At 60.2% G+C, this 139,106-nt stretch overlaps 1 protein-coding gene across 2 annotated transcripts; it reads left to right on the forward strand.

The window, feature by feature from the left end:
- Nucleotides 1-9,786: 9,786 nt before the first annotated feature.
- Nucleotides 9,787-102,941, forward strand: SMOC2 (SPARC related modular calcium binding 2). Of its 2 annotated transcripts, none has more exons than XM_090280095.1 (13): nt 9,787-10,035; nt 37,539-37,710; nt 46,820-46,926; nt 47,892-47,991; nt 59,790-59,837; nt 62,720-62,803; nt 63,932-64,006; nt 80,846-81,032; nt 84,890-84,972; nt 94,178-94,277; nt 95,856-96,130; nt 100,536-100,573; nt 102,845-102,941. In XM_090280095.1, exons 1-13 carry the CDS (start codon nt 9,952-9,954, stop codon nt 102,860-102,862), a joined length of 1,371 nt encoding a protein of 456 aa, XP_090136221.1. In that variant the 5' UTR covers nt 9,787-9,951; the 3' UTR covers nt 102,863-102,941. The 2 variants fall into 2 exon arrangements, with proteins under 2 accessions (XP_090136221.1, XP_090136222.1); XM_090280096.1 differs by having other exon boundaries at nt 62,753-62,803.
- Nucleotides 102,942-139,106: the final 36,165 nt, after the last annotated feature.

Genomic DNA, 139,106 nt, shown 5'->3' on the forward strand with positions numbered 1-139,106 from the left:
TGCTCATGACTTTTGCCCATGTTCTCACTGGATTTTTTTAACTGTTGAGCTTTGAGTTCTCTGCCTATGCTGGTTATGAGTCCTTTCCTTGGTCAGAGGTGTCACTGGCAAGTGTTTGGGGAGCTCTGGTGAACGTCATTATGCTCTGTGAGGGATTACCACCAGCACACACCCTCGTCACTACTCACTTAACACAAATGCTCCCACTGAATAAACTTCCGGTTCACACGTGGGAGTAGAGGAGCATCTCCTACGTCCGACACGTGGCCCTGTGAGACTCGCAGTCTGGGGCGGTGAGTGGCTCCTCCGGAGGCTGGTGGGCTCTCTGAAAGTCATACCCCGGGAGGCACACAGGCGGCTCTCTGGCCTCGCTCAGGCATCGCACGGGGGCCGGAAACCCAAAGCTTGTGGGGACCTTTGAATGAGGATAAAGCATTAGTAAGTTATGAGTGTGTAAGTACGGTTACGAGGGCAGTAAAATGAACCAAGATCCGGATGAGGAGACCCAGCCTCCTGCCCCAAGGGCCCGCCTGCCCTGCTCTGCCACTGCCACCGTGTGAAGACACGGTTCCGTCATGCCCGGGTGGCACTCCTTGTCGTCCTCGCGTCCTGAGACAATGCAGCCTGGTCTCACCGCCTTCGTTCTCACACACAGAAAGTGACGTGCTCACACTTGGATCCACAGCCCGGCCCGCCGTGTTGCCGCGGGCGGTGTGGGGAGCAGGTGCTGTCGTTAGCCGTGAGCTCGTGACCACGGGAGCTCGGCTTCTCAGCCCACAGCGATGCCGCACAGATGAAAGCCTGCAGTCCCTGTCCTCCCCCATCCCCCACTGCCCTCCCCCGTTCTCCCCCGTCCCCCCATCCCCTCCATCCTCCCCGTCCTCCCCTGTCCCCCACTGTCCTCCCTTCCTTGAAGCCATCAAGAAGAGGAAGCATCAGAAGGAGGGAAACACCCAGGACGCAGAAAATGCACGACATGAGCTGTCCGTCTGGACTCGCACTGACCCTACTTTCCTGGTCGCACGGCCCTTCCTCGGAAGGCAGGTCTCCCTGGCCCCAGGGACGCGCGCGGGTGCCCAGACCGCCGTGGTTGCTTCCTGGCGCGTGTCCGCGGTGCCGCTGACGAAGCTCTGTGCTGCCAGAGGGGCTCCTGAGGACCCGCGGCCACTCGGCGCCCCGCGTACGTGGCTGCTGCTCTCGTCATTCCTGCCTCCGGCGCCCACAGGGGCTGGGGTGGTTCACGCCACCGGCCAACTCAACCAGGCCACAGCGGTCGGGTTTCCAGTCAAACACCAGCCCTGGGTGTGGCCATGACGCTGTTTCGAGCAGAGATGAACGTTTAAGTCTGTTGACTTTTGAGTCAAGCCGGCTGCCCTCTGTCACGCGGGTGGGCCGCACCCCATCAGTGGAAGGTGCGGAGAGAAGACCGCCCGAGGTTCCCTGGAGGAGAGATTCCCCAGGGGCGTCTGGGCTCCGGCAGAAGCACCTGCTCCTGCAGGGTCTCCAGCGGGCGGCCTGCACTGCAGTTTGGATGCACTGACTCCCACAGTCCTGGGAGCCGCGTCCTTACCTGCCCCCCTGTCCCCTGTTCGTTCTTGCGCTCTCTCAAGAACCCCGATGACACCCAGACCCTCGGTGAGGAGCCATAAAACACAGGACTTTTTTCTGAAGTACCCACAGCGCAGTTGGGCCTGACCTTACATACAGAGCCATGGTGACCACGGCCCTTGCCTAGGACGTCCGTTCTGGCCGGATGCGGCTTCTCCTGGGACCCCTTCCGTTCACACGGCAGGAGTGGCTTCCTGCTGATAGGAAGCCTCTGCTCTCCCTCCTTGCCCAAACCCGGCTCGTCCTTCAGGGGTCCTTCAGGCTCCACGTCCTCTGGGGTCACCTCAAACTTAACCCACGGTGGTGTCTACCTCCCAGCCCACTATTTGTAACCCAGTCACCACCCCCACGGGGACTCGCATGGGCCAGGGCACGTGCCAGGCCGGGGTCGCCGAGACGCGGTGCGTGTCATGGGGTCTCCCGGCCAGGACGCAGGCCCGCAGCAGGCCACAGTGCCATGCGACAGCGCAGCCGCGGCTGAGGGAGCAGGGTGCGTGGAAGGCGGGCGCTTGGTCCACGCGCGAGAAGCGCGGCCTTGGCTCAAGGAGCCGGAATAGCAGACGCGTGAGTCAGAGGCTTCAGAGCCGGATTCCGGGGAAGCGCAGCCAGGTCCCGAGGTTGGTGAGCACCTAGACAACCCCAAAACAAACAGAGAGCTCGGGCTCCCACCTGCTCAGGAAAGACGTCCCCAGGGACGTGGACGCGGAGGACGCGGGGCAGACCAGCCGCGGAGGCAGGGCGGGCCCACAGAGGGGCCGTCCTCAGTCCGGATGCGGACGGGACACCGAGCCCTGGAGGGAACTTTAAATTCCACACAAGCGCCAACTGCCAAGGAGACGTTATTCGTGGTTTATCTCAGCAGGAAATCATTTGCGCCTGCGGGTCTCTTCCGCTGAACCTCGATGCGCCTCCAGCCCCTGGCCCCTGGCCAGTGTGCAGGGCCAGGTGGCACCTGGGTGCGCGGTCCCTCCCTGGCGGCAGGACCCACAGAGTACCGACTGGTCGCGTCACAGGATGAGACTTCTTGGGGTGCACACTGCTCCTGGTTCTCCTCCCTGGCCCTCAGGGGCTGAGCGTGGGCTTAGCTAGGAGGTGGGAGCCGATCTGCCCACAGAGCACGCCGTCCTTTGAGGACGTGACGAGGAACACTAGCGGTCCTACAGAGGGACCGATCAGCTCTGGGGACAAGGGGCTGCCCTTCCTGCGAGGGAGCGTTTTCAGGCTGGGAGCCACGGGGGTGGGGACAGGGAAAGTGCGAGATCTCGGGGGACGCCCTGGCCCCTCTGATTCCCCAAAGACATGCCCGACGCTGGGTGAAGGCTGACCCCCTGGGGTGCGAGTGTTGGTCACTCAGTGAGCCCAGCGTGGGGCCCATGGGTCCTGGAGTCCTGAGGGCGCCTGCCTGTCCTCTCCCCGCAAAGGGCCACCTACCTGGCACCTTTATTCCCCACTGTCCCCGTCACGCTCTTTTTAACCAGGTGGTTTTTGTTGTGCCTCTGATTCTGCGGAGTCATTTAAATTTCCTTTCGTCCTGAAACTGGTGCCCAGCGATAGCGATGCCTCTTATTCCTGTTTCCCAGGCCGCTGACATCTCTGACGGGAGCCCTTGGTCAGGACAGAGGGACAGAGGGATGGAGGGACAGCCCCTGTGGTCTGGCCCCGCACGCCGACCGCACCGTGGCCTTGGGCGATTTAGCTGAAAGCAGTTTGGAGTGTGCATGTAGACATTCACATGTCTGTGTGCACGCCTGTGCACATGTGTGAGCACCTCCGTGTTCCCTTTCTGTGGCACCGGGAGGACGCTGAGGCTGCCTGACGCGCTGGGAGTGCACACGGCCTCCTCCGTGAGGCCCTGCAGGGCGTCTTTGCTCTCCCCTCCGAGGCTGCACCTGCTGTCAGGCTGCCTTCCCTTCCTGAGCACGTGGAGGTTTCTGCCTCAGGGAATGTTCTGGAATTGCCTCTCTGAGGTTCTCCCCGGCGGTCCATCCAAGGTGCCCTCGACATTCCTGTTCCAGCAGTCGCCCTCAGACTCAGCCCCTGCTGTGGGCAGGCCTTCGTGCCCATCCTGACAGCGGGCTCCGTGGGAGTGACGGGTGCCGTGTGGACACTCTGCCCCCGCGAGTGAGCTGGCCTGCTCACTTGCCTCTCCCCTCCGGGGCCCGGCCGCTCTCCCGAGCCACCCCCGGACGTCAGAGCCGGGCAGGGTCGGGGCCGCGGCCACAGAGTGCCGCAGACACCCCCGTCCCGGGAGCCTGGCCCCCGAGGAGGCTGCAGGGGAGCTGTGGGGGTCAGGGCAACGCTGGGGAGGGGGGCCCGGTGACCTGTGGGGGACGTTCAGTGGCATCATTGCCGCCGTCCCATGGAAACAGAAAATCAATGCCCAGGGGGGTGCCCCACGGGGAGACTCACAGCCACGCTGAACGCTCCTGTCGTGGTCATGGCGGGAAGCGGGCTGTGGTGTTCATGGCGTGGAGTGGGTTGTGTGTTCAGGGTGTGGAGCGGGTTGCGTGTTCACGGCGTGGAGTGGGTTGTGTGTTCAGGGCGTGGAGTGGGTTGTATGTTCAAGGCGTGGAGCGAGTTGTATGTTCAAGGCATGGAGTGGGTTGCGTGTTCTCAGTGTGGAGTGGGCTGTGTGTTCATGGCGTGGAGCAGGTTGCGTGTTCACGGCGTGGAGCGGGTTGCGTGTTCACGGCGTGGAGCGGGTTGCATGTTCTCGGTGTGGATCGGGTGGTTGTATCTGCTCTGACTCTCCTGGCGGGTGCCCGGTACGCAGGCTCAGGAGTGGGCGAGGGGCCACACTGCTGGGCCGTCTGACACTGTGTCCGTACCTTTAAGAGCCTGTGACAGGTTCCCTGTGCCCCTGAGCAGCCCCAGCCCGGGACCCTGGTTCTCGAGGATGCCAGGGCCCCAGCCGTCCCCTCCTGTCCCCACCCTCACCAGTGCTCGTCCGTCTGCGTCACAGTGTCGGCCTGGGGTCCCCTGTCACCCAGGCCTCCTGAGTGGTCTGGAGAGCGCGCAGCTGGAGGGACAGTGGGAAGGGGGTGCCTCTGTTCCTTTAACGGACGTGCGCTCGACGGTGACCCTCTTCTGGTCCGTGCTGGCGCCTGCGATTGTACCGAGTCGGCCTTGGGTGCCCTGAGCGCGGCCGTGGGGCCTGAGCCGATGGCCACACGGGACTGTGCGGGGCGGGCCCAGGGCTGGGAACTCGGCCTCTCCTGCTCGGCTCCCCGAAAGGCTGCCCTCGGGAAGGACTTCTGGCCTCTGAGGATCTTCTCCCAGGAAGGCCCAGGCACCAGGGACAGTGTGGGGATCCCGGCCGGCGTGGGTGGGGCTCGCTCGGGGAAAGGGGTGCTGGCCCTCTGCAGACAGAGCCGCAGACCCCTCCCCCATCTCATGCCCAGTGCGGGCACCTGCCCTCAGCGGCCTGGTCCGAAAGCCCCTCAGGGCCAGTGCCTGCCCACCTTTGTGCTCATGCACTGACCGTGAGGACCCCCCTCTGCAGCCTGGGGGGACGATCGGAGTGCACCGCATTCATGGTTGCTACTGGCAACACCTGTGTGTCCCTGTCCCTGTCAGCTCCTCCACGGGCACCAAAGGACAAGCGTCCCGAACCATGAAACCGGGAACCGGAAGCTCCAGGCCACGGGAGCAGACCCCCACCGTGTGGGGCCGTGACCCCGGGACAGAGGGCGAGCACGAAGCAGCCCCACGCAGACTGGCTCCCTGGCTGTTGCAGAGGCGCCTGGTTATGGAGGTGGAGCACAGCCAGGTGCGCGCAGTGGCCAAGATGCCGCTGCCACGGTGCGCTGGTCCCCAAAGATGGGCAGCGGTCGGTGGGGTCAGGTCGGGGCAGAGAGCGTTTATGTCAGCGCATCGCCACGGAGCCCGTCACCCCGGATGCATCTCCATGCAGCCCGGAACTCGAAGTGGGGGGGCACCTGGCACAAGTGTTGGGCTGCAGGGCTGGGGGCTGAGGAGCCAAAAGGCTTCCTTACGGGGTCTCTCCTCACACTGCCTTCTGCTGGCAGGACTCGTAACTCTGTGGCTTCCCGGAAAGCGGTGTTTCTGTTCCCATTTTAAGTCTCTCCTCCCCCTGAAGGCAGGTCTCCAGCAAGGAAGAGGAAGGGACCCTAGGCGGTGGCGCTGAGGTCGTCTGAGTTCAGCAGAGTTTGGCGGCTGCAGCCTCTGGGTCTCCCCGCGCACACCCCTGCCTTCGTGAGTCCTGGGTGTGATGTGCTCGCAGCAGGACTGTGCTGAGCCCTGTAGCTGATGTGCTTCGTACGAGTCACGTACCAGCGGAGGCAGCTTCACGAAGGGAAGGCCTGTCATGCAGGAGCTGCTCGGACAGAGGGGACCTCAGTCACCCCGTGCCGTCCCGACCGCGGCACGCTGCCCTGAGCGCGCTGCCTGGGCCGATGGAGCGTCGCTGGCACCGGGATCCACCCTTTGGAGTGGCCGGGCGTCCCCTGTCAACTCGAGAGGCAATGTTCTCGCTGTGAAAGTAGCAATTTTGTATTTGGCTTTGGAAACAGAACTCTCTTTGGAAACATTAAACCTTAACTTGGAAAACACGTTGGTGGGAACGAAGCCTCACCAGAGTCAAAAACAAGTGCTCTTTTTACTTGTTTGGAGCTCAAACAAGATGCAAAGCTGAGTCAGAGCTGGTGTCTGCTCGAGCCCTGACAGCTGTGGGTGTGGGGGGGAAGGGCCCGCGCCCCGGGGTGACACCGGGTCAGAACTCGCCCCCAGTCACCGGCGTGGGGACCCCGCAGGCCCTGGAATGTCTCGGCCTCACCGTCTCATCTTGAGAGAAGCGCTCCGTGTGGTTACTGCCAGACTTAATCAGATAATGTGTACAAAACACCCAGCGCACCCCGCTGTATTAAAAAGTTCCAAAAGGGGCTGAAAAGTGTTGTCAGGAAACTTGTACGGGCATCTTGAGCAGGAAGAAGATACTTATCTACAAAGACATTCACTAGTTCAAATGATTTGTTGCTTAAATGTATGAAAATAGAAAAGAGACTGTCTGGATTAGGCTGGGGGCCAAACGCACACGCCCACCCCCTCCACTCTGGAGCACTGCCCTCCGGGGAAGGCCAGCCCCCGGGGCAGCGCTGTCCGCCTGCCAACCCCTGGCTGCGTGCAGGTTTCTGGAGTTGGGGGTTCGGCTGAAAGCCCAGAGCTGGTGATGGTCATGCCTCCTTCACCCATGGACCGAAGGGAATGGATGAAAGGACAGAGGGCAGAGGTCCCAGGATCTGGCCATTCTTTCGTCCAGAAGTGAAGACTGGAGTGATTCCATGAGGGGAGGCGTATGTGACCTTCAGACAAGAGGACAATTGCCCGGGCTTGACCTAAGGGACATGAGAGTCTCCTGGCCAAGGCGAAGCAGCAGCCAGGGGCCAGTGGCTGTAGAGGAAGCGGCTGGCGGAGAGGCGAGAGCTGTCCAGGATCCACGGAGAGGTCAGCATCTCTCCGCTGTCCCGCAGGCGACGCTCAGCGTGGTGACTCTGACCTCGCATCCCAGACACTGAGTCACCCGGACATCGGTCAAGGTCTTAGACTTTGCAAACCAAGGCGGGTAAGGGAGCTGACGGGAAGTTTTCTGTCCAAACACGAATTAGCCAGAAATAATAATTAAATCATACCACGTTCACCTGGAGAAAAAGCGTTCTGCAGTGTTAGCATTCTAGAACAAACAGAGAAGTCAGGCAGCGCACCTGATGGGGCAGATTGCTCATGGCCTGAGGGAGAGTCATTAGAAAAGTGAGACTAAGGGTAATGGCTTCAGCTGGGCCACACTCCTCCTCCTCCTCCTCTTTACTGTGCCACACAGACAAACTCTGGGTTCACAGTCATTTTTTAGGACAGGCCCTTATTGCTGATTCATTTAAAATGCACCCCGCATTTGCAGGGAACTTCTTCTATGGCACTGTCTGTCCTGGAGGAGCTGGCTGGAAAATATGAACCCGTTATTTTCCGCCTGAATTTTGAACTAAGCGAACCTGCTTGCATATCCCCTCTGATGCGGCTCTTCCCCGCGTTCACGCCAGCGACGCCTTTCCTGAGCGGGGGGGGGGTAAGGGTGTCAGACAGACGTACCGATCGCCTATTTAATAAATGCATTGATTTTCTTCCTGAAAAGGGCAATCGACCATGTCTCTCCGCCTACGTCTAGCGTCTGTGGGAAACTAAGACTTGGCATTCCGGACCCTGAGGGTCTTTGGAGGGTCCCCCCGCCCTCCTGGGTCTGCGTCCGGGACAAATGCGCTTCATCTGTCTCCCTGGAGTCCGCCGTGGGTGCTGCGGCTGACCCGTGAACGACGGGCTGAGATTCTGGGCCCCCAGGGCCTCCGAGGCGGCTCACGGGCTGCGCCTTCTCTCCGCTTCTGAGGAAGTGGCCCTGAGCGAGCGGTTGGGGTTCCGCACGGGGGCATCTGGGCCCGATCTCGCCGCTCCTGAGAACCAGCCGAGACACCTGCCTCTCGAGCTGCTCTGCGTCCCCTGTGAAATGGGAATGCTGGACTCTGTGCCTCCCGGCCCTCCCCGAAGCTGATACGGGCGAACGGAGCAACCTGTGTTCAATTCTCCGAGCTCCAGAGAACAGTGCACAGCATGGAAGACAGATCCCAGCGGGCGGAGCGAGTCCGCTCACGGAGGTGACGGCAGAAACAAGATGCTTTTAAAAAAGTATAGTTCCGCTCCGAATGTGAATGCTCTTCTCCAGACGATCTCGGAATTTGCGCTCTGCAGGCCTGACTTTTTATTTTTTACCTTCGTTTTTATTAACGTTTCCTGACAGCATTCCTTAGTTCCCTAATCCTTCGCAGCTGCTTTGCTCACCTGTTTCTCGGGACCCTCGAGCAGTCCCCAGAGTTTTATTATAATTTCCTCCTGAGCCCTCAAGCCAGGAGGAATGTGTCTGAAGCACTTAATAGATTCCCTGGGCCCGGGAATTTGAGGAAAATCCCTGAGCAGCCCCTTTCAGGAACGCGCATTCCTTCCCCGTGGTCCCGGGTCCATCGCTCTCCCGATGGGAACGGGGAGCCTGTCCCTCTGCAGCAGGGGACCCCCAACCTCAGAACAGCACGGCCTTTGTCTGTCCGCAGCGGGCCCCCAGTGTGCTTATGCAGCCCCCTGCCCCCACCCCAGAGCTGAAGCTTTGGATTAAACATCAGATTAAAGATCAGATTTGGATTTTCTATGTTTTGTCCTTTTTCTTCCCCGTACCCCTGACCAGTCAATTGGTGCATTGTTCTTGCAAATCTTCCCTCTTGGTTTTCTGTGGGAGCCAGAATGAGGGCTTTTCCCTGTGAAGTTGTAAGCCAAGGCTAAACTATTTCAGCAATGTTGTCTGCAATGGATACTCTCCAGAGTTTGGGTGTGCGGAATTCTCCTGGTTTCCAAGCAGTCCCCACCCAGGAGTCTGCAGCCTCTGCAGCCTCGTCCTTGCTGCAAGAACACGCCGCCAGCTCTGGCAGAGGCTGCGAAGCAGGCACAGCCCGGCCACACTTGCCAGGCAGGGCTCCACCACGGCCCTTCAGGCCTGGGGCTGCGGGCCAGCCATGCGCCCGCGTGGGTTAACCTGCGCAGAGACGCCAGAGGAGTGCCGTCCTCCTGGGATTTCTGGATGATGTACTGTGGGTAGTTGTCCCTGCTGGAGAGCCAGCCAGTTTGAGAGGTGATATTCTGGGCTGGACGAGGGGGCACTGGAGTCCGGAGGTTGAGGAGAACCCCCGGGCAGCTGGGGACTGACCTAGGTTCCTGCGGACGCCGGTGGGTGCACCAGGCTGGCAGGGTTGGTGGTGCACAGACCAGGTTGGGGCTCTGGGACAGGAGGGGGTGCAGCGCTTCTTGTGGTTGGGCCAGGGAGCTTTCCCAGGGCGCACGTGTGCGTTGTGTGCACGCATTGTGTGCGCGCGCATCCGTCTGTGTGTGCGTGTGTGCCTGCGCAGGAAGGAGGCACGCGCACACAGCACCACCCTGGTGGCCCCCTCTGGGGCTCTTGTTCAGCAGACCCGAGCCAGGGGGGCCCCTGGGCCAGAGCCGGTATCTGAGCAAAGCGGCTCGATGGCTAGCGGGGAGGTGGCTAGCAGGGAGGTGGGGCTCAGGGAGCGGAGGGGAGGGGAAGGGGGAGGGAGGGAGGAGGCTCCGGGACGCTCTGGAGTTATTTGACAGGAGCCAGGGGAGCCGCACAGGACGCGGAGGAGCGCTCGGTGCCGGGAGGGTAGCTGGTCGAGTCCGGGCTGCCTGGAGCGCTGGGTAGAGGACCCTGAGCAGCCCCTCCGCCCGCGCCGGCCGCTCTGCGTGTCGCTGCGCTCCAGCCGCGCGCCCCGCCTCGCCATGCTGCTGCCCCGGCTTTGCTGGCTGCCGCTGCTCGTGGGGCTGCTCCCGCCCGCGCCCGCGCAGAAGTTCTCGGCGCTCACGGTGAGTTCCCGGCCCTGTCCCCGCGTCCCCTCGGCCCATGCGCCTGGGCGCAGAGAGCAGGTGACCCTGGGGGAGGTGGCGCCTCCTTCTGCTGATAGGGATGGGGCAGGTGGGACTCAGGCGGGTCCGTGGTGTGCGCTCCCTGGCCGGCCGGCTGCCTGCGGCGGGTGGCGTGTGGGGGTGCTAGAGCTGCGGGCGGTGGGAGCTGGGGTGCGCTCACCCACTTGCGCACGCACATCGCCCGGCGGACTGTTGAAGGCAGACCCACCAGAGACTCGGCGCCCACGCGCCCCTCCCCCACCGGCCGGAGCACGTCGGTGCGCGGGGTCTCCGCGGGGGTGCTTGCTGGGCGAAGGGGCTGCCCGCAGTGGGCCCTCCTTGGGGCCCGCAAGTTCCGCCGGGCTCTCCTGGAGACCTAAGGGAGGCGAGGAGAAGCAGATGGCATAGTCCCGTAAGCAGGCAGAGCCGGGGAGGAGGCACCTCCGGGCCGCCGCCGCCAGTCCTCTGCCCGGGCGGACGGGGCTGTGCGCACGCGAGCGCGCGCCCGAGGGCCTGGGTCACCGCGGTTGACCGCCGTGTGTTTTTCTTTCTTCACTGCAACGTCGAGGGGCCGGCCTTGGCGGGCAGGGCGCTGGGTCCTGAGCGCCGAGCTGCGTGCAGGGGCCGCGCCAAGCCGCGGCTGCTGCCCCCAGCTCCCGCAGGCCTCGTGGGCTCGCAGGGTTCGCAAGCCCATAATTAATGCAATCTGCAGAAACGAAAACATTCCACTTAAATATGTTTTTGAACAAGTGCTTGAGAAAACAGGGAGGTAGCGAGAACACCTCTGGTGGAGAGACACTTTTAAGTGGCCGGGGACTTCTCCTGAAGGCGTTTATTGTATCCAAAATAGAGGCTGTGGTCGATTCTGCTTTTCAGCAAATTCGAAGCCCTCCTGTGAGCCTTTTTTCCCCTTTAAAGCTGTACGAGGGGGAAGGAGTTAGCGAGTTCATGGTTCATACCTAAAATTCTTCCGGAGCGGCCGTGGGTCCCTGCCTCACATCTCAGGACGGCTGGCAGATTAGAGCTTGCTAGCTGGAGGCTTGCAGGAGGCTTTCCCAGGCTGGCTTTCCCCACAGTCTCTTCCCTCCCCAGGGGGCCATCCGAGGCTTACCGCCATGCTCATGTGTGCACATGTCGGTACATACGTGTATGCAGAGATGCACACACACACACGCAGAGCATTCAAGGGTCACGGAGACGGGGACCCACTCTCAGAACGCGACCCCAGGTTCGCTCCAGAGCCGTAGCAGCAGGTGACCCACGGTTGCCTCGGATTCTCTGGAAGTGCCAGAAGCGGCCTGTCCTCTGCCTGCCGTGCTGGGGGCGTTCCGGCCGGGCGGGCCCCCTGGGAGCAGCAGAATCCGTGCAGTTAGTTACTGGAATGATTTACATCTCTGCAGAGTTTCTCCTCTGCTCTCCCTGCCTTCTTTGCATTTAACCATTTAGGCGGGGCCTCTGGTCCTTCGCCTCTGAAAGCGGGTGCCCAGGGAGTCCGGCGAGGCTGGCCACACAGGGGCTCCTGGGGTGCGCGACGGGCCCTGGGGGGTCGTGGTGCCTCTAATGGCACAGCCCAGAAAGCTTTGGGCTTTAAAACCGCATTTGCAGATCAACTGCTGGGCTGCTTTTGCCTCCAGGAGAGGAGCTTAAAGCCCTAAAATGCTCTGGTGGACGGCTTCCCACCGCACCCCCAGCCTGGGGCACCCGGGAGCCGGCCGATGGCCTTGTGGAAGTGTTAAAAGGGCTGGGTCTCCCCACCGTGCGAGGTCTCTTCAGATCCCTCCTCGTCTGGGGGGGTCTCTATTGTTCGCCGAGGAATGGCTGTCTCTGCACGGTTCCCAGCTGGCCTTCCCTGAGTCAGAGAGGCCGCCTGCGCTGTGGAGGCGGGGTGCAGCCGCGAGGTGGCTTCCGGAGGCACAGTCATAACGGGTCTCGTCTCCACGTCCCCCCTCCGTAAAGTGGGATAAAGAAATAATACCTGTGTAGCGTGCGTGGAGGCGAAAGCTGGGGCTCCTATGAGGCCCGCACACTTAGTTCTCCACTTAACTGTGTACCTGAGGGCACACGCGCCCCGGTCCCTAACGAGACAGCTTGAAACACCGCAAGGACCGGCTTGCAGGGGCCGGGGCATCAGCGGTGCCTGGATCCTGGCCTTGCCCCTTCACCCGTCACGGCTGCCGAGAGCACACCCCAGGCTCCCGGCGTGTGCGTGAGCATGGCCAGGTGCGTGCTCTGCACGCTGGATGGGCCATTGATACGAACGCGGCCCTCCGCCTCCTGCTCTGTCCGCTGCTCCTCACCTGGGAGTGCCAAGCCTGCGCCTCCTGGGCTTGCCACAGGGGCCACCTGGCCTCTCAGACCTGCCCGTCTCCCGCTCCGGGGGCAGAACGCCGCCAGAGTGGCCCCTGGACTCCGTGTTCAGGACGGAGAGGAGCTGCTCGGCCCGATCATGATCTTTTAAATGTTTGCCGGTGTGTTTTCTTATGGCTCTGCAATGGCCGTGCGTCCTCTGTGGTCCTCGACCAGGCCTCAGCGTGTTCCGCACCAGCAGGGAGGGTGTTCTCTGGGTTCAGTCCACCCTCACCTGGACCCACGGCCTTTCCTCCTTGGAGACGTGCGTACGGCAAGGCCAGGTCGTCTGCATTTTCCATGTTTCATGTGAGTGGTTGGTCCTTTTTCTTTTTAATTTCTGTGCCTGGCTGAGCCTGGGAGTGACTTCCAGCATAGCCCGCGGGTGCGCAGGCAGGCTCACGCACTCTGCGTGGTCCAAGGTGGAGGCATGTGGATTTTGACGGGCAGCCAATGAGCCCGCCCCTGAGTGTGTGGCGTGGGGACAGTGAGGAGCTGCAGTGCCCGGGCCCCATCCCAGCAGCGTGCACTGGGGAGCCCTGGCCTCCTTCTAGAGCTGCCCCCATGGGCCTGGGTGCCCCCACTTACAAGGCAGAGTTAAGGGCCCCCTCTGTGCCTGTCCCTGCTGCTACGGGAAGGTGAGCACCCCCAGTGTCTCTGTGACGTCCACACTCTGTTGGGGGTTCTTGGTGCTGCTTCCTCATTTCACCCTCACAACAAGCCAACCAGGAGCACCCTCCTGTAGCCACGTCCCAGAGCAGAGGGAAGGGAACTCCTGGAGACTCTGTAAGAACTCCTGGACATGAGACTGATGCAGACGCTTCAAATTCAACCCCAAATTCTTCTCCTTCCTTCGGGGTGGGCGTGGGCATCTGGTAAGGGCTTTGCGTCACCTTCAGGGACTTTATAATTGGGCACCAACTGTTCCCTTTGGGACCGGCTGGTCGTTGTCACCTTCCCACGAGGGTCTGGTGCTGGGGAGGTCTCCAGACTTGCCGGGCTGGGCACGCATGCAAGCCCGGAGTTGAAGTGGCGGTCTTCCGCCCTGGGCGTGCTGATTTGCTTGGAAAGAGGGAAGGCAGCAGGAACCAGAGTTTTCTCACATATGGGTTTTAAATAGGTCCTTCTCGGCGTGTCCAGGAGAAGATCTGGGGTTGGCGTCGCAGAGACACCGGTGTAAACACGCTCCCCCATTCCTGGGCCTCTGTGGCGTGGGGCCCGAGCCCTCCTGCTCCGACAGGCTCTCGCTCCACGGCGGGTTTTAGGAGCGGTTCTGCTTCCCCCAATCCGTGTACCTGCCGGGGCCCCTGGGTGCTCTCGGGAGGCTACGGGTCATCTCTGAGCGCCAGGTAGTCATGGAGGTGGCTGAGGTTAAGGGGACCAAACACCATCAGGTTTCCCAACCCCGAAGCCCATTTCCATGGTGACTAGACACCCAGACGTCTGGAGGAGTCACTTTAATTTTGAGCTGGTCAAAGCCATAAACAAAATTTGAAGCCATTCCCGACCTAACAAGACCACAGTGAGCACGTGGAGTGACGGAGGTCGCGGCGCTGAGAGGACAGCGGGTCTCTGAGGGATTCCACGTCCCAGCGAGTCCCCGCAGCGGCCAGGGTTTTAGGAGGGGCCGTCAGGAAGAGGGGCAGCGAGCCCCGGGCCAAGGGTAGCATTTCTGTGTTTCTGAAGGAAAAGCTGCCCTAGTCCCCACGCACAGGACAGGCTAGAGCGACGGGTTCCCCGCAGAACCTTGGAATTAAGAGAACGTGGAGGCCTTTTGTGAGCTTGTTTGTAGGAAACTAGAGCCGCTGCCCGGGCTCCTCCCCAGGCGCAGGTGTGGTGGCCGGACGACATTTCCCGCCTCCTCTCTGTGTGTCTCTCGAGGTTGAGGGACCATCTAGTGAAACTTTAACGGAAGCACCCAGAGGCAAGGTTTCAGAAAGTAAATTGTTAATTTACACGGACTGAGAAGAAATTGTCATAAACGTGAACTAGCAGATGCGCTTCTGTGGTTTCGCTATCCCAGGTCAGAGGTCAGAGAGCAAAGGTTTGTAGTGAACACATGTGATGAAAACCGAGTAAAATGCCGTGTGCCGTCCGTGTTGTTAGCATTAAAAAAGAAACGAGGAAGGAACACTTGGCCACTCCGCGCTCTGGCCAAATAAATCAGGACTTTCCACACGGAGGCCCTGTCAGGACGGCCACCAAGGCCACAATTACACCCTGATCTGCATCACGTGTGACAGTGTGTGTGGCCCGTGCCCCGGTCAACGGGCGCCAGGAGAGGGCGCGCGGCACCTGCCTCCTCTCACTTTGCTCTTTTCCCCGGCCCGCCTCTCCCTTCCTCCTCCACGACGCTGCCCCCAAATCCCATCCATTACCTTTGCATCTCTTACCCCCATCCCGACCCCTGATGCCGTCATGTCTGCATTAGGCCCGGCTGACACCCCAGCCGAGGCTCCTTAGCTTCTGTCCCTCACGTCCTTTCCTCTAAGAGGGATCGTTGGCCCCTCTGCCGGGTGCCGTCCCGGTGGCCGCCGACTGCGGTGGGCGGGCCACTGCGGCCCCCGGTCCCCGGCATCATGTCACCGAGCCCGCCCGTGCACAAGCCCAGGCCTATGGCAGAGTATTTCGGGGGGTAAACCAACTCTTGACATTTGAGGTTGCTGGCAAGGAGCCTCCCCATAGTAATGACGTCTCAGCAGATGAGAAGGGCTTTAGGTGGACAGTGAGCTGCGGGCGCTGGGCCGCGGTGCGTCTGCTGGGCCCGCTCTGCCCGGGCAGCTCAGGTCTGTTGGCTTTCGTCACTTCTCAAAGAACAAGTTCATCTGTCTCGTGGCAAAAATGCTGCAGCATACAGGCTGCCACTGCCCACGTGGGTGTTTTGTGTATGTGTCTTCTCTTCTGCCCAGTGATCGCAGCGCTAGGAACAGACAAATGCCCTGCTCCGTCAGAGGCCCCGGGCTTGCTTCCCGGGATTTGGAAAATCTGTCTGACCCCCGTGGCTTCGACTGCCCGGCAGGCCTGTCCCGCAGCAGCCCACGGGGACGTGTCCCCAGGCCAGGGCCCCACGTCCCCACGCTGTGAATAAGGCTTCATGCTTGTGGATGGCATTGAGGTTGACACTGAAGGTTGAAATGCCTCGTGGGGACAACTCTGGCGGAGTCTCTCCTGGGAAGGCCACATGGAGCTGAACAGGGAACCCCTCACGGTGGGGACACTGGAGGGGTCTCCTCCCTCCTGCTTCCGCAGTCACGGAAGAGGAGGCACCTGCCGCCGTGGAGCCCGGAGATGGCCGGCCTGCCTCCTGGGGTCTGGCCGAGAGGGGCTGTGAGAGCCGTCTGCTAAGCAGCGGCCCCTGTGGCCCGACGAGTGAGCCACACGTTCATGCTGACCAAGAACGGGGCTGAAGCGCGGTCCTGAGCACGCGGGCCGCTGATCGGAACTTCCGCGGCTGCCCGTCCGTGTCAGGACGGCGGGGCACGTGGTTTTCCCAGCGGGGCTTCTGTGCCCCACAGACACGTCCCACCAGGTCTCTCCCGCTTGCGTCAGGCCTCTGATGACATCAGGTGTCGCTGCTCCAACATTCGTCGAGCATCTGACCCCGGGCTCTGGTCTTTCTGCACGTGGTGGCCTCCGTCCCCCATAACCACGTCTCAGCCCCCTTTCTTCACCGCCCCGTTCCCGTTTCCTGATCCCTGACGTTCCCTGCTGCCAGGTTAGGCTCTCTTCACGGGAACCTCGCCCACTTGCCTGTACTTTTCTTACATGAGCCTGAATTTTTTATCACATCGAGATACATGAATAAAAAGAAATGCCACAGAAGCCCTCGGCGTCGCTTTTCTCAGAGGCCACGCGTGCCCTTCCTGACGCCTGAAGCCAAGTTGAAATGGAAGGGTGTCCTGCGGGACAGCCCCCCCCCCCATTGGTAAGACCGTAGCAGTGAGACAGGAAACAGGAGTCCCTGTGTGAGAAATAGGGTCCATGTGTGGTTGCGATTTTATGAACGACTCACGGGACCTGGAAGGAGGTCTTCGAGCAGAACCCAGTGCCTTGCTGGTCTCTGTTGTTTATTAATTCCTAGGACTTGGGTCTGTGTCATGAAGAAATTAAAATAAAACAGTGCATTTAAGGTTAATTTTAGAAGAATGCTCTTGGAAGAAAAGAAGCCCTTTCTGGCCACACTGGGGCGGCTCGCGAGGGCGGGACTGTCACCAGATGATGGGCGTTTGCAGGGTGGCAGCCGATGGGGGGGCTCGGGTCGCAGACCCCTGCTGCCCCCGCGGTGTTGCGTTCCCCCGTGCCCTCTCTAGGACGGGCCGCTCACTTGGGCCGGAGCGCGGCTGAGTCCAGCGCGGCGTCACCCTGCACCTCCCAGCGCAGTTGTGTGAAACGTCCGTCGCTGTGCCTGTGAGGCACCGTCCCCTTCCTCACGTGACAGGGCCCAGTCCAGCCCCGCGGGTCAGTGTGCCTGTCTGGTCCCGCCGCCTCCTGGTCTGGACCCGGCGCTCCTGTCCGCTCGCTGCCCGGCTTCTTCCCTGGGGGCCCCTTTGCAAGACTGGAGGCTGATGGGGCCGCACCGGGCCCAAGCGCCCTGCGCAGGGAGCCACGTGTCGTGAGGAGACCCTCCCAGAGGCCGTCGGTGAGGACTCTGTGGGGGCCGGTTTCACGCCAGCCAAGGCTCACGTCACCTTGTCCATGAGTAAGGATGGGTCACATGGCGTGTTTCCGCCGGGCTGTTTGCCTACGGTGTCTCAGGCAGGGCCGGCTCCCTGGCCCCCCACCCCGCACCCCCAGGCCGGGTGCTCTCTTCGGCTTCCTGGAGGGGCCATCGCTGCCCCATGCTGCCCCGCCCTCTCTGAACCATCCCCCAGCCGAGTGCTGCGTGGCCACTGTGGCCCTCGGTCCCGGGGCAGCCCCCCTGGGTGGGTCACCACAGGGAACAGCCCCTCCTCTGAGGTCTGCTGAGCTGGTCTCTGCTGGGGACGCGGTTTCAGTTTTGAGCCCGGGGGTCCTTGGTGCGCCATTGCTGATCCTGTCGCCCCAGGCTGGCGTGTCCCGCTGCCGGACGCGGATTTGCGAGGGTCCTCTGTCTTCCTGTGCGTGGGTGGCCGCCACACACCTGCGGGACAGGCGGGCCTCTGCAGGTGAATTTCCTCTGCAGGGTTCATCGTCCCCAGGAGATTTGGCTGCAGCCACGCCCCCTGCTGAGCCCCCGCCCCCCCCCCCCAGAATCAACAACTTAACACCGTCAATAAAACGCTACATTAGACTTCCAAGTACACATTACTGGAAATCACACTCTAAAAACTTGACGCTAATCCAGTGATTGGCACTGGGTGAGTACGGTGTCCACGCACCCTTGGGTGCAGGCTGCCTGCCGCCTGGGAGCACGCGCTATCTCCTGGGGAGGGGGATGATGGGGGGCGGGGGAGGGTCACTGTGGCCGGTACCGGATCCAGACTCCGCCGTGGAGCAGCCGGGCCAGCGCTGAGTGCTCCTGCGATACCATCTCATCCGCCCCCACCCCCCGCCGCCGCCGGATGGCTCTCGTGGGTGCACGGCGCTGGGGTTTTGGAACCCCTCGGGGTAAGGAAGGTGAGTAACAGCTCCAGCCTGAGCGTACATGTCTGATCCGTGCCGGCGGCTCCGGGCCCAGGGGCGGCTGTGCTCATGCAGGGCAGGCCTCTTCCTAGGAGATTCATCATGTGCCGGTGGCTGCCAAAGACAGCTTCCTTCTCATTCAGAGCCGTAATCCGGGCGGGGCCGTGGGTCGCTCTTCTGCGCTCCTGGCCTCTGTCCTGCCTTGGACACGCCCCTGAGCCCAGGTTCGGCCTCCGGTCCATTGATCATTGATTGCTGCCCAGGGGAGCCACCTCCCGGCTGGGACCCGGGGTCCGAACTGTCCATGTTCCACATCGACCACCAGAGGGCGCCTAAGAGCAGGTTGGCCCCGCCGGCCCCAGGGGAACGGGGGTGGGGGGGGGGGGCTGCAGGGGTGCGGTTTGGGGTGCAGGTGGCCAGCAAAGCGTTCGCTGCCTTGGTGACAAAGCACGCCACAACGCTGTCACTTAGTATGAGTTCAGGCACCACACCGAACTTTCCAGTTTGAGATTTGACTCATGGTGCAGAGATGGTGAATGGGGAGCGGAGCCAGGGATGTTTTGGATGTGCCCGCAGCTTCATTTGGAGCCCCGGGACGTGCGTGTGCAGTCGGTGCTGTGGTCCCTCAGCTCTCAGAGGCGAGCGCCGCTGTTCTGGCTGAGAGGTGAAGCCAGGGGGTCTTCCTGGAGGCGGTGGCTTCCTTGTGGTCTGCTGCCAGCGTTCTCCTGGAGGGATGTGAGCAGACATGTCGACCTCATGACAGGGTCGCCCTGGAGGGCTGAGACAGCAGCGTGTCCCAGTGCGCCAAGGCCTCGGACTCCTTTCTGACCCCGCGTCTTCTCACGACGTTGTCACACACCTGCCAGGGGACAGGAGCTCTGCGGGGGGTGACGGGCCAGCTCCCGGGGACGGGGGTGAATAAACCAGCATCCAGCATTCATGGGTGTCTGTACTGAAGGAGCGAGGGGACGTCATGAGAGGGGCATGAGGTGTCCCTGGGTTTGGGGGGATGCTGGGAAGCCTCCTGAGGGGGCTGGCAGGTGTGGGAGTGTGAAGGGCTGTGGGGGAGGCCGGTTGTCAGCAGAGGGGAGCTTCCCAGGGTGTCAGATGGGGACAGGCAGACCCTTGGGGGAGATGTGATGTTGGGGGTGCAGACAGGCTCCTGGTACAGACTGATGTGGGGGTGCACACAGGCTCCTGGTACAGACTGAAGTGGGGGTGTACACAGGCTTCTGGTGCAGCTGTGACGTCAGAGTGCAGACAGGCTCCTGGTGTGGCTGTGATATGGGGGTGCAGACAGGCTGCGATGTTGGGGTGCACACAGGCTCCTGGTGCGGCCACGGTGCTGAGCACAGGCCCCCCCGCGCCCTGGCTTTGTGGCCGTGCTGCCGGTACGAGGAGGGCATGGTGCTGCTTTCTCCGAAGCCCAGGCGACGCCCGGTGGGCAGCAGACACTGGGTCTGGTCTCTGGAGTGTCTGAAATGTGAAGCATTAAATGCGACACCTGTGACAGACTCCCAGTCCCACGCGCCACCGTTGCTCCCAGTGGTTCCTCTGAGCAGGGTCAGGAGTGGCGGGAACAAGGGTGGCGGGAAGGCTGCCGGGCGCGGGCCCCACGCCGGTGGCTTTAACGGCGTGAGAGGCTGGCCTCCCCTCGTCGCCTCTCCCAGAAGTGTGGGTGTCATGCTCCCAACATTCACTTCCTGGGGTTGATCTGATACTCAGGCCCCTTGAGGAGGCCCCAAGACAGAATCAGGTAAACAAACTGCGGAGGAGCGGACAGATTTCACTGCCGTTCCCGGGGCGGCGCCCAGATGGGCTGGTGTCCGGCCAGGCTATAGGGTGGTGGCCGAGCTGTGGGGTCATCGACAGCCTGCAGGAGGGAGCCCCTTCGGAAACCAGAGCCCCCTGAACGTGGCGCAGCGGCCGCTCAGGGTGACGTTTCCGCGCTGCTGAGCGGTGGGAAGCAAGGGGGCCCCTCCGTGAGCCGCCTCCCCAGCTGGAAGTGAGCCGTGCGGATGCCTCTGCTGGGGACCCAGGTACAGAGGGAAGGGCATTACTGTGGCTGCATGGGCCACGTGGAGGGGCGTCAGGATGTGGGGGCTGATTCCTGAGCCCCACGTCACAGGGACCAGTGGAGAGCTGGTCCCACACACCTCACTCCTAGATGAGGCCTGGATGCTGGCCCGGCTTGTCACCGGCAGGAGGCTGGCTTGTGCTCTGGGCTAGTCCTGAGAGGCACTATGGGTGGCATGGAGAGGGGACCTGCGGGCAGCTCTGGCCTCTCACGGGCGGCCAGGCGACGGACGTGTTTCATGAAATGCCGAGTAAAGATGCAGCGCAACCCCAGGCAAGTGTGATCGCACCGCCCACCCTGCACATGTCAGAACGACCTCAGTGCCCACTGCGCCTCTGGGTGTCGGTCCTCGCGGCCTGGGCTGGAGCTGGGTCAGCAGTGACAGATGGCGCTCACGTGGCCTCACTCAACTGGAATCACTTAATCCCCATGTTTTGCCTCTGGGCCGCCTTGTAATTACCAAGCGCCGGGAGCATCCCTCATAAACACGCACAGTGCCAGGCCCCGGCCGCACCCACGTGGCTGCAGGGATCCTCCAGCCCAGCTGAGGGGCAGTGACACATTTCCACGCCACCCGCGAGTGCCGGGCTGGGGGAGCCTCTGGCCCCGCCCCCGGCCCCGGCCGCCCTGTGGCCCCAAGGCCCCACCTCTCTCTGCACCGAGGTCCTGCTGGAAGTCAGAGCGCCCTGTGGGCAGGACAGCCGGCCCAGCACCGGGGACGCGCTGGCTTTTCCGGAAGCTGTCCCTCACTCTGCTCTGTCAGCTCGAATAGGCGCACCCGTCGGTGTTTCTTCCGTATCCGTCACTGTTTCGTGGCTCCGTGGCTGCCCCGCCTCGTGCTTCCTGCCTTTCTCTGGTGAGGTTCGCGGCCGGCCCCCTGAGGGGCTCCGCCATGGAATACCGCCCCCCCCGGGCCCCTCAGACCTGTTCTGAAGGATTGCATGGCCCAGCTGCTGACGGCCCCGGCCTGTGTGGCCCACAGATGGGGCGTCGAGGGCTCCCGTACGGGGCGACCCCTCCCTGGGGTTGGCTTGTGGAAGATGAGCGGGTGGGCGAGCAGGAGGGCTCCGCCAGCCTCCCCTGGGGAGATGGGCCCGCCTGCCTGCCTGGGACTGGGTGCTGATGCCAGCTCTTCCCGCAGTCTCCTCTGCTGCAACGTGGGAGAAGGCCCGTGGCCTCTGCCTGTCCCTGTCCCCCCCCCTACCCCCCCCCCCCCCCGCCCCGGCTCTGGAATCAGTGTGGCTCCTGGGTGGGGGCAGGGAATGAAGGCTCCAGGCTGGACCAGCCGCTCCTACACCCACCCTCTGCTCCTTTTCAGTCTGGGGACTCCAAGTGCCTGCTCAGGGGCACCCCCACCCCCCGCAAAACAAACACACAAACAAACACAAAACGCCGGCCAGGCGCCCCTGCTCCCTCTTTCCCTCACTCTCTCCAGACGCCGGCTCTTCCTCCAGGAAGACCTCCTGCCTCCTGCCAACTCCGCGTGAAGCTGGGGCGTTCAGCCTGGCACGCTGTCATTATTTTTCTCACTCCATAATAATCACATGCTGACTCGTGAAGTGTGTTTTGGAAACGAGCGTGGTGTCACAGTTTCACTTTACGGCGCGTGCCGATAATCAATAGTGTGGAGGAGGCGCGGCCGTGCCGCGGCACTCAGTGGCGGGGGGGCCTTTCCCCGCCGCTGCCTCTGCTCCTCACAGCCCCCCCGCACGGGGGCTCAGGTTGTTCCGCACGGCAGGTGGGGACGTCGGGTCACAGAGGGACCCGAGGAGAGCGCTGCAGGGCTGGGCCCGGGAGTTCCCGGCGGGATGCCCCAGATGTAGGCTCTCGGGGACAGGAGGCCGCTCTGGATCTGTGCGAAGGTCACTGCTGTTTCCGCGCCCAGGGTGCGAGGCTGCTCCTCTGGGCCAGCAGCTCTGGCTCCATTTTAAAGTTAACGCGGGTTTGCAAACGAGGAACTCAGCCCGCCTCCCGCCTCAGGGGCCCTGGCGAGTTTCACAGGCTTGTTCCGGTCGGGGTCCCCTGGGTGCCTGGACAAGGATCCGGGTCAGACAGGAAGGGCAGCCCAGGACAACCTGGGCCGGAAGCCCGGCAGCCTCGGGAGAGCATGTTCTCCAAGCAGATGCTCAGAAGCTGCGCCTTCCGATGAGTCACGCCTGGGACGCTGGACCGTGGGTGACATGGCGCCGGCGCTCCCCGTGGAGGAAGGATGTGCCGCAGGCTGTGGCGGGTGCCTGGGCGGAGGCGCTGCCCGTTGTCGGGGCCGGGGCCGGGCGGGCGTGTGGCCCAATTTCTCCTCGTCTCTGCGTCCCACGGGCCCCCAGGTCGTGGGTGTTTGGCTTCCCCATCTTGACTGATCCATGTTCCTCTCGCTGAAACTCTGAACCGTTTAGAAACCCTTGGACTATCCCTTTTGATTGATAATGAATGAGGTGCCCTCCTCTCAGACTGACTGGTGCTCCAGAAGTGTCCCAGACCCCACGCCACACTTGGTGACAGTTAGCCTGTGTGAGGTGCTGCGCCTGCAGGGCCACCGGCCTCCTCAGGTGGCCAGAGCCCCTCGACCCCAGCCCCGCAGCGGCACCGAGGAAGAGCAGGAGGGCTGTCCTGCTTGGGTGTTAAATAAATTCTAGGGGCCATGTGGCCACCCATCAGACGTTTGGAAGAGTAACCGTGGGCTCTGCCATGGGGTGTCCCAGGCAAGACTATCATGTGCTGCTTAAGAACATTGTTAGGCTGAGAATTTTGTATCTTTTTCACTTGGCGCTGTGGGGGGGTGGGAGGGGACACCGGGGTGTCAGAGGGGACGGGGCCTGAGCCCACTGGGGGTGGGGAGGCCCCGCCAGCCACATCCCAGGGCCGGCTCCACGTTCACAGGGACGTTTCATGCCAGATGTCAGCGGTGTGACTTGCGCATCCAGACCTCGGTGGGGTCTCATTCTTTTTATTATCTTGGTGGAAGGGTGTTACCAGACAATAGCACCCCTTGTTAAGGCTAAAGAGGCGAAGTCCTGTGTCACTGTGGGGGCCGCTTGCCTCACACGCTGGCTGAGTGACGACGGTGCCCACCGCTGCCCGGGGTGGTCGCGTGGGAAGCAGAATGAAGGCTGCCCACGTTTGGAAGCCCACGCTGAGCAACACCGGGTGTCCTGGGTGGAGTCGCAATGGGGCGGTGTCAGAGCAGATCCCAGCGGCCTGTCCCTGCCGACCGTGGCCGCCTCTGCCCTGTGTCTCTCCCAGGCAGCCTCTGCTGGGAGGGCTCGGGGCCCCCGGAGCTTCCTGTGGCTGCAGGTGGTCACTGTCCCCCCATCCCGGGCGTTGGGCCTTTAGAGTCTGATGGCAGATGTGGAGCCACGTGACTCAAAGATTCAGCCAGCTCTGCGCAGGTCCCGGGGCAGCGGTGGGTGTTGGAGCCCGAGGACGCAGAGGCCGGAGGGCTGCGTGGGCGCAGGACATGGCCTGTCCGCTGCTAGTGACACTGCCTGACGTGTGAGACCCCGAGCAGATGCCCTGAGAGGGGGTAGCAGGCCGTCAGAGGGGCTGATGCTCTTAGTTCCTGAGGTTCCGACGACCTCCACGCGTGTGGAAAGTCACTGGTAACACACTAACAGGTCAGTGACTGTGAGGCCCCCACTTCCATCTGAGGGTGCTCTGGGTTAAAGAGCCCAACTCCCGCAGGGAAGCAGGCGTGGGCGCCCAGGGACAGCTTGCTGTGGTCCTCGTGGCTGCGGGGAGCCCCCCCTGCCCCCCTGGGCCCCAGGTTCTCTGTCCCTAACACACGCTGCTGACCCCGACCTGAAGAACCAGAGTTAGTACAGGGTGAGGATCGCCTGCACGCTAAGTCACACACCCCCGAAGGCTGACCCCGTATCAGGAAACACAGACGTGAGTCCCGGGGGTCAGAGCTGGAGGGTGTCTGTGGTTCTCGCAGGTTAGCTGACCGAGACCTCTGCCCCGACAGCCCGAGGACGGTTCCCTGCGACAGAAAGGGACGGGGGCTGCCTGTGGTGTCAGCGCCCTGAGCCTGGTGGCTTCGACGTTCCTACCCATGTCCGTGGGCAGCGGAGGGGGTTTCACAGGATATTGGGGGAGGGGCGGGAGGGCCCAGGGCCGGGCAGGGTGTCTGCGGCGCTGACGTGGGTTTGTGGGGAGGGGCGTGCCGGTGGGAGCCCCCGGAGTGGGCCTGGGGTCGGGCCCGGGCTTTGTCGCGGTCTGTCCCTGGATCTGCAGTCTCGTCCTGTTGATAACCGCCCTGGGGTGGGCCCTGTGACGGTCCCTTCCATGGTGATTAACTGTCACACCATCACGCGCCACGAGTGCCCTGGAGGCAGCTGGTCCTTCGCATGGCCGGCTGCGATTTCCGTTGGGGAGGACGGGGCGTGGCCTCCAAAAGCAACGCAGCCCTTTGGGACTGTCAGCGAGTGGCTGGCTCAGGCAGTCTCTTCCGGGAGGAGTCAGTTCTTCCCCTGGATTTTCACGCGCAGGCCACGTCTGAGGGCCAGAAGCCACGTGCCCGCTGCGGCTGTTACAGTGTCCCCACAAGCCACATGCAGGCAGCACGTGCCTTGGACTTGGACAGTTTTTATCACTGAATTTGTGAGCAGTAGTGTTTTGAGGGTGTCACTAAACTCGAGCACTTCAGAGTTTCACGTGGGTTCAGGCCGGAACTGGAAGCCAAGTCACGGCCCCTGTGGAGAAGCTGGCGACATTCTCTGGGGCACAGCGCGCGCTCCCCGTGGTGACGCGGCCGTCTCGTTGGAAATGCTGGCTCCTCTCTTCGGGAAAATGGGGCGGAAATTTCCCGCTTGCTTGGTAGGACGGTGGGGCGTTTCCTTCCTTGTCTTGGGGCTGAGCGATGAGACTCGAACAATTTTCTCTGAGCTCGATCTGCTCACAGAAAACACACACACATTTTAAAAACAGTCGTTTTCTCCAAGTTGGCCTGGGTTCCCGCAGAGGCACGTTCCTCGTCGAACGGCGTTTGGACTTGAGCCTCGGGTCACCTTCCTCGGTCGTGTCCTCCGTCGGTGGGCGGGACCCCTGCCGTGTGCCGTGCCCGGTGCCAGCGAGCTCGGGGAGGGGGAGAGCCGCGTTCAGACGAGGCCCTGACGCCGTTCCCCGCGCTGCTCACAGGGAGCAGCCAGATGAGGGGGGGCCTGGGTGTTTTCAGGTGGGGGGGCGCCCTGCGCCGTCTCGCCGTCTCTCTTCCAAACCTCTGGGACTCACCCCCGCCGGGGACAGTGCTCGGGGGGCCGGCGGCGCGAGCCTCTCTGGCTTGTTGCGCCGTCCGATCCCGCTGTGGTGGCTCTGCGCCGTCTGGGCGGTCTTTGCCGTCCACACCCACACTGAGCAACGGTCGTTCCTGAGTCACAGCCCCGCGGAGACCGCCGCCCACACCGCGGCGCCTTCCTGGAAGGGACCGGCCACCGCCACGTGAGTTCCAGCGCGCTGTCACGGCAGGGCTCCCCACGCGCGAGGGGTCCGGCAATGTCTGGGCCTGGCGTGCACGTGAGGCGAGACTGGGCTTTTGCCCTTCTGCTTTATAATGAATGAACGCGTCGGTTCACTTTTAGTTAACCCTTCGCGTCTCACGCGTGAGCAGATGGAAGGCGGCGGCTGGGCTGGAGGCCGAGGGAGCCAGAGTCCTGCTCTGAGGCCCTCCTGCCCGTGTGGCTCTCGCTGCCCACCCTGCGCCGGCCGGAGCCACAGGTCTGCCCTCGTCTGGGATGGGGCTCAGGGGGTGGCAGACCGACCTGAAGAGGAGACACCCCGTCCCGCCTGCTTTGTGTCCTGAGGCACCGAAGGCCACTCTCCCTCCATCTCAGGGGCTCTCTCTCTCTGGTTGCATGAGGCAACTTCACTGGGGTCCGCGCAGCCTCCGCGAGACGTGTGCTTGGCACTCAGTGGCCGCAGCTGCCCAGCGCGCCCTCCTCTCTGCCCCTCCCACGGGGCTCCTGCTGCTGCGACTCCGGCTCCGCGAGCCCCACCCCCAGGCCCCTCTCACCTGCCCGCATCCCCCGCATCCCCCACATCCCCCGCATCCCCCGCATCCCCCCGCATCCCCTCCACATCCCCCCGCATCCCCCACATCCCCCGCATCCCCCGCATCCCCCCGCATCCCCCGCATCCCCCGCATCCCCCCGCATCCCCTGCATCCTCCCGCATCCCCCTGCATCCCCTGCATCCCCCCGCATCCCCCCGCATCCCCCGCATCCCCCGCATCCCCCGCATCCCCCCGCATCCCCCGCATCCCCCGCATCCCCCCGCATCCCCTCCGCATCCCCCCGCATCCCCCGCATCACCTCCACATCCCCCCGCATCCCCTCCACATCCCCCCGCATCCCCCCGCATCCCCCCGTATCCCCTGCATCCCCCCGCATCCCCTCCACATCCCCCCGCATCCCCCCGCATCCCCCCACATCCCCTGCATCCCCCCGCATCCCCTCGCATGCCCTCCACATCCCCCCGCATCCCCCCGCATCCCCCCACATCCCCTGCATCCCCCCGCATCCCCTCCGCATCCCCCCGCATCCCCCGCATCCCCCGCATCCCCCCGCATCCCCTCCGCATCCCCCCGCATCCCCCGCATCCCCTCCACATCCCCCCGCATCCCCCCGCATCCCCCCGCATCCCCCCGCATCCCCTGCATCCCCCCGCATCCCCTCCGCATCCCCCCGCATCCCCCGCATCCCCTCCACATCCCCCCGCATCCCCCCGCATCCCCCCGCATCCCCTGCATCCCCCCGCATCCCCTCTGCATCCCCCCGCATCCCCCGCATCCCCTCCACATCCCCCCGCATCCCCCCGCATCCCCCGCATCCCCTCCACATCCCCCCGCATCCCCCCGCATCCCCTCCGCATCCCCTCCGCATCCCCTCCACATCCCCCCGCATCCCCCCGCATCCCCTCCGCATCCCCCCGCATCCCCCTGCATCCCCCCGCATCCCCCCGCATCCCCCCACATCCCCCACATCCCCCCCACATCCCCTGCATCCCCCCGCATCCCCCCCACATCCCCTGCATCCCCCCGCATCCCCCTGCATCCCCCTGCATCCCCCCGCATCCCCTCCGCATCCCCCCGCATTCCCCGCATCCCCTCCACATCCCCCCGCATCCCCCCGCATCCCCCCGCATCCCCTGCATCCCCCCGCATCCCCTCTGCATCCCCCCGCATCCCCCGCATCCCCTCCACATCCCCCCGCATCCCCCCGCATCCCCCGCATCCCCTCCACATCCCCCCGCATCCCCCCGCATCCCCTCCGCATCCCCTCCGCATCCCCTCCACATCCCCCCGCATCCCCCCGCATCCCCTCCGCATCCCCCCGCATCCCCCTGCATCCCCCCGCATCCCCCCGCATCCCCCCGCATCCCCCAACATGCCCCCGCATCCCCCCCACATCCCCTGCATCCCCCCGCATCCCCCCGCATCCCCCCCACATCCCCTGCATCCCCCCACATCCCCCCGCATCCCCCTGCATCCCCCAACATGCCCCCGCATCCCCCCCGCATCCCCCTGCATCCCCCCGCATCCCCCCGCATCCCCCCCACATCCCCCCACATCCCCCCGCATCCCCCCGCATCCCCCCCACATCCCCTGCATCCCCCCGCATCCCCCCGCATCCCCCCACATCCCCCCACATCCCCCCGCGTCCCCCCACATCCCCCCGCATCCCCCTGCATCCCCCCCCATCCCCCCGCATCCCCCCCACATCCCCTGCATCCCCCCACATCCCCTGCATCCCCCCGCATCCCCGTTCCAACCTCAGCTGCGAACAGGGCAACGGCACCTTTAAATGAACCCAGTGACCGTCACTGGCTCAGAGGTCACTGAACCCGCTGACCTCTCATCAGGTTGATAATGAAGTTGTTTTTATTTTAGAAAGTTTGTGAATCTGTGTCTGTCCAGTGCAACTCAGGACTCACAGAGTTGCCTCCCACACCCGGCAAGATAACGCGGAGGGAGGGAGGAAATGCAGCCGGATCCGAACACTCGAGACCCCTCCCTCTCTCTCTCTCTCTTTCTCTCTCACACACACACACACACACACACACACACACACAGAAACACTGACACACACAGACACAGAAACACAGTCACAGACGCACAGAGACACGCAGAGACTTATAGACTCATACACACAGAGACACAGACACACTCACACACACACATGCACAGACATACACATACCCAGAGACACACACACACGTATGCACAGTCATATGTGGCCTCCGATCTGCAGGTGGACGTGCTTGTCTTTCCCCTTCGGGTATTTTGTGGGTGACTTCACATCAGCGGGTGTTTGAATGTGACGGCATCGATGTGGTCATTTCGTCACCCAGCTCCCCTGTGGTGACCAGGCAGCCTCGCGGTGGGAGGGTCCCAGGGCATCCACAGCCAATCGCCATAAACTGAGTGGCTTAAGTGACAGAATTTGCTCTCTCAGTTCTGAGGCCAGAAGTCCCAGGTCAAGGTGAGGCGGGGCCGGACCCCAACGGGCAGGTGCTCCCCGCTGTGGGTGGGGCCAGCCCGCCCGAGCCTCACCCGGCAGATGCGCACCCCTGGGTGTGTGGAGATCAAGGACGTGGCCTCGCGCTGGAGGAGAGACGTCGTGGCTGAAGGCGCCGGCGCGGGCCCCGGCTGCAGCATCGTGCCCCGCACCACAGGCCTGCAGCGGAGCCCCTGAGCAAGGCTGGTCTCTCTCTGTGGACGGCGGTGTGGCCAGGGCCCGGGGACACTGTCTCGTGGGACACAGCATGGACAGCAGAGAGACACATGAGTGCCCACCTCCCGGGACAGCGAGTCGTCCCTTGGAGCGTCCGCCATGCTCCTCTGTCCTTTGTGCTGCCCCGGGGTGGGGTGGCGGGTCCTGGTCCTGGGCTCCTTCGGGTCGAACGAGGTGAGGCGGCAGGAAACCTTGTGCCGGCTCCACGGCGGACAGAAGGCGGCAGGGCTTCCCTGGGTCCTTCGTGCGCGGCGAAGCTGGTTCCGGGGCAGAGTTCGCACCCTGGAGTAGAGACTCAGCTGTCGGACGCTGGCATGGGGGCCGGCGTGGTCTTTGAAGGATGGCGGACTTGAGTGCTGATCTTCACTGGTACAGATTTGGCCAGAAACACGAGTCCCGTGACTTTATGATCTCACCTTGTGCAAGAGGCTGCGTAGCTTCCCATGGGGACGGAAGCCAGCGTCTCACTGACGGTGTGCGAACTCTCAGTGGAGGGAACCAAAGCTAAACTCCCGTTCAGAGGATGGCATTCAAAACGGAAGCGCGGAGGTATCTCCAGAGGGGCGCCGTTCGAAGGGACTCGCTCCGCTGACCACGGCGCCATTGGAAGTTGTCAGTCTGATAGACTGGTGCCGCGTTTCCCACGGTGGCAGTCAGCGTGGGTTCACTCGCGTTAGCTTTAGACGAGCAAGGGGACGACGTGGAGGTAACTTCTCCCCCAGAGATGTGTATAAATCTGCATTTTCTTTTTTCAGTGAAATAGGCTGACTGTTTCGTCAGGCCTGCTTCTAGCGTTTCAGCCCCTTTGGGGCTCTGTGGTCATTGGTTCTTGCCCTTCGGAACTTTTTGGCGTGAACCCCGAACTGCTGTTCAGAAACCGTGCCTGGATGCCGCACGGGAGCCACTCACCGCAGGCTGCCCGTCAGCAGCCGTGAATCCAGGACGTGGGAACGTTGTGCCTGCGGGCCGTTTGGGTGCCCCCGGGAGGGTCTGAAGCTCCAGGGTGGCCTCGTTTCCATCTTAAAGCTCATATGGGCCTGAACTTGGCGAGTTTGTTCACAGTTACACCAGATGTTACCACGAACAGTTTCTCCCCGGAGCAGCCTTCTGCGTGAGTGCGTTCACTATGGGACAGCGGAGTGCAGGGTGTGGGGCCGGGAACCTGCACCCCTGGGGGCGGCGCTGTGTTTGCTCCGCTCTTACCAGGGACTGTGGGGTGCACGGTGCTCGTCCACTCCTCAAATGAGGGGCAGCGCTGGCCGGGTCTCCTCTCTTCCTCCCGCTCCCACGCCTCTGAACTCAGACCTCGCCAGCATTTCCTGATGGACTGCTCTCCAAGGTCAAAGAGCCCATGGACCCCTTCGGATAAGTGGGGACACTGGAAGTGGTCTTTGGCTTGTCATCGCTGTCAAGAAGTTGGGGACTGTTGCGAGTCTGACTTGTGCTGCTTTTCTGGGCCCGGCAGCCCTGGGCAGGGTCTCCCCGCATGACGGCCAAGCCAGACCAGGGCAGCCCAGTTCCAGAGCCGTGCCCCGAGGGGTGGTGGGGACCTGGAGAGGAGCAGGGCGTTGGCTCTGGGAATTGAGGGATAGGTCGGCTTAGCCAGGTTTGAGGCGCTGGTTCTGGGCTCCCCAAATTCCAGGGCTAATTGACCAGGGTGTTTAGGGCCACCGGTGCGTGGGCCTCAGGCTGGGGCTCTTGCTTCTCTGGATGGACCATGGAACTGGGGACATCACACAGGCCTGCAGCACCCCGTCCCCCCACCATACTTTCGGGGGGGTGGCCCCTGGGTGCGGCGCACTAGGCCCTGGGTTGCAGGGGCTGCTGGGAGACTGACGAGGGCCTGTGGACTCTCTCGTGCCATTTGTCTCTGATGTTGGGGGGCGTGGGCCCAGGAGGACTCTGGCTGAGGCTGCCAGCCGTGCTGGGGTGGCTTTCCGACGTTGACACTTCCCTCTGAAGCCTGACCTTCCGCGGTGCCTCCCTGGGAACACGGGCCACAGGCATGCAGTGGCTGTGCCGAGCCCCTCCTGAGAAGGGGTGTGAGCATTTAGGGCGTGGTGACATGTCTGTGGTTTGCGAGGACACGCGGCGTGGCTGGTGACAACATGTTTCGGAGAAGCCCGTGCCTCTCCCGGTGGCTGAGTGTGCAGACCCCGCGGTGGTGGGTGAGGGGGACCCTCACTGACTGCGGATGCCGGGTCGGGGGGCCGGCTGACCCAGGCACCCTGTCATCTGGCCCGTCCAGGCGGCGGGTTCTGCTTCATGTGCGGACTTGTCGGGACAGCCCTGCACCAGGACACCTGTGGCCACCTCGGCGTCGTGACCTTGGTTAGCAGCTCAATACCCTTCCTTTCGAAACCGGTCCGGGGCACACCTCAGGCCCCTGGAAGGGCCAGGCCATGAGCGCGGGAGGAACTACGAGCTGGCTGGCGGCCTGTAGCGGATGTTCGGACTCTGCCTGGTCTCTGTTCAGGGGTCAGAGGCCCCCGCGCTTACCTGATGTATTTGTTCTTAGACACCGTTTTTTACACTTTTAAGAAGTACAAAGTGGCCTGAGCAGAAGTGAGATCTCACGGCTACTGTCCAGGGAGCGGACTGTCCTCACCTGCGTCCTGGCCGATGGGGTGTTGTTCCCAGCAGGTTCAGTCTCTGTGTCCCACGTCCAACCCCCAGCCCCGCGTCCTGTGGAAATGACCTCCCAGGCAGCACAGTCTCTGCTGAGGTCTGGCTGCGAAGCAGGTGCCCTGGGATCTCGGCTTCGGGAGCCCTTCCCTGCTTTGCAGGTCACTCTGATGCGCTCCAACGGGTGTTTTATTGTAATTTGCTCTAAATGCCTGGAATGAGCAGGAGCCTTGAAAAAGGAAGCCCGGCCGATGCCTTGGAAACGTCCTTGCACTGACAGGTACGTTCGCAATTCCAGGGAGGCAGGGGACGGTCACAGCCTGTCCTTCCGGGCAGCCGTCCCATCTGCGCCGGCCGCGAGGGGCCTTACGAAGAACATACTTAGTGAAGTAGAGCTGCTTTCTAAACACGCACCGCCGAGCCTCCAGGTTGCGCGGCCCACACTGGACGCACGGGCCCAGCCGCTTCTCTCGGTCGCCCGGTCCAGTGTCCGCGGTGCCCGCTGTCACACCTCTGGGACGCGGTTATCACACGTGGAGCGCCTGGGTCCGGCATCCAGGTGTCAGGGCGGGGACCCGGGCGCTGCCTGCCTGGCCAGCTGAGCGGCTTAGAAAGCGCCCAGCACTTGCTGCCAAGGCTGATTTACACTTTGGTCTTTAGACGCTTCTCATCCAACCTGTTACATCGTGTCCCGGGGCCAGGTCTCCAGATGCTTGTTTGTGATGTCCCCGAGGGGTGGAGCTGCATTCTCTCCCGGAGACGGGTGGAACACACACCTGCGCATGGAACGAGGCACTGAGTGAGGCGTGAGGGCAGGGCAGCGAGCGCTGAGCTGGCTGGCTGGGAGCAGGGCTGCTCCGTTCCTGCGCAGAGGGCCGCGCCCTTGATGGCGCCGACACCGCATCACCGTCCTCAGACACCTGCCCTGCCACGTGCCTCTGACGCCGTCGCGAGTCCCAGAGTCCCATCACGGCAGCTCTCGGGCAGCGCACGCTGACGGCAGAACAGACACTGCGCTGGGGCACCGAGGCCCGAGGGGCCCCACGTCGCCTCTGCCCGGTGACAGTTACGTCCTGTGGGCTCTGAAACAACAGGCCGCGCATCCACTGCCGAGTTCTCCTGCATCGCAGACCGTCCTGGCCCCCAAATCTGTGGCCTGAGGAGACACGGACGCTGTTCAATGCTCGCTGGGCCTGGTCCGGGGTCCTCAGTGGGATCCCGGGTGGGAAACAGGCATCTGATCGTAGCAAAGGGAGTGCCTGCCGAGGCCCCGGGAGCACTCGTGGGCTCCTCAGTGACCGGGGCGCAGGGAGACCCTCCGCCTTACGACGGCCCACGTTCAGCTGCACTGCGCTGTTTCCTGGGGCCTTTGTCGGCTCTGCCCCGGGCAGACAAGTTGCCTCTGACCCGTAGGAGTAGTGACCAAATGTCAGCCAAGGTGACTTTTATCGTGAAATATAAGCTTGCGTTAAGGTAACACGCTGCACGATATTTTATTAAGAAGAATTTTAGAATGATACAGTTCTTACTGAATTTAAGTAAACATTTATCAGGAACAGTTAATAAGCCAGGAGGGTTCCTGACTTAAAGAAGCACGAAGAAGAAGCAAATACCTGTGTTTTCATTACTGCAATTAGTGCAGGTGTGAGGCAGGGAAGGAAAATAAGTCAACGAGAAAGGTATTGGGGAAAGGAGAAGTTTGCGAGCAGGAAGTGGAGGCAGCACATGCTTCACCCCAGTTGTGGGGCCAGGACCCCCAACCCCCATGCAGAACGTGACCTTGAAGATGGAACCACGGGAATTCTGGGAAAAGTTGGGTCAGGGGACCAGAAGTCAGTAAGGAGTCTATAAAGTGCTTCTAAAGTGTCACGGCTGTTCAGACAAGGCAGTGAAGGCAGCAGGAAAAATATGGAGAAAACCAGCAACAGCCGGAATGCCCCCTGCTCCTGGCTCCATGGGTCTGAGCCAGTGTCTCCGTGTCACCTGCCCCTAGAGGCATCCGGAACCCATGCACCCAGGCATCTCAGCCAGGCTGCCGCCCCTGCGTTGCTCTTGCTTCACCGAAATCCCGAGAGGTCTGTCTCAGTTCCCACGCCAGGTGCACTGTTCTCCTGGTGCGTGGCCCTCAGAGACGTTGCTCTAGCCCCAGTGTCACCCTGTCTGACATCTGTCACCCCAGCTGCTGACAGGCGCCTTCTTCCATCGACCGTGAGAAATGAGCCCTCATTTCCTTCCTGCATCTTTCCTGAAAAACCTCATCTCCTCCTGAGCTGGCGGTCATGTGTGGTCCCAGGTGAGAATGGATGAGTGGGTGAGTGAGTGATTGAATGAATGAATGAGTGAATGAATGAGTGAGTGAATGAGTGAGTGAGTGAATGAGTGAGTGATTGAATGAATGAGTGAATGAGTGAATGAATGAGTGATTGAATGAATGAGTGAGTGATTGAATGAATGAGTGAGTGATTGAATGAGTGAGTGAATGAGTGAGTGATTGAATGAATGAGTGAGTGAATGAGTGATTGAATGAATGAGTGAGTGATTGAATGAATGAGTGAATGAGTGAATGAATGAGTGATTGAATGAATGAGTGAGTGAGTGAATGAGTGAGTGAATGAGTGAGTGATTGAATGAATGAGTGAGTGAATGAGTGAGTGATTGAATGAGTGAGTGATTGAATGAATGAGTGAGTGAATGAGTGAGTGATTGAATGAGTGAGTGAATGAATGAGTGAATGAGTGAATGAGTGGCCCCAGCGCCGTCTCTCTGGGAGGAAACGTCCTGCAGTAGCTGGTGTTTCCATTGAGCCTGAAGCTGCCCGTCAGAGGCTCTAGAACAATCTCCGCGTCTGCACTGTAGATTCAGGTTCTCCTCTTAAGTGGTGAAGCTGGGGATGCTTCCTGAAGGCTGGAGAGGCTCAGGCTCTAACCTGGAGGGATTCCTCTCTGAAAGAGGCTCGCGTTTGTCACCACCGGCCAGCCACTGCTCGTGCCGGCCGGCCTCGCTGAGCGTCGGCCTGTCCCAGGGCTGAGCAGACGCCCGGGCAGCCGTGCCCGCTTCCCAGCGGCCTGGTGCTTAGCGCATCCTTGCTTCTGCGCTCATGCAGCCGCACGATTACGCATTTCAGAGCGTGTTCCTAACGTCTCCCCGACCTTGCGTTGTCCCACATCCTCATCAGTCCAGAATGGCTTCCATCAGCGTTAGGGGGTGACACCCGTGATGGCACCGTTTGAAGAGCGTTGTAACCTGTTTCTTAAACGTTTTGATTTCGTTCCAACGTTTCCTGGCTCAAAACCACACGTTTATGAAGCAAACCGTAGCTCGTGTTCAGACCCACTTGCATCCGCCCTGCTCGTCGCGCAGTGCGGGGGCCGCCACATGCCCTCCGCTCTGCGCACCTGTGCAAACACCGGCGCCGCGTGGGCACGGGGCGGGTGGGCGGCGGCCTCTCTGCGCTGCCTGTTTTGTTACTAGTGCTGCTCCGGGTCCAACTGACTGCGTTCTGAGTTTGGCAACGTGCCCGTTATCTGAACGAGGCTGGAAACGCCCCACCAAGCTGTTTTAATAAAGAGTGGATTCTTTAGAATCGGAAGGGTGTGTTTTCCTTGAAGGGCTTTGTTTATTCAATACAGTCAGAAGCTCCTTTTCCTCTGCACACTGTCTCCCTTGGAATTTAATTGCTATTAAGAACGGGGAGGGGAGGAACGCGCCTAAAGCGTGTTCTCTGATTTCTGACAAAGAATGGTCCCATTGTGAGCTCCACACCACGAAATTATCAAGAATTATGGTCAAATTCCAAATGCCTGAGTGCTAGGGTTTTTTTCTTTTTCCTTTTGTACTAGAAGGTGTAGAGGAGGCTGCCTCTTTCCATTTAGAGAAAGTGATAATTACGAGGTCTTACCCTAAGTCATTGCATTTCCTCACTCAGGGCGTCAGGAAACGCGGACGGACCACCTCTGCCACAGGGAGGGGAGCAGGATGTAGGGTCTCCCACCTTTTCATCAAACGCAGAGGACGGGCAGGCTCCTGCGAGGCCGGGCCCGCGACACGTCCAGAGTCGTTCGCTGTTGCTCCCTCCCTGTCCCTGTCCCTGTGTCTCTCTCGATGTCCGTCCGTCCGTCCGACTGTCTCTCAAAGCTGCGCTGTGGGGCCAGCTGTGTTATGAGAACATCTCCATCAAGCTGCCCCGAGCTCAGGAGAAGAGGGACGTGGTACCGGGACTGCACAGGCCAGAAGCCATGTGTCAGTGGGCGGACGGACTTCCTGGGGGACGATGCAGAGGTCCCCCCAGGGTCTGCCCGGCTGCTGGGGCCTCCGCAGCGGGACCCTGGCAACCGGCCTCGGGTGAGACAAACGGGGGGCCTCGGTGCTCTGCAGGGACAGAGCTCAGTCCAGTGTCCTTGCCGGCTTGTCCTGCCCACGTTTGAGTGAAAGAACGAGGTTTTGCAAACCCAGAAAAGGCAACAATCTGTTTTCAGTTGCCTCTTGGCCAAAATGAGCACAGACTGCTTTACCCAGTGAAAAATCAGAGCGTGCCGTGTGAACTGGGACCGTTGGGAAAGCCTCTCCCTGGGCCCGGGGCCCCCACTGGAGGTAGAACCGTCACGCCAGCGCCCCCGGCGCTGACCTCGTCTCTTGCCTGAAGCCTCCCCCCAGAATCCCGGGGTGAGCGCTGCGGGGCGGCGTCCCCAGCTCCCACGGGCGCGCGCTGTGCTGTGGGGACCCACCCTGCCTGCCTTCCTGCTGTGCGCCTGAGCCTCTCCCAGGACCTGCAGGTGGGGGCCCTGAGCACCCGACGGCCTGGACACCTGCTGAGGGGTGGGGCCCCTGCCGAGTGCGCCCTGCCCGGGTCCTTCCCGCAAACCTTCGTCCTGGCTTCTGCTCTTGGTTAACTTTTAAACAGGGACCCTTAGAGCTTCCCGGAGTGGGGCGGGGGGCAGTGGGGGGAGCTTTGGTATCTTTTCAGGCTGAGAATTTCCCTTTCCTCTTACTGATGAGGAGCAAGCGGAGGAGGGTCCCGCAGCTTGGGTGGCAGCAGGCCTCGTCCTTCTGAGCAGCGCTCGGTCTCTCTCAGTCATCCGGGCGCGAACTCCGCCACGTACGCCTGTTCAAATACACACAGGACCCCGCGGGCCCAGGCTGCCGGGCAGCACGCAGTGACAGCCACAGCTCTGACCCTCCAGTTTCTCCTGCTCTTTCTTCCTTGCCACGAATTGCTTGTGCCCCATGAATCAGGGACAGCGCCTTTGCGGGGCTGGGCACGTGCCAGGGACCAAGGCCTCGGACAGTTCCATTGGTCCGGTTGCACGGAGCCTGTCCGGGTGCTTCCTGGGCCTGCCTTCCTGTGGCTGTCCTGTCTGCTGTGCCGGCGGACTGGGCTGGCCGGTGGTGGGGACACCGGCAGTGGGGACACCGGGGTGGGCGCGAGGAGTTGGGGTGGGCGGGGAGCACCGCCCATTGTCTGAGAAGGGCGGGGTGGGAGCTCCCACCTTGCTGGGAGACGCCGTCAGGTCTGAGTGGGATGTTGGGGACTCAGAGGCCATTTCCCCAGGGGAGCCCACCCCCCGATTCTGGGCAGCCGCTCCTAACTCCCCGATGAGGGCGACGCGGGACGGATGCAGAGGAAACCAGCAAAACCGCGTGGACAGATCTCCGCTCCGCATTGCTACGCAGACCTGAAGGCAGAGGCGGGCCGTGCCCCTCCCCCTGCGAGCCGTCTCCCGCGCCCGTACTGTTCAGCGGCCCGGCCCCAGACTCCAGGGAGAGAAAGTGTCCGTTGTTGAGACGGAAACAGATGGCAGCTTAGCGTCTTTGGGGGTCTGCGCTGGCCGGTGGCTCCGTGGTTGGGAGCATCGTCCCCGCCACAATAGGTTGTGGGTTTGATCCCCAGTCGGGGCACGAACAGGAGGCAACGGATCGGTGTTTCTCTCTCTGTTTCTTCCTCTCTAAAACCAATAAATGTATAGATTTAAAAACAGAACGTTCAGCGGTTCCCCTGGCCTTGACACTCAGTGGCCGTCGGTCGCCGCGCGCTGTCGGCTGCTCCGAGAAGCGTTTCTTTACGTTGATCAGGCTTCCTTTGTTTTCTCCCCAAGTTCCTGAGAGTCGACCAAGACAAGGACAAAGACTGCAGCCTGGACTGCGGGAGCTCGCCACAGAGGCCGCTCTGCGCGTCCGACGGGAGGACCTTCCTGTCCCGCTGCGAGTTCCAGCGCGCCAAGTGCAAGGACCCCCAGCTGGAAGTCGCTTACCGAGGGAACTGCCGAGGTGAGTGTGTGCCGGCGCCCGGCCCGGCGGCCCAAGGCGCGTGCGTGGGCTTCACGCCCGTCTCTGCTCCGTTCTGTGGGCGAGACCCTTCCACTTCATGTCGGTGGATTTTCTTCAGAGCGCGGGGGAAGAAAATGTCTGCAACTCAGCGTTGGAGCCACTTTTTCCTTTTCCTTGCTTTCCTCGGAGCATTGCGTGGCGTCCCCGGACTTCACAGACGCTTCTGACCGTCTACCATTGTTCCCCCCGAAGTCTCAGGTGTTCTTTGAACTCTTCCCCCGTTCACCTGTTTCGTGCAGATGTGCACAGGAGCGCATGTGGCGTGTGCAGTGATGCTTTGCTGCTGACTGTACACGTGTGGTTTCTGAGTCAGAGGGAGGGCAGAGGAGCACGTGTGCGGGAGACGGGGCCGCGCCGCTGCGCCGAGGAGCGCTGCCCCCGGCAGGACGTGCTGATGTTTCCAACCCCAACAGAGTCGCGTTCAGAGCGAGATTTAACGTCCTCTTCCTCGTGGCCGCAGAGGAAAGACCCCCGGAGTCTGAGATGGATTTCTCGTCCTGCTGCGAGACCCCATGAGCCCCTTAACAAGCCCCTGTCCCTGCCCCAGGCTTGCCCGGGTGCTGAGTAGCTTGCCCTTTCCTCCTGCCCTGACGCCATGTCCTGGGTGACGGAGCTGAGTCCCTCCTGTACCCGACAGAGAGAATTCTGCCCGTGCTTAGACCTGGGCACAGCTCCTCGCACATCCTGCGAAAGCCCTGCACTCGGGTGCTTATCCTGGTGCCTCCGTCCGAGCCCCACGGGTGACCGTCCCCGTCCCTGTCCCCTGTGCGTGCTTGCTGCCACTCCCCGGGCACGGACGGGGGGACGGACTTCCTCCCAGCATGCCCCCGGGCTCTGCCCGTCACTGACGGTTACAGGGGACTGAGGACGGTTTCTGCCCCTGGGCTTTGTTCAGGGCTGGGGTGTCCCAGTCACTCGGCCTTTAGGCCCCGAGGGCAGCAGCTCTGGGCGGAGACCTGGGATGGACATTGTCCTGCTTCTGAGACCGAGTCCTTCTTCTCCTGGGGTCAGAGCTTCCACTCCCACGCCAGTGCCCTGGGAGGTCACTCCTCCTCCTCCACCAAGGGCATCCTGAGGGTCCCACATTGGGAGGTCACCGACGGGGCCTCTCAGTATGGGTAGGAGAGGGGGCAGAGGAGACCGAGACCTGGAGTGTCAGGTGGTGGGGTTTGTTCTCACCTGGGGGTGGGGGGAGGGCCGCGGGCAGGTGAGGCAGGAAAAGGAGGGATGGAGGTCCCCTGCTGCCGGCCACTCCACACCCCCACGGTGCCCTGGACCGGAGTGCCCAGGCCCACCTGCTCTGGGTGGACGCATGGAGTGAAGGGTCAGCGACCGCCAGGGGGAACAGGTCATTGGATTCAGTCTCGCTGCGGTGGGAACGTTGGGGATGCCACTTCCCGCCGTGATTACAGTGACGCACCTCAGCGGTCTGTGCTGAACAACGAGCAGTGATGTAAGAATAACTCAAATGCCGGGTGAGCCCTTCAGAGAAGCTTCTAGAAGCCATCGCCTGTCCTGGCTTCACCTGGGAAAGCAAGAGCTGTGGACGTGGGGGTCAAGCCTGAGTTTCAGTTTTGCTTTGCCCTCCTGTGTTCTGTCGAGTGAGCCCATCGCGTGCTGTTGGAGGCGCCGAGGAAACGGCCTGATCAGCCCTCCGGCGGCTGTGACGGCTCAGTGACGCTCAGGGAGAGCCTGTCTGTCTGCGTGGAAACGCCGCGTGGGGCCCTGGGTCGCCCTCGGAGGTCCTCAGAGCCCTTTACCTGGGGTCTCGGCCATGCTCACCTGTGGGTCCGCTCCAGGTCGGACAGGGAGGCCGGGTGTGGATTAAACATGGACGTCCTGTCTGGTGGCAAGCTCTGTTAGCCCACGTGTGTCTGGGCCCGGCCTGAGTTTTCTAGGATGATCATCCAGGACAACTGCCGCGTGGGGAGCCTCATTCACGTCCCTGAACAAATGTCACGCCATCAGTTCATAGCACAGAAATCACGCGATAAGGGAGAAGGAGGTAAAAGTAGAGCCTGCTTCACAAAAGCAAATCAATGAAATCAAGAGGATTGGAGTGAAAGAAGGCACGGTCACCTGCGGGCTCCAAAGCCACGTGCGCTGGCGGCTTCAGCTGCCCAGGGTGGCGGACTCCAGAGTCGCTGCAGCGAGAGAGTGAGCCAGGCTCTCGGCTCCCACACCGCAGGCCGAGGGCGCCCTGACAGGCCAGGAGCGGGCGCAGGGCGAGAGTCTGTTCCCCGCCGGGCTCTGTCTCTCACCGGGGCCACCTCCAGGAGCAGCCTGGCTCGGGCAGGAGTAGGACGTGGTCACAGGGGACCCGGCCCTCACGCAGGCTGTCCCGATTTTCAGCGTTTAGCCCCCGACTGGCCCGAGCTCCCGTGTGGCAGAAACGGTTCCAGTGGCCGGCGTGTAGGTGAGCCCCTGACAACCGGCCTGGAGGCGCCGGGCAGATTCAGACTGCCGTGACGTTCCTCTGTTCTCCGCGGGCACAGCCTGGCAAATCCCACCGCACGCCTGGTGGGGGCGTCCTGAGTGTGGAAGAGGGAGGGGGTTGGCGTGTCCCCGACGTCCCTCGAGTCATGCAGACAGCCACCCACCGGGCGTCTCTCCGGGTTATTCCCGCCTTGCAGGAGGCGCGGGCATGGACGTGGCAAATGCTGAGCTGCCCGCTCTGAGGGCGCTGTCCCAGGTCTGCCAGGTGGCTGTCCCACTGGTCTGTCCATTTTGGTCACAGTGTTTCACGCATTTCACATCGAGCCTCCGTGGACCCTGCGCGGCGGGGCCGGGGTTACCCAGATGCACGCTCCTCACACTTTCTTAGAAACGGGGGGACTTTGTGTTTTCAGAACTCAGCAGACACAGGAATGTTTCCTTTTGATCAGAGACCTTTGGGGCTGTCTTTATTTTCCACAAATTTCTGGCATGAACTAAAAAAGCCAAAAGGAAAAAGAAGAAGAGAAGTCAGATGCCAGGAGACCTTGGAACTATTTTGAGATTTCTGGAAACAAAATCGTAACGGATGTGTGACCCACACAGCTTCACTGAGGACTCCCGAGACTGGGCTTCCGACGGGCCAGGCTGGGAGGGAAGGCGCGTCACCTCAGGACGCTTCCTCATGGTCCCCACCGGGGGCTGCCAGTGTCCCCTGGCCCCCGTCACGGTCCCTCACGCAGGGACTGCTGGAGCGAGTCACCGCGGGACACGACAGGCAGGGGTCCGCTGCGTGGCAGTGGTGGCCCAGGTGAGAAACTGCCCCTGATCACGTCCCCGTTGTGACGAGGCTCTAGAGACTTCCTTCCTCCGCCGCGAGAACCCCAGGTCGCTCAGCCTGGAAGCCTCCCCTGCCCAGCTCGCCGGGACCATACAGACACCGGGACGTGGACGCCGCCCCCCGGGCCTGCACCGCGGGTTCTGGCGGCTCTGACAGAGCGCTGACCTTCACGTTTTCTGTGGTCGGTGGGCCCTCAGGGCCTCGTGGTGGCCTGCTGAGGCCTCGTGCTGTGGCCGCCTTCTGGAACCTTCTCTGCAGCTCTGCAGACGTGGGGTCACTTAGGTCTTGTTGGTGGTGGTCAGGGCAGTGATTTGGGTCTCACCTGCCCCTGCGGGCCCCTCTGTGGTGAGGAACTGTGATGGGTTGGGTCTCAGGAAAGATGGGAGCGCTTGTGCCCAGACGCTGGGCTGGGGACCGCCCTTGGGGACCCTGGACTGGGCGCGGGAGGTGGCAGGCAGGGTGGGGGGGGCTCCGTCCTGTAAGGCGGGTGGGGCCGGAGCTCCTGGGCACGGTTTTGGGAATTCACCTAGTTGCACTCGAAGTTGACAAAGAGCGTTCGGCGACGGTTGCGTCATGCTGTGTTTGAGGCACCGACAGCCCTGTCATCAGTTGGTGCAGACATAACACGACCCGCGGTTCCCTGCAGAAACGCTGTGGGGACTCGGGACACTCCAGGGCCGCCCTGCAGCAGCTGGCGGTTCATTGTCACCGTTTCCTTCACGCTGTGTGTGGCGAGGCCTGCTGTGTACTCAGCGGTGTCCCGTTACACGTTCCTGTCTCCATGCATTTACAATGGGAGCAGTTACTTAACATGAAAATGCAGCTCTCGAATGCCACGATCGGGGGGCGGTCGTGCCCCTCGCTGGCGGGTGTGGGTCGGGGCAGCAGGGCCCGGACTGCGTCCCTGGGGACTTACCCCAGCACCGAGAACGGAAACGGTGTTGTCTTTATGCCACAGAGCATCACAGCCCTGGACGCTTCCCTTCCTCCGAGCCCGGCCTTCTGCGCGGCGGGCGGGCAAAGCACCAGATCCGCGTCTGCTCTCCTTCGGTGCCGACAGAGACAGAAAACCCGCCACTTGTTTGGCCCCCCTCTGCGTGGCCACTGCCGGGGCGCATGCTTTGTCTGGTGGCTCCCGCGCACCCTCCCCAGCCAGTGCAGCTGTCCCGACTGCAGTGTTCACACCCCCCGCGCGGACAGTCGCAGCCACGCAGGGCCATGTGAGGCCCGGAGGCCGTGGGTCCACGGCCCAGAGCCCTGCCCCCTCGCCCGTTCTCTGTATAGCACACAGCGAGGCCCTAATGACCCCGCACTCCCGAGGCGCCCACCTCACAGCGAGCAGCGTGGAGCCCGGGACGCGCGGTGTCGGGTGGTGGCTGCCTGGCGAGAGAGGTGAGCCCAGCTGGCAAAGGGAACGCGATCCGCATCTTGGGACCCTCTTGCACGAGGGGCCGGCGTCTCGTGGACGCGCGCTCAGGCTCAGTGACTGCGGGCTCGGGGGGACCCACGCAGGCTGCGGTGTCCGCACCGTATTCTGGGTTCTCAGCGGCTCCCCGAGATCCTTCAGCAAAGCTGTCTCTTCCAACTGTTGCTTCATCCCGTTTGCAGGGATTTTAGCCAAGTCGGAAATTTTTGGCTTCCTGTTAAAATGAAAACCATCATTAGAAATAGCCATTACAAAACGTTGTTGTTTATTTCTAGTTTATAGTGAGCGCTGCATCTGGACAGCGTCTGCGACTCATGTGTCCTGGCGTATAAACAAGCGGTGCGATCCCGCTGCACCGGGAAAGCTATTGTACTTTTCAAGTGACAGGAGAAGACGCGCGCCCAGGCACAGCACCGGCCTACTAAGCGCGTTGTCACCAACCAGCCCCTCGCCAAAGCCTTTTCATCTGAAACCTGCTGCCCGTCGCGCCTCGCTGAGCCCGGGGAAGGAGTTCCTGACTCATTAAAGTGCCTGCTCTTTTGTATAAGAACAAAAAGCTTCTAAACGTATATGATCCAATTTGCACTGAAGAGATTCCTTTGGTTGAGTAAAGGGATTCAAGTCTTTGATCAGAAAAAGATTAATTAATAATTTCATTTAATGAAGAGATTAATATTACATTTTTAGTTGAGATGAATTTTCCTATGAGGCAAAAATTGACCACAGTTTAAAAGTGACCGTGAGCCTGAGTTGTGACGTGTGCCACTTCCTGCCCGGGGAGGCCCTGACAATTAAAAATGAAAGAGGCCGAAACAACTCTCGGTGAGGATGCGGGTACGTGGGAACCCTGGTCCAGTCCAGCAGGACTGGAGAGCAGTTCTGCTTCTGTGGAAAGTCGTCTGGTGGTCTCTCTGTAAGGGGGACGCAGAACGGCCGCGACCTGGAGCGTCCCCTCCTGGCTCAGACGCAGACGTGACCATGAGCGTCCGCCTCAGCGCGGCTCACAGCAGATGGGGCGGGGCTGCCACCGGGCCCCCGCAGCCCACCAGGTGCGCACGTCGTGGTGCATCCACACAATGGGACCTTTGTCGGCCGAGGGAAGGGCGACCTGTGGCACTGCCGCGGGATGACCCCGACAACGTGCCAGGGAAGGGCCCGGTCACGGAAGTCCCCGCGGACCGCTTACGACTCCATTCGCCGGGAATGTGCAGCATCGGCAAAGCAGAGGCACAGAGAGCAGACGGACGGCGGGAGCGGCCCGGGTGTCCTTTTGGGGACCGTGTCTGGAGAAAGGGGTGCTGACACAGCATCCTGGGTGCAGTGAACGCTGCGGAATCGTACTCTTCGGAGTGGTTAACGGGACGGATTGCACGTTTTGTGTAGTTGTATTAACTGAGAAAACAGGACGCTTGTGTTTGGGGGATTTAATTTTCAACAGTGAGAAATAAAGTGTCCAGTGTAAAACCTCAGCCTGGCCCCTGAGCTGGGAAGGCCCTGCCTCCTTGTCACGAGAGCTCGGAGTAGGACTAACGTAAGGAGGAGTCTTGCTGCCTCCAAGTGCGGCTTCAAGGGGAGAACGTGGCACCTTCCTGTTTGCTTTGCAGGAAGTGTGGCAGCACCGTGGAGCCGGAGGATGTCACTGGAAGCTGTGATCAATATTTTGATTTCTGTGAAGAGGGGCCTTTTGTTTAGCCACCAGTGCGCGCCCATTAGCCACGTGGCGATTTCCGGTGCTGCCGGGGACGGGGGATCGGCTCGCTGTGTGCGCCTAGTGTGTCCTGGCGTGTGCTGGCGCCGCGCCTGCTGCCACTGGGCATGCGGTGCGTGTGGGCATCGGCTGCACCCTTACCAGGGTAAAACAAGTAACAGAGCAAAGGCGGCGCCCGGAGTGCTGGGTGTTCCTGCGGAACTGACGTGGAGGCTGTGGCCAGACCCCGTCCCGTCGTCCGCTCCCGGCGCCCGAGCTGGGCTGTCTGGAACCAGTGCCGAGGCCGCGGCACCTTCACTCCGCAGGTGACGGCGGGCGCATTTCTGAGGGACCAGGTGGTGCTTCCTCTTCTTCTCTGACTGACAGTCGGCAGTTGAGCCTTCTGTCAAACGCGAGGTCCGCAGGCTCGAGAACTCTCTGACCGGTGGCAAAAGCGGCGTCTTAAAAAAGAAGGCGTCCCCACCAGGCACGGGCCTGCGCGTGGTTTGGAAAATGTACGCTTTCTGGCACGTTCCACGAGAGTTCAAACGCTGGGCGTGATTTGTAACTCCATCCACCACGCGGAGACCAGCGAGCCGGAGCGCGGATCACTTTTCCCTTTCGACAGTCAAACCGCAGGCGATCCTAAAAAAGGGGGACGGAGTCCAGCAGAGCCGTGGTTTCTCCGCAGCAAAAACACAGAGTGCATTAAAGCCACATGCCGCCGAGGGCTGGCCAGCCGGGCCCCGCGGGGGTCAGGGCGGGAGGCCCCGCGGGTCCCCGCCGCCAAGGCCGCCCACCTCCCGCACAGGGTCTGCGCGCAGCACCCCGACCCCCACCCCAAACCCCACCCCCACCCCGAGCCTTCTCGAGAGCCGGGAGCCCGGGGCTGCTGCCCAGGTGGTGCCGTGTTGAGCCAGCAGTTTTTACCACCAGGCAATCAACACGTCACCGGCTGAAGATGCCGGGCAGTGGGCACGTTTGAAGGAGGATCGTTTGGAGTCTGCGGGGCCTTTACGATCTAGACAGCTTGTTATTTAAATCTGGAAGCACTTAAGAAAACTTGGGGAAGCCATTCTTTTCAAGTTTTAAAATTCAAATGAGCTGTGTGGTAGGCTGCTCAGACAGCAGGCCAGCGCTTGGGGTGGGGCCCCAGGGTGCAGGGCCCGGAGGGGGGCTGCAGCCCCCCCCTCAGGCTCTGTGGAGAGACTTTATGGACCAGGGTCAGGAAGAACGGGCCTTTCACCCTTTCCCTCGGGGTCTGAAACCAGCGGGAGGGAGTGCCCTTCCTGCTCCCGCAGCTTCATGCAGCCCGGGCTGCGGGGCTGAGCGGGGCCGGGCGTGCTCTGCCGGGGCTGCAGGCCCCAATCTCAGCACACCCGGCTCACTGGGCCCAGGCTGGTGTCCAGAGCTGGTCAGACGTGCTGAGATGGCTTTTCTCTTTCAATGTTATTTTGCATTCATTTCAGGTGTACAACTGAGTTGTGAGAGAGCCAGACACTCCCCAAAGCGTCCCCCTGATATTTCAGGGCCCCCCCGCCCCCGGCCCTGTACAGTTATCGCAGGGTTATTGCCTGTATTTCCTAGGCTGTGCCCTCTGTACCGGGACGATCCTGTAACTGCCAGTTTGTAAAGACGTCCATGTGAGACTGGAAGCCGTAAAAACCCCAGAAGGACATGCAGGCAGCGAAGGCCGTCGCGTTCCTCGCTGCCGCATCTTTTCTGCTGCAACGTCTTTAGGTTCCGTCTCTGTCGCTAGTTTGTTGAGTCACAAGGGTCCTTCCCGCAGAACAGCAGGGACACAGGGCTGCGCGTGCAGCTCCATTGCAGCAGCTTCCGCACGGATCTCCGAGAGGCTGGGACGGAACGAATGGAGGGGAGCTGAGGGCAGGCGACCTGTCGGCTGATTTTCAGACTCTGTCTTCCCCCCAGGACACGTCCATGGATCTTAAGGGAGAGAGAAACGTCCGCGCGTTGATCAGTGGCCTCCCACGCGTGCCCTGGCTGGGGAGCGACCCCACAGCCCCGGCATGTGCCCTGATGGGGCGTGGACCCAGCAACCTTTGGGTGCAGGGCGCGAAGCCCCAGCCCACTGAGCCCCCGGCCAGGGCAGAGCTCAGTCTTGCTTTGAGATCTCAGGAAACTTAGATGCAGAGAGAAGAGGCCACCATGGTTCCCCACAAAGGTGGCCTTCAGATTGGGGGCGTCACCGGGACCCCAGCTGGGGGCCAGAATGTCACACACCCTCCAGGTGCCCCAGTGCTCCCTCCCTCTGGGCCAGTGGTTTGGTCTGATTTCATCTGTGACTTCAAGACTCTGTCCCTTCTTGGCATGTGGACAGGATGCCAAGTCCCCAGACGGTTGCGCGTGGGCCTGAGGGGAGCAGCCTGCACCTGGCCGACCGCAGCTGCTTCCTGGTGCCCCATGGAGCCCCGTCCCTGCTTCACCGGGACAGGTCGGCCGCCTCCCTGAACTCTGCGTCCTTGCACGTCGGGCGTGGAGGGGGCCCTGCTCTCCTGACCACCAGGCCTCTCCCCGGTGGTGCCCAGCGGTGATGTGAGCCCATCCTCATCCAGCCTCGGCGGGGTCCCCGCGCCTCTGTGTCCTGTGCACTGGCCTCCCGCTGTCGCGTAACCGCACTCTGCTCTGCTCCTCCCTGCAGATGTGTCCAGGTGTGTGGCCGAGAGGAAGTACACGCAGGAGCAGGCCCGGAAGGAGCTGCAGCAGGTGTTCATCCCCGAGTGCAATGATGACGGCACCTACAGCCAGGTGACGCAGGGTTGGGCTCAGCACCTGGGCGGGGGGCGGGCGGCGGTGAGCTGGAAGAGGGGCCCCGCGGTCACTGGGAAACCGCCCTCCACGCGCTGCAGTCCGCCCAGCCCAGCCCTGCACCCCTCCAGCAGCAGGAGTGAGCGCGTCGCTCCTTCCCGGCCGGCGTCCCCGTCGCTGCTGTGCGGTCCCGTCCTCACCGTGTGGACCGGAAGGGGACAGTGAGGCTGGGGGTCACCTCGCCTGGCCAAGGGCCCAACTCAGTGTGATTCTGATCTCAGTGACGTGCGTGCTGAGCCACGCGACGTCGGTGGCAGCCGTGAGCCCGTGCAGTCAGACGCAGTCAGGCGTGCCCTGTCCCTGGGGGGCAGCGTTGCCGCTGTCAGGGCTGGCGCTGTGAACTAAGGAAAAGCCCCCTGGGGGGCCGTGCCAGCTCACGGCGTCCGGTAGGAAACTATCACAGGATCTGCCATGAGCTGCCGGCAACAGGGAGGATTCTGGGCAGTTTCACAGCAACCATTTGACCTTTGAAAGGAAAGGGAGGGTGAGGCGGACTGAGCAGGGGAGGCGGGTTGGAGCTACAGGGAGCGTGGCGGGTGGCCGGGGTGGGACAGGCGCCTGAAGGACCTGGGCGGGGAGGCGGCGATGGAGGGACGTCCCACCAGTAGTAGGTGCCGGTCTCTCCTCCTTGCCCTGCCCTGCACACCTGGAGACCCTGAGCAGTCTCTTGCCACCCAGGGCCTCCGTTTCCCCGTTGGTAAGACGCGGGCTTGGGGTCCATCGCCAAGGGCGCGAGGACGAGACAGACGCCAGCGCACGGTGCGGGATGCCCGCTCACGGCTGCATCCTGTGCCCAGGTTACCGCCGTCTGCCCGAGTGCTCACAGGCAGGGTCCAGACACCCAGGCTGGGGGGCGGGGGAGCGAGGCAGCCGGGTGCTGACCGCGGGTCCTGCTGTCTCCGCAGGTCCAGTGTCACAGCTACACAGGGTACTGCTGGTGTGTCACGCCCAACGGGAGGCCCATCAGCGGCACCGCCGTGGCTCACAAGACGCCCCGCTGCCCCGGTAGGTCCGGTTTAATCGCCGGTGGCTTTCGGATGACCCATCTTACCTGCGTTTGCTTACAAGCGCAGAGGGAGTAGCTTCAGTGGCCTTGTGAGGAGTGATGGGAAGGGGTCTGTGTCACCGGACAAACCCCCAAATAGGACGGAGCCTCTGTTTTTGAGGCAGCTGACCAGCGAAGGTTGGGGTCTGAACCGTGCCAGGTCTTAGCTTTTAGAAGTAACTATAAGGACCGCAGTCAACAGGAAAGGACGAAATATTTTCTTTGGCAACAAAATAAATAAATAAACAAAAGCCAGACTTTCTGGTTTTGAATGTATATTTTTGCAAAGAGAAGGTGGATCATGCTTCCTAGCTCCGTCTCCAGGTGGCTCATCTGTGTTGTTTTTGTTACTCACCCGGCCTGATGCACCGAACGTCGTAATGTTGGCAGCGGAGTAATCTGTAAAGCAGTCTGTTTTCCATTAATATTTTACCCAAAACTTTATAAATCATTCAGATCATTTTTATTTGAAAATGGTCTGCAGCCCCGAGCCTTGAGAGCAGTCTGCTGAACATGTCACAGCCTCGGCGTCCAGACCCCGAGCCGAGAGTCACTCCCACAGGCAACACGGGTGCCCGCAGAGCAGCGGTCAAGGACGACAGGTCTTCCTGGTTTTCCTTGTACATCACGGAGACGTTTCCATCTGCAGGTTACTTTTAGGCATATTTTCTATTCCGTGGGCAGGCCTGCCGTAGTCAGCAACTGTGTTCCTGACTCAGACGTTATAGCAGGGGCCACGTGCAGGACAGAGCTGGTCACTGCCCAGAATTATGACATCTGTAATTAACGGTAACACGAAACCTAATATTTCCAGTGACTGGGCATCGCTGGGAAGCCATGGGGCATGCGTCATGTGGCAGGAGAATATATTATTTTTAAAAACGATGTTGTCATCCTAGACCTAAAAATTGCTGAAAAAATATTTTTAGTGAGCTAACATGGCACCTAATAATTTTTTTACAAACTCACGAGTTTTACAAACTCACGGAGTAAGTGAAACAGCAACGCGCTCAGTTGGCCTGTGTGTGTCCCTGGGCCTGAGAGATCCGCTCCCGTGCGGACTTCATTCTGGCTGGGGGACTCGTCCCGCCCACTTACTTCCTGGAGGGGAGGACGCACCGGGACCCGTGTCTGGGGCTCCAGTGATTCCGTTTGGAGAGGTCGGTGGTCTCCTGAAGAGCTGGCCCAGAAAGCCGTGTGCCAAGCGGGCTGAGCTGCTGACGTCCTCCAAATCCACTTCACTTTGCGATCAGACCACGGTGTGTTCTTCACGTTGCGGTGTCGGGGTATCAGTGATGTTCCACTGCATAGAAATGCCCCAGTCCTTCCACTGCCCAGCTGGGGTTTTTGGTGTAAGGGATGGTGCTGGAAGGAAGAGTGTCTGCTGTCCTTTGGCCTGAGGGCCTGGGTCCCCGTGTGGGAGAGGCTGGCCGAAGGAGACGGGACCGAGGGCTTCGGGTTCAAGGCCACATGCGGACGAGCGGATGGCCCTCCCGCCCTGCTCCGCGGGAGCGTGTCTGTGGGCACGTCTGCGGCGCGGCTCCGTGGCTCCGTGGCTGTTGCTGCTTGTTGGCACAGCCGGGTCACCCGCACCTGTCAGCACGAGTGCGCGCCACAGCGCCCTCGGAGTTACAGAAACGTTCTCGCAATCCCAGTCGCATTCACGGTTGTGTTCTGCGCGGCTCTGGGCTCGGCCAGCAGGCAGGTGCTTGTGGTAGGGGCGGGCGGGAGGCTTGGGAGCGTCGCGGCGGAGCGCTGCGGAGACTGACACCGAAGGGAGGCTTTGGGGAGGAGCGAGGACAGGATCACACTCAAGTGCGCGGAGTTCACGGTGCACGTGTGTGGAACGTACGTTCCCTTTCTCCCGGACGCGGACGCCGCCTCACAGAGACTGCAGAGCAGCGGGCGAGGGGGCGTCCCTTGCGTGAGGCCGGATGAGTGGCACCGGTCACAGCTGTGCCAACGTTCCGCCTGCAGGTGCTGGGGCCTCCGTGCCAGGCTCTGCCGCCGTCACTGGCGGGTCGGCCAGCGCTCCCTCCGGCTCGCGTGGACCGTCCCCGTCTGCACAGCCCGGCAATGGGCTCCCTCAGTGTGCTCACACTGGTGCGTGTCACTATTGCATAGGGACCTTCTGTCCTGGCGTTTATAGGGAGCCTACCAGGAAAGCCCGCGCTATAAAAACTTGAAAATCAAAAAGAGGCTTCAGATTTAGCCGTGAACAGAAACTGCCACTCAGAATGGGCCCCCGCGCGCGTGTGCAGTGAGGACAGTCAGCTGCCCCAGTGCAGGCCGGCCCCGCGGGACAGCACAGACACCGCGTGTCAGCGGGGTCTCCGCAGCGGGAGCACCCAGGTGACAGGCCCAGCGCCCTCCCGTGGCGGGAGACGTGCATGGGACCGTCTGCGACAGCGACCACGTCCTGCGAACCAGTCGGCGTGGGGCCTCTGACTGGGGAGAGCACGTGGTTTGCTCAGCTTGTCCTGTGGAGCAGCTGCTGCCCTCGGTGACAGTGACAGGTGGCGCTGGCAGGGGCGTGAGCGGAAGGACCAAAGCACAGGGCCCGTGAGCCCACATAAAATTCAAAAGCAGGAGAACTCAGCTCTCGCCCTCCAGGCGCCCTTGGGTGGAGAGCCCCAAAGAGAAAAGTTGTCTCCCGCCAGGACGGCGGCCCTGTGCGGATGGAGACTGTGACGAGGGGCTGGTCCCCTGTCCTGCGGCTGCGTCCCTGGGCCGGCTCACTCAGGGCGCCGTGCGTGGACGAGCACCGTCTCTCACGAGTTTAAACACTGAAAATGCAGATACATCGGAAGACAGTGTGGCGACCTCTCGGGCCAGGCACCGACCGGACCCCACCCGGGAGCTCTGACTGCGGAGGGGCCGGGAGACGCAGAGGTGAGGGAAGGGGAGGCTGCCCCCGAGCCGCAGGGAGCATGGGAAGTCGTAAGTGGGGGTTTGGGGGAGACCAGCACGGACGTTTGCCTTCGGCGAGGCTCTGGCCGGGTGGAGGGAGCAGGCTCGCTGCGCCAGGCGCATGGCGGTGCTGTGGCTGCCGTTCCTGGGGCTGCCGCGGGCGGGTGTCACCGCAGCCTGGGTCGGGGCGGTGTAACCTCCCGCTCTGCAGGGACGTGCTCTCCCCAGGACCTCTGCGCTTGGAAGGGGTTGCGCCAGGACGCAGACGTGCAGCTTGGTGGCCCCAGCCCACGGTTCCCCCTCCTCGCACGCAACAGTGCAGACCCGCGGGCCTGGCGCCCCGGCGGCGCGGGACGTGAGGGGTCAGAGCGTGGGCGGGCCGCGGGGTGGTGCGTCCAGGCCCCAGGAGGGCGCGTCGAGGACGAGAAGCCATGAGCTGCGCCCCCGCCCGTGCGCGAACCGTCCTTGAGTCGGGAAACCACCGCCTGCGTGAATGAACCCTCACCCGGGCTGCCTCCCTTGACCACTGGGATGAGCACAGATGTTCACACGGGGCCGGGACCTGCCCTCTCCGCTGCTGGGACGGGCGACAGTGCCGCTCCGGCTCTCGGTGCAGAGCGCGCAGGAGGGGGGTGCCGGGCTGTCGCGTGCATTCCCGGCGCCGTGGGCACCTGGGCCTCTTCCGGAGCTCGACGGTGTCCGGCTCTGCTCACCCAGCGCTCGGGGGGGGGGACGTGCAGGCTTCCCCGCCCCTCTGAGACCACCCCCGCCTCGCTCTGGGAGTTCACTTATTTGTGGGCAGCCCTGCCGTGTCTGCCAGGCCAGGCGCCCGTGGTCCGGGGTAGCGACGCAGACACACGTCCCCGGCCCGGCGCCCTGGGCGGTGCCACCGGTGCACGGACAGGCACAGCTCGTGGTGACCAGGAGAATTCAGGGAGGCTTCCTGGGGAGGTGGCTCCCGAAAGGAAAAGGGGGGACACATTGGCTGGGCACAGGAAGGGGGTGCGGTTCTCCCTGAGCAGGCTCTGGCCCCTGCTTTCCTCCTGTGGGTCCTGCCTGGACAGACACCCGGGACCGAACACCGGCCTCTGCGCTCCATCCACACGCAGCCCGCGCCCCGCCTGCCCAAGAGCAGCGCTTGCTCCTTGCTCGGGCGCACTCGCCGGCTGGTGGGCCCCGGGCCTGCGGGCTGCCCCCCAGGGTCCCCTGTGGCAGCAGGGGTGGCCGAGAGGGAGCTCTTTGTGCTGGTCGGGCCCCTCCGCCGCCTCCATCGCACGCAGCTGGTTCCTTTTCCGCAGGGGCTTCCCCCTTTCCTTCCCTCTCCGGCGTGTGCAGGCCAGCGTGCTGGGGGCGGGCGGAGCTGGAACTCAAAAGCGCTGCCGGGGGGGAGGATTTTTGAAGCGGCCTCGTCTCTGTGTTTTGGGACCGGCTCCAGGGTTTTAATCTCATCTCCCTCCGTAACCTGCGCCCCGGCCAGGAGCTGGTTCCTGGCCCGAGTACAAAGCCGGGGAGGACGCTGTAAGCTGAGCCTGCGTGCAAGAATGCTGCCTGGTGCCGCGGCCAGGGACCCGCATGAGCAGCGCGAGCTGCAGACGTGGGGTGACGGGGAGGAGGGGGCAACCCCCGGGCTGGGGCTGATGCCTCGAGAGGCACCCACTGCACCCAGTCGCCCCGCCCGCCCCTTCCGCCACGCTCAGCAGCAGGGAGGTCTTTGGGAGGGAGCAGCGCGCTTGTCACCGGGTCACGTGCCCGATGGCTCGCGGTGCAGGAAGGAACGTGTCTCTTTGCCTGGTCTTCCCGGCCTGTGTGACAGCATCGAACACGCTCTGTGCTTTGACTCAGCACGGACGGCGGCCTTGCCCGCGCCAGGAATGGGGCGGGTCGCGGTCCTGTCCAGGGTCCGCCTGCTCGTGTGCCTTCCATTGCTGAGTGGGGAGCCTGGAGGGCCCCCGCTCCCAGGGACAGAGGACCTTTCAGCGTGGGATTTATGCTCATTTGTCTGCGGCCCTCGCATTTCTGACAAGGCCTCATGATTTTACGTCCCCCTGAAATGGTGGAAAGCCCCGCTTCTGTGACTAGCGCCATGATTTCTGAAATTTTTAACTTTATAAAGAGAAGCTGTTTTTTTTTTTAATCTCTAATTTTTCATGCGTGACTTTCCCTGGCACTCAGTGGTAGAGCCTGTGAAGCCGGGGAACGTGAAGACACGTCCGGGACAGCTGAGCTCCCCGAGGTTGACGTCACCCCACAGCTGTGGCTGCTTCTAGTCTCTGAAGTGTGTCCTCACGAAGTGTATCGAGGTGCCAGCTGAAGGCTGCAGACCGGAAAGGTTGCAGATCGGAGGAACTGCCTTTATTTCCCCCTTGAAATGCCTTCTTTAAAGGCTGAAACATTACGTTCCTGAAAAGTTGTTAAAGAAGCTATTGGGACGATTATTGGCAGGGGAGGGTGGGAAGGTAGGAAAGGCCCAGAACATGGACCCTGCTTTTCCCACGGAGGAGAAACCAGGGAGGGAGCGGAGCCCTGGCGGCCGGGCGCGTCCCCTCCCTCACGGGTCCCCTCCTGCTGTTCTGGTCCCGTGGCCAAGCCAGATATTTCACACACACACACACACACACACACACACACACACGAGACCACAGTCACGTAAGTTCTATTACTGTATGTGGTTATAATTGTTCTGCTTTATTATATTATTGTTCATCTCTGACTGCGCCTAATTTATAACTTAAACTTTGTCCCGGTTTGCACGTACTGGAAGAAACTGTACACGTATATCTGGGGACCCGAGGGGCCCACACGCACCGCGGGTTGTAGGCTCCACGCAGGGAGGGATTCAGACACGAGCCGGCGTGGAGCTGACAGTGACGCAGGGGACAGGGCCTGGGCTACCCCACAGGCAGAGCAGCCCCCCGTTACTGGAACCGGCTTCCATACTGGGGTTCGTTTAATGGGGGGTAGGGTATTCAGTGAGGGGGAGGAATGTCCAGGCTCGTCCGGGAAGGGGTGTAGGTTTCCCAGGGGAGCTGCGGCGGCCGCTGTGTCCTGCGGGCTTTGCCGTGTGGGGTGCGAGGGTGGCCCGCGCGCGTGTGTGTCGTTTAGCACGCTACGATGACAGGGAGCGTGTGACGAGGCTGGGGTTACGTTTCCGTGAAATCAGTGGCCATGTTGGGTTGAGCGGGTCTCTGCTGGTTTTAAGCCACAGATCCCGCGGGAGGTGGTCCTTCCGTCTGTCGGACAGTCCGGGAGGCCTCAGTGACGCAGCTGTCCGGCACGTCCCCTGTCTCGGAACCAGCTGTGACTTCAAACGTCCACTGGGGGTCTTGCTCTGTGTCCTCCTTGGATGAGCGGGACGGCCGTAGAGGCTGAGCCAAAGAAGCGATTATTTTAGAGAAAAATGTGAAATGCCTTGCCCTCTTGCACAGACCACGGTGGCCGTTTCTGAAGTACTGAAGAAATTCCTTTTACATCCGTGATGAGATAAGATGCCACTTGTCACAGCCAATAGAGGATGCGCAAAATCCCCAATAGGGTCTCAGCTTGTGGGAATTTCTGGAGGGGCTGAGTTAATGCTGCAGTTTAAGAAATAAGCCAACCCTTCAATGGGAGGCCCCCAGGGTGTGGCTGCTCCGCTAACTGGGCTTCAGAGGCTGCGTGGGGCTCAGCCTGGAGGAGGCGGCTGACGGCCGACCGGGAACCGGGCCTCCCCAGGGGGCCGCGCGGCTGGCGCTGGGCACGCGGCGCGGAGCCTCCGGTTGGCCAGTGCTCTCTCTTTCCTTCTCTCTCTCCCCCTCTCTCTCAATGTGGACTTGGTCTTGAATTATTCGAGTACTTGAGAAATAATATTCCGGCGTTATTTTTCCTAAAGGAGAAAATGCTTATTATTTCTATTACTGCTTTTCCTTTCAGGAAAAAACCACTTTGGGGGTCTGACACTTGCCTTTTTATCGCCGGATGCTCTGTCGTTGGACTTGATTGTGCCCTTAATTTGGTGGCTAATTTGAGGTTGAGTTTTTCTTTCCTTCGAAGGTGTAGGAGTGGTTCTTTTCCACACCTGGCCCGCCAGCGGCTTTTCTCTCCTGTTTCCTCACACTTGATAAAACTGTGCAAGAAACCGGAGCGCCTTTCAGCGGCGAGCGGCTCCGGCTCACACGGCTGCGCTGAAGCATGCAGTGCGCTCGCCCGCGTTTTCGGCATGTGGTTCACTTTCACAGCCTTTCCACAATGTGCGGCCCCACGGCCAGGCACCGGGAAGGTGTCTCCCACCGCCGGCGTGTTGATGGCCACTCTGCGGGGACGGCCCAGCTGCCCAGACTCACTGTCCCCTGCCGCTGAAGTTTGCACCTTGTGGACGGCAACGCGAAACGGAAGCACAGAGAGCGAGGGCGTGGACGAGGACGCCAGCGGAAGGCAGCTCCAGGGACGGGCTCGCTCCTGTGACGGTGTTTGTGGTTTAGTCTCTCCTCCTGCCACGTTAGAGAAGGAGTCCTTGGGGATGGGGTAACCTGTGGTCAGCTGGCTGACCGTGCTCTGAGCCCCCGGTGGGATGCCCCTTCGCCTGGGACCCAGCGGCTCTTCGTGACCCCCGGGTGAAGCCTGCAGCCGGCAGGAGGAGGGAGCCGGGTCTCCCTCCAGCCGCCGGCACCGGAAGCTCCCGCTTTGCCTGGTCACTCTGGGCGCAGAGGTACAGCAACCGCAGAACAGGGGCCCTCACATCGCGGGCAGAGGGGCCCTGCGGCTGGACAGATGGACGTGCGCAGACACGGCTGGCCACGGGGCTGCTGAGCGGCCAGGCTACTTCTTCTGCAAACCGTGTCGTGTGTCAGGCTGTTGTCCTGAAGGGTGTCCTGTCCTTTGTGCTGCTGGTCGCAAGAAGGCAAGTGGAGAGTTGGCCCGTGGCGGGCACTCCTGCCCCGCTGTCCCCGGGCTCCCGGGTAGCTCCAAGGGCACATTGAGCTGCGATTGGACCTCCAGGACGTGCTGGGGCCACTGGTGTGGCGGGAAGGGCGCGGAAGGTGCTCTGGCCGTGTGGGGTCCTGGGAGAATGGGTCGCTGCTTCATGTCGGCCTGAAGGGAGGGACCTCACACCGGACACGTCTCTGCGGCCTGAGGCCAACAGCACGGGGTAGCCCAGGGCCCCCCGCCTCCTGGGATGGGGCAGACAGCACAGTGCAGGCCCGAAGGCCCCTCGCCCAGGGGCTGCTGGCTGCCGGGGGTCCGGCCGCTGGATCCTGGTGTTGGCTCAGCAGCTGGTCCTGCCCCCTTGGGCCCGAGCACTCAGAGCCTTCACAGCCCAGGCGGCACCGTGGCCCCTGCCAGGCAGTTTAGGAAAATCTGGGAGGACCGAGTCTCCGTCCCGCAGTAGCTCAGGAGCAGGGCCGCGGCGGCCTGTCACACCCGCTGCCTCGGCCGGCGGGACAACGGGAAACACAAACGTTCCCCCAGACCTCAGGGTCCTGCGGGCCGTTGGAAGACAAGCTTCACAGGCGACAGGCTTCCAGCGAGGCTGAAGGAGCCCGTAGCGACGAATGAACGGCCGCCGTCCCCTGAGCTTGGTGTCGCGCGGTGGCGCACGGCCGTGATTCGCTGCTTGAGTGGAGAACGTTGCTCTTTGCTGGGAGCGGCTGTCGTCTTCTTCACATGCAAGACACACACGTGTGGGCAGAGGCTGCACGCGGCACAGGGGACGCACTGTGAGGGCACACGTCTGCCCGCTCCCCGCAGCGCCGGAGGCGGGAGCATGTGCGCCACCCAGTTCCCAGGGGAGGACGTGCCCGGGACACCGAGCCCGCGGGCTCTGCAGCCTGTTGTGGCGCCCACATCTCACCCTCCTCCCCGAGTGCCGCGCCTCCTGGGACTCATTCGCACCGTCCTCACGTCCCCTGCTCACCGTCCCATCCCGCGGTGACAGGGAAGGAGCGACCGAGCGGCTCCCTCCCATGGAGGAAGGGCCCGAAGGGACGGGGAGACCGACGAGGGTCACATGCAGGCCTTCTTGGGACTTGTGCTCGCGGGGAGCCCAGGGGGACGGCAGAGAGAGACAGACGCTGGCCCAGAAGACACAAGAGGACGCACCCCCCCTCTCCCTTCTGTGGCTGCTCCTCTTCCTTCCCTCTTTCTCTTTTTCTGAAGCAAAGCCATGTGGTGTTGTAAATCCGCCCTTGGCCATGAGATTTCCAGAAAAGGACAAACCCCTGGCGCGGTTCCTGCCCCGCAGGAGCAAGGGCTCAGGAGCCAGCCGGCGCTCCCTGCGGCGCGCTGACCCTGCGAAGCCCCCGCCTCTCCTCCCGCGGACGGCACAGATCTATCTCCCCGTCCGTGTTTATTTTTAAAGAGCATTTAGCACTTGGGACGGGGGCAGCCTCGGACCACCAGCTCTGTGAGCCGGCCCCACCCCCTCCCGCGGCCGCTTGGCTCCAAGTCGGTTTGCCGAGCGGAGCTGGACTTGAACCAAGTGCTCCAAGCGAGGACTCAACAGCCCTGGCTCTGCCCTGAAACCGCAGGCGTCCCTCCCGCTGGGCCTCTGTGGCTCCCTCCCCGGCAGTGCAGGCTCGGTGCTGGGAAGCCACCCTCACAGCTGCGTTTACGTGGGGGCGACCCTCCCGGGGGCCGCGGGTCAGGGTCCCTGGGAGTCTGCGCCCGAGGAGCAGCCCCGAGCAGAGTCCTCGGGTCTGAGCAGAGATCGGGCCTGGCGATCCGGCCCCCGGCCCGTCTGCATGGCCTCCAAGCCCCCCAGCGCCCGGCCCTTCCGCAGCGACCCCTAGAATGCTGCCTGCTGCTGGCTCCTGGGGCTGCCTCGGCAGATCCCTGCCTCCCAAAAGCAGGGGTGAAGTAAGGGGGGTGCTTTCTGGCCCTGGACCCGTGGGTGCCCGTGGGCATCATCACTGTGCCACGTGCAGGGCGGTGTGCAGCCGTTCCGCGTCCCGGGGGCGGGTGGGCAGGAGGCCCGGGCAGACGGTTGGAGGGCAGAGCGAGGGCCCCGTGGGGACCCCTGCAGTGCCTGAGTCAGGGAGCAGCTTCCCAGGGACACTTTGCCGCGTGTCAAGAACAGGGCGGCATTGCTTTTGTGTGGATTTGTTCCAGTAAATGCTGATGGCCCGGGGAGGCTGACGAGTGAGCTGAGGTGCCGCTTGGCTCCGGAAGGGACAGGAGCGTTCTAAACGTCGCCTTCGGATCGGAGCCTCTCATCAAACTGTGAATCAGCAGTTTGGACGTTCCTGCCCTGACTTTGCAAAAATATCATCTTAATTCGACCGAGGAGCTCTCTCAGGGGGCATCTGATTATTATTTAACGTATTTACATTCAGCTCAGAACCCTAAAGCCTACATAAGTTATATTCAGAAATTTCGCCAAACGATTATAATTTCCGGCCAAAAGTAGAAAACATTTTTTTTTTTTTTGACTCTTTGCCAAAACACGTGCTAAAAATAAACGGATGACTGAGAAGCGTAAGCCCTTCAGAAATCTGGACGTGTAAAGGGACGGCGCAGGGGAGAGGCGGGGAGGCCGGATCCCGGGGGCTCTGCAGAGGCCACACAGGGGGCCTGTTCCATGTCCCCGGCCCCAGCCCAGGAGTCAAAGCCTGTGTTTTGACGCGTGGGGACGAGGTGACATTTCACCCGGCGCTGACGGCGGCAGCGGGGAGATGAAGCAGGGAGCCGCGGCCCCTCTCACTCACTGGCGGTGCTGGGCTTCCCGGTGCGGGTCTGGTGCTGACGTCGTTCCGCGGGCCGCGAGGTTCCGGGCTGGGGGGCAGCAGCGATGTCTCCGTCACCTGCTGGGCTTATCGAGGGGGCTGCTCTAGGACGGGCGCGTGGGGCTCCTTTCGGTAGGGCCGCCGCCTTGAGTTTGGGTCGCCGGTGAGGCCCTGTCACCGTGCCGTGATTCCTGTTGGTGTTTGGAGGGGTAGCTGGTCGCCTGGAGGCTATGCTCTCCTCTCGGTCCTTCAGGGTCCTTGGCTCTGAAGTGCGTGTGTGTGTTTCCTGCTAAGGTGCTGTTCCTGGTCCAAAAAGCAGGATAGGCCGTCTCAGAATACCCTCAGGTGTCGGGTTAGTATACACGTCAGTCTGGGTTTCAGTGCCCCGTTCAAGACTGGAAAATAAGCGATGAGTTTCAAGTTCCAGTTCACGAGACGCTTTTGCGAACAAGTACGACCTGGTACTGGGCCGTGGCCATTCTACGCGAACCTCGGATAAGAGGCTCTGAACTGGGCCCGCGGAGACACTCCGAAGTGCCTTTGAACAGGGTTTTTCAAGTGCCTCTGAGTTGTGGAATTACGACGGGAAGCGTGTGGGTGCCTGTAGCAGTTTCAGCCTAATGGGGAAGGAAGGGCAGCACCTTATGTTTGTAACATGACTCTCGTGTTACCAACCCGCCCCCAAGGTCCATCCCGACTCACTGTCGGCGTGGGTTCTGTCCTCCTCTGCACGGAAGCGGTGCCGCAGCTTTCTTTTCTGTCAGTTGGAATCCAGCTGAAACCAGGGTCTTATTTGGCCTCAGTCGCTTAACATTTTATTATTTAAAAAATTTTAAATTTACTTCATTTTATCACGCCAGCATGGTGACGCAGGGCCCTGAAGGCTGCCGCGAGCGTCTGGCGAGGGCGGAACTGTGATGCGTTGTGCGCTGAGGGCCCCGCGTGCGTGTGTGACGGGTGTCACCAGGGGTGGGCTCAGGGCTTTCAGATGGCGCCCCGCCCCCCCCGACCCCCAGGGAGCAGATGGCCACTGGACAGCGGGACAGTGACGCAGCCCTGCGACGTCACCGAGATGGAATAAAATGCTTCCGTAACAACTGTTGGTGACCATTGAAGAGCCAGAATAATTCCGCTCCTTGTTTTCCTTTCAGGTTCCGTCAACGAGAAGCTGCCCCAGCGGGAAGGCACAGGAAAAACAGGTAACCGCCTGAGCGAGAGTCCCGCGCGGTGACCTCATCTAATCCGACCAAGGCCTTAGAATGAGCTCTCAGGTCACACTCAGGCGTGTCCTGCTGATGCTCACGAGCTGAAGCAGGGTGTGAAGTGTTTCTTCCCTCGGCGAATGCAGACTCAGCGGGAAGGACTGTCGGGCGCCCTGCAGGTGCTGGGCGCATAGTCCGCCCGCCCGTGCCCACGGGGGGCTCCTCAGCCCTGGCCTGGGTAGGGACCACCCAGGGATGCTGTTGGCGCCCCTTTCCCGAGTCCGCGCCTGTGGAGAGGACGCAGGTTCCGTATCTTGGCTGTGGCACGTGTGACTAAAGCAGAGTCACGGCTGAGGGCCACCGACAGGGACTCTCAGCTGACCCTTGGGAGGGAGAGGGATTCTGTGTGCACCTGCGACGGCCACGTCCTCTGGGCCCGTCCCAGCTAGAGCCAGGTCGGCCGTGCGCCCCTCCTGTTGGCGGGTGCTCTGCAGCGTCACCCCGTGGGCGACCACCTCGTATCACCCTGTGGAGTCAGAAGTTATTTTCAAGATGAAATAGAGGTAACATTTTGGTTCCAAAGCCACAGCCACTGATATTTCTGCTGTAGGTTCCAGGAGATGAAAAGGGAAGTGATATAAAGCCACACAGGCCCGAGCTTCCTCCCCCCCAATCCCCTTCAGCGTGTGCCGAGAGGCCGGAGGGCCCTGTCCCTGCCCTGCAGGGTCGCGGGGTCTCTGTGTCACGAAGATAAGTGCGCAGATTGACACACGCGCATGGGCCCACCGGTGAGCGCGCCCAGTGTGGGCAGGAGGGGGCCATGGATGATGGGGCAGGGTGTCCGGAAAGGAGGCGCGTTTGAGCGGACGGTGGTGGGGGTTGCGGCAGGTTTGGGGTGGAGCAGGAGCCCCTCGGGGTTGGGGAAGCGCCCCCTTTCTGAGGCAAGGGCATGAGCGCAGCGCCAGAGCCCTGGCTGGGGAGCGAGTTTACGTCTGGAAAGGAAGGAGGTACAGTTGAGCAGGACGTTTGCCTGCGAGGCTGTAAGATCTGGGACGGGCGTAGTCCCGTTTTTAAATATTTTTTAAAGAAGAGGAAGCTACCACGTTCAATTAGAAGAAGGAACGCGTGCTGAAAGGCGGAACGGTAGAAAACCCCGCTTCGGAGGGGGCCCCAGTCTTGTCATCGTGCTACGATCCACTACGGGAGGGCGTCCTGGGGAGCCGTGCACGGGCCCAGGAAGGGACTGGAGGGAAGGACACTTTCTTTCTGCCGAAGGCCCCTGATGGACCGGCACAGAGAGGGGACTCCTGAGATGCAGCCGCGAGGCTGGTGTGCAGAGAAGAGCCAGGCGCTTGGCAAGCGCCATTGGGACCAGTCGGGAAAGCACTGGTTCATCTTCTCGGGGCCGCGGGGCCGGCACGTCGGCCAGGGTGTCTGAGGGACCCGGGCACGCACGTGGCCCGAGGAGAGGCATGCTGACGGCCGGGGTGGCTCCGGGCACAAAGTGGGGGACCTCTGGTGCTGGAGGTGGCGTGGGGGAGGGGACAGGCCCAGGGCACGTCGCCTGCCGCTTGTCACGTCCTCTCCTCTCGCGAGGGCCCTCGCTGGCCGTGGGCAGCTCAGCCGAGCTTTCAGACGGACGCGGACCCGGTGGTTCTGGGAACAGGCTGACGCCCCCGAGGGTGGGGGTGGGGCGACCTGCTCAGGCCTCAGCCAGAGCGCACGCCTCTGGGAACGCACTTGACTGAGCTCCTCCCAGGAGACGGGGAACGTGCTAACCCTTCTCCTCAGTATAACTTTGAAGACTTTCAGATGTTTTAAGTGTGTTCCCCATTTCCTTTTAGTTTCTTGGGAGATTACGAAATATTCAATAGGAAAATACTCAGTTTCATGGCTACGAACAATATTGGGCTTGGATATTTCAAGCAAGTGATGTGCCGTTTTGTCAGTGTTTTAACAAACAGGAAACGGTTTTCAAGAGAAGGTTTTTGAAAACCTTCTTTTCAGTTCTCCCTCAGACAGAGCTCCCGGGGGCTCGGTTTTCATTCTCAGGCAGCTGGGCAGTCACAGCGTTAACGGGAGAGGCTGTGTGGCCGGCCCGTCCCTCTGCCGCTGTTGGCTGTGCTTTGAGCCTGAACTTGTTATGACAGGCCACCCGAGTGAGCTTGGACTTGGCGCCCAGCACAGTGGCACGTGCCGGGGTCCCTGGCGGCCCCTGCGCCGCAAGCGGGGCCCGGGAGCTCACTGGCCGCGCCGTCCTGCTGTGTCTCGGCACTCCCCTGACTTCAGACCTGCCAGGGACACCCGAAGAGTCTTTTTTAACTGATTAAATCAAGATTATTCAATAGGAATATATGTCATCCGGGCGATGACCCAGAGTCCTTCCCTAATCCACATTCCCTTCCCCGCACCCTGGTCTCTGTCATTCCTGTCCCCGACCCCCACCCCCAGCCCGAAGCCCCCTGGGGGTCACTCTGTGGCAGGAGTGGACAGAGGGGCCTTCGCTGTGCAGAGGCACCCAGGGCAGCAGTGTAACCCAGACGCCCTCACCCCTGCCCTTCCGCCAGGAAAGCGGGGCTCAGCCCGGGCGCCTGGCCCCCCACCTGCCGTCCTCCTTGCAACATGCAGCGACCCGGACTGTGGCTTTTCAGGGGGGTTCTGCTCAGTGCTGGGTCCCCGTCTCCCTCCCCGTCCTGTGGCCCTGCCTGGCCTCGTGGGGCGGCGTGTGGAAGGAGCGGCCCCCAGAGCACGAGGGGCCCCCATGCCCGGCGGGCCCCCCTGCAGGTCCTGGGGGGTGGTTTGCGTTAACCTGTGGGCTGTTTGCAAACCCGCAGCCTCACCCGCATGCACACTTACTTAACTTACTCTCGTGATTGTAGTCTCCTTGCAAATGTTTTCCGTTCTGAATTCAGATGATGCCTCAGCCCCCGCGCTGGACAGTCAGCCCCAAGGAGATGAGGAAGGTGAGCCCGGGGCCGGGGGCTGGGGCCGGGGAGGGCACCTCTGTGGGCCGGCACACTCTGTGAGCACCCACGGGCCCTCCATGGCCTGGGAGCGCTGCCGCGTGCTTTTCTATAGCAGACCACGAGGGTGCCTTTTTAAACAAAAACCTGTGAACTAAAATCCTGTGAGTTGGATCGTATAAAAGAGCCATTTCTAAAGCGTGCGATGGTGTATCTGCCCGTATTTCACACCTCCCGCCCGTGGTCGCTGCCGCGTGCTGCCAGGACATGCTTTGCCGAGTCACGAGAGGTGTCCCTCGGCTTTGCGGAACTGCAGTCACGCTGAGCTGGGTTTCCTCCTCTGAGCCTTCCGCGTCCTGTGTCAGGTGTTGGCGAATGTGTCACGAGTTTTCTTGTCCCGGGTATCAAGGTCTGAAGCCGAAAGCGAAGGAAGGCACGTAGCACGTAAATCTGAGGTTGGAAGGTAGAATTGCCCACGCTTTGCCAGTAGGAGTAACAATAACAAGCGCGACAGCAGCTATCGCTGGCGTGTGTGGCCCTGAGGGTCCCTCCGTCTTCAGAACCCCCCTTGAGGGTGGGCAGATGGGGCAGCTTGTCCGAGGTGGTTGGGCCGCTTCTCGGCGAAGGTGGCCGGAACCGGCTGGTCGGCTCCCGCGAGGTTCTCACGCACACACGGCGACCGACCTGCACTGCAGATATTGGGTTACGTTTGCTAAGCTGTGGCACCACACAGGCGTGTTCCTGTCTCACGGACTTCATGTCCAATCTTTCAGCTGAGTGGGAGCCGGAACGTTACATACACGTCCATCTCGACCCCACGAGGGGGTGTTCAGACATTGGGGCTTTTCGCTAAAACGCACTTCTCTCCCGTGGGGCCTGTCCAGATTCACGTGACTTCTAGTTACATTTTTGGGTGAAGAAAGAAAAAATATGCTACAATTTAAAAATGTATATTATTATTTCTCATTGTCTTATGCACACAATTATTTTAACAATTTTTTAAATGCACAGTATGTATTTATTTATTGTTTTTTTCTTCGGCTTTTAGGCTCCCTCCCGAAATCTCCGGGAGGCGCTGGGTTTTCCTGACGAATTAAAAACACCGACCATTTTCTCTCGCTTTGTTAGATATCGCGTCGCGCTACCCCACGCTCTGGACGGAACAAGTGAAGAGTCGGCAGAACAAAACCAACAAGCACGCAGGTGAGGCTCTGGCGTCGGCGCGGCGTCCGGGCCCCGTCCCGCCGGGGGGCCACACACGTCACTGCAGCCTGGCCACGGAACGTGGGTTCTCACAGGAGAGGCCCTGGGGCGCGGGGCGCACGCACACTGCTCTTCTCCGACGTTTCTTTATTTCCATTAGCAGTGCCATTTTCTCCGTGCGTTTCCACTAAAATACACACTCTTATGTATTTCACCAACACGGAGACTCTGGTCCCTGTGCGTGGTGACACCATGGGGCGGGACGTGGCCAAGGATGTTTGGGGCACTCAGTGACAGCAGTTTTGTAGACGGGACTATTTTTACCAAGGAAAATAAAGTCCTCCCCGTCTATGAAAATCTGCACATCGTCGGCGCTAAAATAATCCATGTGCGTGCAGAGTCATGCACATCTTCATGCCCGGTGTTCCCCGTCGCCTGCGAGCCTTAGCGGAGGTCGGGGGCGGAAGCGGCCTCCAGGGGCGTCGGGGAGGCCTGGACGGCTGCAGGGATGGGCGTCATGTCCAGCCATTCCTGACGGCTGCTGCGGGGCTAGTGACCGTCCCCCCTCAGCTCCGACCATGGTGTGTGGCTCTCCCGAGTCCCCAGCTCCATGTCCAGCCTAGACACCCTGGTCCGGGCACACTTGGGGCTGCCTGCCGCCCGCCCTGTTCCCCATGATGCGCCCCCTCCCAGCTCCCCTTCCCGGCCCCACTGTCTGGGGGGTTCGGGGGGACAGCCGGAGGAGGAGTGTGGGCGTCGCAGGACGGAGTCCCGCCGGCCAGCCGGTTTCTCCCGCTTACTCCTCTGAGCCGCCTCCGTCCACCTGCTGCTCCCTGACGGCGGTCACGGCCCGGCTGCCGGGGGGAGGCTGCGGTCCCTGCGGAGGGACTTGGTGGTGAGCCCGTGTTTCAGGCTGTGGACGGTGACGACCGCAGGTCCCCCTCCGTGATGGGGCCGAGCCCACAGGCCTGAGGGAGCCGGGACGTCTGCCAGGGTCCGGGGGCAGCACCAGGTGAGCTCTGCGCCGTGTCAGGCCCGCGGCCTCTTGTCGTCTGAGTCAGCAGAGCACGCAGGGGGCCCTGGGCACTCGAAAGCGGCAGGGTGTCCCCCTCGCAGGGCCACAGTGCCTTTGAGGCTGGGTCCTGCGCACCAGCCAGGGGGGAGCGGGCCCTGGGTCTCGCCCAGCCACAGGCTGGTCCACGTGGCCCCCGCTCTCCCAGGGCCTTCGGGGGCAGCACAGCCCCGCAGGCAGATGCGCCGGGTCAGGCCCTGCTGCCTTCTCTCGCTGCCTATTTCAGAGCTGAGGCTGGCGACCCAGGAGTCCGTCCTCCGGCTCTGTGCGTGGCTCTTCCAGAGTCTGCGCACGGGGCCCGGCGGTGGCCTGTCCCGGACCTGCAGGCACGTGGCTGGGGCTGCAGACCCCAGGGGTCATACAGGTCCCCCCCCAACCCTCTGGGGGTCCTCGCCTACGTGAGCCGGAGCAAGGGCCCTGGCGCTCTCATCCTGAGCCTCACCCCACGCCCCGGGGTAGGCGTGTCTCGGCCCCCTGACCGCACGCTCACACCGTGCCGCCGGCTCACGGGCCTCAGCGCAGACGTTCCTCTGTTTCCTCGGAGCTGATGCAGTTCCTGGTTTATGGCGCACATTAAAGTTAGTGCCCAAAGATAAGCGTCTTCTGATTCTGCTCTCAATCGTGGTTTAATTGCATTCCCCGGGGAAAAGCCATGCCAGTGACGTCTTCTTTGTTTATAGCTGAGTTTTCAAATATTATTTTCCCCATTTTTTAAATTTCATTTTTAAACACAAGATGGCAAACCCATCAGGATACCAGCTAGACTCTTAAGTTATGAAGTTTTGGTCATTTGAAGTGATTAAAATATTTAAAAGTAACTCAGATACCTCCTTTTAAGTGTGGACTGTAAAGTGTATTATGTAAAAATCTACCTAAAAATGTGCTAACTGAACTTACCCAGTTTTTCTCATTGTAAAAGGAGGTTTTCATTAAATCACATTTAAGTTTTAGATTTCAGTGCCCAGACCGTGCTTACATCGTCGGGTTGCACTGTATCCACCGAAGTCACCCGGAAGTAAGAAAGCAAGCAGGTCACATCCCGGGGACTCGCTACGTCGCCTGTTCAGGATGGCTGCTCCCACTTAGTCACGCGCGTGTAAGGCCCCGCCACATCTTTTCGTGACCTGATGGCCCGTTTCTCTCAGTTGCTCCGTCATCTCCCCTTGATTGGAGGGACCACACTGTATTTATCCTTCGCCTACTGAGGGACACTGCTCGCATCCAGGCTTGGTGACTGTGAATAAAGCTTCTGTAAATATCTACGGGCGGGTTTTTCTGTGCATGTATGTTATTGACTTGTTTCGGTAAATACCGAGGTGGCTGTCGCTGGGCCCTATGGCGAGAGCCTGTGTCGTTTGTAAGAAGCTGCCACACTGTCTTCCGAAGGGGCTGCGCCCTCTTTCCTTTGCAGCAGGAGTGAGTGGGGGTCCCGCCGCGCTGCGTCCCGCCCGCAGGGGGTGTGGGCGGCATCCCGGAGCTGAGCTGTTCCGGCAGGCGTGTGGTGGCATCTCGTCTTGTTCTGATTTCTAACCCCTAATGGCATGTGGTAGTGGGTGGCTTCTCCGATGCTGCTTTGACGTCGGTACATCTTCTTTGGTGAGACACCTGTTGAGATCTTTTGCCCATTTTTCTCATTGAATTGTTGTCTTTTTGTTGAATTCTAAGTGCTCTTTGTACGGCTGGGACATACTCGTAAGTCTTTTATCAGATCTGGGCTTTGCAGATATTTCCTCCCTGCCGGTGGTGTGACCTTCCACCCTATTAGCGGTGCCTTTCACGCGTTCAGCGTTGGTGAAGCCCCGGCTACGGTTCCCCTTCCTCATGGATCACGCCTCGGGTGTTGCACCAAAAAGAGCCGTCCCCAAACCCGAGGTCACCTGGGTTTTCTCCTGGGCTCTTCCAGGAGTTGAAGAGCCTTGCATTGAACATGTAGGCCTATGACCCGTTTCGCGTGAATTTCTGTGGTGGGCGTAACTCAGTGTAGAGTCAGTGTGTTGCGTGTGGGTGGTCGTTGTTCTGGGACCATTGGTGGGACAGACCATCTTTGCCCCACTGAGCGCACTTGCTCCTTTGCCCAGCGTCAGTTAACTTCCCGCGGGGACTAGTTCCGGGGTCAGGAGCCATGTTAGCACTGAAAGTGCCCAGCAGTTGGCCGTGGGGTGAGCAGATGATGGGGACAGGATGGAGGGTGAGCAGAGAGAAGGGTCAGGAGCAACGGGACGTGGGGTCAGCTGTGGCACAGGGACACATCACAGGGGCAGGTTCTCGGCCAGGGCTCTGCAGCGCAGCTGGAGCGCGGCCGCAGGCGGCTTCCCCGGCCTACCCGGCTCGGGCCGCTGCTGTAGACGCCCAGGTCTTCGCTGGTCGGAAGGCCCCGCACAGCCAGCCTTCTTGGAAGACGCGGCTCCAGGTCTGCCGCTTGGAGGAGAGCGCAAGGTGCCAAAGGTCGCTCCCTGAGCAGACAGCTTAACGGACATCTATGACTGACGGACGTCTGTGACAGACCCTCTGCCCCTGGGACATTCTGGGTTTGCAGCCCCCCGGTGGAAAGGCTCCCTGCCGTTTGAGAAAGAATTTGAAAAGGGAATTTGAGGACAAGTCCTTAGCAGACTGTCCACGCCAGAACCAGAGGAATGCTCTCTCTCTCTGCCATGCCAGGGTCCCTCCCGGGGGACCGGGGACAGGGGACAGGTGGACATAACCTCACACCCACCACAAGGGCTGCGGCCAGGGGCGTGGCTCCCCCGCCGGGCAAGAGGGAGGAAGGAAATCTGCTGGCACAGAAATGACCAACAACAATGTGACTGCAGCCTCTTCGCTGTGCACACGGGTCTGAGGCTGGAAACCCCCGTGGGGGGGGGTGAGCAGCGCGCCAGGCACCCCAGTGTAGGTGGGGGGTCAGGGCGCTGCGGAGGCGGAGCTGGGGGCTGGAGCAAGCTCACCGTGGGGTGGGGGACAGAGGTCGGATAAGCGACCTGCAGGCTCCGTCCTGGCGGACGGTCTGGGGTCGCAAGCAGCAGCAGGCGGGGGAGGCGCAAGCCAGAGGGGCTGCATGTGTGGAGGCGACACACGTCCTGGGCAGCTCAAACCCTGTGCCACCGCGAGAGATGACCTTCAACCGTGGGAACCGCGGGGAGTGGGCTGGAGGCCTGCAGAGCTGCGGGCAGGAAGGAGCTGCGTCAGGGGGCACCTGCCCAGGTGCGGCTGGGAAAGGTGAGGGAGACACTCTCCTAGGACCTCCAGTGGGTTGTCCCCGGGCTGGGCTGCCAGGCGGCGGGACCTGTGTGTGACGCCAGGTGGCAGGAGGAGGGATCTCCAGCTGCCCGGCCTGGGTCCTGGCCGGGCCCTCTGTGTTCACACACAGCCTGCTAGCCCCTCGTGGCCGACAGTGGGGGTCCCGGCGTGTGCAGGCGTGAGCAGGGCCAGGCGCCCTGCGTAAACTAGACCAGAGCGTTGCCTTATTAGGTGACGTGGCTGGGGCCCGACATGCTGGTTCCCATGCTCTGGCCGTCTGCACAAGTTAAATATTTAGAATCTGCTCTGTGGGAGCCTTTCTGCCAAGACGCGTCTGCACTTTTCCCCCCTTGTCATGGGGAGGGGCTTCCAGGAGGCGGAAGGCGCTGGACGGGCTCCCCACTGAGCAGCTTGGTTTACAGCCACACTTACAAAGTCAGCTGTTCTGTGATTTAAAAATCACAGCAGACACCAGGTTATAAAACAAGCCTCGGTCGTGGGTTTTTGATGCGTCTTTAAAAATAACCCTCCTCCCCCGTTTCTTTGCTCCTCACACGGGCCAGCATGTCTGCAGACACCTTGCTGGACACGCGGCGTGTGCGTCCGTCCAGCCTGTGGCGTCAGGGCCTCCTTCCAACAGGATAGGATCCGCCACAGCCGCTGGGGCCCAGGGACGCAGGACAGCGGCCTCGGCCGGAGGAGGAGGGGCACGGGGACTGTCTGAGGTTTGGGTGTGGGCACCCAGGAAGGGAGGACGGGCCGAGCGGGAGGTCAGGCTGACCCAGGCAACAAACACAGTCGGGAGCCTTGGCACCAGCTGCAAATGTGGGGATGTCCCCCGGCTCCGCAGGGAGCAGCGGCTGTGGGGCGGGGGCGGGGAGGCTGGCCTGGCTGCAGGGACAGGACCGGGCTGGGGACACACGCCGGCGGAGCAGCAGCTCCTCTGTAATCTCCCGGAGGAGGTGCCCCCGGCTCTGTAATTAGGCTGCCGCTGTCCCTGTGGCCGCGCCCCGCACGCTGGGGTCAGGGCCCCCGTCTCTGGCTCAGACAGACCTCTGCCAGGGCCCTGGTTTCAATGCCCTCCAACGGCCCAGAGCAGAGCCCGCGTGTGGCTGCGCCGCGCACGGCGCTCAGCCTTGGGCCCCTTGGCCCCATGCAGCTCGCGGCACGGGGTGCGCGTTTCGGAAGCCACACGACCGGGGGAGGACGGTGTCTGCGCGTGGGACAGCCTGGCTGCCCGGAATGCCGGTCACCGCGCATCCTGCACGCTGAGCCCAGCCCGGGAGGCGGGCTTCCCGAGCGCAGCGTGGCCCCAGCGAGCCCACCCGGCCAGGCTCCTTCCCGGGACGCAGCGTCCGCTCTGGGGTCGAACACTCAGCTTGTGGCCTGTGTCCCGGCTTTGGAAAGTCACTCTGCTTTCCCACACCGGGCCCCTGGGGAGCAGAGAGGGTCGCTGTGGCCCCCTGCGCCACAGCCCAGGTGGAGGGAGGGGTCACAGCGGAGCTGGTGTGGGGCCTGGGAGCGAGGGCTGCGCCTGGAAACTGGTGTGGCCGCAGCTGCGTGTGAGCGGAGTCTGTTCTCAGAAGCGAGCCCAGGCGTCCGAAGCCCTCGGTGGCTGTCAGCGGTGATGCCTGAGCAAGACTGTGAAGGCTCCACAGACAGAGAGGTGCCGCAGACACGGGGCCTTGTTTTCCTCCAGCTCCGTCCAGTCGGGACAGCATCCTCGCAGGCCACCGAGGGCCCCCCACCCCCGCTACGCTTTTGTGGGGTCTGTCCATCCCCGCGTCTCCTCGTAAGCCCGGCACGCGCCTTCCCTTCACCGCCCTTCCGACCGAGCAGACCAGCAGCTGGGCAGCATATTCTTTCCCCGAGGACCGAGGGCTCCCCGGTGGTGTCCCCGAGCAGAGATGACAGAGCCTACACCCCGGGACCGCACCCCGTCTTGTAGAGCCGAGGGCCTGGCTGAGGGTCCGTCCGATGTCCTGCCACGCACCAGTCTCTGCAGGGAGGCCTGGACAGTGAGCCAGGCATGCTGGTGTTTCGGGGTGCAGTGGCCAGTGTTTGGGGCACCACCCCTCCTGGCTCTGAGGGCTCAGGGTTTCTGGTGGGGACCCTCTCGTGCTGGAATGACACCACCTCTCTCTGGGCCTGTGTGTCGTCTGTCTCACACCTGTGAGGAAGGGGTGACGCTCCCCGGCGACAGCGGCCCGTGGCCTGCTTTGTCTGAGTCTCAGTGACCAGGTAGCTGGGGCCGCACTCGTGTTTCCAAGTGGAAACAGTTTGAAGGCTCAGCCCGGGAACACGCACTCAGCGGGGTTCAGGCTGGGCTCGCTCGTTCCCGCGCGATGGCCAGTCCAGGGCGGTGGGCACCGTGGCCCCCAACTGTCCGTCCTTCGTGTCAAATGCTGCTTCTGGTCTTTCCTTTTTTTCTTATTTAAACAAACAAACAAGCCATTATTCTTTGCTTTATCCACATGCAGGGGCAACTCTTCAGGAGAAGCGTGGCCATGCCTGACTTTGTCTTGAGTGGCCCCGTCACGTTGAAAGGAGTTGCGGCATCTGTGCTGCCTGTGATCAGCTCTTAGAGGAAACCGCTGGTCTCGTGTGGGCTTTTCTGGAAAATGGAAACATTCTGATTCTTTCTGTAAAGCATCCAAATGCTAAATTAGACTGTTTTTCTAACTTTTTAAGCAGAACAGTCTCCGGATGCCGCAGCACGTGATGGGAACCCACTTCTAGGGCACATTTGCCGCAGCTCAGAGACCCCTGGGGGTTCTGCACCCGGGGCCTCGGGGGCCAGGGAGGGGCCGCCCAGTGCTGGCGCGGTCTCAGGAGGGGTCGGGCAGTCAGCAGGGTCTGCCTGGGGGCTGCTGGGCAGCAGCTGCTGAGGGCGTGAGGGGCGAGGGGCCGGCCAGCCCCTGGGAGTCTGTGGAGCCCAGGCCTGGACCTGGGGACAGTGACTGTGGGACCGGAGAGCAGGAGGGGCTTCGGAAGCCCCAGGGAGAACCAGGCTCAATGTGGGGGCCCAGAAAAGAGGGACGCGCGGACAGCTGGCTTCCAGGGGTCTGAGAGTCGTGCCGGGGAAACTGTCATTGGCAGCAGCACTCGGGACAGGGGGACTTCCAGCAAAGACGGTCCCTCTGGACGTGCTGCGGACACAGAAGATGCAGAGGGAGGTTAGTGTGGGAGAGGATGTGGCTGGGACCGTGACCATCACGGGCTCCGGGGTCCCCCCGAGGGGCCCCTCTTCGCCCCGGCTGACGGCGCCCTGCTCCCTGGTCTCCCGGCTCCAGGACGCACGTTCACGTTAGAAATGACCTCTGGGTCTGCGCGTCCTCCGAGCCCGGGCCGGCTGCTGTGGGGTGAACGTGGGGCAGAGGAGTCAGAACGGACCCCGTGACCATGATTTCCTTCCTAAGAACCTAGATCGTGACTTGCATCCCGATCTTTGTTTTTGGGAAGGATCACTGTGAGCTTCCCACGTCATTCATTTGCCATTTCGGAGGGTTCTTAGGGAGGGCCTGGCGGCTCCCGAGTCGCCGGCGGGAGAGTGGCCTCTTGCTCAGCCCTTCCCCGCCCCGCGGTCCAGAGGCAGGTAGGAAACTCTGCGGAGCCTCCACTGGCTCCCTGGTGACACTGCCTTGTTCTGTCACCGCCGGGATCAAAGGAGAACACGCAGAGAGCTTTGTTCTGGGCCCACAATGCCTGTGACGCGACAGCAATACTCCCGGACCTAAAAGCCCATCTCAGAAATCTTCTTCTTAATTCAGTGACACGGCCGAGCGTAGCTGGGCCCCTTCCAGGCAAAGCGAGCTGGGTCCGCGGCTGACCGGGGACCTGTGAATGATTATATTCCCCTGAAACTATAAATTTCAAGGTCGCCCCCTTCCCATCCGCTGTTTCTAGAAAATCAGATTCTAAAAGGGCCTCCTTTTCATTTTACTTCTTTTGCTTTTGATCATTTCTGTTGCCTAATTATAAAGAAAACCACAAAATACTCCATGACTGATGAAGACAACATGTATAAAAATTAAGTAATCAATTTTAAGGAAAAGTAAAAAACCCACATGTTGGAACCTGGGACAGATGAAAACACAGGCTTCACCACCATCGGGGAACCTGTTGGAAATGCACGTTTCTGGCCTCCCCTGCCGGCGGCCTGACACTTGTGACCCCAATGGCCTTGCCTGGGACCCCGACTTCTCTCTGGTTTAATCACTGAATTTGTAAAATGAGGGCAAGCCTCTGGCCTCACAGAATTCACTTGCAATTCAGCTCCTACACAAAAAGCACGTAGTTTTAACACCCACCAAATGTTATAAAGAATCAATCTCTTGCTTTCTATAAGTGGGGTCCTATTCGTTTATTATTTTATGCCTGAAGTATTTCCATAGGTGACACCCTATTCACCCCTCCCACCTCTCCCCGGAACTGCCCATGTGTAGCGGTTGGACGTTTGGAGCCCGTCGGCCGAGACGGTGGCGGCCACCTCAGCAGAGGTGTTCAGCTCACGCGCCCAAGACCGTACCCACTCAGCACGGGCAGCTCCAACACACAGGGCTCACGCGGACCCAGCATCCGTCCAGGTGGCCACGTGGGCACCTGAGCGTCCCAGGACGTGCCGTCAGGGACGCCGGCCACAGAAGAACAGGGGTCACTCCTGACGGCAGTGGTGCCACTGTGGATGACAATGCTGCAGTAACACAGAGGTGCAAACATCCTTATGAATAAACGTTTTCGGATGTTTTGGATAAGTACCCAGAAGACGGACTGCTGGGTCACAAGGTCATTCTGTTCTTAATTTGGGGAACCTCCAGACTCTTTTCCACAGTGGCTGCGCCAACGCACATCCCCACACACGGCGCGTGAGGGGTCCTGTCCTGCCCGTCGTCAACACGCGTTTCTCGTCATATTGACAGCAGCCATTCTACCCTGTGGGGTGTGGTACCTCACTGTGACGTGGACCTGAGCGTCTTTTCAAACACCTGTTGGCCATTTGTGTGTCGTGGGAATAGTGTCTGTTCAGGTCCTCTGCCCATTTCTTTGTTGGATTTCTTTATTGTTGTTGAGCGTATGCGCTCTTTATATATTTTGGATTTTAGCCCCTCATTGCAGGTATTGTTTGCATGTTTCTTCTGTTCTGTGGGTGCCTTTTTGTTTTGTGGAGGATTTCCTTTAATATCTCAGCACTGTTGTTTAGTTTACAACATCTTAGTCATATTTTCATCAATTTATTCCTGAGTATTCCACATTTTTTATTGTTATTGCAAATTACATTTGACTATTTTATCTTTCAATTGTTTCTGCTAGTATACAGACATGCAAGTGATTTTTTGCATATTGAATTTATATCTTGAGACCTTGATATAGTCACTTATTAATTCTTGCAGTGTTTTCTTATTTTTAGTATATTTTGTTGATTATGTTGTTATATTTGTCCCAATTTTTTCCCCTTTGCTCCCCTCTGCCCAGTACCCCCCTTCCCTCCAGCAATCCCACCCCCCTTAGTTCATGTCCATGGGTCGTGCATGTAAGTTCTTTGGCTTCACCCTTTCCTATATTATTCTTACCTTCCCCCTGTCTATTTTGTACCAACCAATTATGCTTCTTAGTCCCTGCACCATTTCCCCATTTCTCCTCCTTCCCCCTCCCAGCTGATAACCCTCCATGTGATCCCCACACCTATGATTCTGTTCCCATTCTGGTTTGCTTAGTTGGATTTTGTTTTTATTTTTTGGATTCAGTTGTTGATAGTTGTGAGTTTGTTGTCATTTTAGTGTTCATAGTTTTGATCTTCTTTTTCTTAAATAAGTCCCTTTGACATTTCATATAATAATGGCTTGGTGACAATGAACTACTTTAGCTTTGCCTTGTCTGGGAAGCACTTCATCTGCCCTTCCATTCTAGATGATAGCTTTGCTGGATAGAGTAGTCTTAGTTGTAGGTCCTTGCTTTTCATCACCTTGAATACTTCTTGCCAGCCCCTTCTTGTCTGCAAAGTCTCTTTTGAGAAATCAGCTGACAGTCTTATAGGCACCCCTTTGTAGGTAACTCTGCTTTTTTCTTGCTGCTTTTAAGATTCTCTCTGTATCTCTCACCTTTGGCGTTTTAATTATGATGTGTCTTGGTGTGGTCCTCCTTGGGTCTAGCTTGTTGGGGACTGTCTGTGCTTCTTAGACTTGTATGTCTATTTCCTTTGCCAAATTTGGGAAGTTTCCCTTCATTATTTTTTCACACAAGCTTTCCATTTCTTGCTCTTCCTCTTCTCCTTCTGGCACACCTATGATTTGGATGTTGCCACGTTTAAAGTTGTCCCAGAGGTTCCTAAGCCTCTCCTCATTTTTTTCAATTCTTGTTTCCTCATTCTGCACTGATTGACTGTTTTTTCTTCCTTATGTTTCCAATCATTGATTTTAATCCCGGTTTCCTTCCCTTCACCATTGATTTTGTGTGGATTTTTCTTCGTTTCACTTAGCATAGCCTTCATGTCTTCCCTTATGCATTTGCCATACTCAAGCATATTTGTCATGTCTGTGAGCATCTTTATCACCAGTGTTTTAAACTCTATTTCTGTTAGGCTGGCTATCTCCTCATCACTTAGTCCTCCCACTAGAACCTTGATCCGTTCCCTCTTTTGGGCCATACTTCTCTGTCTCCTCATCTGACAGGCTCCTGTGTTTGTTTGCCTCTGTGTCTTAGATAGAGCTGTCGCACCTGTTACATTGTAAGGGGCAGAGCCTTAGGGATTCATCAGTACAGGCGACCCGTGTCACCACGTTGTGGTGCTGTATGTGGGGGAGAGGTCCGAGAGGGAACAAAGCCACCTGTCCAGCACTTGCCCCTTTTCCAGGCACCTCTCCCACTTCCATATGGGACTGGCGCCCCTCTAGCTGCTGCCCTGGCCATCGTTCCCAGAGTGGATGGGTCTGTGGACATTCTAGGACCGTGGGGGCCCTTAAAGAGGTGGACTCTGCTGAGAGACCAGCAGTTTCTGCCTCCACCCCAACCCCCACTGGTCTGCACAGTCAGAAGCAATGAGGCTTGATTTTCCCCGGCGCTGGGACCGTGGGCTGTGCAGTCTGGTCAGGAGCTGGGAATGCTCCCCAGGTGTCCCTCCTGACTTTTTAAAACGTGTGACTGCGCTTTCCACTGGTCTGCTGCTGCCACCACACCACGTCCTCTCTGCCCCGGCTCCGCCCCTCCTGCCTGTCTGGGTGAGTGTTTCTTCTTTATATCTTTGTCTGTTGGACTTCCAAGCAGCTCAATTTTCTGGAATTCTGGTCGTCTCTAGTTCTGAGGTAGTTGTGTTCCTTCTTAGTTGTGGAGGGAGATGCAGCGTGTCTGTCTACGCCTCCTCTTGGCTGGAAGTCTTCAGCTTTTTCTTTGTAGATGCTTCAATATGTCTTTAAAAATACACAGTCCTATCATGTGTGATTAAGGACAATTTTACATTTTTTATTTCAAATCTTTGTCTTTTTTGACCATTTTCTTGTGTTGTCTGGATCCTACAGTATAAATGAAATAGAATTGGTGAGATTGTTTTCAGTCTCAGAGTGAAAGCAGCCATTATTTGATTATTAAGTATGATGTTAGGTATAAGTGTGAGGCATGTGCTCTTTAAAAACATAGAGGTTATTTTCCATTCCCAGTTTTCTGAGTTTTGTTGTTTAATTACTGAAGTAGGTCAGTAAATAAAAGTGAACACGTAAGTTTTCCTTCCCTAAAAACTGATCGTTTTCTATGGCTGTGGGTACAATATTGTCACAGTATCCGACGGAGCTCTTGGGTGTGATTTCTAGAATCTTAAATAGTCCTTTTAATTTTGTGAGGTGCTTCACCCCACTTCCCAGCCCACTCGTGTGCTGCTCCGCAGGCGCCTCCGGCTCGTTCTCCGAGGCCGCCAGCTGCGGTGACGCCATGTGGCCGTTTCCCACCACGTACGTGGCCCCGGAGCCGTGGCCAGGCCAGGCCAGGACCGTTGCCCCCACCCGTGCGGCGTTCTCCGCCTCTCACCACACAGCCTGCCGTGCTTTTAGGAGGGTGGCCAGAGGTGAAATCAAACGTCTTTGCCTTTGAACATGATGGTTGCTTAGTGCATCTTCCTGACTCAGCACAGAAATGAGAAGGGGGCGGAGGTGAAGAGGGCGTGGCCCGTCGGCCTGAGTTAGGCGTGGGCTGTGCGTACCTGCGCCGGGCAGGACCTGGAGGGAGGAGCACAGCACCGTCGCCGCCTGGAATGACCTCTGGCTGTGTGAAGAGCATTCTTACGCAGTTCTCTAAAAACAAGAATTTCTGGGAAAACGAAATGTCCCCAGAGCAGATCCTGATGGGAGAAAGGACACAGTGTCCCTTAGCGAGTAAGACCAGTGACAGCCCTGCCAGTAAGCAGTGGAGAGCGAGGCGACACTCTGCCCGGCCCACGGATGACAGCAAACCCTCTGTGGGCAGCGTGGGGCCAGGACAGGAGACCCTGCAGAGTGAACTGACGCTGGGAGCGGTGCAGAGAGAACGCGCGTCACCACGTGACGGGGCCGTTGCCATCAGAGTTCCGTGTCTGTGGCGGTGGCCGTGGGGGCGGGAAACGCGCAGTTTCAGGTATCTTAGTTTTTTTGAAGCCCCTCAGGGTCTCATAGCATTGGAAAGCGAACAATGAAGCCCTGACTCTTACCGTGACGCTATTCAGAGGGCGAGCTGGCCAGAGAAACACGCGCGTGCGGCGGGCGTGGGGAATGTGGCCGACTCCAAGCTCCTTTCCCCGTTGCCCCAAATGGATGTGACTTGTTACTGCCTCCTGTGGAGACGATTCCGGCACCGTCGTGCTGAGAGCAGGTGGCCTGTGTGGAAGGAGGTCACCCTGAAGTTCATAAACGTCTGACAGCCGTGTGCCATCATTATCACCTGCCTTCCCAGCGGCTGGCAGGTTATCTGGACAAACTGTCAGACAACATTCAAGTCACTGACACCCACGGCTCGTTTGGGGAATAAACTAAGATGTTTTCATGTATATTCTTCTTAAATTTATAGAGCTAACTTTCTAAAAATACCAAATTGTTATATGATTGCCGAACTAAATGATACAAACAAATTAGAACTGTAACCGTGTTTCTCGTCTGTTATTTTAACGAGAAAACACTGAGGCCGGCGCTCTCCACAGTGCTGATGGCTTCCCGGGCGTCTGCTCACAGGAGGGCGCAGCCGGGAGGCCCGGGGGACGCAGACAAGCTCACGGAGGAGACGGCCAAGCTCGGACGAGGAGAGCATAGACGTGCCGTCCCTGTGTGTCAACAGGGTGACGCCTTTGCCTCTGGGCTCCACGTGCCGGCAGCAGGGCTGCCCAGGGCCGTTCCTGGCCGTGGACGCCAGCCTCCCTTTTGGAAACAGAATGATGTCACGGCTTCAGTTTTAACCCCGTCTCTAACCGTGGCAGGTCCAGCGAGTCACCCGCAGGTCGATGTCCACCTCACGCTTCTCCCTGGTCCCCAGCTCACCTGACACTGACTTCATACCCCGAGGATGGTCCCCGTCCTTTCTATGGCCACTGCCGTGCAGGGTTTCCACCTGCAGCTGCACGCGGCGTCCCTGTTACCCCTGCGCGCTTCTCCACCGTGTGATCAGGCCCCGTCGCCACGTCTCGGCTGTGTCGCTGACGGTTGTCCCGTGGGCTCCTTTCTGAAGTCATGGTCACATGTGCCTTTGTGATGGCGAGCCCCCGTCGTGTGGGAAACATGGCTGTTTAGTCACTGTGTCCCCAGGCATCTCCCTTTGCACATGTGACCCGTGCTTTGTAGAGAAAGGGGCGTCCCTGCAGAGAGACCGGCTCCCGTCTCGTGGCCGCGCCTGACCTGGTGTGGACAGCAGGTTGCTGCCTGGAGCCGGCGCTGCCCTGGGCTGAGGGTGATGTTCCCACGCCCTCACGTCTCTGAGCCTCTGTTCCCGGGGTTGTCGTTAGTTTGTGTGCAGAGGTTCTCCTCCATCCGTCACGGCTCCCTCTAAACAAACACACAGCTGCTTTTCTCCCAGAAGCGCACGTGCCCCCGAGGAGCCCGGTTTACCGCGTCGAACCGCGAGGCTGACAGGCTCCTCAGCCAGGATGTTTCTGCAGACGGACGAACACGGGACTTCTGCTGACTCGGCAATAATGTCTTCGCTATTTTACACGTTCTTAGCAAACGTTCCCAGGTGGTGGAGCCTTCAAACAGGACACCCAATCCTCAAAGGGGGCATTTCCAGAATTTTCCAGGATGACTTCTGTAGATACAGTACGCCCTCAGACAGAGCGTGAACATGTTTGTGCCCGGAAACCACCCTGCAAATCCTGCTCATGAACCACGTTTCTGCCACGGGTCCGAATGAGCCTGGAAGTCAGTGACGAGTCTTCCCAGCAGCGGCGGGAACGTGACCTTGCCCTGCACAGCGGCCTCTGAGAACGCCCAGCCTGTCCTGAACCCCTCGGCTCTTTCCCATGATCTAAAGGAACTCACTGGCGGCTCAGAAGGACAGGCGACCGTGGCCACGTGCAGCCCCGTTGCAGCCGAGGGAAAGCCCCGTGCTCCGTGGTCCCCGCGCGCTGCAGGGACAGCTTGTTCGTGACCTCCGGAGCAGGCTCAGGAGTGCAGAACCTGCAGGAAGCACTCAGTGCCAACGGAGGGGCGCCCGGGCGGTGGCGCTCCCAGGAGTGCGGTGGCCGTTGACGGTGCGTGTGTGCCCGGTGAGCCGCGGGCAGGCACTGCGCGGGGTCCTCTCGCTGGCACCCAGCCCAGGGTGGACGCCGGGGCCCCCCATCCAGCATCTGCCCTCGAGGGCACAGGTCAGCAGAGGGTCAGCGCTGCTGAAACCAAATGCCCGGTCCTCAGTCGGACCATCAGAGACTCAGAACCCCATTAATTCAGGTTCTTAAGTCACAGACAGAACAACCCTGATGCCGGGAAACTGAAGCCGCGGGCCGCGGGCCGGACCCACGTGGAGCCTCACAGACAGCAGCTCCCGGGGTGCGGACGCGGCCCCGTGGCCCAGCGTGCTCACACGTCAGCACCTTCGCACCGCAGGGCGAGCACCCACCTGGCGGCCCCGTGGTCCTCTGCAGACCGAGCCGGGCCCCGGGCGGCCCCGGGACAGGACCAGGGGGCTTCCTGGAGGCAGCGACGCCTGCACTCAGCGCCCGCGGTGAGATGTGTGTGACCCGTGGGACGGGCTCTGAGGTCGGCCCCCAAAGCATCCACCTGGACACTCACGATTTGGCTTCAAGGGGCTTGTCCACCCCTCGGGGCTGAGGGCAGCCTGGGGGGCCCAGTTAGGGGTCAGAGAATCAGAAAGGTGACATTGCTTCCCACGCTGCCCCAGGATGTCCACAGGACGCCTCGCAGTGGCAGCTGGCGACACGGTGCAGCGGGAGCACAGAGCGAACCGAACAACCGCAGCCGTCCTGGTACCTCCGCGCCGATGCTGCTCGGCGCCTCGCTTCACGCTGAGGCAAGCCGCGTCTGTCGTCACGTGGGCGCTGGTCACCCTCGTTCTGCGCTGCTTGTACCCACGGCTGCGGTCTGGGCCCCGGCGGCCCTGTGCGCACGAGCTGCCTGAGACTGGTCTCAACGTGCGCAAAGCCAGCCCGGCGAGCAGGGGTCCCGCCTTCTCTGGTCAGCACCCCCTTACGTGAGAGCTGGTGACAGAGCAGGAAGACGTATGAGGTGGTAACGGGCCCAGCACTGACCGCGGTAAACATGTTTGAAAGTGTGTACACACGGCCCGGTGGCATGCTAAGGCCGACAGCCGGGCCGCAGACAGGCGCCATCGTCCCATGCAGCTCTGTCCCCGCGGCTCCTCACCTCCCTGTCTCCATCCAAATGCTCACGGGGACCTCGGGAGTTTACTCCCTGAGCTTAACCGGGGCCTAGACGCGAGGGGTGCCCCCAGGGCATGTTCCAGACCTGGGACAAGAGAGCAGTTTCACGGGCTCTCAGGCCTGGCGGGGGCAGGGGCGGGGCGGGGTCTCAGGCCTCAGGGGCCTTGGTCACCACAGGGCTGGTGGTGGGTGCAGGTGGATCTCATACGTACCAACTGACCAGCAGCTCAGCCATCGAGGTGGCCCCCAAATCAGCGGACCGTCCGGCTCCTGTGGCTCTAAGTGCTGTTGACGGGCCTGGATGCTGAATTCTGAGGCGAAAGCAGACGGAAGAGCAAACCCTTCTCTCTGCTGACGTGAACCGTAGAGTTAGCAGGCGTTTGACCCCGTTTGTCTTCAGGCCTCCAGATGCTGGGCCTGCTTCCTTTGCAGCTGTGCGCTTTCCTAGTTAACAGTCAGGCAGGCCCCCACTCCCTGGTGGGGGGGCCTGCAGTGTGTGTGTGCGCGCACACGTGTGTCCCCGATGACCCCCACTCTGAGGGGAGGCGCTCCCGACCCTCCTCGCTGCCCCCCTCGTCCTCCAGCCCCGCCCTGCTCTGTCCCCCCCTGCCCGCCGTGATGTTCCCGGCCGCCCTCCTCGGGCTCCCTGCGCCGGGTTCCGGCCGCGTGCTCACAGCTGCCTCTTCCTCACCAGCGTCCTCGTGCGACCAGGAGCAGCAGTCGGCCCTGGAGGAGGCCAGGCAGCCCAAGAACGACAACGTGGTCATCCCCGAGTGCGCTCACGGCGGCCTCTACAAGCCAGTGCAGTGCCACCCGTCCACGGGCTACTGCTGGTGTGTGCTGGTGGACACTGGGCGCCCCATCCCCGGCACCTCCACCAGGTAAGCCCTTCTCAAGCGGCCGGGCAGGCCGGTCGGGGGCGGGAAGCAGGAGGGCAGAGCCCACTGTCCCCGCCGCCGCTGGCCTCGGCCCCCCTTCTCTGCACTCGGTGTCTGTGACACCAGCGGCTTTGGCCGTAAGAAACAAGAGGAAACCATTTCTCTGAAGGTCACCGGGAGCTGACCTTGGGAACGCCGGCACTTCCGGCCTTGTAGGCAGAACTCGCTGCTTCGTGCAGGGTGGGAGCGTGGACGTGGCTCTGCATGTGGGGCCGCGGTGGCATGAGGACATGTCGAAGGCCAGCTGTGGCTCCCCTAGGCCTGGTGTTGGCAAAGCTGCTGGTCCTTCACAGGCTGAGGGAAGCGGCCACCCCTAACAGCTTCCTATGGTATGAAAATACGTGCGTCCCGAAGTTGCCACCTAAAAGGGAAAGTGCTTGGGGCAAAGGTGGCAGCAGACTCCCTGGCTGCCCGGCTCCTGGACCTGAGGCACCTGCTTCCGGCTGACGGCCTCCAGCAGAGCGTTTTGTCCCGGCCCCACGGGAACGGGCTTTGTCCACGGAAATGCGATCCACATGAGTTAGTTTTTGCAGCTTCTTGTTTCATGAATTGACCTCGGATTTTTCATAAATTTGTACACATATAGTTTGCAAGTATATCAACATACATGTCATCTGTTATCAGTGTAAACACTGGGTCCCCTCTGGGGCCCAGGCCAGAGCCGTGCGGCACTTCCTGAATGAGCCTCCCAGCTGCTCAGGTGTGACTCGTGGGTGTGTAGAGGCGACACACAGCAGTGCCGCGTCCAGGAGCCCAGAGTACGGGGACCAGCTGACAAACCCGTCCTCGAGGTCCAGCCACCACCACGGCCGCTGTCCGGCTCTGAATAAGCCCGTCTCCCTGGCGCTCGGCGTTGGAAACTGGAGGAGTCGCGTTGTGTTTCAAGCTGCGCCTCGGTGGTCCGCACGTCAGCCATCGCCGCCGCAGGGACAGACGGGGAGTCCTCCGCACGGCACCCACGGCGCGCCGGGCACAGCAGCACCCCGCGTGGAGCCCGGGCCCGGCCCGCAGAGCGCTCACGGGGAGCCCCCACCAGCCGCTGCGCGCTGGACCAGAACCGGAGCTGTTCCCGGACTTGGGACGGAACTTTTTCTCTTTTTTTGGCTCCTGTGGTCACGTGCACTGTCCTTTAGGAAGCACCCCTTGGAGCCAGTGTGTCAGCATATTTAAGAACAAGGGGCGTTTGTTCCCTGCGGGGGCTCCACCTCTAGAACAGGGAGGGGCTGTTGGCGTCGGCCGACACAAATCCCTGGGCTGGCAGACCCAGAACTCCAGCCGCCGCAGAACGACGAGATCCGCGTTCACGGTGTGTCCCTCCAGAGCCCACTGGATATTATGATCGGACAAGAAGCACAGCTGCCCCTGCCCTTCCTCCGGCCTGACTGCCCGGACCGAGCGCGGGTCCCGCCAGGAGAGCAGGGCCCGGTCCTCAGGGTCCCCGCCTGGCCTGCAGGACACAGCGAGCCCTCTCGGAGTTTCAGGAAACAGCACTAAATTAAGAGGAGACCCCTTGGACGCCTGCTGTGTTTTTATCTCGTTCATGTGTTCATTGTCATGAATGCTGATCATCAGCGACACCCAGACTCCATTCCGGGGGCTGGGGAGACGGCCTTGACAAGCAGATATGCGCTCCTCTCTCAGCGCCGGGACCCTCTGCTCGGGGACGCCAGGGAGCGGCCGGCGTGCGGCGCGGCCTCGTTCGCTGCAGCTCGGTGCTCACACTCCACTGGCCTCAGGGGCTGCCGCCCAGCATGGCTCAGAGGACAAGGGGCTTCAGACAGTGTCAGCAGTTCAAGGTCAAGGACACACTTAATAAGCTGTTGTGTTCTCTGCTGTCCTGTCTTTAACTTGCCGGCTTGCTCTGTGGCTTCTCGTCACCGGCAGCCATGACCAGAACGCTTTCCGCACGGACCCTCGGCCCTCCGTGGACGCCCCTCACTCTAACTGGCTGGCACAGCAGCCCCGACCAGGAGCTAACGGAGGGACGGCAGCCAGACGGAGCCAGCTCCTGACTCAGCTTTGCTCCAAGGCGTCTGCATCGATGAGGCAGCCTCTGGCTTCCAAGTGATCAACTTACTAACGGGCCTGAATAACGAGGGAGCAGACGCTCCTACATCAAAGGCCCCGGATGGAGGAGGCTCCTTTCCAGCTGACGGTGGGATCTGGTGATGTCACGAGGACAGTCTCCCAGTCTCCACTCCGACACCCTCGCTCCCTTGGACAGACCCACCTCGTTGGCACAAGGCGGCTGCAGAGAACGAGGCATCTCACCCACACACCACAGTGCTTGGGACGGCACCTCGCCCCTCTCTCCCTTTCGTAGGAACAAAAGGCCTTTCCGAAAACCCCCTTTAGCAGATTTAGTTCAGGGATTATTGGCCGCAGTTGGGTTATGGGATGCGACTAAATCCATCCCTGGAAAGAAAAATGGAATTGGTTTGAATTGATCTGTAGGGAGGCGAGGATGTGGGAACTCAGTCAGGGCCGTCACCCGCAGGCTGTCTGATCGGCCGGGCCAGCTCCACCCGCCCACACGCTGCGGGCCCTGCTGTCGCCGCAGAGCCGGCGGCGGGAGCTCCCGGAGTCACCGTTCCTCCTGAAACGCCCGCTGTCGTCCAGGTGCCGCGTTTACGTGATTTCCTCTGACCAGCAGTTCCAGGGAGACTTTATAGTTTTGGTTTATATTTGGGCAGAAGTTCAAGGTTTGTTTTCCTTGCTCATCCTCTGTTTTACGTTTCCCGATGGGAAAGATAATTTAAAAGTCAAGTGCCAGTGATTAGTGGCAGACATGCAATACACCCTTGCTGTAAGCTGGCTCTCTCTCCCCATGTCTCCAAGCAAGAGAATGAAGAAGCACAGACTTTGTTCTTGTCTCGTGCTGCGGACTAAACCCAGCCCCACTGCCGGAGCGTGGCGGAGAGCAGCCCCCAGCTCGGGGTTCCTGGTCGGGGTCACCCCCGGAGAGAAACACGGGGCGGACCGGCCCCGACACCTACTGGCTCCTGCTGCTTTGGGGTCAAGTAGACCGCTTGGCCATGGCTCACAGCTGGGCTGTGGGCAGAGCCCGGCACCTGTGGGCGCCCAAGCCACGCACGAGGGGCAGGGGAGCCAGAGGACGCGATGGTGGCAGCTGCGCTGGAAGCGGCTGTCGTGTTCAGCGTGGGTCAGGCTGGCTGCCAGCGACGCACGAGCGCCCAGAGCCGGGAGGTTCTGCTTCCGTCTCCTGATGGCTGGTGAAGGGCTTGTGCACCTGCCAGCAGAGCGCAGGCTGCTCTCGCCTGAGTCAGGCCGCCCTGCTCCCCGACTGACCGCTGGGCCCCAGCTCCCGGCAGGCGCATGCGGGCGGGGGCGTGATGCGACCTGACACCGCCTTCCCCCTGGAGGCGGGCCCTCCCTCGGAGGGGCAGCCAGGCGGTGGGCGCTCATTTTCTCCCCTCTAACTGGTGATGGGTGTCCACGCTGAATCTGAACCTTTAGCTGAGGCCCAAGGGCACTTGCTCTGTGTCCTGAGATGGCGTGTCTGCACGGGACGGGCAAGTCACTGAATCTTCTGAGGGAGAAGAACACGGCCCCTCAAATACACATGTGTGTATCAGCATCAGTGCTAGGATTCCAGCCCAAACTGGGCACAAGACCAGGGTGGCCGGGCCGTGTGCGCCTCCTGCTGACAGGAGAAGCTCCCTGCACCCAGCGGCACCAAGGTCACCCCTGCGGTCATGGGCCCCAGGCCCGTGCGGAAAGTGGAAGGAAACCCCCTGCCCAGCCTTGGCCCCTGACCTCTCTCTTCCCTGGTCCCGTAGGTATGAGCAGCCGAAATGTGACAACTCCGCGCGGGCGCACCCAGCCAAGGCGCGGGACCTCTACAAGGGCCGGCAGCTGCAGGGTGAGTGGGACGGGGCCGGGCGCGGGAGGAGGGTCAGCCACACAGGGCCTCCTGTGGGTTTGGGTGAGAAGGAACCATGGCCGCTTGGGTCCCAATGGTCACCGGGAGGAGCGGCTGCCGTCCCCAGGGGCCCGCACGCAGGTGGGGCACACAGAGAGGCCGGCTTCCGTGGTGGCCACACGGTGAAGGCCCAGCGTTTCAGAGAAGGAGGCCACGTCCTCTACCTCAGGAGGCGCATCCGCTCTGCGCCTACACGCCCTTTCCGTGTCTTTCCCCTCGGAGCGGGCAGGGGCTCAGGGCCAACGTCCGACGCGCCTTTAGAATGCGCTCAGCTCTTCCCGAAGCTGAGGTTAGGGTTCCGTGAAGCCCGAGTTTATTCTGCAGGTGACTTTCATGGCAAAGGCCCATGTGAACGTAAACAGGGCCAGTGCGTTTAATCTTGTAACTTTGGAAAATGCAGTCATGAAAGGAGGTTTTATGGTGGGTGTCCTCCTCTGTCAAAAAGCCCACGTGTGTTTGTGATGCCCACAAGGGTCACTGGAACACTTGAGCCTGTCACGAGCGCCCAGCCTCCCAGGAGCCGCGTATGTGAGGACAGGGCCTCAGCGTGGGCAGGCAGGTGTCGGCGGGTGTTGGCGGCTCAGCTGCCTGTGACATCGGGAGGCGCAGGCAGGGTTCTGACGTCACGTGGTTTATTTGGTGGCCTCAGTGAGCTGCTTCAAAGCGTGTGACTTTCTTGTTTCAATTTGATTTTCCATTTTCCTTTAATCATCTCCAGATTGCGTGGGCTCAGCCAACGCCTCGGAGACACGGGCTGTGATGTCCTCCGTGTAGAGCGCACGTGTGATCTGGGTTTGATACAAAGTCTGGGCCACCTGCTGTTTAGGAAAATGCTGTGGCTCTTGCATTACTTGTACTGTTATCGATGGCAAGGGGTTAAGTCTGACCCATAAAGCTGTGCTTCTGCCGGCAAGAGGGAGAGAGGAGGCCGGAGCGGCCACAGGGCCAGGGAGCTCTCACTCAGTCCCATCCACCCGCAGGACACAGCGCGGGTGGAACATGTCCAGGGTGGCCACCGCTGACCCCGGCCCCGGCCGGGGGCCCCGCTCACCCCGAAGGGCTTCCTCTGAGCTCCAGGCCTTTCCCAGCTCCGCGTCTGTAGGGTCTCCCTTTCAAGGCAGAGTTGGGGCATCTGTGGTGACCCATTTGTATAGCCCTGGGTTCCCTTATCTGTGCGGCCATCGCGCCGGCATTTCGTGAGTCGGGGTTCCCTCTGCATCCTGGCGGGGGAGCCCCGCGGGGCGGGAGAGGCGCACGGAGGTGCAAACACAGACGTCCCCCCGTGCAGATTCCTTGCCGAGCGCCTCTAGTACACATGTGTCTCACCCTAGAAGGGGCTGCTTTCTTGCTGCCTCGGACGGCAGGGAGTCCCCCTCCCTTACCAGTGAAATCCCCTGCCTGGGCCAGGCCTGAGTGTGTCGGGGCAGCAGCGCTCTTGGCAGGAAATGACTTTGGCAGGTGCCTGGTGCACAGAACGCCCTCGGCGAACGTGCTGGCCTTCACCACGTGGCCTGGACGGCCAGTGACCTGCACTCTGTCTCCAAGCCTTGGACGATACAAAGCCGTGTCGTGGCTGAATCGAGCTGCATGTGGCTTTTGTATTTAAATAAGTTGCATTTGTAAGAACGTAACTTCTTTGTGTCCCGTCGGCGGTGAAGTCACTGTGACGGGTCCCGGGGACAGTCGGCAGCCCCTCCGCTTCCCGCCGTGGGAGGGCCGGTGGGGGCCTGTGCATGGTGGAGGCCAGGACCCTGACACCAGCTGGGGTTCTGGAGTTAGACCGGGATGGTCACTCATCTTGTGGCAACGGCGGGTCATTGATGTTGAGAGACACGCAGTCCCATCATTGCTTGTGTGGCTGTCAGATGTGCCGTTAGGGCGGGAACGTCTGAGCCTTTTGGGTCTCAGGCACTCGGGGAAGCGCCGGGAACGGGTCCCGCCCTGCTCTGCTCGGCCAGAGGCAGCCTGTCCACTGTCACAGCAGCAGCACCACCACCCTGATGCCTCAGACACGAAGCAGAGGCCGCAGGCACGCAGGCATCTCAGGGAAGGGCGACCGGCATGCTCGCCGTTACGTGCGTTTGGAGCGCGCTGGTCACGCCGCTCCATCGCTTTGAGCATTTGGAGATAATCGGCCTTATTAGGGAAAAGCAAGTAGGTCTTAAAATAACTCCAGGGCAGAGGCGCTCCCGGTCCCCGAGGAGAAGTCTTTTTCCACAGTCACCCTGCAGCGCGCTGGGCGGGATGCTGCTTCCGGGCACGCCGAGGCCACCCCGTTTCTGCCTCGGAGGGACGGCCGTCATTTCTAGTCGCTTTTCTCAGCTTCGGCCGTGGAGGGTCCTTCGTTTTCTGTGTCAAGCTGGCGAGAGCCCCGCACACAGCTGTCCCTTGTTCAGGGGCTCGTTGATGGCACGTATTTACCGGCCTCCTATTAAGGGCTGTTAGCAGAGGAGAAAATGTGGCCGAGGCCAGCATTTCGCCACGTGGACAGAGATCAAGATCCAGCTTCACGGGCCTTGTCCTGAGATCTGGGTCCTTATTCTGGCTCCGGAGATTCTCACGGTCTCCAAGTTCACTTGCAGGACTGCCCACCATCCCTCGAGAAGTCTCACTCAGTGCGGTGAGATTTCACAGAAGGCATTGCTCCGCGCCGGCCTTCCTCGCACCTGGCCCTGCTCTGTTCCTTCCTGCACTTCTTCTCCCGCCCCTACCCCCCGACCTGTCCCTGTCCCATCTTCCCCGTGTTCTCCGGCTCCGCTGAAGGACTCGCAGGTGAGCGTGGCCTCCCTTCCGGGTCCTGCTCAGCACCCCGCGCCTTGCTCGCTCCCGCCTCCCCGGCTGCTCTGTGCGTCTGTGTGTCCTCAGGACTGGGCTTCCTGGGGACGGGCTCCCGGCTCCTTTCCTCGGGCTCTGCCTCTGAGCCCCACCTGGTCCCCCGTGAGGTGGCTGAGCCTTCCAGGAAGAATTTGTAAGTTAAGGACGCTGGGCAGGGTCATTTTCCTACTCTGAGCCCTTTGATGACTCCGGACTGACTGACGTTGCTGGGCAGAGTTCAACCCAGTGGTTTGGCTGGTCTTAGGGCGCATTTCCTGAGCTTTCAATAAGCAGGGTTTCTTTTATGGGGGGGGGGGGATCACCTGATTGATAGAGACACAGACAGACGGGTTCATTGTTCCCGTTAGACCTCAGGGCGCTTTCTGCCCAGGGACGCAGGAAGGCAGCGAATCTCGACCTTCGCTGCTGGTGTGAGGATGGCAGTGTTGTGTGGGCTTGGAGACCCCGCCTGGCCCCTCCCAGGCCAGCCAGAGGCTGTGTCCCGCGTCCCAGAGGTGGGGTGTGGGCGGGGACAAGCGTCTACTTCACCCATCAGGCAGAAAGCCAGCTCGGAGGGGGGTGGGCGAGAAGGACTGAGGAGGGAGACTTGATGACCGTCGAGGGCAGATAAGCCGCTCCTGTGCCCCAGATGCGGTGACATCCTCTGACGGGCACTGGCCTGCGCTTCATGTCTTCTCAGTGCAGCTTCTGGCCGATGCTTGTCCTCAGGTGCAGTCGTCACTCACCGAGTCCCAGGCTGTCTCCTTTCCACTGGCACACCGTTGCTGTATTTTGATCTATGCTTGCGTTAATTACTAGTTATTAATTGGGTGCAATGTCATCACATAATACTTGCAGGCACTCTGTATAAAAGACCCTGGGCTTGTTCTGCAGGGAAGCCGCCCTCTGCAGGACCCTTTGGGCCGGGTACCCGGGTGGACTGCCTGGGGGTCATGGGGTGTCTCCCTCACCTCCAGCTCGGGGCTCTGTTTCCTGCGACAGCCCCTCCTTGTCAGCTGCGTGAGGTAGAAAGACCCTGCACAGACGTAGCCAGGCTGGTTCCCCAAAGTCACCGAAAGCCAGGCCCAGCAAAGCCAACCGGGAAGCACTGGGCACTGGCCTGCAGGTTCAGGGACGTGGGGGCCTCAGGGACTCAGAGGAGAAGAGGCGTCCTGTCCGCCGGGCTGGGCCACGGGCACTCCCGGGGAAAAGGGGTCTGCGCTCACTTGCCGAGGGCGGGACAGACGTGAGCTGGCAGGGAGCAGACGTTCCCGGTGGGCGAGCGCCTGGCAGAAAGGCGGACGCAGGAGCTCACAAACCCAAGGGCACGGGTTTGGGAAGAGCTCTTCTTCAAGGAAGACAGCGGTTGGTGTGGCTTCTCCGGTTCTGTTTTCCCATCTGCTGGGGTTGCTGTATTTTTCTAAGGGGCACAGGATTTCTGTGACAGCCACTGACCGTGGGCCCAAGAGAGTGGCAGAAAGCCAGCCTCCCTGACCCCTCTCTCCACGCGGACCCACTGCTTCACTCTCCCTGCCCGCGGGGGACAGAAAACGCGGTTTTTACTTTGTGGTTTTTCCCAAGAGATGCTGGACTAGAGCCACCCACACGCCATCTGTGCTGAGATGAAGCAGGCGCCGGGGCCCCAGCTGGCAGGGCCCGGGGGTGGGGACAGGGCCCAGGGGTGGGGATGTGCGTGGGCCGCCATCAAGGGCACGGTGCCGGAGGTCCATGCTGAGTCCAGGGAACGCTCCCAGGGCAGGGGACAGGCATGTCTCGGTGCTGGATGGGACAAGAGTGTGTTTGGGGAGTTTGGTGACAGGGCCTGCCGCCAGTTTCCAGGCCGGGAAGCGGGTCGTAGCGTGAACGAGACCCTCAAAGTCCTGGGCTCGTCTCCCCTTGTCCTGATGCGAGCGCAGACGTTGACTCCAGTAAGGGAACGGCATCTACGGCTGCGTCTCAGGTGCAGTAACAATATGGTCGCGGCTTCTTAGAAAACGACAGATCAAGTGTGAGTGTCACCGAGTGGGACAGACGGCAGGTACGTTCTGGGTGTTGGTGTGGGGCCTTCCGGTGACTTTGGTCCCTGTTACGAGCTCTGTGTTTGTTGTCATTGCTGGGAGTTTGAGGAAGGATGGGGCCCGAGCATGAGCCCTGGGGTGCAGCTTCGGGGACACCTGGGTCCCCGGTCCCCAAGGAGGGAAGCAGGGCTGGTGAGGAAGAAGGCGTGTTTCATCGGGGGTGGACGAGAATGAGGGGGGCATGTGCTGGGGCAGAGGGGCCGTCCAGGGTCCACAAATCCTGCTGCGTCGCCCACATAAGAGCGGCTCTTTGGTCTGAAGTGTCGTTTTCTTATTAATCCTTCTATTTCCGACTCAAACAATGAATCCAAAACGTCGGCCAAGAGTTGCGGCGATAGAAGGAAAAAAACAAAAGCTTTTCAAAGGAGAAAGTGATTCCTGTATGCGTTTATTTTCATGCATTTGCTTTGTGTGAGACCGGACTTCACGCGCAAACACGGAGGGGAAAGGATGAGCCACGCAGATGCGCGCGTTCCCAGGGCTTCTTCCGTCAGCCCAGAAAGGGTCCGGGGCTGCGAGGCCCAGAATAGAGGATTCTTTGTTTGCATTTGGCCAGTTTCTTCTCTCATTCATCAGATTGTCAACAGAGTCTCCCAGGGTTGGCCCTGGGGCCACGGCGAGAGGCAGAGACGCAGCGTGAAAACGTGCTGCCTGGGTCCCCTCCCAGCTGTGGCCAGACCTTGCCCCCCACGAGAGACCCACCCTCCTGGGAGCCGCCCAGGTTCCACGAGCACGTGGCCGCTCTCCTTCCAAGACCAGGGAGGCAGAAATGCCTCGTCTTCATCTGTCAGACTCTCCGTTAACCTCTGCATCGAAGTTGGTCAAAGCCGGGAATTGTCCTTCCAACCAGACGTCCCGGCACACGTCCAGGATGCGTCTGGTCTCCGTGTGGCTCGGCCGTGGGTCTCAGCAGTGACCTGGTGCAGCAGCTCGAAGGTGGTCACTTCTGCCCCTCGTCCCTGTCCCAGACGACGTGGTGGAGATGGAGCCGTTCCCGGTTGTCCTTGGGTGCCTGGTGGACCCCCAGAAATAGGGGGGTGCAGCCTTAGTCCGTGTGGGGGCCTGAGCTCACGGGGCCGTTTTCCCGGAGACGTGCTGTGTTTCTCCTGGTCATCCCTGGGGCGTTGTTTGGGTTTTGCCTTTATTTTTGCGTCACTGTTCTGTGCCACTGGGGTGTCTGGGTAATCGAGACCCGGGCGTGTGACCCATGTGAGGGTCGCCGTCGCCGTCACTGGCTGCCAGTCCTGCCGCCGGTTTTCCCTGGTCGGTTGTCAGTGACGGCCGCTGTTGTTGGGCGTCCCCACCTCTGGGGAAGGATCTCAGCGTCTGTTCCTGTGAGGGGAGTCAGCTGTGGATGGAGGGAGGACGAGAGCGAGGGTCACCCGGGCGGCGTGCTGGGCCACTGGTTCCCGCTCCGTCCCTGCGATGACCCCGTGGGGCTTGCGGACCCTCTGCAGGGAGGCGGGCGGACGAGCAGTCAGGAGGCGCAGGCGTCGGTGCGGGACGCTCGGGGACACCGTCACTCTCGGGGTTCTGAGACTTCGGCAGATGTGACTTCATGTGCAATCAGACAGGTCGCTGGTGCTGGCGAGCACCCCGCAGCGGCCGCTGGTGCGTTCCGACAGCGATGGATGGACTTCTAGGGTCTGTGGCTTCACAGTGTCGCTGCGGCCCGTCCTGTCGTTAAGCCTCAGGCTGTTTCTCAAGTTCCTCCTAAAGGACAAGAGACAGGTGATTGTGTCCAGCAAACAATCCAACGGGAGGAAAACGGACTGGAGTTTGGAAAGAAAGCTTTCTCCGCTTGAATGGAAAGCCTTCCCTAAATTATATCTGCTATAAAAAAGCGTGGGGGGGGCAACCAGGGAGCAGGGACTCCCCTCTGCTGGCCTGGGGGGGGGCTGTGGCTGGGCCGTGAGGTGTGGGGGCACTGACCCAGCAGGCGTTCCCCAGCCAACCCCCGGAGCAGAGGAGGACTCCATCTCCCTTTCGGGGCGCCCTGTGCCTGGCCAGGTCTCCTGCTGGCGGCACAGCCCCAGCAGCAGAGCAGAGGTCACCGCTCTTGGTCGGCATCGGGGGGGACCAGTCCGATGGGGGGTGCGGAGGGCACACACCTTAGCATCCCGAGGTTGTGGCAGTCATAGTCGCGTCGCTCTGATCGTCTTCCTAGACCCGCAGAACCTCGCCATCACCCCCCGCGTTACGGCGACCACCCGGCTCAGCTCCTCCAGGAAGGCAGCTGTTTCTCAGAAACGCGAGGCCGTGGTGCCGGGGCCTTTGGTGCCGGGGGCAGTGAGGGAAACAGCGCCGACGCAGAACCAGGAGGGGCGGCCCCTGTGCGCAGCCCGGGCCATCGCCGTCTCTCGGGGGTGGTGGGAACACACTCAGTTCTTGGGCACAAGTGGCCGAGGTCGTCAAAGCGACGCATGTCGCCGTGGGCACCCGGGTGGGGCCCGAGCTCATTCGGGTTTGGCTTGGACCCTGGTTGGTCCTTCCTTTTCCCGGCTGCCTCACCTTTGCGTGAAGACGGGCCCCCTCCATGGCCTGGGCGTCCTGTCTGAGTGGCTCCGGGCAGCGGAGGCCCACGGGGGACACCAGGTCGAGTTCCGTCCCAGAGTGGGACCCGCAGTCCCACGGCCTGAGAGGAGGCGGGGGATGCTCACTCCTCTACCAGCCTCAACGCCGTCCTGCCTAAAACTCTGTCGTCATTCTGGAACCTTCTGCCTGGCTCTCCTCTCCCCACCTGAACAGAAGAGTCTTCCTCCCGAGACAGACGTCCCCTTGTCCCGTGTCTGTCCCTGGGGGACTGACCCTGACTCAGGGCAGGTGCTCTGTGCTGGGAGCACAGGACAGAACAAAGCGGACGCCGGTCGTGAGGTCAGTGTCACTTCACGGCAAAGATCACCGAGAAGAAATGACAAGCTTCAGCGCTGCTTCCGTGGAGGTGGGGCTGTTGTACGTGAAACGGGGGGGTTTGAACTCCTGGCGCCCCATGCCGCCGGAGAGGCAGGAACCACTGAAGCATTTGTTTGTGTTCACGCAGCGGGGGACGCGCCCCACTGTGCGTCAGCCCCTGGGCCAGGTGTCTGGGGGCAGGACCTGCGCTCTTGCTTCCGTTTCTCGTGGGTCCCCTTTAACCCCCAGTTTTGTACGTGAAATCTATTCATAGCATCCTGGGGAAATGGCCCCAAACAGCCTCCTCTGAAGTTTCCTATAATGAAGCCTTTAAATTTGGGGAGAAGGACTGCCCTATAGTGCGTGCTTAAAATCCATGGCAGAAAAATAAATGAAGCAGAATGGACGGGAGGAGAGGCTTTCTGACCATGCAACTCGGATCTGCAGGGGTTTTGTGTCGTAAGGAGACTCTTCAATCCACCCAAAATCGAGGACACTAGTCAGCCTTCAGGAGTGTCCGGTCCCCCATGAAAGTCCCGGCCAGCTCAGTGGGAACACAGCACCTCAGGCCCCACTCAGCCCAGGTGTGCCAACGAGGGGGGCGGACACCCCGCCCCTCCACCTGCCACACACACACACACACACCTGGCCTGACACACCTGCCCTGGGACACACCTGCCCTGACACACACCTGGCCTGACACACACCTGCCCTGACACACACCTGCCCTGGGACACCATTGCACCTGGGCTTGGACTTGTGGCCTTTCCTGTGCCTCCTGGAGGTCAGGGTGCCACTCAGGAGAGTGAATTGCCCTGACGAAGCCACTGTCCCCTCTGAGAGCCAGAGCGCCGGGCAGCCGCAGGAAGTCCTCAAGGCACCTGGCCGTCGAGCGCGACACCTGCAGCCTCACATCCTCTACTTCTTCCCAAGGGAATAGTGAAGAGACCCCTTTTTCTTGAACGGTAGCCTTGTCCCCTTGGTGGCGGCTCAGCTCTCTGACAGCTGTCGCCTCCTCCTCCTCCAGGGCGTGAGGACTGCTTCCCTCTCCGCGTCCCTCCCCGGAGGAGCCGCGGCCACTTTCCTACCAGCGAGCTTAGTGAGGGCAGCTGGTCTGAGGGCGCCCGCTAGGGCAGCTGAGCTGGGCTTGGGCAGTGGTGACAGGAAACGCAGGCCTGAGGGACGCTACGGGACCAGCGTCAGTCGCCTCCCGCGAGAGCTCGTTCCGTGGAGCTGTCTCACGGGGAGGCCCGGGCGCTGGATTCCCAGTCACTAAAGCAGCCCTCCTCCCACGGAGGGGCACTGCCCCGTCTCTGTGCGCTCTGGGAAGTATGACGGACGCGTGCGCTCCATTGTTCTAGGCTGTCCTGGGGCCAAGAAGAGCGAGTTTCTGACGAGTGTCCTGGACGCGCTGTCCACCGACATGGTCCATGCCGTCTCCGACCCCGCGTCCGCCGGCAGGTGCGTAGCCCCGGACTGCGGGGGGAGGGGCCAGGCAGCCGCCCGGGACGGGGGGAAGCCTGGTGGCGGGCATCCGGGTGCAGCACCCCACTGTCCAAGGCCTGGTCAGCTCCCGGGGCGCCGCGGCCGCTCCCAGCAGGGCGCCTCCGGGGTCGCCTGCGGCTCCTCTTCGGGTGTTTTGTCCTGTGATGGAACCGCTGAAGACACCGTCCTGCTGGGGAGAGGCCCGGCCCACGGGGTTTGGGGTTCCTGTGGGTGGGGTGGGGTGGGCAGGGGAGAGGAAGGCACAGCCCTAGCTCAGGCAGCCGTACGCTGTACTTCGGAGCGACGGGCTGGGTCTTAAATGCCCTGTTTAAACATGTTCCACTTCAGGTTCTCAGCAGGTGCGTTTATTGTGGGAAAACACACCGTTTTCAAGGGCACAGCCCCGTGGTCAGTGACTGACCCTGTTCAGACTCGGACCCCTTCTCTCCGGGAGCCTAGGGGACTCATTGGGGCCGTCACATGTCCTGAGAGACGTCTGTCTGTCTGTCTGTCTCCTGCCCCTGACGGCCAGGGTGAGGGCGGATCCCGGCGTTTCACGGTGTGAAGGTTCCAGCCTCAGTGCCCTGAGAATCAGCGGCCATCGGTCCCTTCCCCTGAGGTCGCTTCCGCAGGAGAGCCCCTCCCGGCCTGGGGTCCCCTCCCGCTGCTCCCAGCCCCACCCCCGTCTCTGCTCCTGGGCCCCCCCTCCCTCGGCCTCTCCCCCTGAGAGCGAGAGTTGAGGGAAAAGAAAGCAAGGCCCACGGACGCGGTGATGATCCAGGAGTGAGTGAAACTTAAAAAGGCAAGAGGGTCACCTGCATTTACAAAGGACATATTAACGTTCTGCAGAGAGGCTCTTGTCTGAGAAACGGGAACTGAGAGCTGGCTGATCGGGTGCCCTGGTAGCTGTTACCGTGGGGGCCGACCTCCCTCTCCCCAGTCAGGGGTGCACAGGGCCCCCCGAGACAGCAGAGTGCAGAACCTCCCACTTGGGGACAAGGCACGCTTGAACATGTGGGACCAATTCAAACCCTGACTCAGACCCAGGCTTGGAGAAGAGGTTTTGTTCATTTATTTCTTAAAATAGAGAAATTTATCTTAATTCAAGGGAAAACGTCTGGTTACCACTTGAAGATGTATGTATTTTGTTTGCTCCTGTCATTGTCCCTGTGACATCGTGACCCACGTGTAGAGGAGGAGAGACCCTCGGGGCCCCAGGGTTGCAGGTGGCCCCCCGCGGGTGAGCTGACCGGCCACCGCCCGCAGCGCAGAAGTAGGGACGAGGTGGCTTTTGTCCCCAAGGCCTTGGCCAGTGCCAGGCGTGTAGTTGGTTCGCACCAATTCACTGTGTCCCTTGCAACTTTGAAACCAACCTGAAACATTTTTGCTAAATCCCTTTCTCTGAAAAAATTTTAAATGCGCGTTACATCGAATGGCAAGTCTAGGCAGCCTTGGGCGTCCGGATGCCCCGGGGATGCACAGGGCGGCCTTTCCTGGGCAGGCGAGGGTGCGGGAGGCTCGGCCGGGTGTCCCTGACCACGTGTGTCCTTGCAGGCTCTCCGAACCCGACCCCAGTCACACGCTGGAGGAGAGAGTGGTCCACTGGTATTTCAAACTCCTTGACAAAAATTCCAGCGGGGACATCGGCAAAAAGGAGATCAAGCCCTTCAAGAGATTCCTCCGGAAAAAGTCCAAGCCCAAGAAGTGTGTGAAGAAGTTTGTGGAGTACTGTGACGTGAACAATGACAAGTCCCTCTCCGTGCAGGAGCTGATGGGCTGCCTGGGCGTGACGAGGGAGGAGACCAAGGCCGGCGGCCGGAAGCGGCACAGTAAGCCCGTCCCCTCCCCTCTTTCCCACTGCGCCTGGCCAGGCCCGGCTGTGGGACACCCCCAGGCCCGCGGCCGGTCGTCCCAGGGCCCCGAGGCCGAGGGGAGTGGTCCACAGAGCAGTGAGTGGCCCTCAGGCGCGGGCAGGAGGATATGGGCGAAGGGGGCGGGGGAGGCTAAGGGCAAGTCTCTCGTTGTCCCGCTGTGCTGCCCGCGGTCCACAGCTGTCGGCCGCGCTCTTGCGGGCACATCTCGGACCTGCTGGCAATGACAGGGCAGCCCTGCACGTGCCTGGCCCGGCGTCCCGGCCCGCCGGTAAGCAGAGCGGTCCTCCCCGCGCCTGCAGCATCTTACCTCCCTGCTGGGGGCACGGCTTGAGTGGCTTTTCTCCCCACTGAGCTCGGGTTTTCTGTGGGCCTGGCCTACATGAGCAGCTGTCACAGAGAGAAAACCCTCTGGTTCAGGGTCCCGAGTGGCCCCAGCAGGGACACGGGTCAAACACTGCCTGCCGGCTGCTATGGCCGCCGGAAGGGCCACTGAGCGTGGGTACAAGGTCTGGCTCTCTTGCGGGGACAGGCCTGGCACTGGGCGGGCGCACCGAGGTCCCTCACGTCACTGCCATTTCATCTCGTGCCAGCCGGGTCAGCACCTTACTGCGTCTGTGTCCTGTACCCGTCATAACTGTCACGCCCGATGCTGCCGCGGGATTGGCCCCCAGGCTGGAGCTGGGTCATCGTGAGACGGCTCTGCTCAGAGACGTTCATTGTGGCAGCAGTGACCTTGATCTTAAACACTTTTTCATGGAGTCTCTGCAGCCGACCATGTCCCACGTTCTCCCAGACACGTCTGGCGTGGAGCCCAACGGCGGGCATGTGGGACCGCCCCCGCTGCCCTCCGAGTGGTGGCAAGGCCGCCTCAGTGGCAGGAGGGCAGCTCTGCCCCTCCGTCCCGCTGCTCTCTGATCGGGTCACCTTAAGACCCGTCGTCACGGGACTTCCTGGGGGTCCCTGGGCACAAGAGGAGGAGCTGGCCCCCAGAGTGGAAGAGGCCTGGAGGGGACGTGGGGACAGTGCCCTCCACGCTGTGAATTGGAGGTGTCACGGGGCTCTGACTGTGGTGGGACGGCCTCGTGAGCAAACACTGTCACCGCAAACCCAGGTGGCCTGAGCCAGGCATCACCGCCACCCCCAGGGCTCACGCTGCCCCTCCAGGGGCCGCAGGCAGGGCACTCCCTCCGGCTCACGCCCCAGGCTGCGCTGGGGTGCGCCATTCTGCTCCGGCGGGGCGCCCCCACCCCCGGCTCCTCTGCGACCCGAGCTGAGGGGAAGCGTTTACATGCCGAGGACAGAGCGCAGGGTGGCAGGGCCCCCTCGTTCACAGGGGCGGTGGCAGCGGCGCCCTGAGGCAGTGTGCGCTCCTCTCTCTTCTGTGGGTGTCCCACGGGGCCCGGGCATCTCCGCCCCCGAGGGAGGGACAGGGCAGGGTGGGGCAGAGGACGGCAGGGCCTCCCTGGCCACTACGGTCACTCGCCAGAGACGCTGGTCCCCGCAGGAGCAGTCGCCTTCCTCAGGTCCCCGCGAGTGACCGCTGTGTCTGAGCTGCGCTGTCTGGTCAGGAGCAGGGGAACCACTGTGATGCCTCCCCCCCCCCCCACATAAGCTAGGATGTGCAAAAAGTGTTATTTTGTCAAAAATGAGCCGCGGGCACTTGGAAACGTAATTAGTTGTTCCTGGAACCCTTTCATTTCCCTGCAGAACTTCTCTAAGTTTTGTCCTGCTTTTCCTTTTTCCAGCTTAGGCCTCAGTTATGTTTTCCTGTCCCGCATAATGTGAATCAGTGGGAAGTCGGAAGAACCTGAATATCCAGGAGAGCGTTAGCTGGGATTTTCTGGCTGTCCACGCTGACCAGTTTCCTCTGCTTCCTTTACATGTGCTCATACGCAACACTTCATTTTTATTCTAGAAATGTGAGGAATCAAATAAAGAACACAAATAACCCGTGGCCTTCTTACTCTCAGACGTCATCAAACCTAGACCCGTGTTCTTCCAAAAAAAATTTCTGTGCTGCACGTGTGCACCTCTGTGCACCAGGACTTTTATATGTGACTGCAGCACGTATATACTTTCTAATCACACGCATCTTCAGCGATTACATATGATTTTCATTTAAATTATTGCAACAAAGATAAATTATTGTAAAGTTTGATCTAAGCTATCACAATTACAAAAAATGCAAAAACAAAAACAAAAAACACATACCAAAAAAAACAAAAGAACTAGAAACTATTAAGAAAAAATCAGGCCAAAAAGGAAAAATGTCAGAGAAGTGGCCTCCTGCCAGCGTGTCCCCACAGCGACCACCGCAGGTGGGTCAGTGGGCGGGAACCAGCTGTCTTAGCCCGGACGCTCTTCTCAGGCAGCTCCCACGCCGTCCAGGGCTTCCCGGCAAAGTGCCCCCAGTGTCCCCTGCAAGCTGCCGGCCTCATGAGACGCCGGTGCCGTCAGCTCTCCCGTCCCCAGCGTGGGGCGAGGGGTCTGAGAACAGTCCCTTCGCTGTCGTGCGCCCCACTGAGGTGCGTTACTTCGGGGTCACGGTGATAACGTGCGCTCTGCTCCGCTGACGTAAGCGGCCGGCCGGCCGTGCTTTCCTGCCCTTTGTGTAGAGTAAGTAGCGAGTCCGCCGGGTGCCGTGGACGCGGTGCTGCGCCGGGGGTCCTGGTGAAGCCGGTGCTTTCCTTCTGTAGAGCGAGGGTTCCCTTCCTTCCCGGCGCCGAGCCTGCAGCTGCCGCCAGGACCAGACGAACCGGCGCTTGTCAGGAAAGAAACCCAGAAAAGCCTGGCAGTTGTGGGACAGCAAGTCGGCTGAGAGTGGGCTCGAAGTTGCCCCTAATGATCCTCTCAGTGTGAACCAGGCCCCCAGAGTTTACATTTCTAATAAAGTAGTCATTTCACAGAAGGCAACGTGGCTACAGGGACCCCAACACCTGAATCTTTCCAGCCTACAGTTGAAACAGCAGTCCGGGTACCTGCTATTCACCTGCTGTTGTTGCAGATTACTCAGCACTGCTGCTCCGCCGCGCCCCGCGCCGGGCTGCCACGGCACAGCGAGAAGTGGGGTCTGAGAGCAGGCGGGGTTTGCTCCTCACTCGGCGCCTTTCCCCCGGGGCTGGACGCCCACAACCAGCCGAGGCGTCGGGGTGAAGAGCTCCGCCCTCTGTGTACTGATTGATTTGTTCCGTGGACATTTGCTGGGCGCTCCCTGCTCTGAAAATTGGCAAAATAGCAGGGAAGGGACGAAGCCGGTCCTTCTGGGGCTCACCCATCAGAGTGGGGGCCGGAGATGAGGCGGATGAGGACGTCCCCGGGCGGTGGTGACAAGTGGGGTCGGGGTGAGCTCTGGGGGTCAGAGGGCAGGGCCGGCATCTCCCGCGGTGACATGTCAGGCAGAGTCCAAGTCCAAGGCGGTGCTGAAGGGAGTGTCCTGCCGAGGGGACAGCGGGGCGCAGGGTGGGGACCCGGGCCCTGGACGGCGGGGGCGGGCACTGGGCGGGGGGACAGGCCGGCGCAGTGTGCAGGCACGGAGCCCTGCCCTCGTGACAGGCGTTGCTCTGAACAAGAGGCCGTCGCAGGTTTGACGGGACGACCAGTGCGGAGCCAGGGGTGGCCCTGGAGACCAGGGACGCAGACAGCGGCGCCGTCGGGAAGGGCCTATTTAAAGCCACGAGGCTGAGACGCCAGAGTGTGGGTGTGGGTAGGGGCAGAGGCCCAGGCCTGGGGGGACATGGCTTCTGGTGAGCGGGGTGGAGAAGGGGGAGGTTATCCCAGAGCCCAGCCCTGGGCGGGGGAGGAGCAGCCTGAAGGGGGGTCGAGGGGCAGAGCCGCAGTCCCCGCGGGGAGGGGCTGAAGCCGCCTGGCCCCTCTGCACCTCTCTCCCCCCTGGGCCGTGAGTGAGGCTACAGCCCACATCACCCCTCCGCCCCGAGCCCCCTTGTCCCTGGGAAAAGGTGTTTCAGCCAAACATGCTCTTGTCTCATGATTTAAAAAGAAAACCAGAGGTTTTTAAGGGAGCGGTGGGCGCCCAGGGCCTTGTTCCCAGACTCTGGGAATGGGAGACATGGGAGGACGGTCTGCACCTTGGCACACAGGCCTTTGGGGTTCCCGGGAGAAGGAAGCGCTCCCCTAAAGCCAGGCGGGAGCTGTGGTCGGGTTAGGACGTGCTTCCAGCACGGCTGCCGCAGCCCGCAGAGCGTGGCCGGCGTGCTCCTCACGGTCCTCCTCGTGGAGGCGGGTGGGAGGCGGGGGCGTCCTCCCGAAGTGCCGCTGGGCCCTCCCCGGGGCGTCATCTCGGACCTCCCACCGAATGAGGGGTGTTCAGATTTTAACATCTTCTTTGTTCCCCCCCGTCTAGCCCCTAAAGGTAACGCGGAGAGCACCTCTAACCGACAGGTGAGTACTGCTGTGTCTCAGCCTCAATAACGTGCTGGTTTACTTGTGGGCAACAGAAGCTCAGGGCTCTGCAGGTGTGGAACGTGAAGGCCGAGCAGGCGAGGCGGGCGTTCCGTGCACCACGTGAGCCGCCGCAGGGCTCCTGGGACCCGTCAGCGCCAGCAGGTTAGACCTACGGGAACGTTTTGCCTCGACGCTTTCTTTTCAATATTTGAAATTTCAGTGATTTTTAGAAACACGTCTAACTCCTCTTGTTCTGTAGGAATAGTGGTTGTCTTCAGACAGCTCTGCAGGGTTTGTAATGCGTTTCTTACCAGACGGCAGGGACAGGAGCCTGGGGTCCCGGCCAAGGTCGCTTTTCATCAGGGATCCTAATGAGACCTGTGTTCGGCCCCCGAGGGGGTCTGGCTCCTGCCGTGTGTTGTAAACGCCTCTGTGTTTGTGAGTCTGCGCCTCCACGCGCGCAATTAGAGACGATTGCGGCGCTCCGTGCCCCAGCCCAGACAAAGTCTAGAATGTTCTCCAGAAGAGAAACATGCGTGGACTTGTTTCCACTCCCCAGCGCTGGGAGAGTCCTCCTTCCCGGGAACACATGTCTGTTTGTTTACGCTGTCTGCCCATTTGATGTCAGGCCGACGCGCCCTGAGGCGAGCCGGGCTCCTGTGGGTGTGAAGGGCAGGCCCCTGCGCCGCTCACCTTGGCCGTCATTGGAAGCCGGCTCATTAGGGAGGCGTGCGGTGCCGCTTTCCTTGTTGAGCAAATGTTTATGGTTTTACCTTCTCAAGTCCCGCCGCAAATCCCTTACACGGGAGGCGGCGCTGGCTGCCGAGCAGGGGCTCTCCCACGCACGGGGACCTGCAGAGGCGCATTCGAGAGCGTGGTGACCGGGACACACAGTGGCCGTCCCGCACCCGCTGCCCTCCCTGGAAGGCCCTGTCCTGGGAGAAGGAGCTGCCGGAGTCAGCCCTCCAGCGCGGGCACCTCTGGCTCCCACACAGTCCCCGTCAGACTCTGTTCTCCACCTGACACCCCTTCACGCCGATGCCCCTGGGACCAGTCACGCGTCGCTCAGGCAACAAACACAGGAGATCCGGGTTTTGACCGAATCGCTTCTCGAACAACCTTTCCGGATGAATGAAATTTGAGAACCGAGGCTCCTCTGTATGTCAGCGGCAGGTCCTGCCGCGTGCGACCCCGGCATCCAGCGCGGAAGCGTGAGCTGGCTGAGGTTGCCTGCCACCACCCCTGCAGGCCATGGACGTTTGTCTGCAGAATGTTCCCACGTCTGTCCCTCTGGGAATAGCCAGGGACCAGCGTCAGGAGATGGAGGGAGAGTCAGAGGCGCGAGCGGACAGCTTATCGGGAAGTGAGCTCTAGCTGGGTCTCGCCTTCAGTTCCCGTCGAGATTCAGAAGTGACTGGAGCTGGTGTTGGAGTGGGTTCCCAGTAACACCAGGCCCCTCCCCCAACGTGGACCAGCCTTTGTCTCTGTCCACCCCCGGGGGCTCCTCTCCATAGGGCCCCTCGTTAGCCTGCCGCAGGGAGCCCGTGCCCCTCTGCCCAGCCCCCGCTCCCAGCTTCCTGGGGCGTCAAAGCCAGCCCAGACCCTCCTGCAAGCTCACGTGCAGGTAAATAATGAAGCAGGCGCCCGGGCCCTCGAAGGGTAGGAACTGGCCCACTTGGGAAAAACCAACCGGGAAGGTTGTACGTAGCTTTTCCTTTCTCCCTAAATTCCTTGTGATGGGCGGCCAGGGCGCAGAACTCAGGTCCCTTACACAGTGTTTCTGGCTGCGTTTTCCCCAGAGAGGCAGAGGGCTGGGCAGGAAGACTGAGAACAGAGGTGAAGAAACCAACGATTCTTTTATCAAATCTGAGGCATAAGTTCGATCTAATTACTTAGTGTATTAGTCCAGGGTGAGAGGAACGTCCGTAGAACGTTTGGTATGTTGAGTACACGGCCATGTTAGGCGTAAACACTGATTTCCTCGGCCAGTACCCTTCCCCTGACATTTCTGATCGCTGGACGTCAAGAAGTGCCCAGAAGGTCTCCATCGTTTTCAAGGATCATTACAGCCGGAACCGCCAACCAGCTTCTTTCTTTTCACAGCTATTCATGTGTCCCAGGCGTCACGGCCTCTCTTCTAATCACATTTACTCTGAAACCCCAGTTCCCCCGTCAGCAGCTAGGCTTCTGCCCTTCCCAGGACAGGCCCCAGTCCCCGCAACGAGGCATGCGTGTGTCTAATGACACCTCTCTTCTGTCTCTTTGCAGCCGAGGAACCAAGGATAAGAGCCGGGCGCAGCCGAGGCGCCCCTCGACGCGTGGGAGACTCCCTCACCAAAACGCTATTAAAAACCAGAAACGAAAATGCATAGTATTTGCACTTTGTACTTTAAATGTAAATTCACTTAGTAGATACGAGATATTTAAACAGACGGCTTGAATCTGTGAAGCGGGAGGGCTGGCCCCGGCGGATGACTCACATACGCGGTGTGTGTCCCCCGGCCCTCGGACCTCCGCCCTGGGTGGACGGCAGCATGCTCTGCGGGTCCCACCTGTGTCCGCGCGGAGGGTGGTGGCCCGGGGCACGGCGGCTCCCGCGCCGGGGCTCTCGGTGACACGCACGCTCCTGCCGGCCTCTGCGTTGGCCCTGCCCACTGCCCTCGCAGCTCCCGGGGCCCCTTCGGAGCTTCACGCTTCCTGTGTCCGCCTGTGTTTGACACCCACCCCAGTCCTTGGGTGTAGTTAGCCCATGCCCGGGTCCGAACGTTTCTGGATCTCGGCTCATTTGTTCTGCTTCCCCGAGTCCCATTCCCGCCATGTCTGCAGCCACGACGGCAGGCCAACGCCCAGGGCCCGGGGACAGGTCCTTGCTTTGCCACTTCAGGCTCAGGCACAGGCTCACCCGGTGGTAAGACAAGTGCCACCTCAGGCAGCGGGAAGGGGTCTGATGGTCAGCAAAGGGCGTGTTTTCAGGCCTGACCTCATGTCTGCCACCTTCCCCCTAACACCTGGCCTTCCCCACCGGAGCCCCTGGAAAGTAAACCTGTCACCCGAACAACTCCGGACAGTCTCCTCCAAGAAGGCGCAGCCAGGAAACGCTGTGCCGTGGGCCCTGCCGTCTCCTCCTCCATCCTGAGGCCCCCAGGACACGAGACTCGTCACGGGGGCATTCCTCTGGGTGGCCCTGGGGAGGATGGGTCAGGCACTGAGCACCCACCCTGGGAACCAAAGGACCGGCCTGCTGGTGGCCACGGGCCACGGCTCCGGAGAGGACAGCTGGCTGGGGGCCGCGTGCAGAGGGACCCCGTCAGGGCCCCCGACCCCAGCAGGAGCTGTGCGCGGGGGCCCCTCTGACTCTCACACGGCTTCTTGTTGGAACGATGCGAAGTGAGAGCTGAAAGTTTGAGCCACAAACCAGCTCAAGTGCATGTCATTGTTGCTTAGGAAACATTTACGATCCCAAATTTACTGGATCATCTTTGATATTTCTGAACTTTGATTAATCATTTTTCTTAGATCAAAATAAAATCTGCTATTGAAACTGTCCTTTGCCTTTTCTTTTGGGTAGAAAACAGAGTTTTGCAGGTGTTTAATTTTAGGGTGTCTGCCACCTGGGAGGAAAGGACGGGGCGCAGGGCTGGAATGAGCCGGAATCTGGCTCCGTCCCACGACCGTGAGACTCTGGACACGTCACTGAACCTTTTCCTGCCTCGGTTCCCCGTGGGTCGTGGGGCACACCTCCAGGGAGACGGTGTGCGTGATGCGCCCTGGTGGTGAGACAGTAAGTCCCCGCCAAGCCCCGAGAACGTTCTCCTGAACCCAGTGCTGTGGGGACCACGGAAGCGACAGAGAGGCTCTCGCTGCGCTGAAGGCGGGTGCTGCTGCCGGTCCCATCCCGTGTAGACCGCGCTGTGCCCCGCTTGGCCACTGCTGCGGCCTGCTTTCTGCTTCCCGTCCCGGCTGCATTGAGATGGGGCTGACACGTGTGTGAATGATAGTGCGCACCGTTGTGACTTGACGTGCATCCGCTGTGAAATGCTGAGCGCGAGCGTCGATCACGCCCACCGTCAGACAGACGCCGAGAGAGGTGGTTTTCCTCGTGGGGAGACGTTCAGGGTCTGCTTTCTGGGCCTCTGTCGCGTGCACCACAGGGCAGTGCCAATGACAGCCACCTTGCTGGAGCTTCCTGACGGCCGGGCTCCCTCGGGGCTCCCACCCCCTTCCCGCTCAGAGAAGAGGGACTCTCGTCAAACCCAATGGCAGCAGTCAGCTGTGCGGGGAGGGTGGGACTGGATGAGGCGGGAGAACAGCTGCTGTCGGGAAAGCCCCCGGGGAGGGCGGGCGGGACAGGGCTCCAGAGATCGGGGAGGATACAAGCCGCAGCAGAAGGCTGAGCGGCATCAGGACATCAGGACGGGAGAGGGAGGGCGGGCGGGGAGCCAGTGCCGGGGCAGCCCCAGATGGTTCCCATTGCCAAGTATTAAGATTCAAATCTGAAGCAGGATCTGCTTCCCTATGGCCCGGGCGCAGCTCAGCTGGGGTTCGTGATGGACGCCTCCCTCCCCGGGCCTCCCCCGCCCCTCCTCGGGTTTGAGCAGGCTCTCCCGCATCCTTGTCAAAAGCCTCCAGGTCGGACATTATTTACAAGGGCGCCGGCCGGCTCATAAATCATGCCCTCGCTGTTACACGCAGGCTTTTTAGGTTAAGTTATCAAGGTGGGAAGTGTCAGCGTTTTTGTCATCACTGTGCAGAAAGCACTGACGTAATCGTAACCTGCTAAGCAGGCAGCCCAGTCATGTGACCAGCAGAGCGGCTCCCGAGGGTAAGTGGGAATGTGTATGGCACCCCACTCGGGCCCGTGACGACGCAGGTGGCGGTGGTGATGGTGGTGATGGTGGTGATGGTGATGGTGGTGATGGTGGTGATGGTGATGGTGATGGTGGTGGTGATGGTGATGATGGTGATGGGGGTGATGGTGATGGGGTGATGGTGGTGGTGATGGTGATGGAGTGATGGTGGTGATGGTGATGGTGGTGATGATGGTGATGGTGGTGGTGGTGATGGTGGTGATGGTGGTGATGGTGGTGATGGTGATGATTGTGGTGATGGTGATGGCGATGGTGATGGCGGTGATGGTGGTGATGGTGGTGGAGTGATGGTGGTGATGGTGATAATGAAGATGGTGATGATTATGCTAATGATGATGGTGTTTATTGATTGTTTTTTCCCTAATAACACGCACTACTACATAGATCAAAATTTGGAAAGCATTTTTGACTAATTAAATATTTAGCCATTTTTGGTATTTCTTCATCCTGAAGAGCGGTTCTAGCCGTCTTTTACTGTAGTGCTGTGAACAAGAGTGATTTTCAGCCACGGAGCCGGGGAGGAAGTCTTTTGAGAGCAGGCGGCGTCACAGCAGGCAGGACGTGACTGGAAGGTTCTCGCTCTGAATCATGGCTCCAGAAGCAGGTCCTTCCTGCGTGGTCGCAGAGCCGACATTGTGTGGCCCCGTCCTGAACTCAGGGACACGCCACGGCTGCCAGTCAGCTGATGAGTCTTTTATGCAAATTCTGAACCACTCCACCTCTCTCTGCCACGCCTAAAACCCATCCTTCCCCGCATCTGCTGGTTTCGCGTGTTTATTTTTGGTGAGGCTGGGCTGTGATGTGGGAGAACTCCATCACCTGCCATCCACTCTGTGACGTGTCTGCACCCACCTGCCAAGTGAAGGGCGTGCTGCTGGGCACCATGTGGAGATCATATCTTCATAAACATCACTAAGTCATGTGGGCCAACATCTCAAACATCTCAGATCGCCAGAGAGTTGTGTTCTGCAGTTCCCATCATAGAGACCCTTTGTGATTAAATTCATATATTTTCCTCTCACCAAGTTTATTTCCTCTTGTTATATCTTAGTTAACAGAAATTCTTTCCTTTGATTTTTCTATTTTTCATGTTGTTACTGTGGCAGATATGTCACTTAATACATTTGAAGTGGACGTTCTGTCTTTCATGCTCTTTAGCCTTTCATGCCTGGAAAAGTGTAGAATGTGTCTTTCTGTGCAAGGCTGAGCACACACACGTGGCGGCCGTGCTCCCCTCACTGACGAGGTACACATGGACGCTGGAAATGAAATCGTTCGTGTACATGAACTTGGGCAGGAAGACGTTTTCGCAAACCCAGCTGCTTACCTTTAGGGAGCTGAAAAGCCCCGTCATTAGCATCCTCTGGCAGTCAGCCCAGAGGGTTCTGATTTGATTATAAATTGGATGCATTTTTAATCAATGGAGGCATGTTCGATCTGGGAGCGGTCTATTCCGAGACAGGCACACGCATGCGGAGAGCGAGGTGGGGGTGCAGGCCCTCCGCTGTCACCGCTCTGAGGGCTCCCTGCCATTGTCCTTGAGGGTTATGGAGGGGCTCCTGCCTGTCCTTCTCTGATACTTCCAGGGCAGCGGGAGTCCCACGCCAGGGTCCATCCGGGTCTGCTGAGTGCTCACGACTGAAGGAGGCCCCTCCGGGTGGGAGCAGGCAGGCGTCCTGCCAGCCTCCCTCCGTCTGACTGCGGACTTGGGTGGGGCGTGTCTGTGGTTCATTCTATTAGCGTGACAGTGGCAGAGCCGTCAGCTCTCTGAACGTCATTTTCCTCCCTGGAAAACGAGAGCAGCCGTGTCCTGCTCACAGGAGTGCAGGCACCAGGCTCCGGCGGAAGGGCCAGCGCTGCCCTGGCTTCTCGATGCCTCTGCCAGCCCCCTCCGCCCGGCGGGCAAGCTCAGGACCCTCCCAGCCGGCCCTGCCTCCGTCCCTTGCATGGACGCCGGCACTGCCCTGGCCACTGACCCCTCCCTCTCCGCCAGCCCCCCGCCCTCCTCGCTCATTTCTGCAGTGAGCTTTTCCTTCTCACCCTCAGCCACCCCCTCCCGAGGACACAAGGAAACGGCGCCTCCCACCCACAGCTGCCCCCCAATGCCCCCCCACGCACCCCCTCAGGCACCACGCCTTCAGGTCAAGGACACCGGACACATGACCCTCCAGCCCCCGGAACATTTCCGACCAGCTGTAGCCACGTTCTTTCTACTTGATCCGCCACGGACGACCCTGCCTTTCCCCCCACGCAGGGGAGAGTCTGTGGTTTGCGTTAGAACTGTCCCTTGGCAGACACCCTCTACTCTGCAGCATTCTTGGTGACGTTTGTCAGCAAAACCCCGGCATGGAGTGAGCCGGACAGCTTTGCCTCTGCCCCAGCCCCCCCCAGGGAGCATTGCTGGAGAAAAAGCCACACCATTGCTCCAGGGAGTGTCCCTGCCAGGTGACACTGGGCTGCTCAGTCCTCACCCACCTCCTGCTTCTCCGGATGCCTTCACGGTTTGGGGCCCCCACCCTCCACACCCTCCGCCTTCCCCTCTCCTTCCCCGGCCCCAGCTCACAGCCTCCTACCTTCAGCTGCACCCCCTCCACTCTGAGGCTGGGGGGTCCCTCCTTTCTCCATCACGGTTGGGGTCCAGCACAGGGGTTTTTAGGGGACACAATTCAGTCCGTAGCAGGTTCTCTCCATGGGCCATCTGGACGTGCAGGCGTCAAGAAGAGAGAAATTATAAGTGAACCCGAGGGGCCAGATGAGACCTGGGGTGAAGTGTTGTCGACAAAGCGGATTCAGACCAAAGGCCGGTGAGTGGGTGTGGACGTCCTTACAGTGACGGCCGGCAGGGCTACGCGGGGACACTGGACGTGCAGAGAGGGTGGCCCAGGCCGTGGGACCCCAGCCGTGTGCAGAGAGGGGCCTGCTGGGGAGTAAACACCAGCCACAGCGCCTCACACACCTGGGGAGTCCAGACGTCCTCTCCTGCCCATGGTAGTGCGTGTGTGCGTGTGTACATGCGTGAGTGTATGTCTATGTCTATGTGTGTACTGTGTGTGCACACGCATGTGTCTGTGTGGAGAGTGTGTATGTGTGTATGTCTACATATCTGTGTAGTATGTGTGTGGTGTGTGTGTCTCTGCGCGTATGTGAGTATATGTGTAGTGTGTGCCTGTAGTTTGTGTGTGTGTGGTGTGTAGTGTGTGTGCATGTGTGTGGTGTGTGTGTCTATGTCTCTGTGTGTCTGGGTGTGCCTGTGACCGGAGAACTCTACGTGTTTACGTGATCACACTCGCGTCATCATCGTGGTGAAAATAACACTTGAGGGTTTCCTTCTAAGTGAACACAGGAATTTTTAAAAAAGACTTATTGACCCTAAATCAGCAGCGATCAGAAGTGCTCCCTGAGACACACACGTGAGCTCTGCGGCTGGACAGTGCAGACCCTGGCCGCAGTGTTTACGGACGGGCTCGGGGAGGAGCGCACCCTGTCCTCGGGGCGGCCCGCCTGCCACGCCTGCGGCAGAATGTCCCCGAGCACTCACTTTGCGGTGACCGCGCACTTCCTCGGAGAGCGAGGACGTCCAGGAGTTCGCAAAGGCCGACTGGGGCCTGCAGAGGCTGCCCCAGTACGGCCGGGGCAGGGTCCTGGGGGACTGAAACAGACCCTGTAAGGGCCTCACAAACGCTGGCTGCTCAGCCCGGATGCTGCAGGTCTCCCGTTTCTCGGAGGGAAGTGCGCAGCCCTTCCGAGAAAGCCTCTGCCCCTCGTCCCTCCCTCTCCAGGCGTGAACCTGGCCCTGAGGCTCGTCCCTGCAGGAGAATGTTCGTTGTCACTTGTAAACTGAACGGCTCTGCAATGTCAGACGTGGCTGGTGCTGCGTTCAGGTCAGTGGGTTCTCAGAGGGTGTGGCCGGGCCGTGACGCTGTCCTGTGTGGGCTCCTCAAGGTCCCCTGGATGCGGCTCCGAGGAGCGGCCGGGTGGGCCTGTGGGGTCGGCTCTCAGGACGCCGCCGGGCAGGTGACCTGCCGCCGTCCTTGCCCCGGGGGCTGGGCTGTCCCCGCTGTGGAGACTTGCCACGTGCACAGCTGCTGGCTCCGGCCGCGGTGGCCGCGGGGTCTCATGCGAAGGGTGCCGTGGAGACCGGCGCCGCGGCCACTGTCCTCCTCGGAGGCCTAACACAGGGCTTCTGAACGAGTAAATAAAAAAACAAAAACAAAACATGGTGAATGTCAAATGAATACACGAAGGAGGGAATGATTCAGCTGGAGACAGGGCGCCACGCGCCTTCATCGACAGCCCTGACTTGGGGCGCCTTTCGGATCCCCAGCCCCCCTCAGATGAGCGCCGGCCCGTGGGAGGAGGCGGGCTCCCGGGTGGGGCTGCCGCGTGCAGGTGACCCACGGCAGGACTGCGTTTGCTGGGCACTTGGGTCCATCCTCCCCTTTCCAGACACTCTGACCAAATCAGGCCTGACACGGACCAGATGAGCACTGTTATCTGCACTTTTCAGAGGAGGAGACATGGGGCCTGTGCTCAGTGTCCCGGGTGACAGAGACAGAGACCAGGGTCGCCAGGACTCCAATCCAAGTCTCCGTCCCCGAGACCCGCTGCTCCCCGGGGCCCAGTTCGTGCGACGCAGCAGCCTTGGGTCTCGGCTGCGGCATCTCCATCTTTGCGAGGCCCCTGGAGCTGCTCAGCGACGTCACTGCCCGCAGGACGTCTGTGTCACAGAGGACAGCATGGACCATGGGCAGGAGCCGCTGTGGGGGCCAGAGACATACCCTCACCAGGTCCTTGGCTTGAAGTAGAAAATTAATTTTGCATTGTTCTTGGCTCAGGACCCCTTTCCACACATTATTTATTTTGTCCCTTTTTTGCTTCCAAGCCCAGCGCTCCCCGAGCTTTCTTGTTTCAGGGTAACGGCGAGGGCAGGTTTTCCAGCGCCCCCTTTTCCTGAGCTGACGCCCTGCCTTGCACCGGGGCAGGACATGCGCCCTCCTGGCCGTTCAGCTGCCCCTGCCTGCCTCCGCCTCTCCCGTCCAGAAAATAGCACCCCTCCTTCAGCAGGACGGGGAAGCACAGGCCCCTCTGGTCACCGTCCCAGCCCGAGGGGCGGGCGAGGGCCTCCAACTCGGCCTCGTGGCTGCCACGCCCAGGCCGCCCGACTCCTACCACAGAGCCAGGCCACGTCCCCACCTCCTGCCACGAGGGGACGCGGAGTTCAAGGGCTTCATCCGCAGCTATTTGTAGAGAATAACATTTGCTCACGTCTAACAGTCATTTCAAACCTCATGTGCTCAGAGTTGAAATATGTATGGTTTTGAGCTCATTGTTTTTGCAAACATGAGGTCCTGACTTTGAGGAAAACAGTTAACAGTTCAAAAACGCTGGGACATCAGATAACCATTATAGAACCACGTTTAGATAAGTCTCAGTAACAATCGAGGAATTAGAAACACATGAGTCATAATTTCCTTTAAACCGGCTCCCATTTGAAGATTAGGGGGCAGAGATACTGATTAACCAAATGTGTTCAAGAACAGGCTGAATCCAAGATCGTGAAAACATAATGAAGACATTTACTCTGGTCCACTTAGGCCACGCAGATGGAGCCGTGTTTAGAGAGCGCGGACGCATTATTCATGGCTGAGCGTCGCTGATCGCGGGCCAGAGTGAGTCATGAAAGTCTCGTCTGTGGGGGACACGCCCCCTTGGCACGGCTCCGCATATTTCCAGCTAGGAAAGCTCGAGGGTCCTCAGCAGGAGTGAGTGGAGGTGCCGAGAGCTGCAGAACCTGGGGCGGCAGGGCAGGCGCTTTATCATTCCCTGACAAATGACGGCGGCTCATTTACATTTCATAAATATTCATGAGGTGCTTTTCCTCCTGTCAAAGGCACAGTTTTTCCCTCAGTCCCATAGAAACTGCTTCAGAGCTTACAAAATATATCTAGCACATTCGGATAAAGTCAGTGAGTTTGAACATACATTGAAAAGAAATAAAATAGCCCTGACCGCTGTGGCTCAGTGCGTTGGGCCCCGTCCTGCAAAGCGAAAGGTCTCCGGTTCGATTCCTGATCAGGGCACAGGCCTGGATGGATGGATGGATGTTTCTCGCCTGCCCCTCTTTCTCCCTCCCTTCTCCCCTCTCTGAGAGTAAATAAAATAAATAAATAAATAAATACAATCTTAAAAAGAAATCAAACAGAAGCTTAAGAGGATGCCGGTGACCAGATGGCGGGCAGGGCGGACCCGTGCCAGTCAGCAGGCAGGATGAAGACGTGGGCTTTCCAGCAGCTGAGACAAAGGACAGGCGTGCTGACAGGGGCAGACGCTGCTGGGTGACAGGACAGGCGCTCCCTGGAGCTGAGACCGGGGGACATGGCGCAGTTTGGTGAGCGGCCTCCCCAGCAGAGGGTCAAGGCTGAGATGTGTCACTGCCCCTGGCCTCCTGCCTTCCCGGGGTCGCCATGAGAAGTCCGTCGCAGTGTGGGTCTGTTCCTCACCCCACGAGATGGACGTTCAGCTCCTGCACGTTCCATCCTCCTTCCTGCCAACACGCGTGCCGAAGGCCACATGCTTTCCGGGAATCCCTTGTTACCGGCCTCTCACAAATCCTGACAACTTGTGTGTTCATGACAACGCGGGTATGAAGAATTTGTAATGCACTGTTGTTTCTTCTTCTTCTTCTTTTAGTATATTTTATTGATTATGCTGTTACAGTTGTCCCAATTTTTTTCCCCTTTGCTCCCCTCTGCCCAGCACCCCCCTTCCCTCCAGCAATCCCACCCCCTTAGTTTATGTCCATGGGTCGTGCATATAAGTTCTTTGGCTTCACCCTTTCCCATATTGTTCTTAACTCCCCCCTGTCTGTTTTGTACCAACTGATTATGCTTCTTAGTCCCTGCACCATCTCCCCATTTCTCCCCCTCCCCCTCCCAGCTGATAACCCTTCAAATGATCCCCATACCTATGATTCTGTTCCTATTCTGGTTTGCTTAGTTGGATTTTGTTTTTATTTTTTAGATTCTGTTGTTGAGAGTTGTGAATTTGTTGTCATTTTAATGTTCATAGTTTTGATCTTCTTTTTCTTAAGTAAGTCCCTTTGACATTTCATATAATAATGGCTCGTGATGATGAACTCCTTTAGCTTTGCCTTGTCTGGGAAGCAATTCATCTGCCCTTCCATTCTAAATTATGGCTCTGCTGGGTAGAGTAGTCTTGGCTGTAGGTTCTTGCTTTTCATCACCTTGAATACTTCTTGCCAGTCCCTTCTTGCCTGCAAAGTGTCTTTTGAGAAATCAGCTGATAATCTTATAGGCATACCTTTGTAGGAAACTCTCTGCTTTTCTCTTGCTTTTAAGATTCTCTCTTTATCTCGAATCTTTGGCATTTTAATTATGATGTGTCTTGGTGTGGTCCTCTTTGAGTCTAGCTTGTTTGAGACTCTCTGTGTATGTCTATTTCCTTCACCAAATTTGGGGAGTTTTCCTTCATTATTTTTTCACACAAGCTTTCCATTTCTTGCTCTTCCTCTTCTCCTTCTGGCACCCCTATGGTTCGGATGTTGGCATGTTTAAAGTTGTCCCAGAGGTTCCTAAGTCTCTCCTCATTTTTTTCTATTCCTGTTCCTCATTCTGCACTGGTTGCATGTTTTTTTCTTCCTTATGTTCCAAATAATTGATTTGAACCCCAGTTTCCTTCCCTTCACCATTTGTTTTGTGTGAATTTTCCTTCATTTCACTTAGCACAGCTTCACTTCTTCCCTTATGCGTTTGCCATACTCAAGCATATCTGTCAAGCCTGTGAGCATCTTTATCACCAGTGTTTTGAACTCTATGTTAGGTTGGCTATCTCCTCGTCTGTGAGGTTGGCTATCTCCTCGTCGCTTAGTTCTCCCACTGGAAACTTGATCTGTTCCCCCTTTCAGGCCATACTTCTCTGTCCCCTCATTCTGACAGGCTCCTGTGTTTGTTTGCCTCTGTGTCTTAGGTAGAGCTGTCACACCTGTTATGCTGTAAGGGGCAGAGCCTTAGGGATTCGTCAGTATGGGGCGACCCATTTCACCATGTTGTGGCGCTGTGTGTGGGGAAGAGGTCTGAGAGGGAACAATGCCACCTGCCCAGCACTTGCCCCTTTTCCAGGTACCTCTCCCACTTCTGCACCGGGGCCCCCCTCTAGCTGCTGCCCTGGTTGTCATTCCCAGAGTTGGTGGGACTACGAACGTTCTAGGGCCATAGGGGCCCTTAGAAAAGCGGACTCTGCCAGCAGCTTCCTCCTCTGACCCAACCCCCACTGGTCTGCACAGTCAGAAGCAATGAGGCTTGATTTTCCCCGGCGCTGGGGCCGTGAGCTGCGCGGTCTGGTGCCCCTTCTGACCTTTTAAAATATGTGACTGCACTTTCCACTGGCCTGCCACTGTTGCCACTGCCACCACCACACCGCGTCCTCTCCGCCCCTCCTACCTGTCTGGGTGAGTGTTTCTTCTTTATATCTTTGTTTGCTGGGCTTCCATGCAGCTCGATTTTCAGGAACTTCTGGTTGTCTCTAGTTCTGAGGTAGTTGTGTTCCTTCTTAGTTGTGGAGGGAGATGCAGCATGTCTGTCTAGGCCTACATCTTGGCTGGAAGTCTTGTTTCTTCTTTAAGTAACAATTAACTCAGAAGTGTGCTAGGTTTTTAGTTTCTAGATACTTGCTATAGTTGTGTGACTGTTTGTTTCTAACATGATTTCACTGACCAGCACATGCATGTGCGTGCTGACTCGCTGGACCCACCCTTTCCCAGCCCCGTGTGCTCACCTCCTGTCTCTGTGCCACGCTTTGGTAATTCTCCCAGGGTTTCAAAGTTCCTTTACTATTGTTATATGTGTTATGGTGGTGTCAAGCTGCCTTTACTCTGAGAAACCACCCAGAGAACACTCTGGAATTTTACACCAAGTTTACTGAAGGAAAGAGGGGAAGGGGTTAGAAGTAAGAGGGAAACTCTCGGTCCACCTTGAAGGCCCGAAGGCAACCCCCACCTATGCAGCTGCAGGCTCCAACTCCACACTTTTCTGAACGTACATTTTGGTCAGGGTGAGTTTGCCCATCGACACATTCAACAGGTTACTTACATCTCCTTGCTCTTCCCAAGTCAATATGTCATGCTAGGTCCTTCAACATTTTTTCTGGGAATGAGTGAGGCCCATTTTTATTTCTCATGGGAGATGCTGGGACCGGGTTAATTTGCGTACGGTTCATTTGCACGTGTCAGAAGCTGGTGGGCGGTCCAGCCGCTGCCATGTTCTGACAATGAAGGAATGGAAAGTGTAGGCTGCACAGATGCCCCGAAGGAGCTGCGCTGGAGGGAGGGGGCGCTGGGACGAGAGCAGCCACCTGCGCGGAGCCTGCACAGCCACAGGAGAGGCTGCGGTAAAAGCTGCACTTCCTCCTACCGGTCGCGCCCACCGGAATGCCATGCTCTGACAGGTGATCTGTGATCAGTGACCACTGATGCTGCTATTGTGACAGTTGCACCCATCTAACAAGGCAAACAATCAACGAATGTGTGTGCCCACGGCCCCGCAGACCAGTCCCCCCGCCTGCCTCCCTCTCCCCAGCGTCCCTGGTCCCTGAGACAGAACAATATTGCCATCAGGCCAGTAAATAACAACCCGGCAACAGCCCCTGAGTGTTCAAGTGAAGAAAAGGATTGCTCGTCTCTCACGTGAACCCCAAGGCTAGAGGTGACTCGCGCGGCGAGGTGGGCGGCTGGCAGCGGGGACAGGCTCCAGCGTGACCCTTAACCGGGGACCACCGTGGCCACAGTCCGTGGGCAAGTCCTCGAAGGAAGTGAAAATGCTTCCCAGGGAGCACTCGAGTGACGAGAGGGAAGCAGCCGTCCTGTCGAGGGGCAGAAAGTGTCTGTGGTCCTGAACGAAGGTCACACCAGCCACCACGCGCCCCTGCGCCGGAGCCTGATCCAGAGCCAGGCCCTGACGCGCTCCGACGCTGGGAAGGCTGAGAGGTGAGGAGGCTGCGGAAGGGACGCGTGAAGCTGGCGGAGGTGGGCTGTGAGGTGCAAGGGGAGAGAAGCCGCCTGCATAACGTAAAGTGCGAGACGGAGCTGCAAGTGCTGATGTGGACGCGGCAGCAGGTTACCCGGACGTAGCTCAGACGATTAAAGAGGCCACACTAAACAGCAGGTTTTCAGTGTGGATGGAACAGCCGAGTGTTGGAAGAAGATGCCGCCTAGGACTTTCACAGCTAGAGAGGAGAAGTCACTGTCTGGCTTCAAAGGACAGGCTGACTCTGTTGCTGGGGGCTAATGCGGCTGGTGACTTCAAGTTGAGGTTAACGCCCATTTTCCATTCCAAAAATCAGTTAATTTGTAGTCTGTCTCTACAAAGTTTCATGGTAGATGTGTCACTGTGTCACGTCTCCCTTGGTCATCTGTCAATTTTTCTTGGACATATCAGAGGCTCCGCTGTGATGTGGGGATGACCTCCCACTCATGCTTCCTCACTCATCTTCAATAAGGAGTGCGTGTCCCTCTGTGTGTGTCCCAGGGCTGCTGCGGCAGGTGCACAAACCTGGACGTGCGGGCAGAAACAGCAGGGACCAATTCTCTCACAGTGTGGAAGCAGGACGTCAAAACTGAGGTGTGGACAGGGTCGCTCCATCAGAGGCCCCGGGGGTCTGCCCCAGGCCTTGCCCAGGCTCTGGTGGCCTTCTTCACATGGACTTCCTCCTGCAGCCCCATGTTGTTCTCCCTCTGTGCCTGTCTGTGTCCAATGTCCCCTTTATAAGGACACCTGTGATGGTAGAGGACAGCCCACCCACATTACGTCCGTAATAATGCTATTTCCAAATAATAAAATGTTTACAAACAACACTTTTAAACGGTCTTTCCACATTCTTCAGTAATGGGGTTGGGGTTTTAACATACTTTTTCTGAGGGACACAAGCCAGCCCACAACACGGGCTTTACCAACATGGTGTTTCTGCCTCATCTTTTACTTTCTCTGATGTTACTGTGGCCACGTCACAGTCTTTTTTACAGCTTTCCTTTCTCTTAGTTTCTAATTATTTTGTGTTTCTTTATCTTAATAACATCTCCCATAAGCAGTATAAACCTAGGTTTTTAAATGCAGGTTTTATTAAAAAGTCAATTTAATTTTTTTCTGTGTTGCGTGAGGTAAGACAGCTCCACCGGGGCTTACGGTGGCTGTTGGCACAAGAAGAATAAGCCGACTCCACACTTTCTGCTCCTGTGTCTCCCTTCCCTCTCCTCCCCCTTCTGGCTGTGCTAACGGGGGCATCATTTCTGCAGACACCTCCTCTTCCTCTGTTGGTCTGGATGTTCATACCTAACGCTCACATCCTGCGAGGGTCATGTGCGTTATAGTATATTTAATTTCATATTACCTAACACGTTTTAGGTTACCTGGTGTCTCTGTTTTACTCTAGGAAGAGGATCTTAGCACTGTTTAATCATTCTCTAAACTGCCTCTCCCCGTCATCCACGCTCATCATGTCTGGAATTCGAGTTTCTTCTTTCAGAATAAAATACACACGATGAGCTTTGCCGATCATTCTGCTCAGAATCGCTGTCTCCCTCCCTCCCTCGCTCGTACGAACGCTTACGGGGTCAGTTATTAGGCTCCAGCGTATCTCTCTCCAAAGCTGCTCCTACGCATGCATTTTCTTTCGTTCATTTGATCTCTTCTTCCTTTCTGAAGCCCCCTGCGCTCTCACGGGCTTGGAGAGCACGCTTGTGAGACGCTTCGAAACTGCTGAGAAAGGGGGCCATTGACCGGTCGGGTATTAACAACTGTGTGTTAGTTAAAGGCTCTTTGCAGATTTCACAGATTTTTGTCTTACGCTGCCCATTCGAACTCTCAGAAAGAGGCGTGAACCCCTCAGCTTCTCTCTGTCTGATGGTTCATCTGTGTCCGATGAGGCTGATGTATTTAATGAGAGTCAGGGTTGAAATGTGCCCTCAGTTAACACAGTGAGTTTGCACATCTTGCAGGGACGCACCTGTTGGCGACAAGCCTCCTCAATGATGCTCATTGTCCGAGGACCGAGCGCCACCTGGGCCGAGAGGAATGTCGGCCTCCTTCTAGATTGGGTTTCCCTGGGCAGGTGCCTGTGGAATGTGCCCACCTTGCTCAGGTCCTCTGGGGCCCAGTTCCTATCGCGAAGCGTCCAGCTCTGCTCCCACGTTCCGTGCTCCTGTTGGCTTTATTCTCTACCCCACCGGCTCCTCCCAACCCCCCCCAAAAATATATGAAAAGGGTAAAGATGTAGAGTTTCAGATAGAATTAAAATGAATTGCACGGCAGAGATTTATTTTAAGAGCTACTGTAGAGACTCCATTAATCAACATGAAGTTTCATAAATAATGACATAGTTTTTGTAAATTTCTTTATTATTCTCAAAATGTTTTCGTTTCACGTTCCTGTAAAACATGATCATTTAAAATATATTTTTCGTCTCCGTGTTTTCTCACTTGGGCTCTGTAGGAACCCCTAAACCCACACTCCCTGTGTGTTGTGGACGGAAATGCAGCAGGGTGAGGGTGAGTTCTAGTCTGAGTTCTGCCCCTAATGAGTTTACCTTGGAGAAGCCACTCTGTTGACCTTGCTTCATGCCACAAAATAAAATAAAATAACCTCATTTCTCATGTACTGGTTAACAGTCGAAACGCGGCTACGCAGGGCTCACCTGCCCAGGTGAGGCAGCCCCTCAGCTGGACAGTGTCTTCTGTCCCAGGTTCTGGAAAGAGAAGAAAAGTGCTGGGAACTGGAGGAAGAACTGGGTGAGATTTGGGGTTAAATTAAAAACTATTTGTAAACAAATGAACAAACAACTATTCAACTAACTGAAAGACCCCCCCCCCCCCCCCGAAATAGCTAAGTCAGAAAATAAATAAGAAACCAGAACCTTTTCCCCACGGCCTGGGCAGCGCCTAGTGTGAACCCGCTTTCGGGCCACAGGAAGGGGTGCCCCTGCAGGGACTCGGGGAGGTGAAACCAGGGCTCCTGTCTGGGAGGGGCACCCCCCTGCGTCTTCAGAGCTACCCCGGGCACAAGGGTCCTCCACAGAGACGCGTGCTGTCGGGCCATCTCTCAGTTTCTGTTGTCTTCTGGGGCATGAATGCCTGTCTGGGACGTTCTAGAACAGGCACGGTTTGGCGCACCCAGTGGTTTCTGGAGGAGACGCCCTGAGGTGCGACCGAGTTCCTGGAAGAAGCAGCAGCGCGTGGCATGTGCTCCGAGAGGAGCGAAGCAGGGCTGACATGTTTCAGATTTTACGCAGACGTCTTTGTTCTGTCCAGTATCTGTCTTGCGTTTTATTTATATTTTTCTCACTTGTTGGATTTTAATGCTTTAATTGCTGGACAGGCTTCCCTGGACACAGCTTGTCTGCTCAGAGCAAGTGCACGTCCCTGAAAGTGGCCGCTCACCCCATTAGTGCGGGTGACGCTTGTCAGGCCAGGACAGTGAAGGGATTCGGAGGGTCCCACCTGCCGTTGGTGCAGGCACCCCGTCCCCACGCCTGGATAAAAGCGATGGTGAGCGATTGCTGCTGCCACCGCCTGGGTGGAGGCCTGGGGCCTGTCACTTGCCTCTCTCCCCCGCCCAGGCCAGGGTCTCCTCGGTGACATGGGCCCTGTGGCCAGGCAGCGGCCGTAGTGCCCCAAGAGGAGGGGGATGGCCACAGATGCTCCTAACACGAGGCCTGTCTGGGACAGTCGCCGGGTCACAAAGCCCACCTGCTCCTGCGTCGGGAAGAGGCCCAGGGAGCTCTGTCCAGGGTGCGTGGCCCGAATCTCTCAGAAACCCTGTGCAGCCTGTTCGTACTGACCTGCTGCCTTGCTCACAGCTCCACGCGCCGCCCGAGATGGCAATTTGGTGACGGGGCCTGCAAGGCTGAGCCTGCGGACGGCTCAGGGCGACTGACACACTGTCCCCTTCAACCCCAAACAGGTTCTATGCCCACGTGGGGGCCTGGCAGCTGCGGGGGTCCCACCTTCCACAATCAAAGCCTCAGCCCTGGTTGGCCTTTTGTCTGGGAGACGTCCCCACACTTCTCAAATGTGCCCTCAGCCTGCGAGTGACAGAGTGACATTTGATGGCCTAACCAGAGGGCCCTTCTCTGTCCAGGGGTGGAAACCCTGACCGGGCAGGAGACGTGGGGTCAGGACCCAGGAGGTGACAGGGCTGTGGGCCCGGCAGGGAGGAGCGTTTATCCGCAGCGAGGCCCCCTGGGTTTCCCCTGCCCCGCCCCAGTAACCAGGTGGACCCCTCTGGTCCACGCCTCGTTCCCCGTCACTGAGAGGGGCCGCCACAGGGGCTGGAACGCGCTGCCCCTGCACGCCTGCACAGCGGGCTGACTGGCCCTAAGAACCCAAAGCAAGTCTCAGGAAAGTCCCCGTTTCTCTCCGCTCGCCATCGCAGCCGCCCCGGAGAAACGACCAAGGGCACCGACGCTCCGTCAGCAGCCGCTTCCCGCTCAGTATCGGCGCCTCCTCTACCACTGGGGAGCGGTCCCCATGGGCGCAGTTCCCTGGGGCCACTGGTGTGGACCTGCGTGGGGGCAGGGCGAGTATAGGAGTCAGCCACGGGGCAATATTAGCGCTTCAAGGTTCCCCGAGATCTTGAATCCACGGGACTTCCACTGGGCACTGGGTGTCGGACCCTGGGTGTCGGACCCTGGGTGCCCACGTTCTCCAGGGCTCCAGTGGGACCGGGGTGTGAAGGCGTCTGAGCAGGCCCTGGGCGGACACGGCCAGAGCCGCGCGGAATGAATGCATCGTTTTGTTCTGTTGGCGGCGCCCGGACTCCTGAGGACACGGCCCCGCAGCGAGCCCCTTAATTTTCCGGGGCAGGGCCTCCCGGGAGCGGCGGGGAGAACACAGCCGCCTCTCAGCCTCTGCAAACGAGAACCACATGCTGGAGCCGGGCCCCGGGGACAGCCGCGTCTCTGCGCCCTCACGGGGCTGCCGCGTCACCGGGACGGTGACGTGCGGAGCTGCGGTGGCTGCCGGCCACAGGGCGCAGCCGGGCTGTGGGAGAGGCCGCGGGCCCACCCTCGGCAAGCAGGGCGCTTTGCTTGTTCTTTTCCATTGCTATTTTGGAAAATTTCAGGAAGTACTTTTAAAATTCATATAAAATGAGAAATGAACATTCCATTCATTGGCAGTTTTTAATGGGAGCTCCAATTCTAACCTCCAATGAGGGCAAGCAAATAATTCATGAAACCGTGACCAGGAGGCGCTGACCCGTCGTGACACTGAGCACCTCTCTACTTGGTCGGGAAGATGTTTAGGGGCGAAGATGGAAACACGCAGATGAAGGAGACCTGAGGGGTCGGGGATAGCCGGGACACATGGCGGTGCTCTCCGAGGGCCCCTGTGAGCCAGGGGTCACTGATGGGTGCAAAGATCTGACCTGAGGCCCACGTGGATGGACTGTCAGCATCTGGTCTGTGTGTTGGGTGTGGTCTGCTCCTCTGTCCCCAACCCTCTGCCCGCAGAGACGCCCACAGCACCGGCTGGGGGACGCCAATACTCCTTCCAAGGAGCAGGAGGGCTCCTCCCCTCAGTCTGCTTCCTCCGTGGCCGGGGAAGCCGGTCCCAGCTGCCACTGTCCCTCCAGCACGCTCCTCCGGGAGGTGGTGCTGCCAGTGTGGCAGGCGTGGCCAGAGGCAGTGACGTGGGTCTGGTCATGACACCGCTGTCAGGACTGCATGTCCCCTGTGACTGTGCTTCCTGTCTCCCTCCCACGGGCTCCCCCCAGCAGCCCCGAGATGCTGAGACGCACCGTTAGATGGGAGGCGAAGGCGGGCCCTTCCCACTCGGCAAGCTCCACGTGGACAAGGGACTGTCTCTTCCAGCGTGAACTAAAGGTCCCCAAGCGGGCTGTGATGTGGGCTTCAGGGCGGGTGGGCAAAGGGGAACAGCTGGCACCCCCCCCCCCATGAACACACAGAAGAAGAGAAGAGAAGAGAAGAGAAAGGAGCGCCCTGATGGCAGCGGGAACCCGCTTCCGTGGGTAACCACCCCCACGCTGGTCAGTTCCAAGCTGCCCCCACGCCCATCACTCCCGAAACCCCTGAGCCTGGGCAGCGGCCACGGGAGCTGGTCCGTCCTGCTCAGCGCCCATGAGGACGGGCCTCTGGGGACTGAACAGAGTCCTGGAGCCTGTGACACTCACACCGGTTTTAAGACGATCATTTGGCATCGATTCCATTTTCGCACGTGGTTGTCTGCTCAGCGGCGACTTGGGATTAGGAGCCGTGGGGGTGGGAGCTGGGGATGTAGCCTCGACCCCCTCCCAGCCCGCTGGGTCGGCCTGGTCTCTGGGGACGTGGCTGCCGGAGGGGCTGCTGGAGCCTCTGAGCACCTCTGTGGACCCCGCGGCTGGTGGTGCCCCAAGGCCGCCTTGGTGACTCCGCATAGGGGACAGGGTGTGGGTGCGTCCAGAGCAGAACTAAGGCGTCTCTGTGCAGGTGCCCTGCTCCTTCCGGTTCCCACACAGGGACCCAGACGCACTTTGTAGCCGTCCTGCGAGGGCCTGGCTGGGCACAGAGCGGTAGCTGGTGGGAGCCACCTGCTGCTCCGGGGCTCTCTGTCCTCCGCTGCTTTCTGCTAAAGCCCCTGAAGGAGCACCCCGCCAGCTCGGCCGGTTCTCGTCCAGGCACCAGGCACCGCCTGTCCGCAGACTCTCAGGGGCGGCACCTCCCATGGGGCATTTTCGGTCTGACTTGTCCCTTGTAGCCTCCCAGCAGCGTGGCCATGCGTGTGCTGTTTTATGGTCAGAGGGGAGGCAGCCTGGGGACTGCACGTGGCCGTGGGGGATGGCCGGGGCATGCGCCTGGGAGCCCCGAGGGGCGGAGCAGAGCAGGTGGTGGGCAGGAAGGAAGAGGAGGCACTTCTGCGGGCTTGTGTGTCTGGAGGCTGAAGTGCAGCAGCCAGTACCGATTCCTGACAGTCTGCACTTATGGGCCTGGTCACTGGAGTGAGTTTCTGTCAAAAATGCCCGACCACAACCCAGCAGACGCGGGTCCCGTCTCTGCCCCTGGCTCTGGGTCGGAGCCTCCACACACAACCACTGTCCGGGGAGACAGAAAGAGAGACGCACGGAACACAGGCTTGCTGGGGCTGTGAGGTCGCCGCAGGTGGCTGGGGACTGGGGAGGGCACAGACCGGCAGGAGGCGGCGGGCGGGCCGCGGAGAGCGCTGAGGCTCGGCAGGTCCCTCGGGTCGCACTGCAGATGCACCTCCGAGATGAACGTGATGGGCCGTGCTTTGCAGATGAGAAAACAGTCAGTGATAAGAAGCTGCCAGGAATGTGAAGGCATCTTGTGTCACAGGCAGGTGAGTGACCCTCCTGGCAGCGACCCCCACCTCAGAGTCCCGTCTCATCTCCACGCCTGCCCAGGACCTCCCCTGGGCCCCGTCACTATCGATGCTCACATCTGATGGATGCTCAGGCTGCCCCTGGATTGGGGTAAATGGAGCAAAAGGCCCCGCCTTTGCTGTCACAGCTGCTGCTGAGAAAGGGACCGTTCTAGTATGAACATGATTCATTTCTAAAAGGAGGAGATCAACAAACAAAGAAACAAAAAATAGCATCGTGAAATGGTCCTGGGGTTTTCACGGCCAACCAAGGGCAGGTGACATCAGCGGGCAGCAGGCTGGGTCTCGGCTCTTGGCACCACCCGTGGGCCCAGGGACCGTCACTCAGCATCTCTAGACTTCGAGTTCCCCACCCACAATGTGCAATGACAATTCTTCACGGAGCTGTGAGTGAGGTGACAGGAACTTGGGCTCTGAGCCAGGAGCAGGCAGGCGTCGGGAAACAATCCCCTTGTCTGTGTGTTGATGATGGTGCCCGGAAAGATGTCCCCACCTGGCAGAGGTGGTGTGCCGGCAGCCACAGAGCTGGTGACAGAGGAGTGAGGGGTGTCCCTTCCTCTGGCTTGTCCGAGAGCCTCGGCGAGGATGTGCTCTCGTGTAAACCACGAGTTAAGAGCCCAGACACTGTCTCCATGTTTTCTAAGTTCTCAGCAGCTTTGGACATGGGGGGCAAGGCCCGTCTCGGGGTCTCACCCACTGGGACCCAGCAGGATGCCCCTTGGAGGACACAGAGTGGCAGAGAAATTTCACCAACTCTATCTGTCTTACTCCTCCCAAAATGTACTTCCAGGCGCATGGAGCGGCCTGTGCCCTCCGTCCTGACCGGTCAGCGGGGCAGGACAGGCCCGTAAGTCCCTTCAGAAGAGCTCCCAGGGGACACGTTCTTGAAACCCTGGGAGGCCTGGCTGCCAAATGCCGGCACCGGGCTGGCTCGGGACCAGCGTCCAGCATCTGGAAGTGACGGCAGCCGGCCTGGGGCCTCTGGGGCTGCGCTCACCCCCCACCATCCCATGCATCGGATCGCTGACCGCCCTTCACGGAGCTGCTCAGACAGCTCCCGGTGTGACCAGTCCCCTCGCCAGGTCTGTACCCCACATCCCTGGACCCTCCAGCCAAAATCTGCGATAACTGTCCAGACACAGCAGAAGTGGGGCTGTCTAGAGTGGCGTCTGGGTCCCTTGAACGGGTGTGCCTGGCTTCTGCCGCTCGCTGTGGGCAAGAACTTTCTGACAGTCTCGTTATGAACAGTGGTTATATTAGAAGCTGCTGTTTTACCTTCTGAGACCAGAGGTGGTCATTTCACGAAGGACATCCATTAGATCTCTGTCACGTTCAAATGCGCCTCAGCTGCACCGCACCTGCCACTTCATACGTTTAAGGGAATTCTGCATCTGCCGCTGAGAAAACTTCCAAACTGCGGATTTCGGGCGGATGATACAGCGGATAATGTGTGTATATTATCACAAAAGTGTTAAGGTTTCCCTTTGAAGAGTCAGGATTCTCAGCCACTGTGGCTTCCAGAACCTTCCAGTCTCCGAGCAGGTGAGGGGGATGAGGTGTGAGATCTGCCGTGGAGCCCGCAGCTTCCTGAGACCCTCCGCCCGTGGGGGGCCTTCTCACGCGTCTTTCCCAGGGGAATGGAACCTCCTCCACCTCGAAGTCCTGGAAGAGGCTGCAGGTTTTAATTCTTTCACGCCCTCCGGGGTGGACGCCAGCTTTGTCCTCTCGCGTGTGTCTGAGCAAAGTGCCCACAGGTGGCTGTTCTTGGCTCCCAGAAGACGACTTAATGGGAAGGAGAGCGGGCAGGTGCGGGACAGCGTTCACACACGTCCTTCCCTGTGCGAAAACTCGTTTCCTCTGAGCGCGTCCTTAAGTCATGCAAATACTGAGGGTCCCAGAGGATCCGGCACTCCCAGGACAGACTTCATTCCATGATGGAGACTCGCCGGAGAGTAAGTTCATTACCTTCGCTGCTTATCTCTCCATAAGAAATTTGGGGAAGGCCACTTTTCTGTCTTGTTTGAAGTGATTACAAGGGCAGGGTGATGTTAGCAAAATTGAGGAAGCAAGGTAAATAAAAACATTTGGGGTGGGGACTGACTGTGGGTGTGGGGGGCATTGGGACAGCGGTAATAGAGCAACAATAAAAAAAGATATTAATACGGAGGAGGAACCATTTGATGCTAGGCACTTTTCTGGGAAGTTCTGTTTGTTTGTCAGCCCTGTGGCTCAGAACGAAATGCCGGATGGTCTCGAGCGACCAGGAGGACAAAGCGGGGACTGAGACCCTCTGAGCGTCAGGGGTGTGGTGTTGAGAACGAATAGCGACTTGGGGAAAGGAAACTCACAAGTGCATTTGTACCTCCAGCAAAGGCTGAGTTCGTCTGTTATCACAGAGCCTGCTTCACAGGCTGACGTGAGAGTAGATTGTGAATAAGTAAAACGGAGAAGTTAGTATTAAGAGTTTAACAAGGATTGAGCAGTTTATAAAGCTCAGAAGAGGGCCTGGCGCTGCTAACACGTGTTATCCAGCGTCAGCGCCGCTGCTGTGGTTACTGCAGAGCGACGGACAAAAGCCAGGCCGCACATTCAATGTCGTCTTAAGTTTTCCATGTAGCGACGTCTGTAATGTGAACACGTCTCCAGTTACGCATTTCACGAGAACACTTACGATCCCTTCGTGTGACTTCTTTATAATATCGGTTACTTAAAACACCCTCTGTTTGCACTGCTCACGGCCTTTCTGTTTATTACGCGCTGCCTCTCTGGAGTCACGGTTATGGTTTGATGTTTCTGCTATGGGGGAGAAGTCGGGGGGTTAGCGCAGGGCAGTGCGCGGGCTCTGAGGCGGGCTATGAACAACCCTGGCGACCAGGTGGGACAGGCCCGCGTTTTCGGGCCAGAACTTCAGCAGCTCTGCGGTGACATGTGTGTCTCATTCTTTGCACTTTCTTTCTGATGTGTGTCAGGGTGATACGCATGAGCCGGATGCCATTTATTGAAAGTCTAGGCTTATCACGTGTGTCATAAGTAAATATAATTGCTATTTCAAGTAAACAGTTCAAAATGAGAAAGTAAACGAAGGCTCCACGGAGCACAGATGAAATCTTGGGATGACGTCACATTTGGGAAGAAAAGTTAGGATGACAGAAGGGAGATGAGAGTGAGAGGGACAGGCAAACGAGTCACTGTTGTCGTGACCCCAAAGCTGCTGTCTTGGGGGAACACGAAGGTGGCAGGATAAGGGGGAAAAGGTGCTACAGACTGAATCTTCATGTCTCCCAGGTTCACATGTGAAATCCTACCCTCAGAGTGACAGGGTCAGCAGGGGAAGTGTGGGGAGCTGATGAGGTCACAAGGGTGGACCCTTCAGGATGGGACCGGCGCCCTTACGCCTGGGACCCCAGAGAGCTTCCTGCCCCTTCGGCCAGGTAAGGGTGCAGCGCACAGCCTGCCTCTCTGAACCAGGGAGGGGTCCTCCCCGGACCTGAGTCTGTCAGCCCCCCGACCTTGGACTCGGAGCCCCCAGAGCCGTGAGCAGTAAATGCCTGGTGCGCACGAGCCCCCGGGCGGCGGCACCGCAGCCTGAGCTGAAGCAGGAGGAAGCGGCTGGGCAGGTGAGTGGGGAGCTCCCGGACACACGGGTTCGTGCGAAACAGGGAAGGAGAGAAATTTAAGGAGACAGGTGACAGACACAGGGGAATGGTGCCGGTTTGGGGAGCCCCTGGGGCTGGGGGCTCAGCTGTCCCGTGCGTGGCCTGCGACTCCTGGTGGTTTCCCACCGGTGAGCGTGGACCCGCTGTCCGCCGTGTTCCTGGGAGAGAGCGGGGGGTGCTCACGGGTCTGGCCCAGCGAACGCGCTCCACCCAGCTGCCACCGGCCTTGGCCCTGCTGCTGAAGGCCTCCCAGAGGGTCAAGGCGATGACCGGGAGATACGAGCGGAGTGTTTCTGAGCTGGGGGCCGGCCACGGGCGCCCCTAAGAGCAGACGTCGCCAGACGGTAATGGCGAGGCCGTGTCTTCACAGCCCCGCCTCTCAGCCCCGTGCCAGGGTCGTGCCTGAGAAAGGGGCGCCCACTAAGAAGGGCCCCTGGTGGTGTAATGAGCTGGAGTCAAAACAAAACAAAAGCAGAGCCTCGCGGCCGCGGCTGCTCAGGGCCCCCCACGCCACCTGCGTCCAGGCAGCACCTGCACCCGACTGCCCACCTGCACCTGGTTCTGCCGGCGGAGTCCTTATAGAGGAGTCAGTAGGATTGACGCTTTCCCCATCCAATCAGAGCTGTGCCGCTATAGCTCAATTAGCATCTTCACAGACCAATCAGAGCAGCTCCATTCTGACCAATCAGGGCAGCGCTTTAAGGACCAATCAAACTGCAAGGATTTGGAGCCCTCATTTGCATGAGGACGGGCCGATCAGGGGCCAGAGGCGTGACTTCTGTGTACATAAGCCCGCTCCCCAGGGCTCTGGGCGCCACGCTTCCTCTGCCCCCGACCTTCCGCGCTGTGCTTCCCGGGCGCAGCGCAGGGCACGGCTGCTGAGCTGCAGAGGGGCCTGGTCCCAGGGCCACCTACAGCTGTGGGGTTCGCACCAAGGGAAGTTTCCTTCTTCCTCTCACCCCGAACGGGGGGTCCTGTTGGCCTTGGATCGGCCCCAACGACCCCCAGACGACACAGGCGTCTGCAGCCTGCGAGCCGACCCCGGGCCCTGCGGACGGCCGCGCCCAGACCGGGCTTGTCCTCCGGGAGGGGCTCTTCCTTTGAGGTGCCCCTGAGTTCTTGCTTCCTGTACCCCCGAAGCGAGCCAGCCCTGCGGCTTTCCTTCTCTCCCAGCCACGGCTCCGTCCGCGTCGCGCCGGGTGTGACAGCGACGCGCTTGTCTGTGTGCTGGCATCCGGTCCCCAGCGCGCGCCACAGGCGGCGGTCCCCTGGGCTCCCCCAGACGCTGGCGCAGCCGACCAGGGCAGCAGCTCACTTGCCTCCCTCCGCCTTCCCTTTGTCCTTCCTCGTCTGAGACTAGCGTTCCCGAGCGCACAGCGCGGCAATCGGGGGGTCCTCCGTAAGCAAGGTGGCACAGAGGAGCCTGTGAGGTCAAGGGCGAGGCGCATGCCCGCCAACCCGAGCCTGCTGGGAGGGGCTGGGGTTTGCGTCGTGGGGACCTGAGGGCTTTGGGACTCTGCCCGGAGCTTCAGGCGGGGCCGGGGGGCGCCTGAGGGCGAAGCCGGTGGAGTGTGGGGTCCGTGACCACAGCCAAGAGCAGCGGGGCGGCTTCCAAGGCCACGGCCCGTCTGCTTGGAGGAGAAGGACGCCCTCATCGCAGCCACGTGTGGGCGCCTGCTCACCTGCTCACGCGTGTCCGAACCCGCATCTCCCTGGGGACAGTCGCTCAAAGCTGGGCTGTGCCGTGGGGTCAGCCGGTCTTCGCGCCAGCGTTGGTCGCTGTGTTCCCGAGAGCCCTGGGCTGGGGTCGGGAGGCCATGTGCACAGAACACCCGCCGGCTGAGTGCTGGGAGGGTCTGAGCCAAGTTCCATTTCCTCACAGGGACGGGCACCGGAGGGTCCGTGATCAAAGGCGACCTTTTCAGCGGGGCTGTTGCCTTTGGACAGGGTCCACCTGAGCATGTCGAAAACAGGGCTGGGCGTTTGTGTCCCTGGCTCGGGGACAGCCGGCCTGGCCAGCGCCTTCCTCTCTGCGGGAGCCGGGCGAGCAGCGTGCGCCCTGGTCCAGGGTCGGGGACCGCCGCGCGGCGGGTGAGTCCAGCGGGCGGGGCGCTGCTGGCTGGGCTCCCGTGCGTCTCGGGACGTGGATTGAACCGCCATGCCCAGGGACCCCCAAGCGCAGCCTGCAGTCCGCAGCGGCCCCCTGTGGCTGGAGGCGGTCCCCTTTCCGTCGCGGGACGTGGGGTGCAGCTGCGTGACCCCACATGTCTGCTGGTGTGGTCTCCATGCCCTGCGTTTGGTCTGCACTTCAGCTTTCGTCTTAATTTGCACGGTTTGGGCTGAAATCATGTGGCAGCAGCGGAGCCTCGCACAAAATCAGCAGATTTCTTCTGACATTACTGCATATAGGTTCATGGGGTTTTGTGGTTTCTTCATCAAACATGTAGTTAAATGTTACAAAATGAAACCATAAAAACCTTGTCTAGGAAAAATTCATGTCTCTCCAGAGGCGCCAAATGAGCTTGAAAGCTGAACCCTGGGGGCGGCTGGAAAAGGTTCGTCTGAGAGTCAGTAAACTTGCTTCGATGAGGCACGGAATCCAGCAATTAAATTGTTTTTAATAATTTTAAATGTTAAAGTAAACATAAACTTTAAAAAGAGGGCTAGTCAAAAACAAAAACAAAGAAGCAGAAAGCAAACAGCGCCCTGAGTCCTCGGGTCGTTGCGAAGGTCGGATGTCGGGGGACAGCAGCGGAAGGTCCCACACTGAGGAGACGCTGCCTTGGCCCCGCTGTGGCCCGGCGGGGACACGGTGTCCACTCGCCCTGGCCCGCCTTCTCAGCTCGGCCACTCAGGTCTGTCCCCAAGGCCAGTCCTTGTCCCTCTGCGATGACAACGTTTTCTACTCGTCACTCCTAACGAGGACGCCCCGTGCCTGAGTCTGGGGGCTGTGCGCTCCCCGTCCCCCTTTGTAAGTCAATGCGCAGTGAGACAAGACATTTCTGCGTGACAGGAAGCGCACACGAGGCGGAGGGGGCTGGCCGAGGCGCCCGCTCCCGTGTGGGGTGCTCCCTCTCGGGGCGGCCACGTGCGGCCACGCTGGCGTGGAGCTCGGCTCCCCAACATCTCTTCTCCAAGCTGAGTTTTGTGAGGAAGCCAGAATGTCAGACACACGTCGCCTGGGTCTGGACAGGGTGAGGCGGGGCCCATCCCCCCTGCCTGCCCTCTGCTCCCCAGCACCCCTGGCCCAGGACGCCCTGCGGGACCCCCAGATTCAGAGGGCACAGCATTCTCACCTGCTCTAGTTTCATGCCCAAGCCGACGCTGAAGCGCATCTGTGACAACAGCCTCGCCGTGTGACCGTCCTCTGCGCAGGGCAGCCCCTGGGTCCGTCCTGTGGAAGAGACGGGAAGGTGAGGCCCCCACTGTGCGGGCTCTGCTCCCAGGAGGCGGTGCGCTCCGCGGGGTCGGGGCAGGTGATGGGGAGGCAGCCGTCACAGCGCTGGGTCTGAGAAGGTCACTTAGTTCTCTGAGCTCTGGCATCTGCTTCATCCAGGACGTTGCGGGCGGTAATTAATAAGGTACTGACAACTCTAAAGCCCTCAGTGAGCGTTTTCTATGATGATGATGGTGACGAAGAGGAGGATGAAGAGGGTGGAGGGGAAGGGGGAGGAGGAAAAGGCATTTCCTCCCGTGTCCACACCCTGCGTCTCCCGCGGCCGCCCCGCCTTCGCAGACAGACACACGGGAAAGCCGAGCTGCGCTGATGGGCGTCGCAGACTTCGCAGCTCCCCCGCGTGAGACCAGTGTTCTAACGCAAACTGGAACCTGAGAGGGCACGTGGAGCTCTGTGTTTAAAAACCCGGGCCTCTGGGGTTTCCCTTGAGATCTTTAGTTCATGCCCCTGTGGAGTTAGAAGTGTCTGGGGTGCTTCTCTTTCTTAACCAAATATATTTTGGCAGAATAAGGCCAGACCATGTCGCCTGGCCCCTGGAACCATGGCGATGGGTCCCGAAGTCTCAGAAAAGCACCTCTCTCTTACCAACGCCCAAATCCCGAGTCTGAAACGCAAAGCAGCTGAGACAGGTCGGTTCCTATTTTAAAAATGGGTCAGTGTCGACTCGTGTCTACAGCCAGCTTTTCAGTGGAGACGGGTAACCAGCATGACGGGGGTCAGCATCTGGGTTTTTCCCCCATTTAGAGGGATGGGGTCAGGCGCGGGGGTCACCCCGAGGGTCCCCACACGCTCAATGACGAAGCCACGCCTCTTACCGTCACCCCTACGGCCACAGCCGAGCATCCCACGTCCCCAAATCCTGGCTGCGAGGCCCACCAAGCGCCGTCTGGGCCTCTGCCGACTGGGTGGTGTGACCCCCGGGCTCTTCTCTAAGAGCTGCTTCTTGTCACTGTCGTCGGCGGGGGCACCTCCCACCTGCGGAAGGTGAGCTCATGACAACGGGTCGCACACGCTCCTCTGTGACAAAGTGTTGCATAGGAGGGGGGCACCTCCCGAAGGAAGACAGTGCAGACAGCAGCACTGAGGGGTGACGCTCAGGAGGGCTCGAGGGACCCACAGGCACGCCCGGCTCATCACAGGACAGGAGCGTGGGACACTTGTCACTGCCGAGGAGGAAGCCCATGTCCCCGGCCCGGGCCCTTCAGCCCTGGGCAGCGGTTCTCCAACCAGGATGAGGAGTCGGTACGACTTCGAAGTTCTCCCCACCGGCGGCGCGTGGCCCCGTTTCAGGCTGACGGACGTCGGGGGCGGGCGTGCTGTGGGTTGACCGCAGAGGCCTGGAGCAGGACGGTGACAGACGGTGTCTTCAGACAACGCAGGGACAGTGAGCGAGTACAGTGGGTCTCTACTCTTTCTTAATAATCCTGGTCTGATGAGGGAGCTACCACAGCACCACTGAAGGCGTCCTTGTCCCTCACATCCCCACAGACTCCTCTTGCTCAGGTGACACTTAAAACAGAAAAGGGAAGTGTCGAGGTGGCCCTGGGCTCCTTGGTTTCCCTGCTCCGGGCTCCGGTCGCCGCTGTCACACGCGCTCCGCGTGGAGGGTCATCAGAGGCCCGCCCGGTGCTGGCCGGGCCCCGTGCTCTGTGGCGTCAGAAAACAGCCTGTGTTTATGCTGAGGTGATGCTTCCTGCCCTTGGGTCTATCGAAGTGTAACTTCTACTTACAGTGGAGAATTAAGAAAATACAGGAGCGTGTACACGGAAGAGATTTAAATAACTGATATTTCCACCACCCGGAGAGGACTTCTGCTCAGGTTTTCGTTCAGGCTTTCGATGCACATATTTACGTGATTGAGATCATTCTGTGTCCACGCTCTCGGGCTCCTCTTTCCTCAAGATCACGTTGTGAGTGATTCCGTTAGGCCTGCGGGTTACCCCACCGAAGAGCCGCTCTCTCTGCTTGTTGAAGTTGTGAATAATTTCTCTCTCTAACGCTGTAAGGATGCTGGGGCAGACACGTATACTTTTGTTTACGTTGGTGCGTATTTTTTGAGTCCTGGAAGTCTTACGGGGTCTAAGACTGTGAATTTAGGTTTTGCATAAAAGTTTGGACTCATGACAATGACTTGCACAGATTGCTGCTGAATCAACATTTTAACTACTTTGCATGATTCTTTAGTTTATTGGGGAAGGTCATTACAAAACATGACACTTTCTTCTGTGACACTTCTCTTTGTTTATGCTTGAGTTTAAGGGTCTCTGAGAGAGCCGTGATGGAGGGAGCTGTGGCAAGGACAAGACTCGTCACGGAAGGGGGACTGTCTGTGTGGGTCACGCTGTCTCCCGAAAACTGATGTTCAAATCTCAACCTCGGAAGCTGTGAGTGTGACCTTATCTGGAAACAGGGTCTTTGCAGGTGTGTCAGGTAAGGTGGGACTGGAGCAGGGCAGCCCTGACCCAGGAGGACTGGTGTCCATAGAAACGGGATACAGTCACCGGCACCAGTACCTGTGAGGACAAAGGCAGAGATGGGGCTGAGGACGGGTTGCTGGGACCCCCGGAAGCTGAAAGAGGGGAGGCAGGAATCCTCTCTGAGTTTTGTGGGGGGCAGACCCCGAGAACCCTTGACCTCACGCGTCCGGCCTGCGGGAGTGTGGGCAACAATTTGTCATTTCGAGGCACCCAGTCTGCAGCCCTTTGTTCGGCGGCCCCCGGGAAAGCGTACGGGCTCCCCACGCCGGTGCCGCCCGGCCACCGTCACGCCCCCGATCCCAGGCCCGGACCAGGATGAAGCACGGAGCTCTGTCCTGACTTACACGGAAGGTGCGGGCTAACCTGCTGTCTTCATCCCTGGCCGTTTCCACATGTTGGTTTCCCACAACGGCCATGACTTTAAGGAGATGGGGTGGTGCGTGAGGCCAGGCTGCACTCGGAGAATGAGAAGTCTCCGAGAAGCTTCAGAGAAGAAAACGCTCAATTATATCCTCATACTTTCACCCCAGACCTCCTGCTGGGCATGAGGCACAGGATGCGGCTGGAGGCCTGCCATTGGGGGCGAGATCATCAGCGCCCCCCTCACCCCCCCAGGGCCACGGCCCGAGCCGGCTGCCAGAGTGGACGTGCGCACGTGCAGTGTGGGCCGGGCACTGCCAGGACGCCCCTGGGCTGGCGGCGTGGGGAGGGCAAGCAGGAGACGGCGCGGCCTCCTATAGCAACCCCAGGAAACGCCCCACGGAGCACCTGGGGGACCCAGTGTCAGCACCCCGCTCACTCTGCCCAGGACCTGGCCTGTGCGTCCTGCTGCATATGGGGGTCCTTGCCACGGCGGGGGAGTGGGCCTGGGTGTTCCTCCGGCTTCCACTTGGCCTTGCCCTCTGCAGCCGTCCGTGGGGCTGCGTCCCCTCCCGGCCTCACCTGGAGGGCCAGAGAGCCGGTTTCCCCCCCAGGTGCAGCTGATGCTGCAGGCACCCAGCCTCGGGTAATTTTAATTTGTTTTATTTTTTGTGACTTGCTTGTCGAGCCGGCATGTGCACTGGTAAGCGGGTTTGAGGCCGTGGGCTACGCGTCTCAGCATTCTTGGGCCCTGCCTGCCAGGGTCTGGTGTGCAACGGCACACCCTGGCCCCGAAAGACCTGTGAAGCCACGTGCTTTGTAACCGGGTTACACAGGCCTTCACGTGTGTTAACACGTGAGCCGTCTCAGCCCAGATGGCTTGCCTTGCTCACCCACCCCCTGGCTGCCCGTCAGAGGACAGTCTGCAGAGGGCAGCACCTCCCAGGGTAACTTCAGGCAGAGAAAGAAGGAGAGAGAACAAGAGGGTGTGGCCTTGAGACCAAGATGCAGAAGGGTCTGGGGAAGCAGATGTGACTCCGTCCTTGTCCCAGCCTTCTGTCCGTCCTCGCCTGTGTGCCGCTCCTGTCCGTCCCCAGACGCAGGCCCCTTGGCCTCGCTGCCTCCGTCCACCATCAGTGCAGAGCAGAGCGGATCGGCCGCGGGCCCTGCAGGGGAGACGCCTGTCGCTGAGAGGCTGGACGCGGACACCCGCCCCGAGTGAGTGAAGACAAGGGCCTTCTCCAAAATCACAGCTGGAGTGACCGGCCCCGCCCTGGAGCTGCCAACGCTGCCTCTGCACAAACTGACCCGCGTTCTGCCCCACTTTCTGGTGTCATATCATCATCATCATCACTGTTGTCACTGTTGGGGCCGTTTTCTACCGAAAGGTAGGTCCCTGCCTCTGTTCCGCCAGTCAAAGGGCTTTGTAGGAATGATTTTCTTCCTGAAAATTAGGTAAAAGCGTGACCTTCCAGAAGCATGTGAGCAGCCTTCCCTCTGGAGGCCAGAGATCAGCACCTATTTGACAGCATCACCTGCGGCAGAAACTACCAGAGTGTCCCCTTCCGGAGCCAGCCAGCGGAAACGCTGACACCAGGCCTCAGCGTCGCAGCTCCCACGGTGCCCGTCCCGGGTGTGTGTGGGCACCGGCCCTCGGTCGGACCCGCCGCTCCTGCCGACGGGGCTCTGCCCTGGCACCCTGGGGTCCAGACGTGAGCTGCCATGTTCATCTGCAAGGACAGCATCTCCAGCGCCTTTCTGCCCACGGGCAGAGTTCAGGCGGACGCAGGCTCCGGACAGGTTCTCTGTCCATACCGCGGTGCCCAGGGCCAGACTGGCACAAAGTGCCCCGCTGGCCTGCAGGCGCTACTTTGGACCCCGCGTGACAGAGGACTGGCCGCTTTGCCCGCCAGGGGACCCCACACAGGTGCGAGCTCCTGCCAGAAGCCTGTCCCCTCTCCCGGGGACCGGCCTGCCCCAAGCAGGGACGAGAGTGGCCACAGGGAACCCCTGCCCAGCGGAGAAGCCGCCTGCAAAGTTGGGGCCCTGGGCAGGGGCCCACCCCGCCCCCCGACGCGGGCAGCCTCCCTGGCTGATTAAAGGCATTTCTTTTGTGAATTGAACCGCACTCCACAAACCCAAAATTGTCCTCGACCCGCCACACAGGCAGCCTCTCTGAGCGGGGGCGCCGGGCTGGGCCCAGACCACCCGGGTTCTAGCGGCTCGGAGCAGTTACAGGAGGGCTGCTCCCCGCCGGTTCCCGTAACTGCCCTTCCTCAGCCCAGAGCAGCTGGAGTGGAAAAAAGCAGACGTCACTTGGGCTGCCCTTTCTCTCTCTCTTAATATTTCTTCTCTTGTTTACCGTCAGCAAAGGCCGACGTCGGAGGGGTCCGGGGTCCCTGAGGTCTTGGTGTGAGGCTGGCCCGGAGGGAGGGAGCCTCCGAAGTGCCACGTGGCTGCTACCAAATGTGGGAGCCAGGCTCCTGCCTCCTGCGTGGACACCCACATCACACCCTCCGTCCTCAAAGTAAAGCTGTCCCGTCAAAGAGGGTCCCTTGGACCCGTTAAAAATAAACAGCATTGAGAGTCGAGTCTCTTTATGCAGAATTGTGCACTTGAAAACTATATAATTTGATTAGCCAACGTCACCCCACCAAATGCAGCAACAATTAAAATAAATATATAAACACCAAAAGGGGACCTGGTGCCCGGCCTGGCCCCACGCGACGCCACCGATTCCTCCCTGAGACCCTAGCCTGAGTGGGCCCCGAGGAGACCTTGTCAAGGTCATGAAGTCTTGTTTCCAGCAGATGCTCGTTTCCAGAACCCAGGAGAACAAAAGCCTGGGCTGGGACGGATCCATCCAGTGCCAGAGAAGAGGAGACGGGCCCCAGGAAAGGGAACACTCACCCCAGGCTGTGCCGAAACTTTGCGTTTTCCCATTCGGCTCGAGAAGATGGCACTGGGTGCTGGCCACGGGCCCCGGAGCCCCGGCCCCCAGCCCGCAGGAGCCGCGCCCCCGTACCCACAGACCCGTGGGGCTCAGAGGCACCAAGTCCAGCTGGACAGGTTCCTGTTCAGTCAGGGAGTTGGGGAGAGGTCTGTGCAGGGACACAGAGAGGGGAGTTGGGGGACACTGCGGGGACACAGGTGGGGAGGGGGAGAATCTTCAGGGACACGGGCATGAGGTGGCTGGGCAGCCCCTGGGGAGCGGGACAAGTGTCCTCAGGCAGGCAGGGTGCACAGAGGTGCCTGTGAGGCAGTCCTGGCTCACAGAGGGGGTGCTGGAGGGACACTGGCTGGCCCTGGCCCGTGAAATCCTAGAGAGGAGAGGAGGACGGCCCGGAGAGGAGTTCCAGAGACCAAGTCCATGGGAATGGCCAGGAGGAGCGTCCCCTGAACCGCCCCCACCTGCGTGCCACGTGCAGTGATGTCTGTCACTGTGAGGATCATTTGAGCCCCGTACTTTCCTTCGTCTGTCCCCATCTCTGTCTGTGTCTCTGTCCAGGAGTCTCATAAAGAACAGAGGTGACATGTGGCCTGGTGGCCGTGGTCAGGGGTAGCCTTCCCCACACTCCACACGCTCAGGAGGGGCAGGACCATGCTGCGCCCTAAGTCTGACGGACCAGTTTTCTCAGCCCCCCGTCGCTTAGACTTTAGAGCTGACCACTCCTGGAAGCTGTCATTATGAACGACATAGGTCACGGTCACCTGTGGTTCCCGCAGTGTCTGCACCGTGAGGCACAGCTGCCAGCAGAGGGACCTGCGTCGGCTGCGCGTCACCGCTCTGGAGCCCGTGCGGGGCCCGTGGTGGAACTGGGCAGAACCCCACGGCCCCGCCTGCCAGACCCTCTGGGCAGCTTGACCAAGAGCATTTCCCACCGGGAGACTGTGGGCACCTTCTGTTTGGAGAACCTCTGTGAGGAAGGTTGGGGGCGACGCTTGATTCTGATTCTTCACTCACTGAGGGACACTTTCAGGATGCTGTGTCTGGACTCCATCGGTTGGAACAAGGCAGAACAGTACTGGAAAGATGAGGGGAAAGGGCAGGAAGGACCGCAGATTAGCCACGGAGCCCGGGATGTGAAGCCCGTCCAGGCCGCCGGCCCCGCTGCTGGTCAGGCCGAGAGGCACCTGGAGTGGGAGACGTGGCATCCTGGGCATAGACTCTGGTCTGAAGAGATGCTTTTACAAGGATCTGAAGAAGTTATTCAACTGAAGGCAGATGAACAGAATCTCTGTTGCCCAGAGAAGTGAAGTCCATCCAGAGAGACACTGTGGCCACTCCCCCTGTGAAGAGCCGAGGGGACAGACGGGACCGTGACGGGGGAGCAGGGGGAGAACCGCCTCTCTGTTGGGACAAGAGACGCTTTTCTGCAGAGGACATGCAGACCCTGCCAGCGAGGAGCCCCAGAGAGGCTGTTCTGGGGACATGGGGACCCCATGTGTCCTCGGGGACGCCAGGAGTTCCCAGGGAAGGTGAGGATGCACCTGGTCATCGCCTCCTGGCACCAGCTGTGGCCGCGGCTTGCAGGTGGCGCAGAGAGAGAGACGGCAGCGGTGTCCCCCCAGAGCTCTTCTCCAGGAGCATTTCCGCCACCCTCCGCATCTCACCATTCCCAGGGCGGCCGGCGCTCCTGCTGGCCCTGCCAAGGCCCTGACGTGGTCCCCGGGCACCTGAACCTGTGCCTGGGCCCCTCCCATGACCCCGCTGAGCCCCCCGCTCTGCCTTTGCTGTGGGCACCGGACTCCTCCAGCATCCCTGAGGGGCTTCCTTTTAATGGCGATTGTGAACTTACATTCACTTTGCACAAATCCTCGTGCAAGCGAGGAGGTCACACGGTTACTGTCTTGCAGGTTGAAAGCAGGTCAGGAGCACCGTGCCCGCCCATGACCCTCAGACTGGAACAGACACCAAACCCCGCCACTCTGGTGGCTCTGCGAGGCGCTCACACCCTCCAGCCAAACGTGCGCCGATGGCAGGGCCGCGCTGTGGGACCCACAGCAAACACCGAACGAGGAGGAACAGCTGCTGAGGGTCAGTCCTGACACGTATGGGGAAATCCTCCACCCCCATGACCAGGTTCATGTGCACTTGAGTCCGGAGGGTGACGGAAGTCCTCAGGGTCGCTTACTCCTCTGGCCGGGCGGGTGTGACGATGCCGGCCCTGGAAAGCGACTTTCCACAGGTGATGGAAGACCACTCTGTAGGCTCCATAAACAGCTCTGGCTGTTTGGCAGAACAATCCCCTGGCCAAATACAACGTGACACCTCACAGATTGCGGGTCACGAGAGCTGGTCCCAGCCACCTGGAACGCTCTTAGAAAGAATGTCTTTCATCCGTCACGTGGGAAAAGGCCCATGTACTTTCTACGCGACTTTAAACAGAAATGACCAGACGTGCAGCAAGCTGCCGTAACGTCCGAATGTGAAAGGGGCTAAAGCATTGGTAGGGTGACTTTGGGTTCGGGACACGGATGTGACATTCTGAGAGGGACAAAGAAATGAAACCGGGACCGGCTCCGCCCCGCTCTCCCTAGCCCTCCCTATGACCCTCCAACCTGTGCGATTCCCTGGCTATGGGAACTTAACCCCACACGCTGGTGCTTCAGAATAACAGGTCAGGAGCCAGGGGTCTGGGGTCAAGGTGTCCCAAGGTCGCCATCCCTTCAAAGCCCCATCCAGATTCTGGTGGCCCCAGGTGTCCCTGGGCGTGTGGCTGCATCGCTCTAACTGCTGCATCTGCCTTCACACGGCCATGTCCCCTGGGTGTCTGCGTCCTGATCTCCACTCAGAGGTCACAGTCCTGTTGGATTCCGGGGCATTGGATCTCACCTTCGATCGATCATCTCTGCAGTGACAGTTTCCAAATTAGGTCCTGTCAACAGCCACCCCATGGAGCTCACACTTCAGCAGCTTCTACACCAGCCCAGGGAGGTGGGTTACAGCAGAGAAGCTGGTGCCCCGCCCCCGCAGTCCCGGAGGGCTGGTCCCACAAACTGGGGTGGGGTGGGGAATGGCCGTGACCCTTGTCAGTGGTGCTGAGGGTAGCATGGCCCTGGCAGACAGTTCTCGGGCCCCTGAGTGCCTTCCGTGAGGCCCTTCTGGTTCATCACAGGGGCCACCAACACCTGCAGCCTGGCCATTGCCTCCCAGCTGCATGCACGGGGTCAGCTTGGCCGACAGCTGTTGTCACAGGCTGAGCAGGCTGAGCGAGACCAGAGCCCTCTGCCAGCCCCCGGCCTCCCCCCCCCTCCCCTCTGCAGTGCCCCCGGCTGGTCAAACCGCAGCACCAAGCCCTGCCTCCACC

This window comes from Furipterus horrens, unplaced genomic scaffold (genome assembly GCF_987537825.1).
Source record: "Furipterus horrens unplaced genomic scaffold, mFurHor1.1.pri manual_scaffold_6, whole genome shotgun sequence".
NCBI classification, from domain to species: Eukaryota; Metazoa; Chordata; class Mammalia; order Chiroptera; family Furipteridae; genus Furipterus; species Furipterus horrens.

What these genes read in the sequence shown, in the direction of transcription:
- SMOC2 (XM_090280095.1), top strand. Translation starts at nt 9,952, where the DNA reads ATGCTGCTGCCCCGGCTTTGCTGGCTGCCGCTGCTCGTGGGGCTGCTC. An exon ending in TTACCGAGGGAACTGCCGAG is followed by an intron (nt 37,711 to 46,819) that starts GTGAGTGTGTGC and finishes TCCTCCCTGCAG; the next exon opens with ATGTGTCCAGGTGTGTGGCC. An exon ending in CAAGGGCCGGCAGCTGCAGG is followed by an intron (nt 84,973 to 94,177) that starts GTGAGTGGGACG and finishes CCATTGTTCTAG; the next exon opens with GCTGTCCTGGGGCCAAGAAG.